Genomic DNA, 144,179 nt, shown 5'->3' with positions numbered 1-144,179 from the left:
CCTCCTGATGAACTTGCCTCAAAGCGCCTCACGTATGACAATGACTCCGACACCATCGTGAAATCAGCTACTGCGCGGGCTCTTCGACTCCACTCCACGGCACCATTAATGCAAAACCCTGACCACGACTGATCGATAATCATCACAGTGGTGTCATAGCTATCCAACACAACCCTTTAGCTCTCATTCGCCTCCATATATCAAAGTATTCTTTCCTTCTTAAGTGCCCAGAATATTTGACCATATCATTTCACTGAATGACTTATATATAAGTGGTACTCGAAAGCATCGAGACATCGGTCGTACATAGCATGGTGTGATAGATCCTATGGGTGAGGCATAGGGATGCGATCATCTGGTCTCCTCTCTAGAGAGGGACTTTGAGTCTTGAGCTCACGCCATGTGACATCGGCGGAAATCCCTTCTTGGAGTTACGCATGGCAGCAGCGCCATTGTATGTGTACTCGGTCGTACGTAATCTCTTAGATCTATCTCTATATTTGTATCCCTAAATGCGGATGTCTCACCTAAGTCCTTCGTTGAGAAGCAACTCCTAGCTTGTCTTACTTGATGAAGCAAAGGGATGTCCTTCCCAATGAGTAGTATGTCATCCACATACAATGAGGAACTATATCCCCTACAGCCTTCTTGTAGACACAAGGCTCATCTTCGTTCTTGATGAAACCAAACTATTTAATTGCATCATCAGATCCGGCTCGACTCTTTTTGTCCACATGGACCTATAAACGTGCGCCCTCTTATATCTTGTGGATCTACAAAACCGAGGTTGTGTCATGTACACATTCTTGAGTAGGTTCCATTCAGAAACCTTGACATCCATCTTCCATATCTCTCATGGTAATGGCAATAGCAAACTGCATGATCCGAATGGACTTAACATATCGCTCTTTGGAGAAAATGTTTCATCATAGTCAATACCCCCATGAATCTGTTTGAAACTTTAGCTACCAACAACCTTTATAGATAAGTCCATCCATATAGGTCTTTCTCTTAAAGACCCACTTACGCAATGGGTTTTACCCCTTGGTGGATCGACCCAAAGTCCGTACTTGGTTGGTGCACGTGATTCGATCTCATAGCCTCTAGCCATTTCTCGGAATCGGTCTCATCACAGCTTCTTGATAGGTGGTAGGCTCATCGTCTATATACATAGCGTTGTCAGGACAAAGAGAAATGAGTATCTCGGTGGCGGCGTATCTCGGACGGTATGTCTACTTGCGGTTGTTGTTCTCAACTCCTTGTGGAACATCATCATCCATACTTTGTGGTTCAAACCCGAACTTCGGTCTGGCATCTTGTTTCTTGAAGATCGACGTCAGTCTTTCTAAACAAAGTCCTTTCTGAAAGCCAGGGTCTTCTACAATGTAAGTAATATCCATTAGTTTTTCTTGGGATATCAATAAAATAACGCATCCTGGAATTTCGGAGACTTAACGTCTAACGTAAGCCTCTAACTTCAAATCCTCATGAAAGACACAGGCTCTCGGTCCACTTATCCTATGTGGTGTCTTTATCACGGCCTTGGATGGAACTCGGTTGAGTATAAAAACATCGTGTCCTGACATAGCCCCAAAGAATAGGAAGATCCGTGTGACTCATAGATACACCATATCTGACAGAATTACGATTCCTCCTTCGGATACACCATTCACTGGTGTTCAGGAGGTAAGAGTTGGATGAAATCTCACACTTTCGGCTAGGTGATCCACGAGAGCTTCGTGGCTAAGGTATTCTCCACCTCGTCTGATGAGAATATCTTAATACTCTTGCCAAAATTTGGTTGTACTTCATTCTTAATTCTTTGAACTTCTCAAAGTTCCGACTTATCTGTCATCAAGTACATAACCATATCTCTGAAGTCATCGATAAATATGATGAAATACTATACTTCTTCTCTAGCGGCGGTGAAAGACCACATACATCACTATATGGTCTAATATTGATCGCTCTTCATTTGTCGCCCACTAAAAGGGAGTCTTGGTCATCTTGCCTAGTAGGCATAGCTCGCCGTCTCATAGATTCAAAATCAAATGAGTCCGATGAGCCGTCCTTATGGAGGCTGGGATGGCTGTCATTTATGACTGGCGGCAGTGCCGAGATAGGTTTTGGTTGGTCATTTGACTTGAACCTCTTAGTATTTATGTTATAGATGGACTTTCAAGATCTAGAGTCCGTTCAAAGGTGCTACAATAGAACATATCTTTTAAATAGCGAACAACATTTATGCGTTTTCAATAAAGAGAAACCTTTCTTGTCGAACAAGAAAATTATGTTCTTAGTTAATGGGCATAACAACAATCATCTAATTCTAATACAGAAAGGCCGCAGAAATGGAAATGATAAGTTCTCTGACTTGACAACCCAGGTGCTCCATTGCCTGGCGTGGGTCCACCTTACGCATATATTTCCGCCAATATATATGAAATGTACCATTATGAATTTGGATCCTTGTCCGGAAATGAAGAAATGAAGATAGATTGATAAGAATATTGATGATAATAACTACAAATGAAATGAGAATCTCATGACTTAAGATTCTCACACTCGGAGCTCGAAATCCTACACAGTTCGCTCTCCAGGTGCAGTCAATGGAATGTAATCGGCATCGCGACGATTTAGGCCGACTGCCAAAGGTAGGCTTCTGGGGCTTCTTTGCCTTTTGCTTGTGCATCCTTAAGGTCCGAACCAAGTCACTCGTTCCGTTCAAGCAAGCCAACATGCCTTACCCAATGCAAGCGCTCATAGATGTAGCTCAGTCTGAGGCGGGCTATTGCTTCATCTGGGAACTCGCTACCACCGGCGATCTGATTGTGCTTCGTGATTTACAGCTTGTACATGCTATACGGCAAATGCTGTTGTCAATTACGAAGCTTAGAATTAATTCCCACCAACGATGGCATAATTAGCACTAATTAACCACAGGCACTAATAAGTCAGGCATCATCAGGGCATACACAAGCAGATTTAGTCATTTAGTCCACAAATAGCCTCGGATCATCAACAATAATAACATTCAGCTTGACCACCAAACGATGACCACCACGCACACTTGTGTTGTCTGCTCAGAACATCATACTGTCCGTCTGATTTACAGATCGTAATCATCGAAGAATTTTGAACTTGTATGAACCAGCTCGCATCGAGCGAGTTAAATTTATCTAAGAGCACCACCAAAATACAAAATTTACAACCGCATACACATCGAAGCCTCGTAGTCGACATGTATAATTATCGCACATTTATTCCAATCCAATTGGGTCTTTTAGGCCATGACTATCACAAATTATACATAATTCTAAATTATGTATTAATCTACTTCTTAATCTACACAATTTTATAGTACAATAAATTCGTTTAAAATGTGACGATCAGATGAACTAACCCCGAACCCCCGTGCGAAAGGCTTACCGCGATCTAAGTTCCTTAAGCGAGTTTTAGTTTTATGTTAAGCGATCCAGCCGCTAGCCAGCCCCTGTCCTCCTAAAGTTTGGGAAACCGAACCGCTTGGAAAAATCTCATGCGAGCTACAGTGTCGAAAACATTGTTGCCCGCCTTATTTGTTTCTACGAAATACCATAAAACTCTAAAAATCGAAATTTATAGAATGTTAATATTATATTTTTTATAATTAACTGGGGAATAAAACAGCACTCGTTCATAATCTGGCTCAATTGATCGGGTCGCGAAAAACTCGGCCCGGGCAGCCACCCTGCCGCGAGAAGACCCAGCCATCGATCGCGTAAAGAAAATCTTCAAAATACGTCGGTGCAGGTTTCAAAACTTCAATCTACAGTAGATCTAAACTTATATTGCGTTCTTGTGCCCGTATCCAGCTCCAGCTCGTCGGCTCTGGATCCCAAGATTGTCAGCGTACGACAATCCTCTATCTATATCATCGTATATCTGCGGACACACTAGATGGAGAATGACCAAACAAGGGTGTGTAGCACCTAGGGTTAAGCCAAGGTAGAGAAGGAAGAGGCAAGAGAGAGCTCGAGGAGAGAAGAAAGGATGTAGCCTTGCTGAGATGAATTCACATACACCATTCACAAAGCGGCCGGCCGACCACTTCACAAAGTGGTAACCCCATTTTGCATGGTAAGTGTGGCCATTAAAGAGATTTTAAACTCCATGATGAGGTGGCACATTCACTTGTGCAGTAACACATGATGATGTGGTGGCACTTATTGGCCACTTAATGCCGTTTCAATGTGGGCAAAAGTCAACCTGACCATCTTCCATCTCATCTTCCTCCCAATTCCAAACCGAATAATGATTAATCAATCTATTTAATTATATAATCATAATCACACCACCAGATCATTGAACTCATGAACATATTGAGTAATTAGTCCATCGCACATGTGGTTTCGAGATGAGTCACACAGATACGCCATTCTAGCCCACTTGAACATCTCTGACCGAGTCCAATCTCCTACAGATTACGCTCTACTAGTCAAATCATCTATAGGTTCTTATGTAGTTTGTAGAAGGAACGCTAATGCCTAATTTGGCCCTAAGAGCACGGTGAACACGCATGCTAGTACAATCATGTGTAGTTGAAAACCCCGCCAACAAGAATCGAGATCCAAGCGTCATTCTGAATCAAGCGTTCATTGTAACCGATCTCCAACAGTCCGTGTCACTCCTTTCCATCAAATGACCAACCCAACTATTGACTCACCATGGCACCTTCACCAAATGCTTCAATATCCTACCCAATAGGTTATCCACATCCGTATCACAGTTCTCACATCATAACTCACGCATAATATCCCTGCATAAGTAAGAGTATCGCCTTTATTCATCGATACACGATTTAAAACCACCATTCAATACCAGCATCACCATAGGACTTGGTCCAATTCAGTGAACCAAATACAACAGATCACTAATCATGGCATAACTATACGATATTCGATACGGCAGGCTCCATATACATTCATCCACGACAGTTCATACCGATATCTCCTCTCCATGACTTCAAGTGGACTGGTACCTCCTATATAGTCATTGTGCCGACTTCAGATGATTAAGAGTAGTGTTCCTATATCATCTCACTATGGTTCAACTAACCGATTGATATAGAGTGAGAATCTTCTACTCGGGCGGCTATTATACTTAGTTTATTTGGCATGATATTTACAAGTAAGTATAATGTGGCTATAATAAATGCTGTTATATATAAGAATAGCAATCACAACCAAGTCCGTAATACAATCATCAAATGATTGGCTGCAGGGCTCTAATTATGAGAGATCAAGAGACTGACTCTTGATATTCTATAAGCCAATTCCTGATAGCAAGTGGTGACCACTTTAAGATGAAATTGATGCATTTTGTGTGCTGAGTGTGCTAATTGATTTCATCTTCTTCCTCTCTCAATCTCATCTTCTTCTCCTCTCCTCCACCTTCTTGGCGACTTCAAGTTGCTAGCACACCTTCTAGTTATTCTCCATCTTCGTCCGTTAGGTGGATACACATGAGAGGTATCTACTTTGATACTTTCGAGATCCGACATGAATGACGGACGCGCGGAGGTAACCTTTTTCTTTTGTAGATCTAATGTAGATCTAGGAGAAACATGTATACGAAAGTTTTACATAATTTTATTCTTCGCTGCAGATCCGGCGGGGAGGGTTTCGAGTTTCCATAGCATAAAAAATGATTTCTGTTCGAATCTAGCGATTAATATCGAGCCACGCGTGTGAAAGCATATACATGTTTAATTTGTATTTTTAAGAAAATAATAGATACGTAACTTTAAGAATTTATGATTTTATAGTTTTATGGATATTTTTCTGGTGAAGCGAGAAGCACAAGTGTTTAGAACACTGAAACCCGACTACAGAGAAGATTTTTCAACGGTTTCACCCAAATCTTTTTGACGGGGACTAAGGCAGCATGGATCGGCTTAAGAACACTTTCGTGATGGTTATATACATTGTTAGCCCTAGAATGATCATTTGATGAATTGTGTGGACTATCATGTAATAAAGGCGTTTGGTTGTTAGCTTACGTATTATATAGCCAGGCATAGTGGACTAGAGGTTCATAATAACACCTATAATCGATCGATATCAGCGTTGGTGGTCGATGGTCGAATGACAAATCGTTCTGGTCGTGTTAACGACAATGTGTGATAATAACATGTGGAGCCGACTGGGTGGTTGATCTCTGGAGTCGGGATCAGGGGATATTGGTATGCGTGGAGAATGTATCGTGGATGCCGTGTCGTGGTGTGGCTATGATGTCATGCACTGTGACTGATGGTGGGCTGATCATGGACTGGGGTCACCGTCGTGGGGGTTGTGTGCTGCTGATTTGGGCAAATCTCACGTGGCTGGGTGAACTAAGGCGATTCTTGGTATGCAATTATGTGAGGGATGTGGTGATGGATGGGATCTATCCCTCCCGTATAATGGGGGGCTTGTCGATATTCTTGAACCCGAGTTGGTCACGAAGTGCATGGTCATGCCCAAATGAGTTGAGATGTTGGGCTCATGGGATCAGGTCTACTTGGGTTCAGGATTTAGATTGATTAGGATGACACGGTCTATCACATTGATCAATATAATGTCTAGGATAGAGGACAATGAGGAGTCACAATTAGTATCCTGGGTGGATCGGAATCTCGATTCTTATAACTTGGGTAGTAATGATGTGTTGGCTATAGCCATACTCTCCTAAATGGGTTGGGCATTGCCAACATTACAAGAACCTGTAAGGGTCACACACTAAGGACAATTAGATGGAGATTAGGTTGTATGATGAAGAGGAATTCATTTGATGAATCAAATGATTAAAGTAATCCTAATTGGGCTAACTTGAGTTAGAGCTCAGGTTGATTCATGTGTTCAATGAGTCTAATTTGGATTGACTCATTGAACCAATTTAATTAAATGAATTAGATTCATTATATTGGCTTGAATCAAATGGTTGGATTCGATCAACCATGGAAAGATTTGGTCGAGTTTGACTTGACGACGAAGGAAGATTAAAAGTCAGTTTGACTTGACTTTATCACTGTCGAGTTTGCATTGATGTGGACCAATGATGTTACTCCACATCATCATGGGTGCCACCTCATGGAAGTTACAAAGTCATTTTCTTAATAACTTCACATTAATTGCATTTAATGGGGAGTTACACATGAGTGGCGACCACTTTGGTTTGAATGGTGAATTCATTTTCCATTCAAGTGTGCTTCTTCTTCCTTCTTCCTCTCAAGCTCTCCCTCTCTCTCCTTGCTTGGCGAATCTTACCAAGGTGCTAGCACACCTGTGTGGCGTTTTTCCACCTCGTGTCGTGTGGACTTCTAGAGGACCGCTTGGCAGCGGTCTAGAGATCGGCAATTCCTGGGCCGGCGGGGAGCAGCGAGGCGCAGCAAGGTATGCTTCTCTACACATAGATCTAGGAGTAGATCTAAAGGTTTTTGAAACTTCGTACTCGTAATTTCCGTTCGGTTTTCCTTGCGGATCCTACGGCTTTAGGTGATTAGGGTTCACTCGTAGCGTGGCCGAAAAACAGCGATGTGTCGAGCCACGTCTAAGGCTTATGCGAGTTTATTTTTGGTATTATGAAAACTAAAGTTTCTGTAATTTTCTGTAAAATTATGTTTTTGGTATGAGTATTTTCTCGAGTAATCGAGCATAAGTGTTTAGGCGGCAGGCCGACTAAAGTTTTTCAAAACGGTGATGTTTGGGCCCAAATCCGTTTGGGACAGCGGCTGGTAGGATCGCTAGGAGCAACTCCGATGGTTAGATCGTGGGTGAGAGCACTCCCCTAACTCCATGAGGATTTGCTTGGCATTTGCAAAAATAAGCTAATCCCGGGGAAAATTCTTCTCAAAGGTTTAGTCCCAAATTATTTTGGGACAGCGGGCTAAGGTGCTATAGGATCGCAAAGGAACCCTCGTGATGGTTAGATCGCGGGTGGAGGGGCCTTTGCCCCGGCCCCTGGATCTGGATTCATGATTCAGAACACTTGCTAAGCAGGACGCCGAAATTTTGCTCGTAAAAATTATAAAAATTAATTTTAAAATTATGAAAATTGTGAAAATATAATTTTGAATTATATATTAATTTTGTGATAGTCATGGCCAAAAACCCAATATGATTGGATTGTGTTGTAATTCATAAGCCTGGTTATGTGTTTACGTGTTGTATGTTTTATTTTTCCGCGACTGCGCGTGGTTGCCTTTCTCATATATTACGGTTGTAAATTAGATTTAGACTGAATGTAACTCGAGTTTCAAATTGTAATGTACAAATTGGAGGATGGAGGGTCACAGGCCGGAGTCCCGGCGGGCACGAGCAACACAAGGTGGCCAAAGGGAGGAGCTTGGAGAAGCTGTTGACCCTAGGATGACCATTCGATCTTCTCATTGGCTTGAGAAAATCATAGTGGGGCCATGACTAAATCACAAATAGATTAAATAGTTAATTTCTTATGTATATGATGCATGTTTAATAAGTAATTAATTAATTAGTGTCTTACGATTAGATTAGATCTAAGTTATGCACATGATGCACCCTTGCGATTAGATTAGATCTAAGTCGTGCACAAGATGCATCCTTTTCGATTAGATTAGATCTCGATCGAACCAACTCTAAATGTCTAACCGTGCCGTGATACCTATCACTACCTCGATCACATGTATTGTTGAATCTGCCAAAGCAAAGCAATACATATTATCTTGGTAAGTGCGGAGGGACAACCGCCTATCAGCGTGGGTGAATACAAACTCAATTAGATTGAGTATTCCTAGTTTCTCGGTTAGATCGAGTCAACTATAGGCATTCTTCCAACGGTTGGAAAAGATAGGTCAAAATCACATCTATATTAACTCTCGGGCGTATTAGCCAAAGCTAACTCTAGTTTTAATATAAATGCGGATATTGATTTTATAACCAAGAGTTGCGTAGAGATGTAATTGGTAATCGTTACCTACCGATCATCTTGGGCGTATTAGCCAAAGCTAACTCAAGGGTTAATGCGATGTGGATCTTGGAATTATATAATTAGGTGGGAGCATCATTTAATTAAAGGCCTAATTAAATGATTTTAAAAAGAATATGATATTTATTTCTGCAAATTATCTGTTGTAGATAACCATGATAGAATCTGAACTCTTTTTACGTTACGTTAAGAAGGACAAGCTCAGCGAACAAATTTCTGGCTGGCAGGGAACACGAGAATAGTTCTCACTCGGTAATAAATGTGAGTTCAGCGAGGCTCCTCGCGCCCAGCTGCCTTGGCCGATGCTACGAGAAGCATCGATATGGCGCATTAGATGTGTCTTATGCTTCGCAACCATGAACTTTGAGCTTGAAGCAACATGAGTTGATGAGTGCTTACGATATGGTTGAACATCTTTGTCACCTATATCAAGGACAAGCAAGGCTGGAAGAGGAACTCGAAAGAATACCTAGAAGATCTTCTGAAGAAGAGAAATAGATTTCTACTTCAGGTATACATGTTATAAAGTCAACCTCTCTATTTCTTCATTGGGTATTGAATCTGGATGTGCTTAGCACATTTTGTGTACTAATGTCTAGCGGAAATAGTAGGACATTGACGAAGGGTGAGATAGACCTACGGTAGGCAATGGAGCCGCGAGTTTCTGCTATTCTTGTAGGAACTTATCATCTATCCCTTCCCTCAGGGGTTGTACTAGAATTAAATGATTGTTGTTATGCCTTGACTAAGACATAATTTGATTTCTTGTTTGGACAAAGGATTTCGTTTACAATAAAGAGCAAATGTTGTTACTCTTTTAAGCGATATGTTCTATTATAGTGCACCTCTGATGAGCGGACTCAATATTCTAGACCCCTATCTATAACATAAATACCAAGGGTTCAAGTCAAATGACATAGACCACCTACCAACAGCTGGGTATATAAATGACAAGCACTTATCGACTCCATAAGGATGGTTTCTTGGGCTCATTTGATTAGAATCATATGAGATATGCGAGTCATGCCTACGAGGCAAGATGACCAAGACTCCCTTTAGTGGGCAGAAAGGCGGATTTGTTAGGACTCATACATAGTGATGTATGTGACCCTTTCAATAATCTACTAGGCGGTTATAGATACTTCACTCTTGATGACTTAGGTGGTTATGTGTGTACTTGATGACATAAGTTCGAATCCTTTGAAAAATTCAAAATTCAAAGTGAAATCCGAATGTTAACTTAGCAGTATTAAAATACTTGAATATTAGTGAATATAAGCCATGAGTTTCGTGACTATTTAGTGTGGGATTCTATCCCAACTCACTCCACAGAACACCACGGTGGAATGGTGTATCAGAAAGGAGGAATCGTACCCTGTTAGATATATAGTGCGATCTGATGATGTCACCGAGATCTTGGGCATACCTTTGGGGCTATGCTCTAGACACGGCGGCTTTCATTCTCAGGAGTATCCGAGGTGATAAAGACACCGTATAGGATATGGGTGGGAGAGATGCCCGGTGTCTTTCATGAGGATTTGGGGCATGTGAGGCTTACGTGCGGCGTCAAGTCTCGAGACAAATTAGGATCCAAACGAGTCATCGGATATCCCAAGAAACTAAGGATGTACTTCTACTGGGTAGTTGTGATGAGGTCTTTCTAGAAAGAGACTTTGTTTCTAGAAAGACTAGTGGGAGCTCGTTCGATCTTGAAGAAGTTCAAGATGTGAATACTGAAGCCTCGATGGAAGTTGATGGAACCACAAAGTGTTGGATGATGTTCCATAAGGGTTGAGGAACAACAGCAGTTCAAGTATACCTCTTAGTCGATAGAGGGTCGTCGTCGACTGAGAGATACTCATTTCTCTTGTTGACCATGATGACATTGTGCTCATGGGATGAGCCTACCACCACGAGGGTGTCGGATGAGATAGCTAGACCATTGAGATCGAGTCCATGTAACCCGCCAAGTATGGACTTTGGTTGATTGATCCGGGTAAAGTTGGATGGGTCTTATGGACTATAAGGGTCGCTTGGTGGCTAAAAGTTAAAGATTCATGGTATTGACTATGATGAAACTTTTTCTCCGATGGATGTTTAAGTCCTTCGAGATCGCGACGCTATTCGGACCTACCATGACTATGAGATATGGCGGATGGATGTCAAGCGTGCGTTTACGAATGAAACCTTGATAGATGTGTACATGACACAACACGAGGTTTTTTGGATCCTGACATACTTAGTAAGGTCATTTATGGAGGTCCTAATGGACTAAAGCGCGGGGCTGAATCTTCGATTTGATGATGCAATCAAATAGTTTGGTTTCATCAAGAGCGAAGATGAGCCTTGTGACACAAGAAGGTTGTAGGGGATATAGTTGTCTTCCTCATGTGTGTATGGATGATATATTACTCATTGGGAAGGACATCCTAAACTTGCAGCCGAGGGAACACAGGTGAGTTGCTTCTCAATGAAGGACAAGTGAGGCATCCCTGTACAGCCTAAGTCTATCGGGATTGATCTAAGAACTCGAAGGTTTGCCGATGTCACATGGCGTGAGTCGCAGTCGACTTCAGGTCCTCTTCTAGAATCGGATGGATCAGATCCCTTATGTCTGGACCGATCGATCATATGCGCCATGTTATGTACTCGGCACGATGTCCGTATGCTTTGAGCAGTCGAATCCGGTGAAAGTCGGCTGGATAGCGGAGAATATTTTAAGTACTAAGAAGAACTAAAGAATATTTCTTGATATAATGATGAGCTATGATTCTGATAAAGCTAGCTTCGGTGATGCTAGCAGACCCGGGATGACTATAGATCAGCGAAGTATTTTGCATTAATGGTGATCTTGTCAATTGGAAGAGTTGAGCGGGATCTGATGGTGATTCTACAGCCCGAGTATATTGCTACATCGGCGACAAGAAGCGGTTGGATCCATACATGCATCAACATCATCTGGTTCCTAGCATTGTTCCAAGATCTTGAGCTCTATTGTGACAACAATGGAGCTATAACATGAAGGAACCTCGCTCGCACCGATGGACCACACAGCACGTCTTCCATTCATTAGAGATTATCGATAGAGAGATGTGAATTTCTGATATACCTCAGGCTAACATCACGGATCCTTGACCAAGCTTTGGCTTGAGAAAGCATGATGGTCACTGTCATTAGGCCTTAGAGCTATATCTTGATTGGCACTAGTGCTAGTGGGATTGTTAGTTAGGTTCTAGAGCCAATCATTTGATGATTGTATGGACTCATTGTATCATATTCTTGTATATTAATAAAGCCATTTGTTTGGTTATTATACTTATTTGTATTAGTGTCATATAGACTAAGTATGGCGTCCTTGAGGTAGATGGTTCATACATATTAATCGATTAGTTGGAACACTCTAAATCATTCCTAGTCTATTAACATTAACAGGGGACAATGTTAATGCAATAAGACTAGCATGTAGGTCATTCGATGACTTGATCTCACAAGTCATGGATATAGAGATATCAAGTACATTGGTATGCATTGGAGAATGTATACTGAATGACGAAAGTATCATGGATCGTTATGAGTGTCATATACTTTCTCGTAGCTATTAGTCCTTAGACCTACGAAGTCACCATGGTCCCTACCTCATGGGAGTTATGTACTTTGGTTTTGTCAAACGCAGTCAGTGGGTGGACTATAAAGGTGATTACTAAGTTAAGATTATGATGTGAGTGGATGATGTAGATGGGATCTATCCCTCCCATATGCATGGTATTCTTGATAGAGTTAGACCACGAAGTGAAATGAGTCAACATGAGATGTTGAGCTCATTTGATCGAGTGAACTTGGAGTTCAAGATTTAGATTGATTAGAGGATGACACGGTCTATGCCTCATATTGATTAATCTAGATGTCTAGGATAGAAGGACAATGTCACATATTGTGAGGAGTCACAATTGATGTTGGATCTCGACATTCTTGTAACTTGGGTAATGATGTGTTTCTAGATACCGCTCATTACTTATGCTCTAAATGGGTTTAGGGCATTGCAAACCTATAGGGTCACACACAAGGACAATTAGATGGAGATTAGGTTCATATGAACCAAGAGGATTAGATTCATTTGATGAATCAAATTGGATTAAGAGTAATCCTAATGAGTTCGACTCAAGTTGATTCATGTGTTCAATGAGTCTAATTTAGATTTTGACTCATTGAATCAATTTAATTAAATGAATTAGATTCATTATATTAAGTTGGCTTGAATCAAATGGTTGGATTCGATCAACCATGGAAGAGATTTGGTCAAGTTTGACTTGACTTGAGAGGAAGATTAAAAGTCAAGTTTGACTTGACTTTATGCCACCTCATTGGTGAGTTGGCATTGATATGGACCAATGATGTTACTCCACATCATCATGGGTGCCACTTCATGGAAGTTACAAAGACATTTTCTTAATAACTTCACATTAATTGCATTTAATGGGAGTTACACATAAGAGTGGCCCACTTTGGTTTGAATGGTGAATTCATTTTCCATTCAAGTGTTCTCCCTCCCCTCTCTCCCCTCGCTTGGTCGAATCCTTACCAAGGTGCTTTGTGATGTCATGTAGATGCTTCTAGAGGACCGAGGCTTGTGGGAGAGAATCGACAATTCCTTGGAAGTGATACTTCTCGAAGGACTTTCAGATCTAGGAGTAGATCTAAAGGTTTTCAACTCGTTCGTAATTCGCTTGTAGTATCTATACGGCTTGTGATGCTCATTGCTTTGGTGACTGCAGGCGTAAGGACAACCCAACAATATATCAGTGCGTTGCCTGACCCATAAGGGGCTCCACACCAAAATGCTAAAGGGACCGCGAAATTTGTATTCATAAAAATTGAAAAAATTGTAATAAAATTACAGAAATTTATAGAAATTGCATAATTTATAATTATGTATTATTTTGTGATGGTCATGGCCCAAAAGACCCAATTATATTGGAAATTATGTGTTGTAATTGGCTGCTCATGGCCATCCTTGTATGTGTGTACTTTAGCGACCTGTGCATCGTGCCTTCCTCTATTTTATATTCATGTTGTAAAATAGTTTTTAGACTCGAATGTAACTCGAGTTTCAAAATTGTAATGTATAAACTTAGAGCGGTGGAAGGTCCACCGAATTCGTTACGAGCGATTCAGGAGGTGGTCAAGGGAAGGAGCTTGAGAAGTTGTTGACCTTAAGTTGACCATCCGATCTTCTCATTGGCTTGAGAAGATCGTAGTAGGGCCATGACTAATTACAAAACATTTAATTAATTGCTTGTGTGTGTATATGTGATGCATGCTAGTATAAGTGATTAATTAGCGCCTTAACGATTCGATCCGATCAATCACGTATATGATACACCTCGACGATTAAATTAGATCTAAATCATGTACATAATGTGCTCTATTAATTAGATTAGATCTAAATCGAGTATATGATAGACCTCGTCAATTAGATTAGATCTCAATCGCGACAACTCGAAATGCCTACCATGCCGTGATACCCATCACTACCTCGATCGCATGATGTTGTTGAATCTACCAAAGCAGAGCAACGTATACTATGTTGGTAGGGTGCGGAGGGACAATCTTGGTCCCGCCTATCAACGCATGGGTGAGTAAAACTCAATTAGATTGATTATAACTAGTTAAATCAAGTTTAACTGTAGGTATTTATCCAATAGTTGGAAGATAGGACAAAATCACGTTTATATTAACTTTTGGGCATATTAGCCAAAGCTAACTCGAGTTTTAATATAAATGTGGATCTTGATCCTATAAACAAGAGTTGCATAGAGATGTAATTGGTAAATAGTTACCTACCGTTCATTCTAAGTCTTGGGCATTTTAGCCAAAACTAACTCAGGGAATAGTATGATGTGGATCTTGTCCCACATGAATTATAGAATTCAGTGGGAGCATCATTTAATTAAAAGGCCTAATTAAATGATTAATATAATATGATATTTATTTATTTTTCTGCATTTTTCTGTTGTAGATAACCATGACGTCAAACACGAACTCCTTCTCCTCGCTGCCATCCGATAAGGACAAGCTCAATGAACAATTTCCTAGACTAGTATAGGAATCGAGAATAGTTCTCACCCAAGAATGTAAATTGTACGTTCTGGAGCAACCCATTACGGAGGCTCCTCCTGCCACAACCACGCGAGCAGACCGAGATGCTTACAAGAAGCATCAAGATTACGCATTAGATGTGTCCTGTCTTATGCTCGCGACCATGAACTCTGAGCTTCAGAAGCAACATGAGTTGATGGGCGCTTACGATATGGTTGAACATCTTTGTCACCTATATCAAGGATAAGCGCGACACGAGAGATTTGAGATCTCAAGGGCACTATTTCAGTGCAAGATGTCAGATGGGGCTCCCGTAGGTCCATATGTACTCAAGATGATTTGGTACATAGAGAATCTATAGAGGTTGGGATTGCCACTTGCCCAAGAGCTGGCCACTGACCTGATCTTGCAATCTTTGTCAGACAGCTACAGTCAATTTGTTATAAACTACAACATGAACGAAATTGACAAGCCACTGTCCGAATCGCTTGGAGATATATTCTGGTTGAGCTCAACCTTAAGAAGGTTAATCCAACTCTATTCTGATGGTTCGAAACACAAGGGCAAGGGCAAGCTTAAAGGCAAGGAAGTCTCAAGCTAATGGCAAAGGCAGCACTGAAGCCTAAAGGAGGGATCGCGGATGCTACCTACTTCCCGCTGCGGACTCGGGCAAGACCGGAAGAGGAATTGCAAGGTGTACCGAAGATCTTAAGAAGAAGAGAAGTGAGACTTCCACTTCAGATATATATAAGTCAATCTATCTATTTCTTCATCATGGGTATTAGATACTGGTGCTTCTCACATTTGTACTAATGTACAATAGAAATAGTAGGGCATTGACGAAGCGAAGGGGGAGGGACCTCTGCCAGTGAGCAATGGAGCCAACAAATGTCACAGAGGACTTATTTTCATCTTTGCCCTCTGGACTTATACTAGAGTTGGATGATTATTGTTATGTCCGCTTTGACTAAGAACATAATTTCGGTTTCTTGTTTGAGTTTTTCATTTATAATAAAGAACAAATGTTGTTCAGTTTATTTAAATGATATGTTCTATTGTAGTGCACCTCTGATGAACAGACTCTATATTCTAGACCTTGAGAGCCCTATCTATAACATAAGTACCAAGAGGTTCAAGTCAAACGACATGAACCCAACCTATCTCTGGCACTGTCGCTTAGGTCATATAAATGACAAACGTTTATCCCAGCACCATCGAGATGGTTTGTTGGACTCATTTGATTTTGAATCCTATGAGACATGCTAGTCATACCTTCTAGGCAAGATGACCAAGACTCCCTTTAGTGGACACAGTGAGAGAGTGACTGACTTGTTAGGTCTTATACATAGTGATGTATGTGGCCCTTTCAATGTCGCTGCTAGAGGTGGTTATAGGTACTTCATTATATTTACTGATGACTTCAGTAGATATGGTTATATGTATTGTTGGTGCGGGAAGCATCCGACGATCAAACCCGAGTTTTGATAATGGCAAAGGATTCAAAGTTAAGGGGTTTTGTGATCTGACAGCTTTGTTGAGTGTTTCAGGAAAGTCCTAACTGCGGTTAGGCAGGTGAAAACCCTAGGGGGTGGTAACCCTAGGTCCTAGGGGGTGGTAACCCTAGGTCCTAGGGGGTGGTAACCCTAGGTGGAGAAAGTCCTCAAGTTAGGCAAGGGAAAACCCTGAGGCGGTAACCCTCGATGGGGTGGTAACCCTAAAGTCTCGTGGCGTCGGTGGCTTTCAAAGTCCTAGGGGTGGTAACCCTGGTGGAAACGTGTCGAACCGGTGAAAGTCGACTAGCCGGCGGATGTCCGTGGATCCAGCGCGTCGAGTGGTGAGCAAAGTCGTCAATACGGAGGATCGCCCGCAGTAAATCTCAGTGGAGTAGGTGAGACGTGGCTGTTCAGCATCGTGGTACAGCTGAGGTTTTCGCATTCGGCAAGTGAGACAGAATTCGCGTCAAAACTTTCATTATTATCATTCATTATGTTTCTGTGCTTTGTTTTGCAGGGTATGTGTTTGGGACTAACACATTTTGCAGGAACAAAGGAGCAAGTTACAACTCGATGAACATTGTCCGAGGCGCCTCCATGGAGCTTGGGCGCCTGCAAACCAGGGAAAAGCATAAGGTTGGGCGCCTTAGATGAAGTTCAGCGCCTTGGTTGCTGTGGGGCGTGGTGGGGCGGCGTGAAGGCTGATGAAGTTCGACCAAGTCTCATGGCGATCTCCGCTGGTGACTCGGTGCTTAAGGCGCCGTCAGACTGGCGCCTTTCCTCTTTATAAGGGTCTCGAGCGGCAACAGAATACGAACTCAAGCAATCCTTACGCTACGTGCTCTAGAAACACCCAAGTTGTCTAGAAGTCCCCAACAACCGAGCTTGATTCGCTACTTTATTGTTGTCGGTATAATTTGTTTTAGTTCTTTCAATTGTAATATCTTATTGTACATTTTACGAGCTTATAGTTGTTGCTCACAAAGCGATCAAGGATCGGGCCTTGAGTAGGAGTCGCTTAGGCTCCAAGCAAACTTCTTGTGTCCCTCTGTGATTGCATTCATTATTTCCGCTGCGTATATTTACTTTGATAGTTTTACGATTCCGATACGATCAAAATAGCCACGAGCGCTATTCACCCCCCCTCTAGCGCGTCTCGATCCAACATGTACTTGATGACACATAAGTCTGAATCCTTTGAAAAGTTCAAAGAATTCAAGAATGAAGTACAAAACCAGCTTGGCAAGAGTATTAAGATACTTCAATCAGATCGAGGTGGAGAATACCTTAGCCATGAGTTTCGTGACCATCTAGCTAAGTGTGGGATTCTATCTCAACTCACTCCTCCTGGAACACCACAATGGAATGGTGTATCCAAAAGGAGGAATCATACCCTATTAGATATGGTACGATCTATGATGAGTCACACAGATCTTCCTACATCTCTTTGGGGCTATGCTCTAGACACAGCAGTTTTCATTCTCAACCGAGTTCCATCTAAGGGTGTAATAAAGACACCATATAGGATATAGACTGGGAGAGATGCCCAGGTGTCTTTTATGAGGATTTGGGGTTGTGAGGCTTACGTTCGATGTCAAGTCTCGGACAAGTTAGGAACCAAATCCGACAAGTGCTATTTCATTGGATATCCCAAGGAAACGAAGAGATATTACTTTTACATTCCCGGTCAACACAAGATAGTTGTGGCTAAGACTGGGGTATTTCTAGAAAGAGATTTTATTTCTAGAAAGACTAGTAGGAGTACGTTCGATCTTGAAGAAGTTCAAGATATGAACCATAGCATAGAAGCCTCGATGGAAGTTGAACTGGAACCACAAAGTGTTGTGGATGATGTTATTCCATAAGGAGTTGAGGAACAACAGCTAGTTCAAGTAGACATACCTCTTCGCAGGTCTGATAGGGTACGTCATTAGCCTGAGTGATACTCATTTCTCTTGTCTGACCATGATGATGTTGTGCTCATAGAGGATGAGCCTACCTCCTATCAAGAAGCGGTGATGAGACTAGATTTCGAGAAATAGCTAGAGGCCATGAGATCCGAGATGGAATCCATGTACACTAACCAAGTATGGACTAAGTACTTGAGAAGGACTAAAAAATATTTCATGATATATGGAGGCGATGATGAGCTAGCTGTAAAGGGTTACAGTGATGCTAGCTTCCAGACCAACCAGGATGATTATCGATCGTAGTCAAGATTCGTGTTTTGCATAAATGGTGGTACTGTGAGCTAGAAGAGTTCGAAGCAGGACACGGTAGCTGATTCTACGACAGAGGTCGAGTATATTGCTGCATCAGAAGTAGCAAAGGAGGCAGTTTGGATCCGCAAGTTCATCACTGAACTTGGGGTGGTTCCTAGCATCGCTGACCCTATTGAGCTCTATTGTGACAACAATGGCGAAGGAACCTCGCTCACACCAGCGGACCAAACACATACTACGGCGCTTCCATCTCATTCGAGAGATTATCGATAGAGGAGATGTGAAGATTTGCAGAGTACCCATAGAGGCTAACATCGCAGATCCCTTGACCAAGGCTTTGGCACAGAGAAAGCATGAAGGTCACACTAGGTCATTAGGCCTTAGAGCCTACTCTGATTGGCACTAGTGCTAGTGGGAGATTGTTAGTTAGAGCCCTAGAGTCAATCATTTGATGATTGTTGTATGGACTCATTGTATCATATTCTTGTATATAAATAAAGGAATTTGTTTTGGTTATTATACTTACTTGTATTGGTGCTAAATAAATAAGTATAATAACGTCCTTGAGTAGAAGATTCTTACCTATATCAATCGATTGGTTGAATCGATAGTGAGATGATATAGGGAACACTACTCTTAATCATTCCTAGTCAAGTATTAACATTCAGAGACGATGTTAATGCGACGAGACTAGCATATAGGTCAACTCGATAACTTGATCTCACAAGTCATGGATATAGAGATATTAAGTTGACACATGGGTATGCATTAGAGAATGTATACTGAATGACCCGCCATTAGAAAATATCATGGATTGTTATATGAGTGGCATATACTTTCTCATATGGCTATTAGTATGACTACTAGTCCTTAGACCTGAAGTCACCATGGTTCCCTACATAAGGAGTTACATACTTTGGCTTCGTCAAACATCACCCGTAACTGGGTGGACTATAAAGGTGATTACTGGGTATGTAACAAATTATGCCGAGGGATGTGAGTGATGTAGATGGGATCTATCCCTCCTGTATAACGGGAGAGACATCGATATTCTTGATAGAGTGAGACCACTAAGTTCATGGTCATGCCCAAATGAGTCAATATAAGATATTGAGCTTATTTGATCGAGTGAGTCTACTTGGAGTTCAAGATTTAGATTGATTAGAGGATGACACGGTCTATGCCTCATATTGATCAATCTAAATGTCTAGGATAGAAGGACAATGTCATATATTGTGAAGAGTCACAATTAGTAGTCACAAGGTGATGTTGGATCTCAACATTCGTGTAACTTGGGTAGTAATTATGTGTTGCTAGATACCGCTCATTACTTATGCTCCTAAATGAGTTTAGGAGCATTGCCAATGTTACAAGAACCTATAGGGTCACACACAAAGAACAATTAGATGTAGATTAGGTTCATTTGATGAACCTAAAGGATTAGGTTCATGTGATGAACCAAATTGGATTAAGAGTAATCCAAATTAGGCTAATTGAGTTGGACTCAATTTGGTTCAAGTATTAAATGAGTCTAATTTGGACTTAGACTCATTGAATCAATTTAATTCAATGAATAGAGATTCATTAAAATTAAAATTGACATGAACCAATGGTTAGATTAGATCAACCAAGGGAGAGAAGTGGTCAAATTTGACTTGACTTAAGTAGGAAGATGAAGAGTCAAGTTTTGACCTGACTTTGACTTGACCAATGCCACATCATCAAGGCTTCTTCATTTGGTCAAGTTTGACTTGACCAAATGCCACCTCATGGAGGAGATCAAGAGACTTGACTCTTGATATTCCATGGGGGTTACAAGCCTTGAAGTGGCCGGCCACTTAAAGATAAAATTGAGTGCATTTTGTGTGCTAATTGATTTCATCTTCTTCCTCCTCTCAAGCTCGCATCTTCTTCTCCCTCTCCTCCACCTTCTTGGCCGAAACTTCTAAGGGTGCTAGCACACCTTTTAATTGTTTTCTCCATCTTCCGTTCGTGTGGATACACATAGAGAAGTATCTACTTTGATACTTTCGAGATCCGGCGAACCTTAGACGAGCGGGATTACGCGAAGGGCTTCGTATCAAGGGTAACATTTTTCTTTTATAGATCTAATGTAGATATAGGATTAGAAAACATGTATACGAAAGTTTTACATAATTTTATTCTTCGCACGGATCCAGTGGCGGGGGTTTCAGGGTTTCCGCAATGCAAAAAGTAATTTTTGCGGTCCAAAAAACCCAACAGGGAATCCCTGGCTAGGCCATCTGATGGTCAAGTCAATTCCTCGCTTGAAGGTAATAGAAAAAGAAGAACAGTAGTGGAAAAATGCAAGTACTTGTCTTTGCGTACCTTGCCAACGGAAAGCATTTCCCTTTTTATACCACCTCACATAACCTCCATCATCATGAGGTGGTCCCTGATTTGTTAGAGTTTCTTAGAAGATGAACAAAGTACAACCTGGACTTCATGCAATAATCTTTTAAGGATTTTTTTTTATCTCAGATGTACCCTCTTTGTCGTTTATGAGTTACATCCTTGATATGATGACATATGCAGAAGAGTAGATAGCTGTAACCATTTAACGAACAAAGAAACTTAGAGAGAACACGTTTGCTAGGCTGTCATAAGATTGTCAACTGCTTGTTTGTTTAAATATATACTGGTCGATCATTAAGCCTAGATATATACCAGTCGATCATTAACCTCGTCGTATCTTGAAAATGCCCCCTTCTTCTTCTGTTAAATATATCTCGGCCAGTCATGCATTAAGAATATATCTCAGTCGGTCATGTATTAAGAATACCTTATGTTGAATATATCTCGGCCAATCATGCATTAAGAATATATCTCGACAAGTGATGCATTAAGAATATACCTCAGTCGACCATGCATTAAGAATGCTTTATGTTGAATATATCTCGATCGGTAATGCATTAAGAATATATCTTAGTTGGTCATGCATTAAGAATGTCTTATGTTGAATATATCTCAGCCGGTGATGCATTAAGAATATCTATGTGATGCCAAGTGCTTTTACACTCGCCTGATCTATATTGCTCGATCGAGTGCACACAAAGAGTATCTCGCTTGGTTAACCTTCACTCAGTCATTCATATGTTAAGAACTCTGTATGATGTTAAGTGCTTTTACGCTCACCCGGTCTACATTGCCCGGTCGAACACACACAGAGAGTATCTTGCTCAATCGACCTTTGCTCGGTCGACCTTTGCTCGGTCGACCTTCGCTCGGTCAATCATATGTTAAGTACTTTTATGCTCACTCGGTTTACATTACCCGATTACACGCACACAGAGAGTATCTCGCTTGGTTGACTTTCACTCGGTCGATCATATGTTAAGAACTCTGTATGATTTTAGTGCTTTTACGCTCACCCGATTTACATTACCCGATCGAGCGCACACAGAGACTATCTCACTCGGTCGACTTTTGCTCGGTCGACTTTTGCTCGGTCGATCATATGTTAAGAACTTTGTATGATATTAAGTGCTTTTATGCTCACCCGATTTACATTACTCGGTCAAGCACACACAAAGAGTATCTCGCTTAATCAACCTTCGCTCGGTCAATCATATGTTAAGAACTCTCTATGATGTTAAGTGCTTTTATGCTCGGTTTACATTACCCGGTTGAACACACATAGACAGTATCTAGCTCAGTAGACTTTCGCTTGATCATATTGAAGGCGCTGGAATTCCGTTCTGTTTAAATTTCCATGTACTAAAATTGTACAAGAATAGAACTTTTCCTAGCAACCTGCATGTTTGATCAAACATGTGTTTGATCAATCAAGCAAATTCTTGACGGATCAAAGCACACCTTAATCGAAGTACAAGATCGCTGGCCTCTTGTGTTGGTATTCAAAATCGATACTAAGAAAACAAAACTAATTACGCAGTGGAATTAAAGAACTAGTTGTACCTTTCTTCGTATCTAAAGATCTCTTGATCTTCTACCGTATTCCTCTCCTCTTCTTGGGCGTCGTGTGGGCGACGATCTACCAAGACAACACCACCCTTCTTCTCTTCTTGGTTTCCAAACCACCGGCCACAAAAGGAGCTCTAGAATAGGGCACCTTCTCTTCTTCTTCCTCTTCTTCCTCTTCTCCAACTTCTTCCTCTTCTCCAAGCCACCGCCCACCAAGGGAGAGGGGCACTGGCCCTTAGTGAGGGAGAGGGGGGTGTCGGCGCTAGGTGAGGGAGAGGGGGTGCCGGCACTAGGTGAGCGAGAAGGGGCGTCGACCCTAGGTGAGGACGAGGGGGGCGCCAGCCCTAGGTGAGGGAGAGGGGGGTGCCGACCCTAGGTGAGGGAGAAGAGTAGGCTTGTGAAAATTAGGAAGATTAGGTTTTAGGGGCCACCACCTACTCCTTTTTATAGGCCACTACAACAAATATAGTTTTTCACGGCTCAGCATCAACGACACACATTTAAAGCACGCCGCAAATGTTAGTATTTACGGTGCGCTCATCGATGTGCGCTATTAATATTATTATAACTTATACAAATAACGACATGCAAAAAATGTACGTCGTAAATAGTTATTTCAACAGCAAACTATGTGTATGCTCTTAAAATTAAATATTTACGGCGTACATTGCACGCTGTTAATAGTGTTACGATACATTTTTTTATTTATAATAAAATGTAATATTTACAATGCTCAAATCACGTTGTTATTCCTTAAAGATTACAAATATATTAACATAACAAAGCGCCAAATCCCTAAAATCTCCAAATCTCTCGCGCCCCTCTCTTTTCTCTTCTTTAGAAATTGCGCCAACCTTTTTTTCTCTTCACGCACCTCTTTTTTCTCTCCTTCTGCAACAAAGATTTCTCTTCGCGAACCTTTTTTCTCTTGCGCTTGTCTCTGTTCAGATTTCTCACGCTCTCTCCTTCAGCAGCAATAGATTTCGGCGCTTGTCATCAACAAAGCGCCAAATCCCAAAATCTCTCGCGCCCCTCTCTTTTCTCTTCTTTAGCAATCGCGCCGATCTTTTTTCTCTTCGCACGCCCCTTTTTTCTCTCTTTCAGCAGCAAAGATCATGTCTGCAACCTTGCGAAGCAGGTAAGCAATGAATCTCTTTGATCCAAACAAAATTCTAGCCCCTCCTTAGTTTTCCATCTGTGGTCTGAAAGCATGTTTTTTCTCATGCATGCTATCCTTTTAGTTCTCTATGTGTGATTGTATAATGAATTTGGGAACTTGGTGATTATTTACTTTAGATAAGTATGTAATATTTCCAAACTATCTTAGGAATTTAATTTCTTTTTGAGTTGGTACTAAATTTCAATACGCCTCTTGAAACTCTGCGTTTGAGGTTTCTTTGCTTCTAGACATGTTTTATTTCTGGTTATTTGATGGTTTGTGCTAGGGAGTCATGGAAACTATACTTTTTTTACCTCACTTATATTTACTGGCTACCTCTAATTCAACAAAAAATACTACTTGTTGCATATTACTTACTATTCAAGAATTAATATTGTAATACCCTCATGTTTTATATGTTTATTCATCCCCAAGTAATTTCAATACCAGATCAACTCTATTGTGCTCGGTGGTGTTAATTCTCTTGGATTTGTCTACTAATTATTTTACCCTTTACCCATGAATTTATTGTGTCAGGAAAATAATATGACGTTGTTAGTTTGAAATCCCAAGGACCAGAACCTATAGTTTTCTTATCTTTAACAGTAGAGGCAGAGTTTGGTATGCATTTATATTTTTTTCACATTGTAGTTGGTTTTATTTGTACTGCCTAGTAGCTAATATTCATAAGGCTTGGTTGTGATTATTGAACATGAATTGCCAATTCTAGTTCGCCTTACTTCATACATGTAGAACAAAGAAATCAGTAGAATTCAGTACTTTGCTCTTATGTATATACCTTTAAGTAAACATACACAGATCATTTTTAGATTTTAAATATTTGTATAGTTATTGTTTTGAAATTGATTTGAAACATCCATATGTTATTATTTCATTGTTCATGAAAAATAGGTGTTATGTTATCTTTTTTATGTATTCATGTAAACATAATTAAGATATTGGATGTGAATTTACACTTTGATTTACAACCTTTGGAAGTTGAACACAATTGGTTGATTTAGTATAAAATTTATTTACTAGGTTGCTGATACTTTTATTTATGTTTTTGAGTTGAGCAAAATATGTAAGTTGATAATACTTAGATATAATTTTTTTATTCTGTTGTATATCATTTTTTTTATAAGTCCATCTTTTCCAAAAATTTGATGGATTAAATACTGTAACACTAAAATTATTTATAAAAATAGGATAATTTTCTTTTATTTATTTTTTTAGATTATTTTATTAGTATCAAGGACCATTTTTTACAAAATGGATAAAGAATGGATCCATCTTCCTTCAAGGCTTGTACCTGAGTATGAAGAAGGGGTTCAAAAATTTCTTACACAACCTAGGAACTATGTCAAAACACGTGAAGTAATCTTATGTCCTTGCAAACATTGCAAAAATAAGAAGTAGATGAAATTTGACCAAGTGTATGATCACTTAATTAATAACGGGTTCAATCCTTCTTACACAATTTGGGTCTTCCACGGTGAAACTTATACTCCAAATTTTCAATGTCAAAGTAGTTCAAGAGGAGTTCAGGAAGAGGAGGATGAAACTAGAGAGGCATATAACTTATATAAAGATGTCTTTGCCTCTGATGAAAGGTTTAGCCACACTATGTTTGAGGCAAGAGATTATGAATTTGCTGATTTATTAGTAGATGCAGAAACTTCTCTCTTCGCTAGTTGTACAACTTACACAAAGGTGTCAGAAATTGTTACATTATACAATTATAAGTCTACAAATGGTCACACTGACAATAGTTTCAATGAGCTCCTTAAAGGTAGATCTGCTACCTTAGCGGCCCCCTAGTGTCGACCCCACAAATATGGAGGGAGGTGACATCCTTCTAGAAAAAAACACACTTCCAAAGGATGTTTACTCAATGAGAAAGTTGTTAAAACCATTTGATTTGGGATATGAGAAGATTCATGCATGCCCAAATGATTGTTGTCTATTTATAAAGGAGCTTAAAGATTTGGACTCATGTCCAAAGTGTGGTTTTTCAAGATGGAAGGTAGACAAAGTCGCCACCAAAGTTTGTAAAGGAGTTCCTGAAAAGGTGCTACGGTATTTTCTTGTGATACCAAGATTGAAAAGAATGTTTAAATCAGAACAAAAGGCTGACGAATTGATTTGGCACTCCAACCATAAAAGTCATAATCATATGATGCGTCATCCAGTTGATTCAATAGCTTGGGATACGATAAATCATAAGTGGCCAGCTTTTGCGTCAGATCCTAGAAATCTCCGGCTTGGTCTTGCAAAAGATGGATTCAACCCTTTTGGTGATCTTAGTTCTAGATATAGTTGTTGGCCAGTTATTTTGGTCAATTACAACCTTCCTCCGTTGATGTGCATGGCGAAGGAAAATCTTATGTTGACATTATTGATTCCAGGCCCGAAGCAACCAGGAAATGATATAGATATATACTTGGAACCCCTAGTGGAGGATTTGAAGGAGTTATGGGGCATTGGTGTGGAGATGTAATGATGCATTTAGCAAGTCAATGTTCAATATGAAGGCTATTTTTGATGTGGACAATCAATGATTTTCTAGCTTATGGAAACTTAGCTAGATGTGCCACAAAAGGAAAATTTGGTTGCCCAATATGTGGTGAAGGCATATCTTCTATATGGCTTAAGTATAGTAGAAAGTTTGCATATTTAGGGCACAGGAGATTTCTTGCTCCTAATCATCCATTCCATCAGAAAAAAAGTGGTTTGATGGGAATAAAGAGACAAAAGAAAAACCTAGGCCTCTGAATGGATTAGAAATTCTTAATGTAGTGAAAGACATTGAAAATGACTGGGGTAAAAAGAAAATGGGTAAGGATATCAATAATACAAAGAAAAAGAGGAAGGAGCGGGATGGTTCAAAAAAAGTTCAAAAATCAGTTCAAATGTGGAAGAAGAAGTCAATATTTTTCAATTTGGCATACTGGAGTGTAAGTTATTTTGCACTCTATTAATTATCTTTTATAAATTTGTTATATTTTATGCATAATTTGTTTTGAATCTTGAACTAATATATGAAATGTGTTGATGATTAAACTTGTAGGGGCTCCTGCTACGTCATAATTTAGATGTTATGCATGTTGAAAAGAATGTCTGCGAGAATATCATAGGTACAATGTTAAACTTTAAGAAAAAAAATCAAAAGATAGTGTTAACGCTCGCAAAGATTTGAGGCACTTAAATATTAGAAAAGAATTACATCCTCAAGAAAAGGAGAAAACATGTATCACTTGCCTGCTGCACCTTACACATTGTCTAAAAAAGAAATGGACATATTTTGTGCTAGGTTGAAGAAAATAAAGTTACCTGATGGTTATAGCTCAAATATTGGTAACTGTGTTTCTTTAGAAGACCGTAAGCTTATTGGGCTGAAATCTCATGATTGTCATGTTCTTATGCAACAAATGCTTTCAGTAGCATTAAGAAGTCTTTTACCAAAAGAAAAGTATATTGTCTGTTGATGGATATGGAGCTATATTGTCGATAGATGTAGAGTTTTATCACGGCTGGTCTTTTCGTCATATATTTTTCTTCTTGTCTTGGAAGAAGATTATCATATCATGGTACATTACTTAAATATGTGAATTTCCCAGTGTCAACCTTTTACTAGTTTATAAAGGAGGCAAAAGAATTACTCCCAGAAGTATTGAATGCTCTATTCTTTGCTAGCTTAATATTGGTTTCTTTAGTCTTGAATCCACTTAACAACTGCTCAAGTATCATCATATGCTCACTCATTTTGATTATTTGTAGTAATTCTGGTTAACTATATATTCTAAACTCTCTTCCATTGCCAGTGTATTAATCATCTTTAAGCTCTTTATTTTCCTTCAAAGAAGTTTTCTATTACGAATTTGATTTTGTTCCATTTAGAAGTTATCTCAAACTTGACTACTGCATTGTAATCCAAATGGGTGTTCTGTGGGCTGGTATCACTCGACACGTGAGGCATGAGTGAAGTTTTTGTAGCATTAAACAATATCTTCCTTTTGTCTAAGGTGGTCAAAAAGGATTTTTACAGTATTGCAAAATAATATAGTGGTCATAATAATTGTATGTTTGAATATTCATAGTTTCATATTCTAGGTGTGCCTTTACTTTTATGTCAGAATTTTTCCTATTATTTCCAAGAACTTATGGGAATTGTTAAAGCTGTTGTTCCTACATAAAATTAGATGCTGGGAATTATTAGAGCTTTTGTTCCTACATTAAAATAGATGCCTAAATATATGCTTTTTACTTATATCTTGAGCTCTTTAAATATAGATAAGGGTTTTCATCCTATTTATTATTTTGCAAATATTGAATTTTGTGCAAACTTTGGTGTTTGGGAGTAACAATTGCATGCACCCTGATACTGTGCAAAATACAAAAAAAAAAAAGGATTATATCTTAACTTGTAAAGAAATTGTGCAATTAGTTAACTCTTGAATCATGTATTATAATGCTAGAATTTTTTCAAGTATATTGAATATTTTAGAATCTGTATCCTTACTATGGAATCTTTCCTTGATTATGCCTACTCATGGTTGTATTTTTCCTTGTTGGTTATATTTTAATTCTCAGGAGAAGAGCGCCAAATTTAGAGAAATGAGGGTAAAACAAGACCATAATCATACAATGAGCCGGAGAGGTTATGCCCGTTTGGCCAACATGATGGTAAATATTATTATTTATACAACTTTATGGATAGTTTGCTTGTAGAGTTTTCTAATTTAAGCAATGATACATCTTTTAAATTACTTTTCTAATGATTTTTTATATATTCTATATGTGTCATACTTAAGGAAAAAAAGTCCTGCAGATACACCAATTACAAGATCAAAAGTTTGGATTGAGACTCACAAGAAAAAAAATGGGCAACCTAGTAGTGAAGCTGTTAGAGAGAAAATGGTAATAAAATTATCTCTTTGTTATTTGTAAAAGGTTAGAAAAATTTATTATTTACTAAAAAATTATCTCTTTGTTATATTTGATAGAGAAAAACAGAAGAATGTCCACCTAAATCTCTAAATACAACTAGCATTGTCAATGACACAATTAGCATTGTATTTGGCAAGGAAGCTCGAGGTAGAGTGTGTGGGATGGGCTTTGGAATTACACCATCAAAAACTGGAGCTTGCATTCAACAAAATGAAACTATTAAACAACTTCAAAGTATGATGAATAACTTTTAACAAGAAATGCAAGAAATAAGGTCCATGTTTCTCCAAAGTATGAGGCAATGAAATGATGAAGAACAGGTTAGTAAATTAACCATCATTAGATAAAATAAGTTAAGTATGTATAGTTAAATTCTTAGATTTAATTGCATGATGACATTATTTGACATAATTTATGTGTCAAATTAGGTTGCTAGTGGTGGCATTAGTAGTGGTATTGGGAATAATATTGGCAATGATATTGATATCAATGGTGCAAAAAAAATTCAGGTAATTATATTCAAATTGTATGCCATAGCATATAAACTAAAAGTTCATTGTTTAAACATCATGTCATATTAATAATTTTATATTGTTTAACTATATGCAGTTAAAGTTGAAGAATGTGAATAGTGAAGTTATCCATGATAATCATAAATGTTAGTTACTTCATTGGTGTGGTGAGGGAGTTGTTGCAGAAGGTCGAGTTGCATCCACAGATCCAAAAGTAAAAGTGTATCACATTCCTCATGAAGGATCTTGTTGGAAGGTTTGGGTTGATAAAGTTTTGGTGGAGAAGGTAGACTTGATACGACCAAATGATGAAATGTTTTATCTCAATGATGCAATAGGAAGCACAGTAGCATGGTTGTCTAAACTTGTAGTTTTGTGTGAGTGAGACAGATTCTACTTATTTGAAAGTCATACATTTTTGTTGGATCCAAATCATGCTTACCGTCAGTTACAAAGAAAGAAAAATAATAATAGAATTTTGTTTAGAAAAAATCTAAACCAAACTATATTAAACCAAACCAAGTTTAATCAAACCAAGTTAAGTTAAACCAAATCAAGTTAAGTTAAATCAAATTAAGTTAAGTTAACCAAACCAAGTTAAATTAAACCAAATCAAGTTATGGATGGGTGGATGCGAGGTTTAATATAGAGACTATAATAGAGACCTAGAAGAGAAATTGATTTAGGCCTCCTGATGGGCATGGGCTTCCTGTGTTCGGCCCGAACACCCAACCCAAGTCCATCAATAATAACTCATACAACTAAAGGGTTATTATTGAACTACCGCACCAATCTCATATTACAATATGAGCTCCTTCTTATCATGAGTGAGTTAATCTCCCCGTGTTTAAGATATCATATGTCTGTTAATTGATTGAATTACTGATAACCCAATTAATTAACATCTGATTCCAAGAGTAGTACCACTCAACTTTATTGTCATGTCAGACTAAGTCCACTTGCAGGGTTTACATGATAATCCTTATGAGCTCCTCAAGGGGACATCATCAACCTAAATAATTAGGATACAGATTCCTTCTATAATAAACAACATACCATATAAATAGTGATATTCCCCAACTCATTGGCCCTATTGATTTAATGAATAAATCTCACCCATTGATAAGTTAAATAAATAAATAGTAAGTATAGGTGCTTGCTATTATATAGGGATTAAGAGGGCGCACATCAATAATAACAGAGGTTATGTTCTTTTATGTAGTCAGTATAAATCGAATAACCTCAAATAGTCCTGCTCAATACACACATAGTGTACTAGTGTAATTATATAGTCAAGACAAACTAATACCAAATTATACTACAACCGTTCCAATGATTTGTCCCTATCCATCTTGGTTGTGAGCTACTATTTATAATTTATAAGAAACAAATAACAAGATCTTCTGTGTGACACCACACACCATGTTATCTATAATATAAATTAAATGGACAATTACATTGACATATATATAAATATAAAATGCAAACATTTGACTAAAGTGATTCTCATTTCAAAATATTTCAAAACAGATGTTCACACAAAAGCTAGGCTTATAGTATGCATCCCAATAATCTCCCACTTATACTAAAAAACTATGGTGTCATATATGTTGTCATACATCTGATTCCCATCCCCTCAACATGCTCATCAAAAGCTCTTGCCGGAAGGGCCTTAGTGAAAGGATCTGCCAGGTTATATGCTGATGCAATCTTGGCGACAACAACTTCTCCTCGCTTTACGATATCTCGTATTAGGTGGTACTTACGCTCAATGTGTTTACTTACTTTATGGGCTCGTGGTTCCTTCAATTTTACTACTGTACCACTATTATCACAATAAATTGTGATAATTTTGGGCAAACCAGGAATCGCATCTAAGTCCATCAAGAAGTTTCTAAGCCATACAACTTCTTTGGTTGTCTCAGAGGCTGCCACATACTCAACTTCCATGATGGAGTCCAAAACGCATTTCTTCTTAACACTCCTCCATGTTATGGCTCCACCTCCTAAAGTAAACACATACCCTGAGGTTAACTTACCACTGTCCCTATCTAATTGGAAGTCCGAATCCATGTAACCTACAGGGTGCAAATCATTTGCCTGGTAAACCAGTATATAATCTCTATTCCTTCTTAGGTACTTTAATATATACTTTATGGAAGTCCATTGTCCCAGTCCTGGGTTACTTTGATATCTGCTAACCATGCCCACGGTAAAATAGATATTAGGTCTCGTACATAGCATCGCATACATTAGGCTTCCTACAATCGAAGCATAAGGAACTACCTTCATCTTCTCTATCTCCTTTGATGTTTTAGGGCACATCTCTTTAGATAAAGGTACTCCATGCCGAAAAGACAGAAAACCTTTCTTGGAGTTTTGCATGCTAAAACGAACTAGGATAGTATCGATGTACAAAGCTTAGAATAAGCACAACATCCTTTTCTTGCGATCCCTTATTACTTTGATCCCAAGAATATGTTCACATTCTCCCAAGTCCTTCATATTAAACTGTTTGGGCAACCATACTCTTACGTCTGACAACACTTTAACATTGTTGCCAATGAACAGAATGTCATCTATGTATAGTACAAGAAATACCACCACGTTTTTGTCACTTTTCTTGTATACACAAGACTCATCCAGACACTGAATGAATCTATAAGACTGGATCACTTCATCAAACCGACTGTTCTAAGATCTTGAAGCTTGCTTCAGTCCATAAATGGACCGATTGAGCTTGCAAACTAGATGCTCTTTGCCCTTTGCAATGAACCCCTATGGTTGCTTCAAATAGATGTTTTCTTCAAGACTTCCGTTAAGGAAAGTTGTCTTGGCATCCATTTGCCAAACCTCATAATCCATATGGGAAGCAATAGATAAAAGAATCTGGATAGTCTTAAGGATGGCTATTGGTGAAAAAGTTTCCTCATAATTTATTCCCTCTTTCTGAGTATACCCCTTCGCAACAAGCCTCGCTTTAAAGGTTTCCACCTTCCCATATGTCCCTCTTTTCCTTTTGTAGACTCATTTACATCGAATGGCTTTTACACCATTTGGTGGTTCTACAAGCTCCCATATCTGATTAGAATACATGGATTCTATTTAAGAGTTCATTGCACTTTGCTAAGATGCTGCATCTTTATCTTGGAGTACTTCATCATATGTCCAGGGATCAGGTTCATGTTCACCAGGGATCAAGTCCGAAGACTCTCCCAAAAACATGAATTTATCAGGTTACCAAACAACTCTCCATCTACGACGAGGCACTACCTGTAATCGTGCATCATTTGTCAGACGTCTTGCAGTTTCTTGTGGTATCTCATCTTGTACCGTTGGTACTAAATTAAATATGTCCTCACTTATTTCCTCAAGAACAATTTTTAAAAAAAAAGTTTTAAAAAAAACTTAGTCTTTTTAATTTCAGAAATATGCTTAAAAAACTTTTCAAAGCATTATTCCATTCTTATTTTAACACTTTTACCATAAAGTTAATTAAACATTTCACTTCTATATTTTGACTTCCAGGTCGTGGCGAGGCACTAGACCTTCTTGGTTATTGGAGCAACAACCACTTTCTTAGACAAAGCCTCATAAAGAAAACTCACTATTTAATTTTCTCACTGAAAGCCTTTAACCTTTTTAAATTTAATCTAGCAATGATTTTGGAACCCAATAAAGGTTCCTTCCTATTGGATTAATCAGAAACTTAGGGGGTACATAGTTTCTAGGAACTTTCCTAAGTTGTCTCTGATGTTTTCTAATGTACCAATTTAATTTTCCATAAATCTTTAGTTTTGATTTTGAAAATTTATTTAAGCATGCATGATTATTTTTCAATTTTTCAATTTTAATTTTTAATTTCTCATTTTCTAAATTTAAATTATCATACATTTCTAGTGGTCATGCTTTTGCTAAGTTCAATTTTAATTCATCATTTTTTTTCTAATTTTGTTAGATCTTTCGTAAGTAATTTGATAAATTTAAAGGATTGAGTAGGAGTGAGATCACGTACCTTACTTACCTTAAGCGGTGATGCTCCCCCTTCGTCACAGTTTTCTTCTTCTTCTGATGTTCCTCCCCCTTTATCTATGCTCATCTCTGAACTTGAGTAATCTTCGAAGAGATGGTTGGCTGCTAATCCTAAGAAGGCTTCGGCTTCTGATTCGGAGGATGAAGAATCATCCCAAGTGGCCTTTAGACTCTTGCGCTTTGAGGACGTCGATCTTCGAGACTTTTCATTATTCTTTTTCTTTAATTTGGGGCAGTCATCATTGATGTGCCCTTCCTTATTGCAGTTGTAGCACCGGACCGTCCTTCTATTGCGTGGATGCTTCCTCAACTGTGATTTAAATTTATTAGTTTTAAGAAATTTATTGAAACGTCTTACCAGTAGTGCTGCTTCAATTTCGTCGATCGATGCTTTGGAGTCAGGATCATCCTTTTTGGCATGTAGGGTAATGTTGAGGTTCGACTTCTCTACTTGTTTAGGCTCTGCAAGTCTAGACTCGTAAAGTTCAAAAATAGAAAATAAACTTTCTAGACTACTTACCTCAAAGTCCTTAGAGATGTAGTAAGCATCTACAAAGGACGCCCACTCTGGAGTCCTTGGGAAGGCGTTTAGTGCATACCGGATGGAATCTCGATTTGTTACTATTTTGTCAAGATTTGTCAGTTGCGTTATCAGCTCCTTGATCCTCGCTTGGAGTTGCGCAACCTTCTCGCACTACAACAAAAACTACAAACGACAATGGATATTATCCGTTGTCGTAGGGTCAAAAAACCGTTGTAACTGAGGGCGTTGTAGAATGTATTACCCTACGACAACGGTTTTGAATCCGTTGTCTTTGTAGACATTTGACAATAGTTTTTATCCGTTGTTGTTTATATGCTCAAAATTTGTTTACGAAGGATACGACAACGTTTTAAAACCGTTGTGGTAGATAATTTCAACAACAGAAATAAACCATTGTGGTAGACTCTTTTTAAAACAGATTAATTTTAAAATCGTTGTGGTAGATAATTTTAATATGTTTTACAACAGATAAAACTGTTGTCTTTTATCACTTTTTATATATAAAAAAAATCTGTTGTGGTTACGTACTTTTTACAATATTCCTAACCGTTGTCTTTAATGTTCATGTTGTAACATGATAATAACAAACAACCAATCTTTATTTAATATAAACAAACCGCCAATACAAAACTAAATATTTACTACATTCAATCCATGAAAATGTTATCTTCAAATTTCAAAAATTAACTACACAAGGAAATTAACAAACAACCAAGCTTTAAGCTTCTGCTTCCATTTCAAGGAGGCCTCTTTATGATCCAGAATTCTCTTCTTCTTTCCTTTAATGAATTGTAGAAACTTCTTGCAGCCCATTTGATACTATAGAAGAACAACTTGAAACCTGCATATCCATGAAATGATGTAAGGAAGTGCATCTCACAAAGAGAAAAAATTAATGTTAACTCTTCTAGGATATCATGAGTCAAAACACCAGGGATTCAGTGCATCATCAAGCATAATCTTAGTATTTCTAAAATATAACTATCATATAGTGCTCAATTTTCCTACCATCTATATTATACGTCATGTATAAGTGAGAAAACATTTCTAGACAATCATATTGCTAATATTGAAATTTCAGACAAATACTACATCAATTTTTATCTATAACCATGATAATGACTTTTTGACAACTGCCCTAAGATTATAGTTGGCAAAATAATAGATCCCTACTTTTGGAAAAATAGCAAAGAATCAGACAGATATGTATGTGTTTGAGAGGTATTGAATACTAAAATATTCATTAGAAAGAAAAGTACACACTAAGGAAGAAATATAGGGTCAAGTTTTTACCTTATGCAGATGTGAGAAGGCATACTTGAACAAACAATCAATTCACTTCTTGGAACAGATCAATAGGAATCTCTGTCACACAGATGCAAAATATGCTTAGAACCTATAGACTTTTAACACTATCAAGTGCAAACTAAATGGCTGAAGAAAAGACATGTAAATGTAACAAAATCCAGCAAATTTGCAAGTGTATTTAAAGGAAAGAACTGTCATGTATCTGCAAATGAAAATTTGAAAGAATTTCCAGAGTCAAATATAGAGCAAAATAAGACTAAGGCGTCTAGCTATTATAATAGTGGATCTCCCCAACATGAGAATATCCAAAGCCTCTTGAACAACCTTTTTGGCCTCAAAATCAAGTCCACTTGTGACCTCATCCAGTAGAAGAATAGAAGGATTTGAAAGCACAACACGAGTTATTGAGATTTTTATTTTCTGTTCTTCAGTCAATGTTAAACCAGTCCTACCAACCTATATTGCATCATGTTCAATAAGTGTAATGCAAAATAGAATATCAAATGAGACTCGCCCAAAATTAAACATGATCAAAAGACAAGCTCAAAATTAAACATGTGCAAGATCAACCTGAGTTTCGTATCCCATTTCAAGAGAAGTTATGAAATCATGTGCATGAATTGTTTTAGCATCTTCTTCAATCTGATCAGATGTAGCAGATCTTCCATAAGCTATATTATCCTTGATGCTCAAACTTAACAAAGTTGGTTCCTGAGTAACTAGTCGAATTTGGCTTCTCAACCATTCCAACTTCAGATGTTTTATATTTCTCCATCCAATAGAACTTCACCTGCATCAAGAAATCAAGACGATGTTAGGACCAGAATGTAGCTAGAGGGGGGGGGGGGGGGGGAATAGCTCATCGTGATCTCGTGCTCTTCGTTGCTTGTTTCTTCAATGATATGCAGTGGAAATATAAGAAACAAAACATACAACGCTAACACAAAAGATTTACTTGGTATCCACCTCAAGATGAGGTGATTAATCCAAGGATCCACACACACGAGCACTCTCCACTATGAAAAACACTCCTTTATGATAACTACCGAAGGCGGAGAAGCCTTTACAAACTCACACAACAAACAAGAAAGAAGAAGAAGCAAATACAAGTAAATCTTACAAGATTGTGTACAATAAACCCTAGCTAGCTTCTTCCTCTTGCTTGGTATGCCTCTTGACCTTGAAAACGCTGCTCCAAGAAGCTTCAAGAACTGGTGGTGGTTCGTTCGGTGCTTGGTATGCCTCTTGACCTTTATGCCATCTCGTGTGCTTCGTTCGGTGGTTAGTCCTCCTGAAGCGAACCTCACTCTGATACCACTTGTCGGTCCCGGTAGCAGCCGGCTAGAAGGGGAGTTGAATAGCCCTACAAAAATGAGACAAACCTTCCCCGAACTTTATAGTGTATTTAAATCGAACACTTGCATAAACAAAGTAAATAAACTAAAAGGAAGAGGCACAACGAATTATTTGGTTATAACCGGGGAGGTTGTTTATCCAAGGAAGCTAAAAAAGCTCAATAAACTCTTCTTCTGGTGGAGAAGCCTCTTACAACATTTGACGCACTTAATTACAGCTCTAACTCAAGATAGATCAATCACAGGTGTTGTTTTTTTATTTTCTAGGTTCAGGGGTCATTTTATAGTCTCGGGAAAAAGTTTCCATGGTTGGAAGGCGCCTTCCATAGGGCTAGAAGGCGTCTCCAGTGAGACAAGTGAGGGTAAAGTTTTATCCTTGTTAACGTTCACTTCTACCTGGTCGAAGGCGCCTTCCATAAGGCTGGAAGGCACCTTCATACTATTCATCGAAGGAAGCTTCCAGCCATGGAAGGCACCTTCTATAGTGAGGCGCAGAGGCACCTTCAATTCCCTTTGAAGGCGCCTCTAGCAGTGTTTCCATCCTCCTTTCGCTCTTCCGCTGCTCCAATTGCTTGGGTGATTGCGGGAATAGGGCTCACCTAAACCCTTTTTCCATCCTTCTCCTTGAGCAGACTTCCACTCTGGCTTCTCATCCCTCAGACCACCGTGCACGTCCTTCTCGTCCGTCGATGTACTCTTCCACAACTCCTCGTCCCTCAGATGCACCGAGCTTGTTGACTCTCTCTAGTGTCGTCCTTCTTGCTAGTCGCGTCTTCCGCTCGACTTCCTATGCTCCTAAGCTCCTGCACACTTAGATACAGAGTTAAATATCAAAAGAATCTAACCTGACTTGGTTGATCACATCAAAACTACCACAGGGTACCAACATACCCGACGCCAACTGTTCCCTCAACGAGGAACGCATCCTCACTTACTCCTCTCAGGAGAAATTACTTTTTGCAAGACCAGTCCTCCAAACTATCTGTACTTTTACTCAGTGTCCAAGACTTTAAGATTTCATGTTGAAGTTCAGATCCACGACCCGTCTAGTCTTCCACCTAGTGTCCACGACTCCCAGGATTTTCATCTAGTGTCCTCGACTCTAGGATTTCACCGAAAATCCTTGACATGCCAAGACTTCATCTAGTCTCCCAGATCAGGACTTTGTTGCCTAACTGCAATTAGGACTTTCCACTTGCCTAACTACAACTAAGACTTTTCACCCATCTAATATCAACTAGGACATTTTTTTACTTAATATCACTTAGGACTTTCCTGTAAACTTAGTCAACCTTGTTAGACAATAAGAAATCTTAACTTTGAACCTTTTACCATAATCAAAACTTTGTTTCGATCGTTTGATGCTTTCTGCACCAATATAAATTCCTTATGTTATATTAATTTTTGTTATGTTTTACTTAACTTTGAATTATATTGTCATAATAAAAAGGGGAAGATTATTGGTACAGGAAGCACCAGATGATCAAACCTAAGTTTTGATTCTAGTAAAGAGTTCAAAGTTAAGACTTCTTGTTGTCTAACAAGTTGAATTAAGTATGCAGAAAAGTCTTAAGTGATCTTAGGCAAAGGAAAATCTTAGTTGAGGTTAGGCAGGTGGAAAGTCCTAGTCTAGAGGATTAGACAAAGTTTTAGCGGGTCAAGGATGTTGAGAGAAATCCTAGGATCAAGGACGCTAGGTGAAAATCCTAGGGTTGCAGACACCAGTGGAAGACTAGATGGGTCAAGGATCAGACATCCAACATGAAGTCCTGATGTCTTGGACACTAAACAAAGGTCCAGAGAATAGGTTTGGTAAAAGATAATTTCTCTTGAGAGGAGTATGTGAGAATGCATTCCTCAAAAAGAGAACCGTAGATATTGGTTCGACCTAGAGTTTCAACAAAACTCAAAGTCAAGACCGGATAGCCCAAAGACTGTTAAAACTTATTATGCTTCATATATTGTTGCTTGAACTAACTTTATTTTGTAGGAAGAAGGGGTTGGGAAAAAGTTGGTCCATGCGTCCTGAGTTGGTTCGGGTGCCCAGAGTTGCTCTGGGCACTTGGGAAAGCTTCCATCGAGGGAGAGCCCTGGACTGGTGCCTGGCCAGGTACCTTGGCAGTTCGGGTGCCTGGAGTTGCTCCAGGCACTCAGACGACAAAAAACTCATCGACATGTTGAGCTAGAACGTGATGACTGACCGACCCATTGGTCCAAGCGCTTGGAGGGAGTCCGGGTGCCTTAACGTGGATATTTCAATATAATATATGTATGGTATACCGAAAATTTATTAAATTTTCCCACCCCTAGTGTTGAATGAAGTCTTTATGATTCACTCTCCTGTAATACTCTAAGGTGTAATGATGGATTTGAGAACTCAAAATAAATTATGCCCAACTAGATTTATCAAGTATACCTTTGAAATCCATTTTCTACGTATCTTCTTTGTCTTGGATTCCCTCTAATAATTAGACAGTGATTTACTTTTTTATTTTTAGACTTCTTGTATCTTAGCCCAATCTTACTATTCACTCTTAAGCTCCCTATAATCATGTTCCATGAATTTAAGCCACTTGTAAACTTCCTTAGGGCAATTGTAAGGGTATCTCTTTGTTCCCTTAGCCCCTTATTTTCTTTCTCTAAGTTATGCAATTTGCCATAAAGGAAACATTTTTTGATTTATCCTCCAAAATTTCAATTAGTTTATTTAGATGCATATTTTCATCTTGACTTTACATTAAGATCTAGTTAAACTAGAAATTACATATCATTGTTAGTGGAATCATGCTTTAAATGGTTGTGTTCAATTATATCATTTTAACGTGTTTGACAGAGCGTTTAAGTTAAACTTATATTTTTGATATGTTGTTAAGTTGTATAAGAACTTTATAAGACACACAAAAGATTGGTTAGCTAAATGGTTTATGATTTATTAAAGGTCAAAGAAGGACGAAATGAGACATTTCAAGGACTACAATAAGAGGAACATCAATGTTGCAACATTTATGAAGGGAATGTGAGTTCATAGAATGAGAGATGTAGGAATGAGCTGAGAGTAGGATAATAAGAGAATAAAAAAATTGTTTCGACAAGGAATAAAGGGTGAAATTGGAGAGGAAAATTTATAAAAAATTTAAAGTCAATTTGATAACTGTAAATAAAACTTAATCAAAATACTCTCAAATTAATTATTTATATTCAAAATATATGATATTTTGATCGTTTCTAAGGTTTTGAACCATTGAATTTGCCCTTAGTTTTAAATATGGTTGGGCGGGCACCCTGGCCTGATTTGACTTGGATTTATATAGGGCTAGCATAGGCCATTCCGATCTATCTCCATAGCTCATGTGATATACAAGGTCGGATCTAATATGACACAATTTACCCCTTATCTTTCATTTTTTATTTTTTTTATTAAGTATTTAGATTTTATAATCTAATTAATTTTAAAATAGACGATATTAGTTTATATTTTATTTAATAGATAAATTTAAGAAGTACGACTTATATTTTAATTTATATATCTGTGTAAAAATTAAATCTGATTATTTAAAATGCATTCGCAATTCATCTTATCGCCTGTCAGAGTTTAAAGAAATAAAATAAAAATTTACACGCCGACGCCGATTGATGGACGAAAAGACCATGCATGGGTTTGTTGGGCGTTAGTCCCCTTCTAATTGCAATGGCTTGGCAGTTCCAACGATTGGATCCGGCCCATTAAGGCTCTCACTTAGCTAGTTAGCATGGCTGTTTTTATTTTTATTTTATTTTATTTTATTTTTTTAAGGTGCAGGAACTCAGGAAGTAGTTCGGTGCACGAAACCTCCTCATCGCCGGTTGGCGACGCCGATGGAAGACGAGATCATTCAACGGGTCTTAGAAGGCGGCGGCAGGGATTATATCTCCTCCTCTTCCTCCGCCTCTCCCCCTTCCCCAACTCCCTCCTCCTCCTCCTCCATTCTCCAGTCCCTCCCTCTCCACGTGGTAAGCCATCTCTCTTCTTTAAACCTCACTTCTCCTCGTCGCCCCCAATAATTTCAATTACTAATCATGGAGGATTTGCAGTCCTTCGATCATGGCTATTATCTTCTTGTCAAGGCAATTCAGGAACTGAGGGATAAGAAGGATGGGCACATTGTCACCGTCGGGATCGGTGGCCCCAGCGGATCGGGGAAAACCAGGTGATCTGGTCTGGTTTCTGTCAAATTAGTATCGTACGGTTGGAAAAGTTGAACCTTTTTTTCGATGAGTTTGATCTTGTGGATGCTCGTAGCTTGGCAGAAAAGGTGGAGTCAGTTCTTGGCTGCCTTGTCATCTCCATGGAGAATTACCGCAACGGAAATGATGATGGGAACGACTTGGACTCGATAGATTTTGACACTCTTGTCGGCAACCTACAGGTTTTTCTTCTTTTTATCCTCCTCCGCTTTGGTTTCATCTTTCTGCTGTTAGAACGAGGGTGTGATTTGGATTTGAAAATAATGTTGGATGTTGGAGTCCAGGATCTGATGAAGTCTAAGGATACTAAGATGCCTTTGTTCGATTTTCAAGAAAAAAGGCGAATTGGTTTGCGGCAATTGAAGGTTTCTTCTTCGGGTGTGGTAAGTCTGATGCTTGTACCAATTGGGTTTCTTTGTTTTGTTTAGTGCTAAAATTTAGTCTCCTGCTATCTGTTGCGATCGCAGGTAATTGTTGATGGTGCTTATGCACTGCACTCTACACTACGCTCACTTCTTGATATCAGGGTTGCCGTGGTAAGTGCTTTCCTCCTAGTGTTTTTCCTCTTACAATTTGACTAGTCCTGTTGCATAAACTCTTTAATACCTTAGGTTGGTGGAGTCCATTTTAGCCTTCTATCTAAAGTAAGACATGATATTGGAGATTCATGTTCTCTGGACTACTTGATTGACAGTATTTTCCCTCTGTTTCGGAAACATATTGAGCCGGATCTTCATCATGCACAGGTTTTTATGCTAAACCTGTTTCTTTGATTTTCCTGCTCTTGTAGGAATTTCTGCTAATCGTCTGATCTTCTGCAGATAAGAATCAATAACAGCTTTGTATCTTCTTTTAGAGAACCTTATTATAAGCTGAAATGCAAAAATGAGGTCAGACTTTGTTGCCCCATCTCTATTATTGCTAAATGACAAATTCAGAGGATCATATTATCATGCCTGGAAACCATTTCCTCCATACCCATTACTACCCCCATGTTGTTATTCCTCTGTCATAGCACTCTTACATCTATATCCATTGTTCATAAATTGTTGGGTGAACGCGATTTTATTTCTATTGTATCCTTTGTTTTTCTAAATTTTTTACATGTATCCAGATTCACCAGCAAATGGTGATAAGAGATTTGGTTGTTGAATCTTAGCTAAGATTAATATTTCTAAAACTGCACCAACTGATTTAGTAGAGAACCAATAAGTGGTTGTCATGTGCAACTTATAGGAAATCCTGATTGAAATGTTTGAGCTAGCCAATTCTAGTAGGAAATCCTTTAAGGGAGGTACTTGGCCAAAACCCACTTCAATCTCTAGAACATTATCCCAGACTTTGACATCTTCGTCCAATCAAGCCTAAACTTTTAAATGATGAATTTTCCTTATATTTCAATTAGTCTTTTGACTATTGTTTCTGATTGAGTCCTATTATGCTTTCAATTGAACCTTCTAGATCAACTCAATGTCTCATCAAAATTAGTTAAATATATACTAAATGTGGTGAGTTGAGTATTTGGAGCATACCTTCTTGCTATGTGGACTTGAAAAATGTAGGTCTTAGATGACCAACCTGCTTCAATGTAGGTTCACTAGCTATGCTCTTGTAGGCAAGAGTGATGGTGTGTGCATGTGTGTGCGTGCCATGCATGTGGCGGTGGTGGTCACGGGTGGTGGTGATAATGTTGCTACATTTTTTAGATAAGTAAACTGCGTTAATTGCTAAAAAGGACGTACACTGTGGTCCTAGATGACCCCTCACGTCATGCACTTTGTATACACTTGTATTTTCTTGTAGAGCAGCTCTCCATCGAATCGTTTCCCCTCAAACATGCTGCGGTTCCGTGCCATCCATACATGATGTATCATCGCTGACATGCCAAGGTGGCGGGCCCTAGCCAATGTGGAGGTCCCCTGGTACTGCCTCCTGAAAGTCCGCAACATGCATCGGTAGGTGGCCATCTGTGGCCGCATCTGTAACCATCCTCGGACTCGTCCCCATAACTGCTGGACCGGCTGACATCGGAAAAAAACATGGTCTACCGTCTCCTCATCATGCCTGCAGAAGGTGCAAAGTCTGTCCTCTATGTAGTCCTGCCTAGCCCGTACTGGTAGCCTCCCATGGGCCAAAAGCCACACCGTGAAGGCATGGTTGGGCTGAACATACACTGTGCTGGCCCAAACCTTCTTGGCCTCTGGTTGTCTGAAGTTTCATAGGTTTGTGCCACACCTTTGCCTTGTTGCCCAAACCAACCTGCCATCAGTTGTGCTGCAGCCTCTAGTGATTCGAATGCTTCCAATATCTCATCCCTGATTTGTAGTAGTCTTTTGACGAGTGGTGACTCTAGGTGAAGCATCTGCTATGTCCATATGGCTGTAGGTGTGATGGATCCATTTAATCCATAGGGAGTCTTGCTTATCTTGGATGTGACATAGTACCTTAAACAATAGGGCTTTGTTCCAAGCCCTGAGATTCTTGAGTCCACAACCACCTTCATCCTCTGGCTGATAAATTTGCCCAACAGATGAGAGGGTGCTTGATAGTTCACATGAAGGCCCAACATATGTTGTGTATTGGATCAATAATACCATGAGGAAGATGCAAGATGGATAACTAGAAGCATTCCACTCCTTGTAGGACTGAGCAGCTTCCCCATACAGGATAAGGTGCTACGTGGCCATCTATTGATTTTGTTGATGCGGGAATCTAGCAAGAGCTTCTTCGATACTAGGGGAATGCCTAGGTACCTGAATGGTAATGTGCTCTCCTAGAGTCCTGTGATCTGCATGAGACTACGCCTAGTTTGGTCCTGAATCCCAGCCATGTATATCTTGGACTTCGTCTTATCGGCTAGGAGACCTGCCTTGGAGCCAAACTGATCTAGGCATATGGCTAAGATCTGAATTGATGGTTCATCACCTCTAGCAAAAAGGAGAAGGCCATATGCATAAGCCATGTAAGTGAGGTGCAAAGTTGCCACATTGGGGATGGTAGTGGAATGTTGGGATTGTGGTGGCTTTCTGCAGTTGTCTGGAGAAGGCCTCTATACATATACCAAAAATATAAGGTGAGAGGGGGTCCCCCTATCATAGCCCTTTAGCTCCTCGAAAGTAGCCACACATTCCCCCATTCATAGTCAGTGAAAAGGAAGTTATGGTAACACATTCCATAACCCAAGCAACAGACTAATATGGGAAACTCAACCCTGCTAAAACATCCTCCAAAAAGCCCCAGTTAACATAGTCAAATGCCGTTGCAAGGTTAATCTTGAGGATGCAACACAAGGAGATTCTTTTCCTTGTGTACCTACTGAATAGCTCATGGGCAAGGTGAATGTTGTCCACAATAGACCTTTCTTTGACAAAGACTTCTTGGGCTAGATGAAGAAGGTCTTGTGCCAATGTGCCAATCCTCCCTGCAAGTATTTTGGAAGTGACCTTATAGAAGACTGTGCAACTAGATATCAGTCTATAATCTTCCACCTTCAATGCATATGGGGATTTGGGAAAATGTGATGTTAGAGTGTGGTTCCATTACTTCAAGAGTTTCCCATGCCGGAAGAATTCCATGATGATGGCTGCCTCAAAATCATGATGGATAACGCTCCAAGCTTGCTTGAAAAATCTTGCACCATAGCCATCTGGACCTGGAGCTTTGTTGTCACCGTGCTGAATAGTGCATCCTTAATTTCTTCTGGGGTGACTACCCTAATGAGCTGACCTTGCTGCTGTTTAGTAACTGTTGGCCCTTGGGTTAAGATGTCTTTGATACAATCAGTTCTAGAGCTAGCTGCTCCAAGAAACTTCTGAAAATGCTCCACAAACTCAGCAGTAACTTCATTCCAGAATACAATGATTTCACCAGTGTTCTTTTGAATAGCCACTATTTCGTTCCTTTGTTCCTCTTGACTAAATTATGAAAGAACTTAGTGTTTTGTCTACCCCTTTAAAATACCTTGCCCTGTCCTCATGTTATAAAACATAAATGGGTTTTTGATAGTTGGGGCTTCCCTAGATATGGATACAACATAGGTGGAATGGTCTGAAATGCAACTGGGCACCAGGAATTCAACATAGTTGGGAATGTGAGATTCCAGCCATTTCCTGTTGATTAGTGCTCTGTCAAGTTTACCACAAAGGCTGCCATTAGTCTTTGTATTGGTGCCGCCCACTGATGCCATGTCCTCCAGACCAACTTTAGTCACAAAAGCAAGAAAATCAGATGTGTCATAGCTAGTGAGAGGGATCCCTCCTTGTTTGTCATCATTTGAGAGCATTGAGTTGAAGTCGCCCATTAAAACCCATGGCACATCAATGAGGTCACTGAGTCTTTGCAACTCCTCCCATAGTTGTCTTCTTCCTGTGATGGCTAGCCTCCCATATACCAATGTTATGCCACATTTGGTTGTCTAAAAGGTGGAGTTATGTGAGATCTTAGTGGTAGTCTTAGGAGTAAAACAAGTGAGGTATCTTTGTGAAAAACCATTGTCCCAGTTTGAATGGATTTGGTTACCAAAAATTCAAACCTGAAAATTTGGAAAATAATGTCCAAACTGTTTTTTTTGGATTAGAGTATGTTTTCTATAAGGTTGGATTTTGGGTTTGTTTAGCATGTTTTCATGTTGGTTTTATTTTAGTGCATGCATCAAAGAGAATCTAATACATACTTTTATGTATAGTATATTGTATGTGCACTGTGTGTGTGTATATATAATATCCAATCGGCCGGGTTCACATTTTTCATAAAACACAAAAATCTGATTCAAACTTGAATTTTGAAATAATTTGAATCTGAAACCTGAATAAAATAGTAAAAAACCCAAAAATTTTCATGCTGATTTGATTTTCTACATCACGTTCAATATGAGTATTTTTTTGACTACCCTCATGTATTCTGTTTCTGTAGTATTGGTATGTCCTGTGGCTTAAATCATCTAGTGTTCATGAAGGGTCAGGAAGGAGATTTATTGTGAGTGGAAACAGGAACAACTACTTTATTGGCTTGTATAAAGATTGTGAATTTCTTTATCTCCAATGAGTTCACCTAACCTGGGGACTATCACCCTGGGATGTAATCCAGAATTGTAACAATCATTAGATGCATTACTTGCATCAGATAGTGTCATTTTCTTGACCACAAGGTTCAGAAATTACAGGAAAATTATAATATCTTCCTCTTGAACCCTGGTTTATATTTGTTGGAGTCCACTAAAATTTTTACTCTGAAAAAAGTAAAGGAAGATTAGTTTGTTTTAAATAAAGCCTTTCTCTTTCCTTGTGTGAGGGATGCCATCTTTTATTCTATTGAAAATATTTGAAACATAATGTTGACTTGTCTGTAAAATGTCATGCATTCTCTCATATTTTCCTTTTCTGCAGTGATTGATTGTCTATATGCTATTTGATTTTATCTCATTTCTCTTGCGTATCAAGTCTTCTTTCTTGATTATATTTTTGGCATTTTTACAGTCACCTAATGGAAGTGTATCATACTCTATAAATGGAGATGAAGGAGAAACAGAGAAGTGAGTGGTTGCAACAAGATTTAAAATCTTATTCAATATTTCTACTTCTTTTTGTGCAAGTACTAATGCTGAATCTTTGTGATTTATGAATTAATAGTTTTTTTTATCTAATTAACATATCCTCCTGTCAGTTTTATTGAGATGTATCTTCGGCCACCATTTACTTCTGAAGAAGCAAAGATAAATGATTGGATAAAAGTTCGACAATGTGGTATTAAATACTATTTGTCATTAGGTGATCAAAGAATTGTGGATAAATATTTCATCATTAGGCCAAAAGCTGAGTTTGAGGTATGTACTGATGAATATGTTGCTATTAGTGTCCACTGCATTGATAGTATTTGTTAAAGTTGATTGACCAATCATTTATCCCACAAAGATTGAGCTGGTATGAAAGGTATTAATTTATAATATGTTAACACTTCCGCTACATATGTGGAGGACATTACCTCTCCATGTGTGTGATACTTAACTTGATTGTCCTACCTTCCAATACATTTATTTAGATATTTTTTCGACACAAGTGAGATTCAAACCCATGATTTCTTGCTTTGGTGCCATGTTAAAGTTGATTAACTAACCACTTATCCTAAAAAGATGGAAGAATTAGGAAATAAATCAATTTATATTTACACGTTAACAACATTGCCATTATTGTTTACTTTGCCCCTTTTGTTCATTTGACTAATGACACTCAATTGGAAAACTTGGTGCTTATTAATTGTTATGTTTTTTTTTTCTACTTTAAATTGATCATTTCACATAAAATTAGCCATGTTTATATTTCAATGACAACCATAACCATGATAACCAACCATGTGCTTAACTATTTCAAGTTTGGAGTTAACTATCTATTCAAACCATGCTTTGGCGAAACGGTCGAAAAGTATTGTTTTGGTAAATCACTGAAACTTGATACCACTCAGCACAAAGCTTAAAAAATCTTGAGTCGCGTCGTAGTTTTTCTTTGACTGGAAAATATTGTTCTAGTAAGGTGCCGACGCTTCGATGTATGGTGTCGGTTAGATAAAAGGTTGAAGGAGGAAGGAGATAAACCAAAGGAAGGAGACATTGTCTATCCTAAGCGGTATTGAATTTCGATAATTTACCAAAATGATATATCTCGACTATTTTGCTTGGCATGATACAAGATTTAAAATGATGCTAGATACAAACTCCTTCCTATGCCTCATTTCCTTCATTTTTCATCTCCAATCCATTAACCATACCATGCATCGAAACATCGACACGATACCAAAATAGTATCGTTCTAGTCAAAGATCGAAACTTCGACACGACTCGAGATTTTGAACCTTGTTTCAAACTATTAATTCCTCCATTGAGCTCTAAGGAAATATCACTGATAATATTCAAATGGATTAAATTACTCTTTATGATATCAAATAATGTATCCTTTGGACTCCTTCTACCCACTTATATTTTCTAGTCTTAGAAATTCATCTTTTTTTGACTATATGATCTATTGGTTATTCTTTAACATGAACATACATCCGAACCTGTGTTTTCTCAATTTATCATCAATTGGAGTTACACCTATATTAACTTTTCTGTTCATGGTTTTCTAAAAATCCAACACTTCGATTTATAAAGAATGATGATTTATACCATACTGTTATAAAATTTTCCTTTAAGCTTGTTATAAGGGACATAACTATTAGTTAATATTCCAAAAACTCCTCTTGATTTTGACCATTCATTTTTAACCCTATTAATTACATTTTCACTAGTATCCCCTTATTGAATAATTGAGTGAGCTATATAAAAGTCTTCTTTTATACCTATCAATCTTAACTATTCAATTAATTCTTTTCTTGTCGAATTGCATTCTATATTTTTAGTGTTCCAATTAATTAAAAACCTGTAGATTTTAAAGTGTTCTTGGTAATTCAAGTTTTAAATTTAATCTGTTACATTCTCACCAATAGTATATCATATTTTATCTTCAACATAATTAGTTATTTTATCTAGTACTAATATGAAAGGTAGGGATATTTGTAGTTGATTCTTGATGGAGACCTATATGAATATCATTAAGTCACACTATCTAGAGTTGATTCTTAATGGAAACCTATACGAATATCATTTGCCACACTTCAATAACTATCTTTTATAATATTACTTTATTATTATATATTCATATCATAGTTTTAGGATCAATCCACTGCACTCTTCTATCAAAGCCATAGTTTCGTATTCCTCAACCTTCCTCTCGTGTGACAAATAGGTAGGCATTTGTTGCAAAGCTTCGGTGAAGGGTATATTTACATAAAACTTCTTGATCACCTCAAGGAATTTACTGAACTGCTCATCTAACTTAGCTTGGGCCAATAGGGAATGATATTGGTGGATCATAAGTCCTCACCTGAGTTGTAGAGCTAGGTTCTCCATATTTCATCTTGTCTAATCTTTCATTAAGTGGCTTTTGAGTGACTTCAACCTTTTCACTCCTTGCACCATTTTCATTCTCCTCACTTTTCTTAAGCTCCTCCATATTCCTGCCACTTCTCAGAGCAATAACATTACAATGCATTAGGAATTGTCTCAGGTTGACCTGGAAATTTAGTTGAGGATTGTGATTGATATGGGTTATGATAAAGGGACCCCCTTTTTAAGAGAAGGAAAGAAGGAGAACGATGATGAGGAAGGCAGAAAAGGGCGAGAGGAGGGACCACCTGGAAAAGGTTAGACTCGGCAAAGGGGAGTCACTACACGTATGGCAGTCAGAGATCGGTCGAGCATAATAGACCGACCAAACATATAAGTTAGGCAGGCAAAGGACGATCGAGGAAGGGTCGACCGGGCGAGAAGACTTATATATGCCCGACTGAATAACTTCGGTCGACAAGACATGATCGGCCGAGCCTATAGACCGTCCGAGTACAGTGGATTTGCGGAGCATATAAGATCGACGGGCAGGGGTAGACCAAATATAAAAAAGATCCACCGAATATGAATGGTTGGTCGAGCATAAAGGATCAACCCAGTGTAAAAAAAGTTTAACCTTAGGTGGTCCGAGGCATAGTAGGATCACTCGAGCGTATAAGTTTAGTAAGCAAAAGCCGATCGAACACAAGTGCTCGGTCGGGCATAAATAACCGACCGAGCATATAGCGTCGGCCGAGCGTAGAAGTTCTTAACCTTGCGCACAATAGACAAGGATGATCCACGGCTGTGGTAGGTGCCACGAATATGCCATGGATAATTCTGCAATGCTCATCCATTAGCTTTTCGTCTCCAAACACGCTCCAATGCCTTATCTGCACGTAATGTCAACATAAATAGATGCTAAAACTAGAATTTAACCTTAATTATGCTTATGTAATGTAGTAAATGTATGCTAAATAAGAACGAAAACATATGCATGATTCACACACACGAAGTGGTAAATTTTGCAAAAGAAGAGGAAAAGACAGATGAGGCAAAGGAAGAGTTGGAAGAGAAATACCCCCGTGAAGTCTCATTGTGGAACCCTAGTTTTGTTGAAGTCACTTGCAAAGGAGAAAGAGGAGTAAGGCACTTTTTGCCTAGAACCCCTAGTTTTGTCACTCTTAGCGGAGGAAAGGAGTGCTTATTGCAGTTTTCATGATTGTATTGGGGCGTCTTGTGCCTTCTGGTTCATTGGTGGATTGGCGAGACATACAATGGTTAAGTAAAATAAACAACATAATTTCAACCCATTTGAGATTGTGTCAGGTATGGTTTGAATATTGTACTATGTTGAGTGACGTAATTGAAATGTGATTTAGATAAATTATTGAAACTCAATACTAGGCACATGTATTAATTATGGTAAGAGTATCATGTCATGTTGATTTCGACATCTCTTAGCATGCTATAACACATTTCAAGATAAATTGAAATAATAATAATAATTTTAGCATGTGTTTGTACAGCACGATGTACCATCCTACATGGGATACAAAGTCAAATTTCGGTATATAGTTGTGCTTTCTTCTTTTTTCCCCATCTCTTTCCTCCTTTCCTCTCCAATTTACCACTGGCAGTATATATTAGAACACCCACATCATATTGAAAATTGTTCTATCCTTCCCGTCAAAGATCAAAATTCTAGTATGGCTTGAGATTTTGAACCTTTTTTTCCTTTATACTTATTAGATCAACTTAGTGCATTGGCAGTGATCACGATTCAAATCATAACAATGCAAAACCACATCAAGCTAAATCTGGATCATTCTCTACCTTGACCTCAGCTTAACCCACAACCTATCAAAGAGTTGAATTCTATGAACCAATGTGTTTGTTTTGTGACCAAAATGATGCTAAATTCTAGCAGCAGAAAAGAAGACAATGACAACCTTATACAGTATAAGCAACTTACATAAAGGTTTCTTAAAACAATGACAAGCTTGAGCTTATATATTTTGCTCAACAGTAACAAATTTTTTATTAAGCTTGGACATGTTTTTGAGCTCGACAAGTGTGGTTTAATGTTTCAAATTTGAATGGTGAAGCTTGTCTTTTATGGTCTATTTAAATCTCTATGGAGAATTAACATACAATTTTTGACAAATCTAGCTCTATGTAAATTGATGTTTGCCTTGGCACCATACCACTATTAGCACACCATCATTATTGCTGTTGAGCCATTAATTGATTTGCAAGAGGTTGGTTCAACTACCACATTCGTACTGTAGCATGCAAATTCATCCTTGTGTACCAAATTTTTATTTTTTGAAAATTTACATTACTAAATTTCTGAAGCAAATCTGTGTTGCTGTTTTTTTTTTTTCTAGATTTCCTTCAACATTTCTGTGATGCAAATTTGGGATGTTGATGACAAAGAACAATTATGTACAGTTTCAAATGGCATATAAACCAAATGGAAAATGTTCTAAAAACAGGGTTTTTTAAAGGAGGGTGGGATAAAACAGCAGCCATTTGTTCTCTAAGATATCTTTTCTTAGTAATTTGTGCAAATGTTCCTTTACTAATAGTATTGGTTTTCTAGCCTACTGCAGTTGATAAAATTTTATGAATAAGGATGCAACATCAATGAATATCTTTTTTTGTAATAACTTTTGATGAATTAAGCAAATTTTGAACTATTTTTGATGATTTCTGGGAAAATCAAGGATCTGCTTCTTATACTGATTGCAATGGCTGTTTAATAATGATTAGTTTATGGCTACTACTGTGTAGAGGAAACTCGTAAAACTTTTCTTTATCAATATTGAATTTGGTATTCTTTAAGGTCAAGAATATCATATTTACTTGCTTCTTGAAAATACTAATGTTTGTATTATGTGAAAATGTGGGGCTTAATGTTATTAACTATTTTGAATGATTCAGTTAAATGTTTTTGTCCATATATTAACATTGGGCCTGATAAGTTGGATAAGTAGTACTTCAGCTTCTTTAACATTACCAAGTATTCAATGACCTCTCGTATTCAGTTGAGATGATTCTATTATTTTTTTAAAGTGAAACATTTTCTCGATATTATTTTCTGCTGATTTTATCAGGTTGGGCGGACAACCCTAGGTGGTTTGCTTGCTTTGGGCTACAATGTGGTAGTCAGCTACAAGCGTGCATGTACATCCTTCTATAATGGTCAGATTTTGATTGCCATAGAGAGTATTGACACACTCAACGAGAGTTTCATGGTGTTGAAGGGTACAAGCAGAAAAGTAAGTATCAATTGATTGCCATAAAGTACATGGATTACTAGTTTTTAAGGAACTGTTAGAATTTTCTTATATTTGTTTATTGTTTTAAACTTTCTGTGATATGTAATCCATTTTTCAAAGAAAATTTTCTTTTACTTATTAATTGCTCTCAACGAGGAGTTTTGGTTCTGTTGCACTCCCTTGTGGTGGTTAATCTGAATCAAGTTCAGAAAGTAAAGGAGGAACATGGTTGTGGTGGACATGAGGGCGAGATACAATTTTCATTATTTCTCAGCATATACTTTTGGTGCTAAGCATATATCTGAAAATTAAGTAAATTTATGGTGAAGATTCCTGTATTCATTATCTAAAGTTATCTTGAGTAGTTGAAACAGAAAACATAGCATGAATGGTGACTATTGAAATGCACTAGGAAGCACCTTGACCTAGGTAGATCAAGGTCCCTTAGATCAAGGTTCAAGGTCTTGTTCCCTACCAAGGTATCAATTTCTAAAGGGTAGGAGATTGTACCTATGCCTTGTTGCTGATGCATTGACACGTGGTGTCAATATGACCGCAATAGCACGCTGTTGTCAATACGTGATGTAGATCAGGTCCTCGGCTATGGTGCCGCGGTAGGACATCCAGGTTGTCACCCAGGCACCCGTGGTTCGATCTCCAGCTATGACATTTGTAGAAATTTTTCCTCCAAATGAGGGCGCAATTAAAGAATGTTGGGCTTCTAAGCTAGTTGCTGCATGCTCTTCTTGATTTACCCTGGTGGTCAGTGGGAAACTTCCATGGGGCTGGACCGGTCACCCTTAGGGATAGTCAATGAGGCTAACTGAGATTATCTTTGTGATGTAGATCAACATTCAAGGTCTCGTCCTCTACTGAGTTATCAACTTTTAAAATAGGAGATTGTGTTTATACCTTGTTGCCAACGTATTAATAGGATGAAGTATGAGAGGTGGTTTATCACATCTAATGGAGGAAGAGGGGGAAGGAGGCTTACCATGGGGAGGAAGGAGTGTGGAAGAAGATGATGAGAGGGAGGAAGGAGTGCCAGAGATATGTGATTAGAAGGTGCAAATGTGGTAGGCTGATTGATTTCCGCCTCTTGTCTTGATGATGCGGTTGGAAGAAGATGAGGTAGGAAACTCCATGTATTAATTAGGCATATGGAAAAGTCAAGGTAGCTTCATGTCTTGATAAGGTAGTTGGAAGAAGGTAGGACGATGAGGTAGTGGGAGATGACGAGACAACTCTATCTCTCTAGGGTGTTGGAGAAGGAAAACAAAGTGCCTCTTTCTTGATTGAAGTTGGATAAGACTAATCTCTATTTGTATACCAACCAATTGGTGAAATGAAATGTTCAACTAATAAGTTGGTGGAATGGAACTCTCTTGAATCTAAGTATTCAAGAAAGTTTAGTTTTAAGTCCAAACAATAGTAGTCAATACGACAAAAAGGCAGTTTTGGTCGTCAATTGTTATTGTTGTGTCGGGATAGGTAAATGTCGCTATGCTACCTGATTCAATACAATTTTGATGATATAAAGGGAGACGTCTCTTGGTCTATATGTTTAGAATGAGTAAGAAATAAAGGTTCTCTTACCATGACTTATCCTTGGATTCCGTCTAAAAAAAACTAATTGTTAGTACTAGTTAGGACAAGAAGATTCTTTTCCCGTGGATGAGATAGGAAGGTTCTCTTCTCAGTTGAGATAGGAAGATTCTCTTCCCATGACTCTTCTATTTAATTTGCTTGCTAGGAGGAGGACATGAAACACAAAAAGGAGGGCGACAGTGCAAGCAGTGTTAAAGGGGCAACCCTCGCATCCCCCAAGAGGCAATCCTTTAATCAAACCACTACCCCAATATGTTGAAGCGACGCTAGCGCATCAAAAGGTGCCTTGGCTGACTGGAACGTCGTAAACTACTTCTCTATCAATTGGTAAGTTCGTGGTTAGAAAACCCTATGTAGAGTCTTCTGGTGAAACCCCTCATCAAGGCTTTCCAAGGGGAAATGGTTTCAAATTTGAAAGCTCCTCGAGGTCCTCCATTCTAAAAGATATCATTCAGACGAAGTTTGCTCATCATGTGATTTCGAAAAAAGGTTACAAAGCTTTAGGACGGTCAGATCGATTGTTGTTGTTCGAAAGCCTTAACAAATAATTGACTGGGATTTCATAAGCCATCGTCCCTAATGAATCATCGGTAAAACTCGAGGTAGAAGATCTATACTAAGGAATAGAAGAAGATTCACAGGCCATAACAGACACTACTAAGGAAGCAGTGAAGAAGGATCATAAAAATGGACTGAAATCACTTACTAGTGAAGAAGAAAATTTACATATGAGGAAGACGAAGGAGATGAAGAAGTGGCGGTGAGAGAATCAACAACATTCTTATTCGACCTAATATAGCCTTATTCATTCAAGAGGGAGATCTCTGCATCAAAAGGCGGGATGAACCTTCCACCATAGGATCTAGCAGGCGAGAAGGAAAAACTCAAGGGTGATCGATACCTATTAAAAAGACACGCAGTCTTCTCTGCCACTAGTCCTATCATATTAATATGATGCAACCTCAGAGGCTTAGTGGTGCATTCTGGGCTCATGAATCGAGATGGATGATGCAGGCAGCGTGCTTAAAAGGAATGACTACATTTAAGAACATGATGACCTAGGCATGTCGACATTTAATGCATAATCTTTTTGAAAATATGCAATGAGTCTGCCACATGTAGGGCTGTGCAAAAAAACTGACAAATCGAAAATCGGACCGGTTTTTACCGGTTTATTCCCGATTTTGAATTTTTTTTTACCGGTTTAACCGGTAAACCGGTAAAACTTGTTTGTCCAAGTTTTAAGTTTTGACGTGTGTAGCTGTGAAGTCCTGAGAAAGTTGTTATTTGTTCTTGCATGATATTAAATGGTTAAAACTTAAAACAAAATCTTGTCAGTGCTCTGTAGTTGACTATTTGAACTTAAGAAAAGGGAAATACGTTGAAAAGCAAAGCCTTTAAACTCATAGATTTACTAGTTCATTATTTCATTATACAGGAGTCATCTGCATTTATATTTCTCATTTCATATCATAGTAACTGTGCTTGATCAGACTGGCCTGGTCATTTTCCTCTATAAGATGTGTTTCTCTTTAAATATGCAAGAGAGTTTAGGTTGCAGAAGATATATTTATTCCATAGATATTAATGGCTAGAAAGTAATGACTATTTGGTCTGCACTATTGCTTCACTCTTTAAGTATCTTCTATAAAATTGGGTTTAGATAAATTCAATTGCATGAGACGAGTTGGTTTTCTCATTCATAGTATAAATTGCAAAGAGCTATTAAAAATGAAGAACCACAATATCTTAGTGGTGTGAGATATCAGAGGAGGATGAATGGCTTAATTTATACACTAATGTTTATTTAAGCCATTAATTTCAATTGTCATACAAGGGTGTGTATCATGTGCATTTAGATTTAGTTTTTGAGTAGTTCCAGCCTCTTCAATAATACTCCCAACGCTTGATTTGAATATAGGAATAGTTTATGGGTTAGTATGAATGTGAAGCAAGTCATTTTTTTAGTGCATGAGATATTTTTACGTACCTTGTGGCATGATTTGAACACCATTGCTTGTAGGATCCAGTTCTTAGCAGTGTGACTACTGGAATTTCACACTTTGAGAGATGTGCCCTTTGGGTTCAAGTTTTGTATAATTGTATTACCCTTTTTATGGAAGTGGCATTTCTGGAAATTATGAAGGAAACTATGCGGAAGAGGATTCTCAAATTATCCGACAAAAGCAATACTTGAAACCAGAACTTCGGGCACCAGTGAGTTTAAGGTGCCAGCCTTACAAGATTCCACTGACTGAGCTTCTTTTGCCACATAAATGTTCACCTGCCGAATATTTCCGCTCATGGCCAAGTTTACCAGCTATTTTTTTTACCGATTTACCGGTTGGTTCCCACTTCACTAAGTACACATACCCAAGCTCAATAGTCTTTACCGGTTCTCGGTTGGAACCGGTTAACCGACCGGAACCGGTTCAACCGGAACCGGTAGAACCGGTAAGATACCGGTCGGTTAACCACTTTTAAATAAAACATGGTAAACCGGAATTAACCGGAACCGATAAATCGGTAAACCGGTTAACCGACCGGTTGAACAAGCCTAGCCACATGGCTTAGGGAGAAGTTAGTAGGAATCATCTTGATTACAGAATTGTCCAGTTAGTTGAACTTTTACCTCCTTCGACTAGACTTGAAAGGAAGACTTATGATTCGGGGAATAATCAATTGGATGCTACGTGGATAGGAGGTTAGTGAATCTACTGAGATGGTTCCAAGGTAAGATCGGTGCTGGGTACTCAGGCCTTCCGGCTCCATAGCTACTCGAGCCTCCCGCTTCATAGCTACTCGGGCCTCCCAGTTCCATAGCCACTCGAACCTGTCGACTTTATAGTTATTTAGGCCTCCAGGTCCATCAGCCATAGATAAGGGGCCATTTCAGGGAAAGAATAGCCATCGCATATTCTTGGTTTTTTAGGAGAAAGATAGCGACATAAATAAATCTTACATTATTTAAAAATTAAATAATAACATGAGAATCAAAATAGAAGGAAAAATTTTATCAATCTCATTTATTTTAGAAAAAAGGCAGTAACACGAATAAATCTCATATTATTTAAGAAATTAAATAGTGACCACACGAAGATTGGAATGGAAGGAAAAGATATACTTTCCCTCTATAAAAAATAGCCCTTTTAATCTAAGGTACATCAAAAGCCTAAGATTCATCTTTTTCATCCTCTAACTTGAGCGTCGGAGTGGTTATGTCGAGGAACCCCTAACTGTCGCTCTAACCCTCTTCTTTTTATTTTTCTTCGTCCAGACTCCTAACCACGTCATCATCCTTATTGCCATTCGATGATTAACTTGGCAACTGAGCCAATTCACCTGTGATTCATCTGTCGACACTCGTGGGCAGATCAACTAGTATCATATTGGATTTATCTATCTTTAATGCATTATATTTGTGTAAGCTTCCTTATTTTCCTCCTTTTTGCTTTTGCTATTCTATAAATGCCCCACTTCCCTTCTTTTACATCAAACTATCAATATAAATGTTCAAAAATTTCATTCTTAGTCTCACTTACCGCTTGCTTGGTCTCTTGCTTGTCTATTGTATATTTTTTACCGTTTCTTCATTTTTACAACTATTTAGTAACTTATAGGTTGTTCGTCACTTCCTCTTGTATTTTCTTATTCTACTACTAAGATTCTTTATTTGATAATACCGTCCTCTTAACTCATCGAATAGGCTCTAGGCTATCATTTTTAAATTCGATGTCATTTAATCTCATGTTGTATTCAAGTCGTTATGGATTTCTCATAATATTTGTGCTCTATCCTCTTCTTAATGATATTTTGTTTCCTATCCTTTAACTTCTACCATTTAATCTCTAAAGTCATGCATATTTTTCTTCTATTGATATTATGTTTAAGGCACATATGTAGCAACACAACCCATGTTAGATGGTTAAGTTTTAAGGATAACCCAGCAATCTTTATAAATTTTTCTCTTGTTCTAACCATAAGAAAATTAATTTGCAACTTATTATTTATACTTTTGAATGTAATGCGGTGTTTTTCTTTCTTCTTAAAAAAACATATTATAAGTTCATATACTATCGCGAAATTTAATATATCTTTTCCTTCATTTCTTATTTCAAAACCATAGCCTCCATACTCCTTATCATATTCCTTTTCTTATTTTATATGCCCATTTAAATCTCCTCTTATTAAAATCATCTCATTTATCTATTTTTTTATACTACATTTAGATAGAAGGGGAGCCTTAGCACAACGGTAAAGTTGTTGCCATGTGACCAAAATGTCACGGGTTCGAATCTCGAAAACAATCTCTTGCAAAAAAGCAGGGTAAGGCTGCGTACAATGGATCCTTCCCCGGGACCACGCATGGTGGAAGCTTCGTGTACCGGGCTGCCTTTTTTTTTACTACATTTAGATCTTTCCAAAAATCTATATTTGGTGTCTTTATTTAATGCTTACTTAAGATGCATATGTGCTAATTACATCAATAGTTTCTTTTGTTACCACTGTCTTAAGAGCTATATTCCTGTCTTCTTAATTTCTTCTACTACTTCGTCTTTTAGCAAACTAATTACAACAATAGCTATTTCAATTTTGTTTTACTTTTTTATGTACACTATAACTTAAAACTTGAGTTTTCTATCATCTTTGCTTTCTTTCGTACTTATTTTGTTTCTGCCTCCATTACCTTATTAACGAGCGTTCTTATATTATATGTTTCAAATCTAAGATAATTGATATTCCTATAATGTTTATCTTTATTTAACTTAGGTACGAGAACTCTTGCATATTTAACACTACATCCAATTCTCATGCAGATGTAATTGTCCTTATCGAGGTGTTCCATTCAACCCTTGCAATGTGTTCCTTCTTCGGAACAACCTAGCATTAGTGTAATAATTTGATGAATTCATACATAACACTTGCTTATGTTTTACACTGGATTGAAACTTAATGTAACTCTTCTCCTTTTCCTGTGCGTGATACAGTTGAAATTTATTGTTATGATAAATTACTTAAATTTGAAACTACATGACACATAAATGTGCTTTGTCAATCATGTCATACTAACATTCGACACTTGACATGTTATAAAAGGTGTCAAAATGAATTGAAATAATATGATATGTTTTCAGCTTTTGTTCATTCAATATAATATTAAAATTGTATCATTTTATATGAGAGTTAGGCATATAGATGTGTTCTCTTTTTATTCTTCTTTTTCATCTCTTTCTCCATTCAGTTCTCTATTGATACCATATGTCGAAACACTAATATGGTACCAAAACAATATCATTCCACTTAAAATTTGAAACCCTAGGATGATTCATGATTTTGAACGTTAGGTGGAGTTGAAATATCTTTATCATAGTTAACCATTTTTATTAATTTACAATTTTCTATTTCCTGTTCAAGGAGTTTGAACCATCAATACAGTTTTTTCTTCTTTTCAGATCATTGGATCAGAAGCTTCCTGCCTAGGAATCAATGGACCATGGATAACGAAATCCTATCTGGAAATGATTCTTGAAACCAAAGGTACATGCACCTTTTGTCAGATTTTTACATTTGCAAATTTCTTTCTAGTTTCTGCCCTAATAATTACTGATTATTAGGTGTTCCACGACTCAATTCGCCGCCACCTGCATCTACTAATCTTTTGGTTGGAAATCAAAATAGAGGCCTTGCTGTACCAAGACCAATTCGTTTGCCTTCTAGTGTCCTTCCCAGGATTGAGGATGTAACACAGCCATGGACAAGATCCCCAACCAAATCAGACATGGAGCCTGTGCTACCAAGATGGCATTTCATATCAGGTCTTTTCTAAATTCAATTTCTCATCATCAACACATATCTGCTTTAGATTTTAATTTTTTTAAGTGGGTATAGTACTGTATAATTATGGGCTTCTCTTAGGACGTGCAGATTCTTCTGCTTTCAGGGGTAACCAACGACTTGCTCCAATGCATGATTCATATGATTTGGATAGGGGATTGCTTCTTTCTGTTCAAGCAATTCAGGTATTAATATAAAATAAGAATGCACCTCATACTTACGAACTCATGCATTTCTTCTTCTGTTTATCTCCTTTTCTCTTTCAGGCTTTATTGGAGAACAATGGATTCCCAGTTATTGTAGGAATCGGTAATATTTGCTCTGTCTTTTACTTGATTGTCTGGACTTTTAATTGAAGAATAATAATCTATTTGTGTTACTTTTTTCTTTTGCTCATTTAACGATAACGTATGTTATCTTGTTCAATTTGGATCTTGTTGCATTGCACCATATTTTCAGTGGTACAGATAGAAAATTACATGGTTACATTTTGACTTTTATGAGATCCTATAAATTTGTATATTGGTGCTTATTAGAAATTGGTTTTCGTAATCAATAAAATTGAGTAAGATATATTAAATTGATAATGGGTGTTTAGTTGGGAACAAGGTTTAAAATTTCGACCCGTGTCGAGGTTTCGGTCCTAGATTGGAACGATACGGTTTCAGTACCGTATCATGCTGTGCCGATATAGTTTCGATATTTTTTAAATATAAAATATATTAATTTAAAACTAAAATATTTAACATAAATATTTAAAAAATAAACAAGATAAAAAATAATCTTTTAAAAAAAGGAAAAGATATGAAAATAGATAAATAAATAAATAAAAATTTTATTATAATTTTAAAATTAAAATAAATGAAATATAAAATTAATTAGACAATTTTATTAGGGTTTAATAAAGTTTCTTTAGATTATCTCCACCATAACTAGCAGTTGATTAAAAAAATTAACCTAGTTTAATTGAAAAAAATCTAAAATCCGATACCACTTGCGAGCTCGCACGACTTTGGTGCTGTCGCAGTGTTGTGCGACCAGCCATGGCCGCGGGAATTGCATGACTCCTTCGGCGCGACCACGTTGATCGTGCGACCCCTCTACAGTGAGTGCAGGGTCGCAGATGCCTCTACGGTGGCAACGGAAGGGTTATGCGACCTCTCCGCTACTGTTGCATGGTCGAGCGACCCCTCTGCTATGACTACGGGATAGCGTAACATGACGCACTTGTTGTGGGTCTGGTGCCGGGGTCGTGCCGGTGTCGGTCGTCGAGCGGAACAAGACGTTTCGTCTGTTTCGACCGTTTCGGCACGACACTTTAAACCATGGTTGGGAATGACGATTTATATCCGAGTAGATTGTCATAAATTAAAATTTTAAATGAATTTGTAATTAATGTACAACTCGAGTATTTGTGAGTGCAAGAGTGGCATAAATCTATGGAGACCCATGTAGGTCCATGTAGCATAGTATATGGTAGTCATATGAGTCACACACACTACCACCATAAGATATCATTCTATAATTTCTTGAGTCAAGAAACATTCATTCAGGCTTCATGTATTAAGAAATGCCCTTTCCACATAACCTCTTCAAGCACTCACACTCCTATAAAAGGGACCTTCTTCTCCCATTCCAACTCACTCAAAATTAAGAATATTCTTTTAAGACTCTTGAGCTTGTAATCTAATTTTCTAAAGAGTTCCAAAGAGTTGAAACTTGAAGGGGAGTCTTGCGCAACAGTAAAGTTCCTGCCGTGTGATCTGGAGGTCACAGATTCAAATCTCGGAAACAAATAGACCCTTCCCCGACCCCATATTAACGGAGCTTCGTGCACTAAGCTGTCCTTTTTTTCCAAAGAGTTGAAACTTCATCGGGTCTCAGAATTTCAAGTGCTCTTATTTCAACATAGGGTGTTGCATCTTAGAAAAGGATTACCAATCTTCGTAAGGCATTTATGTGGGGCAATATTGTCTTTGAGTAGAGTGTTTAACTCTTCTCTCAACCTACCAACTGCACTTGATAATGTTGCCGCATCGTCGATCTACTTAGAGATGATTTATAAAGGGTTACCTTGATCATTTAAAAATGGAGTCATGACCTATTTGATTTGCTAATAATTCCTCTATGTTAATTCGCTGATAAATCGATGATCTCACCGCCCAAAGGAAAACTACATTGTCAATAATAATTTTAAGATGATATGATAATGATGTCTGGCGACTGTTAATTTGTCCAACTAGGAATAAATGAGGATAATTTGGTAATAAAAAAGAAAGCTAATAAAAAGTTCTAATTGGAAGTCAGGGTTGAACCAAGCATCAACAAGAATGGTGGCATGGCACTACATAGAGAATGGTGACACTTGATAATGGTAGATTAGGCAAGGTTAAGTTTGCCGATTCAAAAGAGAGACTGAACAGCCATACATAAAGTTCCCAAAATTGGGTGAACTAACAAAGGAAGATAGACTTATCCATCGAATGTCTAATCTTATGTTCTTTGTAGTGGTATTCAGAGCAAATATAATGGATATCCCGAAAGAGTGGTGGGATGACAATGGAGCCACTCAGCACTAGTGTAAACAAAGAGATATTCTCTTTGGACACCTTGATCTTTGTACATAAGCTCTTTATGGGTCACTCATCAATGTCTAAGATTGTAAAAAAATGTGGAACCGCCACATCAGCGGCCCCCCTAGAGCCGGTCCCACGGATATGGAGGGAGGTAAATGCAGGTACACAGGTCGAAAGTGCATGGCGGAGACGTTAACCCCAGGCAGTGACACCCCGGGGATCGACCCCTGGACCTTTCAGCCACAGAACCATGCACTCCCCATCTGTGCTACGCCCTGGGGACAATGTCTAAGATTGTAAGCTTGCATAGAATAGTGCTTAAGATGAGCTCGGAAAAAGAGTTAATGCTTGAGGATGTCTTGCATGTTTCTGATATTTATAAGACCTAAATATCTAATATCTCAATTATTGATAGTCAAGTGCATCATTAAGCTGATGTTTAAGACTAAAAAGGTTGTACTTACAACATTCTTCTAGCCACATTAAGTTGGCGAAAGCATTTGTCGCAAAGGAGAAGTGTTCCTAAAAATATGGCCCAAGGTTACTCGCAGCTACAACTGAAAATATAAATTTCCAACGGTTTAAATTCAAACTAAACCTAAATTTTACCATATAAATATTTCTAATGAGTTTGTTATTCATCGCACTCATAATTCTTCTTTAATTATACCAAGTTAAGACTGCCTATAATGCTTTAAATGAGTCTTTAGATCTTGAATTATTTTATTTCTACGTATGTGTGAGGAATAAGAATTGAAGAGAAATTTAAAGTGCCTTTATTGTATTTTAATCAAAACTGAACTGTGTACTTTGACCGCCCAATAATTTCAAACCTAGCGGTCTCAAACAAACTAAGAATCACAAACATGGTAATGGTTAGAATCTCAGGTGAATTAATTAATAGTGACCTCTCAAACTCTTCTTCATTTAGCAAACCAACATTTAATGCATTTTGTGAGTGAGGAGTACACTATCAAGTGGTCTTCCAAACTTCTGAGTTATTGTGCAAGGCTGTCGATAACCTCTTTAGACCGTTCAAAAGCCATATAGCGCTCAACTCTCCACTCAAACAGCCTAGACTTCAGAGTGAAAATGAAAATAGCATATTTCTCTGCAATCTTGGATAAAAACCTACTTGATGCCACTACACATTGATTTAACCTTCTGTTTTATTTCCATGGGACTTTATCTACAACACAACTTTGACTTTTTTGGTTTGCATCGTTACCCCTATGATGACCATTAATCTTACTTTGTTCCTAGAACTAACCCTAAAGGTGTACTTTAAGGGTTTAGTACCTTTACATATTCTACACTAGTTTTTTCTTTTCATTACCATGGCATTATTTGTATGCATCTATGTTCCTTCCAATCAAGCTTTTAAACAACTTTTTCTTTTCATCACCATGCCATTATTTGTATGCATTTAAATATGTTCCTTTCAGTCAACCTTTTAAAAACTTATTCCCAACCAAAATTAATGATTCCAAAGCAAGAAGTACCTTTAGTGGTTCGAAGGATTTGTGAGGCTCGTTCTCCTTGGTGATTCCTAGTTACAAATAGTCCTTCAAGCAAGTTTTATTTATATCCTCCCACTTCTAGTTACATCACCATTACCACATTGGCCTGACTAGCAAGTAAGTAAATTTGCTTTAAATTTCATCTTAACCTTCCTCCTCTCTTAAGTAAATTTCCATGTCTTTTAATTCATAGGTTGCATATTTCCTTTTAATTCACATGTTCCAATTGAAGAGTAATTTAGAGATCCATTTTAATTTTTAAAACAACCTTCCCATCATAAATTCCATATGTAACGCACATGTGAATAGGAAAGAATATCAATTCTTTATCCCGAATGATCTAATTAGTTTTAAAATAGTTAACTATTATAAAATATTCACATATAATATATTTTATTTATTTATTTATGCATAAAAAAATATATAGAAGCTAAAGAATATATTTACCCCTATTTGAAGTGCCGAGCCGTGCCGCCATATATAAAAAAAATATATATGGAAGCATCGCGCAAGGCCTCTGGCGATGTCGGAAGCGTCGCAAGACACTTTCAGCGACACTTCCAGTGTCACCTCGCTGGACTAGTGCGATGTTGCATACTATTACCGAAAGAAAAAATAATTAATTAATTTAAACAATTCTCAACTGAGGTGTGATATTTTGAATAAGATTTCATAAACCATAATTAAATTATCCCTATAAAATATATAAAAAATATATTTAAAATTAAAAAAATTTAAAAATTTTATTAATTGATATTATAAAAATTCTTTTTTTTGCTATTTTAAATTTTATTTAAAAATTCTAATAAATCATATTTATATTCTGATAATATATTTTTATTTTATTATTATTTTATTTTTATTTTTTATTGTTTAATTGATATGTTGATATTTTTTACTATTTTAAATATATATTATTTAAACTAATAATTAATTAAATGAATAAAAAATTAATTTATATAATTATTATATATTAATTTTAATTTGAGTTATTAATATATTAATTTTCTTTAAAGAAAATTATATTTAATTTTTAACCATGTTAAGTTGTTTAATAGAACTTATATAATATAATTAATATACAACTTATTTAAAATAAACAATATTTATCTAATAATTACTATATATAAATATAAAATAAAAATCTAAACCCAGAGTAACTACAAATCGATGACTGAGGCTTACATCAACAAACTTCTCCTAAGTGGGTGGACTTTATCAGTCACTAGTGCACCTACATTCTACAATGCAAATTTAAAAGCTCGTACAAATTACTTAACTCTTAACCAACAGGTAAATCTTAACCTTCGGTTAATCTCATTGCAAATAATAAACGAGAGATAATATGACCTTCAAATCCTCAATAAATGCTATGAAGAACAAAAATTTGATTAAATATAAAACCCATTTAATTAAATCATTGAACATCTATGAGGTCTGGTACTTTAATGCATGAACCGAATCGATACCCATCCTTCGATTTTACCGCATAGGTCGCCCCGTTGAAGGCGGCACCGACTGTCGTCGGCGGTTGGTACTTGGCTCTGTGCCACGGGAGGAGAAATCTTATTTTGAACCCAAGAACCTAGGCACGGAATGTCACAACAAACGGGGTGCCTACAGCCACGACCTATGGGACCCAATCAAACGATTCCCGTACATACCGTAAGTTTTTTCTATGGTTTTTTTCTTCTGTAAAGCCCAATTACCCAGAAGTGAGGACGTGCGATGTGGGGCGGAGGTACTTAATCTTCGGCGGATGTCGTGTGGATTATTCCTTTATTTATAAACATATTCTTTCTAATTAATTTAATTTCATTCATTAACAATCTCAATAATGACATTTTCTCATATATATGTCTTGATCAATTCATTTGTCTTCGATCTTTGAATCATAAAACACAGTTCGCTTAAATTTTAATTATCATTTCTTATATGAGAATATCTTAGGTTAAGAAAATATTGATTGAACTACTTATCTATATTTAGTATAGGCATTTCATCACTTAGTCATAATTATATATAATAATAGTGAGTGAGTCTCTCGAATAATACAGTTTATGACGTGATAAGTGGTAAAAGAACAAACTATGACAAGGTTATATCGGTCGAGATCGGTATTATATAAGTCCAAAATTTCATATATTACACCATTTTTATGGATATTTGATACCATTAGTCTCTACCCATATTGAAGTATGGATCTTATGATAAGATTGGATGAGCGTGTGTCGATCTTCAAACTAAAAAGAACCAGGTAGTTTCAGTTTTCTATGATCTATTGCTTACGACGATATATCGGTTCATTTCTTCCGAGATCTAGGTTCAAAGTATATATCTGACAAACTTTTAAATGGAATACGTTCGGTGTCAAACACTAATAATCTGGCCTGGATGGTGGAAAATTTCATCGACACTGATCGGACATTTTGGCCATACCGAGTCACCAGGTCACTAATACGTTCCAATTCTAATGAGGAATTATTATAGTATTATTCCCTGGTCATAGATTTATGTCACAATCTCTTGTAATCTAAACGCGATAATACGACATAATAGATCCTCGCATCCTCCTACAAGGTCACACGTGTTGTGAACCTATATCACTTGATTTGAGTCGATTATATCAATCTGACATTAGTAACACTAGTAGCAATGCCCTAACGAATCTATAATCTCTCGTGTCTACTTCCTGAAATAATACCACTGTCTGATATAGATTAGGAAGGGACTATACTATACTATAGGAGTAGGAAATATCTTCTGATAAATAAAGGATACGAACTATTAGAAACTATTAATATATTAATAGCATAAATATTTTAAATTGAATGAACCAATTCAACCTAATCACTTCTGCCTCTTCAACACGTCGGTAAGGCATACTGCCTCGACTTTGGACCTTATTTCGCGATTTTTCATAAATGAATGCACTTACCGAACTTGTCATAAGAGAAGTTGGCAATGAGGGATAGGTATAGGTTAGAGGCGGTGGATAAATATTATTGTGGTGGAGGTGGTCGATAATACTGAACTGAAGGTAACAATTACTACTAGGGATAGAGGTGGTAGATACTGCTATAGTGGAGGTCTCGAATGGTACTGATGAATCCTTGGCATAGTTTAAAATCTTGAGTCGTGTCGATATAGTTTTGGTATTAGCTAATTTTTTTTTTTAATCTCAATGTTTTAAAATAAAATTATATATATATATATTAAATTAATTGGATAATTTTATTAGACTTTAATTAAGCCTATTTAAATTATCTCAATCATACCTACTATTTGATTTAAATTATTAACTCAAATTATTAAATTCATGACTTAATTTAATAAAAAAATTATAATAATAAATTTTTTTAATTATTTTAATGGGATAATCTAGTTAGGGTTTTAGGAAGCTTGGTTGGTTATCCTATTTAAGTTGGGAGTATTAGAAACATTAACCTAAGTTTTGATTAAAACCATTAAGGTCGTTTTCCCCTTACCACAACATCTTCTCCCGTTGCTCACGCCCAATAGAGATGTTTCTCCTGTATCGGGTGAAATAACTCAAAATTTTAATCCATGATCCTTGGGTCTATAAATGGTAAAGATGTGATGGGCTGGGGATTCTATTGCTAGGATAGTTGAGATCTCTATGGACCCCTCTATTGCTGAGACTGTTGAGTTCTTGCTGTAGATTCACCCTGTTGGGACTGAGATCCTATTGCTTGATGTTGTGTCCTCTAGGTGTAACACTACTCGTATGTCTTGGCAGTTTGCAACAAAAACATATATTTGTGTCTCCTATATTCGTATGTCTTGGTAGTTTACAGCCGACCCCACCTAGTGGGAAAATGTTTGATTGTTGTTGTTGTTATACTTTTACCGTCTCCTTAAATATGTTTTTATTCCTGTCCTTTAATTTTCATCATTTAATTCTAGGAGTTTCTATATTTTTCTTCTATTGATATTATGTTTAAGGTGCATATCCAACCCAATTAACATATGTTTGATAGTTATGTTTTCTTTGGGATGACCTTCTAATCTTTATAAATCTTTCTATTTTTTTTCCTAACTATAAGAAAGTTAATTTGCGACATGTGTTTTTTTCTTTTCTTAAAAATCATATTAGCCGGTATAAGTTCATATATTATTGCAAAAACTAAAGTTTTTTTCTTCCTTAATTTTTGTTTCAAAACTATAACCCCATAAGGTTTAAAATTTTGAGCTGTGTCTGAGTTTCGATTTTATGACCGAAACGATATAATTTTGGTACATACTATTTTGATTCTTTTTTAAATATAAAATATATTAATTAAAAATAATTTTATTAATATTTGATCATTATAGATGTTCTTGTTGGTTGTTGTTATTATTGTTGATCATTATAGATGTTTATTATTAAGTTATATTTGAAATATTAAAGGATGAGTTTAAGTTTTGACATTGCCGCGTGAAATATTTGATTCTTATTAACTAAAGTTGATTTAGGTCGGCACTCTCCGAGACTAGGGGTGTAAATGAGCCGAGCTGAGCTCGAGCTCGGGTCGGCTCGAGCTTGGGTCGGCTCGAGCTCGAGAAAACTAAAGAGGCTCGGCTCGAGCTTAAGCGAGTTTTTGAATTTGAGCTCGAGCTCGGTTCGACCATTTAATTATGAGCTCGAGCTCGGCTCGAAATAGTGAATTTAACGAAAAAACAAGCTGTGTAGGTTGGGATTCGAATCTTCAACCTCTGCTTACCTAATGAAATATGCTAACCACAAACACCTCCTTAACTTATTATTTAATTTTAAAGTATAAATTATTTTAAATATTAAAATACTGAATTAGCCTGGCTCGAACAAGCTCGACGTGCCATCGAGCCAGTATTAAATGGGCTCGAACTTGGCTCGAATATTAAACGAGCCGACTCGAGCTCGGTTAACTCCGAGCTCGAGTCGAGCTTTGACCAAGCTTCTCACGAGCAGCTCGCGAGCGGCTCGATTCATTTGTACCCCTATCCGAGACCTTGCGAGGTGAGGTCGTGATGACCTTGCCATGGCGATGCAGGTATGGTGTCAATCAATGGGCAGAATAGTAAATTCCGCCCGTGCTGACCATTTAGATGCCCATTTAGATCTCTTTTAAAATGATTTTGTTTGACGAAATTTTTTATATTACCTCTTGTCTAGGTCTTTTAAAAAGTTAGCATATATATTAATTATATTAATAGTTTTTTTTCACCATCATTATCTTGAAATTGTAATCCTATTTTCTTGCTACTTCATCCTTTAACAAACTATTTATAATAATACCTACTAAATTATCTCAATAAATATAGTTCGATCAAGTACTTCATAATAGGTACTAAAAGAGAATCTAAATATCCTAATTTAAATGTATGGTGCAAGTCTGTATGAAAATTGAAGCATATAATCATAATCCCGCAAAACTCAATAAGTCAGTGAAATTCTGCATTATACTCTTACACTTTTGTCACCTTGCTTTTATCTCATCAATTGGCGTTGAGCATAATGTAGGAAAATATTGTCTCTCAAATGCTTACATCTTCCACCATGTAACCGCCTATCCCTGAAAATGATAGGTGACTTACTCCGGCCTTGTATCTAATATGGACATATACTAAAGACTGCATTCAATATTCTCAAACCATCTACATTCCTAAGGGTTGGTGCCTCAATAGAAGAAGGTAAAACAATCGTTTGGTAATTTAGTAAATAGTGGAATAATGCAAACCTTATTCACAATTATGTTCCTAGTAAGGGTAGGAAGGTCAGCTGCAGGTGCTCCCAAAGGATCCCTCTCAGGGCCCAACAACTTTACCTTCGAGATCAAATTAAGGTCCCAATAGTATCTCCAAGGAGATAGGTACATCGTCCAAGCCAATCAACATTTGGAATGGCAGATGCACGCTTTACGTGTACGATCATAGCCATGACCACGATCATGGTCACGAGTAGCTCCACCCCGTGGCATCACCTGATAATCAAATAATTTTTTAATAATCAATTGTAATTGAAAATATTTAAAACAAATAAATTCCGATCGCGAGCAACCCCTCGCTACTACATTCTCCTATGGGCGACAATGTAATATGGTATAAGGCTAGACTTAGAATTTTCAATTTTTTATTTTTTCTTCATTGAAATTTTACAATGTTTCACTTAAAGCACACATATTCTTCTCTCATTTCACACCTTATTAATTAGTCTAAATAACCAACTTTAATCAACTATTAGTATAATGGTGCTTATTTAAATCTATATTGTATAGGGACCACAGACAATAGCTATACAATATAAAAAATTACAACTATCTACATCTAGTTCATCAATAAGTATAAAGGATTCACTGTACGCTGTCTTACCCTGCTTTTTGCAAGAGGTTGTTTTCAGGATTCGAACCCCTGATCTTTTGGTCACATGACAATAACTTTATCGTTCCGCCAAGACTCCTCTTCTACATCTAATGACAAGTATCAATGAGAAATTTAGAGCATACATTTAATGTTTTTCGTTTGTCAACCCACATGTGAATATGAAAGAATATCAATTATTTATCCTTTAATGATTTAATTATTTAAAAATCCATTTCACTCTTTTAAAAATAATTATACAAGTACATAATTCATTTTATCTATTTTTTTCATATACAAGCAAATTAACAAGCTCCCTTGAACTCGTATCTAAAAATACAATATGAAAATAACTCAAACTTCAAAAATAACTATCCACTAATGATAATAACAACAAAATATAAAATTTATTAAAATTCAGAGTCATTTGATCAAATCTTAATCTTACTACCTCGATATATTCCTAATCTCTACATAATACCTATTACTATTAAATGATAAATTTATTTATTTTTTTTTACGTTTAGATACGTTAACCAAAATGGGATTTATAAAACATTTACCTTTTCTCTCAATCAAAGAAATAAGGTAGATGTTTCGTTGACTTGGATTGCTCGAGCCAATTGAACCTGTATGTAGGATCAAGGAGAGGGTAGAGGGGAGGGGGTGAATACCCACTCAAACATCTATACAACACAAGGTTGACACAACAAAACAACAACAATATATATAAAATATATTCAATTAAATTTAAAAAGAAAGAAGTTTCTTACACTTGCTCTCTTACATAATGAAGAAATGAAGCACGAGAATTTTACAGAAATTTCTTTGCCTAGTGTCGGGTCCTTGACCAACTAAGACTCCCTTTATTGCCTAATATCCGGTTGACCTCATCCTACTATGGCTTCCTTCGTGCCAATTGTTCATTTGAATTTTTCTTGCCAAAAACTTTGACTTCCTTTATTGCACCTGCAACTTACATCAATTTTTTTTTGCACATCTGCACTTGACATTCATTTGAGACAACCAACATCGCCTAACTTAAACATTATCTAAATATTAAAACCCTTGAACACACGCTAGGGCATGATGGCACAAACACCTTAATTGGCCAATGCTGCATTGAACAACAGAACTTTGTGCGAGGAACAGGAGAAACAACACACAACACTTGTTGCGATGAGCAACAATGGTGAGAACTGTATTCGCTGCTGTTGGTTGGAAGAAAAGGAAGAAGTGCTGCTGCTGTTGGCTGAAGGAAGAGGAAGAGGCTGCTTCCATTGGGGGTTGCTGTTGTTGGCTGGAGGAAGAGGAAGAAGGCTGCCGGTGGCTGGAAGAGGGCAGCGAAGACAATGCTATCTCAGGTTGGAAGAGGAAAAAGGAGGAGGAAGGGATGCTTGCTGATGGAAAAAACGGAAAAGGAAGAGGGAGGAGCAGCTGCTGCACACTCTACAGGTGCTGGGGTGGTGCTAGAAGAAGAGGAAGGGAAGAAATAAGGAAGAGAAAGGAGGAGAAAGAGATGGGAGGTTGGTGCTTGGACGAGGGACAGGTGGTACCACTCAGGTGGGGGAAAATGTGAGAGAGAAAAAGAGAGGAGAGAGAATATATAACTCAAAAAATTTTCATTTCATTTGAACCCAATTGAACCACTTTAGCCCATTTAAAATTTGGTATGACCATAAATTATTTAAATCAAACCTAAATGCATCTCTATTCGAACCCACATAATCCTAAACACCGCGGCTATCCGGTGGGTTCAATATGAACTTGATGTGTCTTCAACTTGACACCCAAATTTTATTTTTGTCATTTTGGTTTGATTTATTTTTCTAGTTCAAAAGTTTAGCAAAAAAACTTTAAATTCAATATTTTACCATTTCAACTTCTTCTTCTTCTTCTTCTTCTTATTATTATTATTATTATTTTTCTTTATAAAAATCAGTATTTAACATCACTCCCAACTTTGACTTCCTTTCAGCTCCATCTCCAACCTCATGCTCTCTAGATGCTTTGTGCTATTATTTGTGGACATGTTTTGAAAGGAACCAAATTATAACAATACACATTTTTGTTTAAGCTATGTGAATTAAGTAATGGAACTTAAATTTATGAAATGTGAGACGTAGGTGCTACTTTTCAATAATCTAATTCCCTTTCAACTTGAGTCTATGTCTTTAGTTTAGCATATTTTAAATTTAGGGTAGTATTTATTTTGTACAATTTTCTTACACCCAACTTGTATTTATACTTTATTATTGGTTTCCACTATTAAAGCAGACAAATAAATTGTCTTATCTTTGAATTTTTGACCTAAATTTAATCTCTATGACTTTGTAATTGGCTTCCACTATTAAAGTGGACAAATACATTGTCTCATCTTTGGATTTTTGGCTTAACTCCCTTACTGAATTGAACAAGGGTAAACTTGGCTTCTATCTTAATATCACAATGCTTGTGTAGGCTTCAAAATTTAGACTGATAATCTTCTGCAAGTATATATGATTGCTTTTAATGTATTTGTGATATATTTCATTAGTAAAATTTTTTGGAACACATTTTTCTTTAACTCTGTCTCATTTCAACCTAATCTTTGATAGGTTGTTGTCCTATCAGTTTAGATTACCTAAACACTGCCAAATTTTTTTTAGCAGCTTTACATGGTTCTATTTGACAAATTGTGCTTGTTTTTACAATGATCATATTGTTCTATTAAAATAATATTTTTTTCTTAATTAGTCAAGAAAGAAATGGAAGGGACACACTTCACCTTTACCAATTATTACTTATACGTGACTAAATTACTCTCTAGCCATAGATTAGTGTAACTATTGGCAAGGGTATCTGTTATCTATATAGTTATGAAGGGTATTATTTATTAAATTTATGCGGATTGTTTGATTTGGTCATAATGAATCTATGTTCATTCTTTATATAAATGTACTTGCTTTCATGATTTAAAATTTTGACCCGTGCTGATGTTTTGGTCCCAGACTGGAACGATATGGTTTCAGTATTGTATCGTGCCATGCCGATACAGTTTCGGTATTTTTTATTTATATATAGTAATTATTAGATAAATATGTTTATTGTGTATAATTTAAAAATAAGTTGTATATATATTTTATATAAGTTGTTTGAACAACTTAATATGCTTGGAAAAAATAATTAAATATAGTTTTCTTTAAAGGTGTATTAATTACTTGAGTTAAAATTGATACATCATAATTATATAAATTAATTGTTTATTCATTTAATTAATTATTAGTTTAAATCTTATTATTTAAAATAATAAAAAATCAAAATATCAATTAAACAGTAAAAAAATAATTAAATAATAATAAAAAATTATGACAATATAAATATAATTTATTACATTTTTTTAAAATTTTTTTTAGAGTTTTAAAATAAATTTAAAACAGTAAATTTTTTATAATATCAATTAATAATTTTGTTTTTTTTTTAATTTTTTTAATTTTAAATATATTTTTATATATTTTATAGGGATAATTTAATTAGGGTTTATAAAAGTCTATTCAAAATATTATACTCTAGTTGAGAATTGTTTAATTAATTAAGTCTTTTTTTTTTTCTTTTTGCAACAATGATCCCATGAGTCACAAGTCTTGCGAGCGTTGCTCATGAGCATTGCTCGTGCGACACTTCCACTGGCGGTGAAGGCATCGCGCTACACTTCCGGATTCGGCGGAGGCGTTGTGTGATACTTTTGGGACCTGCAAAGGCGTTGTGCGACGCTTCCGCCGCCAGCGGAGGCGTCGATCGCGGGTGGATGACGAAGGCGGACTTGTGCCGATTTCGCTTCCTCACTGGAACAGTAAATTGCGGGGGTTTCGGGCGGCACGGCTCGACACTTGAAACCCTGCTTGGTTTCATGGCACTGACTAATAAAATTCACATTTTTTCATGTATTTAGTTGTGTTTTCTTTTGTTATGTCGATCTAAACATAGTGATTACCAGTGATGCTTATAAAGTTATGATGTAAACAAGAAATTGAGATTTTTTGAGGCTCTTCTTTTAAATATTAATCTTTTCTTTTTTGCCATTTGGTACCAAATGCTGCCGTAGCAGATTGTGCATTTAAAATTATTTTTTCCAATCTTCTGGTTCATTTAATGCTTAATGCCCAAATAAGGATTAGTTTTTTTTTTTTTTAAATTTTATTTTATAGGTGATCCTACTACATCTGGAAAAATTAGTTTGACTAAAAAATGGCTACTTTTGTCAGCTATAATGATTATTTTATTTTATAGGTGGTCCTAGTGGATCTGGCAAAACTAGTTTGGCTCAGAAAATGGCTAATATTGTTGGCTGTGAAGTTATCTCCTTGGAAAGCTATTACAAATCTGAACAAGCAAAGGATTTTAAGTATGATGAGTTCAGCTCCTTGGATTTATCTTTATTGTCAAAGGTATGATCTAGTATATGTTGTGATTCTACTTTTCTATTAATTTGGTCCAGAAGCATTAACAGAATCATTATTGGCAAAACATCTTAGCCTGATGTAGTGATAGTGTGCTTTTTTTACTATAGCCTTTTTGAATTTTCATGAATAACGTTTTTAGCTGCAGTTTACTCTACCTTCTCTTAAATCAACAGTGTCTTTTTATCTTTTATTTTCTGGTTCGAAACCAAACTTTGATATATATATATATATATATATATATATATGGTTGGTCTTACATTACCTCTTAACCATTTAAGTTTCTTATCAAACTTCAATTGTTCTTTAAAAGGGGCTTTAACGCTATGCATTAGTTTGACATGTTATTGTTCCTTGGTTTGAGGAAATATAATTACAACTTCTACCTTGTGAACTTTCATAACCCTATATATGGTCATGTATCCACTCCTCTATTATGCAGTTGCCGGTTTCACTGACATAAGGAGCAGAGAGAGTAGCGTAGACAGAAAGAGAAACTCGAGAGAGAGAATCTTTTTCAAGAAAACACACTTGATATTAAAAGAGTGGAAACTTACAAGATTAGAACACTCCCGGGTACTCAAGTAAGGTTCAGGTTATGCCTGAATTCCTTGCAAGAGTTCTTCTTATAGATGACGCTGGGTGCTCATTGGGCCCATCATCACGTTCATCAGTAAGAAGATAAGAAGGAATCTAGACATGCTTTATTAAAGCTACTTTTAAAAAGTGACTTAACGAAAAGTAGTTTGGACAGCTTGCAATGATTCCTCTTTATATAAAGTAAAGTTGAGTAGTCTTAAATCATTGGGTCCACCATGTTGTTGCATCAAACCTTAAAGTTTCTCATCCGAGATACGCAATCTTGCAGTAGGTATGCTGCTTGCGAAAGTTGATCATCACACTGTTTGACAGCTGGATACCAGTCATGCCACCAGTTGTCTTTTCCTCTACACCTATTGCATTCCTGACGCTTTAGTGAGTGGATGAGTCGCAACTCTTGTAGTGCGTTAATAGCTTGCATTGCTGCTCGTTGCTCCAGTTGATGCATATCTTCTGAGATTTGATGGAACTCATTGAGTGGGACTGGACGGCAATGACGTTTATTAGACTCCCGTTGGTACTGTTCAGCGAGACTGAGAGGGCTTTCAGGGCCTTGATCAACATCTCCTGGGCCTCCTGGTTGGGCTTCTTCTCTAGCTCCTTGAGTGCTTGTGGCACCAAGGCTAACCTGCCTAGGTCTTGTTCCGGCTATTCTGTAAAAATTAACACTGAAATTAGGCGAGAGAGAGAGTCTGCTACCTGGTTATTCTTGCCATCAATGTGTTCAAATTTTACTAAGGGTCCAGCTCCAGTGATATAATCAGTAAATGAGAGCCATCGTACTCTTGATGGTTTGTGATTAGCTGTTTTCCCAAAGAAACTTATAATAGCTTGACAATCAGTTCTTATCAGAAGTTCAGTTTTGTCGAGAAAAGAAATCTTCAGAGCTTCCATTTTATTTTGCACAGCATAAATTTCAGCATCAATGGTTGATTTGGGGGGGGGGGGGGGGTTAAATTTTCCACTTGCATATGCACAAATTTTTTCTGAGGATACTGAGTCAAATTTACTCCTTTTCCATTTACATATACCTCCCCACCCATCCATGTATCCATCAACTTCCAGAATAATGTAGCATTCTGATGGAAGTATCTCAAGATCTGGGAGCTGTTTAACCTTTTCTTTTATCTGATGTATCAAATCCCAATCTTGTTGATTTAACTTCTTCTCACCATTAGGTGAGGTTTTGGCATATAAAGGTCCCAGAAGTTTTCCTAAATTAGGAATATAGTTTCTGGCATAATTTAGAAGACCAAGCCAAAACCGCATACCTTTAGTGGTTTTAAGTTCATTGTCCTTGAAGTCAGCGATTTTTGAGATCACATGCGGTTGAAGTTTAATTCTGCAATTTCCAATAATTGCTCCTAGAAATTCGATTTCTGATACTGCAATTTTCATTTTAGTGGGGCTTAAGACAAGCCCATTCAACTGGCAAATATTAAGCATACGCTGAAGGTGTTGTTCGTGACTTTTCTCATCAGGGGAGAAGAATAGAATATCATCAATATAGACAGCAATAAAGTCTTCTGTTCCTTTGAAACAAAGATCCATCTTTCTTTGAAATATTGCAGGGGAATTTTTGAGACCAAATGGCATAACAAGCTATTCATATAAGCCATTGGGTACCCAGAAAGCGGTCCATTCTATTGAGTCAGGATGCATTGCAACCTGATGAAATCCGTTTTTAAGATCAAATTTAGAGAATATATAGCTATTGCTAACCTTTTTCAAAATAGTGTTGATGCCCGGGAGGCTGTACTGGTATTTGTGAGTAATATCATTAAGACGTTTATAGTTGAATACCAGCCTCTCTTTCCCTTTCTTTTCTTTTCCAGATTCTGGATCAATAGTAGTACCTGAGTTAACTATGATGGTCGTCGTTCTATGTCTGCTTTTGCTGGGCCGAATGATACCCAGATCTAATAAGGCCTTTACATGTTTAGAGAATGCTTCCTTTTGGGCTGGAGTCAAGTGCTTCAAAGGCCTATCTTCAATAATGAACTCAGGGTTTTTAATATCCAATTGACACAGGATTTTATTCTTCTGCCAATGCTGGAAAGGATTCTCTCTAATAACTCCTTGTTTTTTCAACTTTTGTAATTGATCCGCCGGTAAGAATAGGGGACCCTCTTCCTGGGGAGTCAACGCCGCGGCGAGGCCAGCCGTCGGCCGAATGGGCGGGAGGGTCGAACCCGGGCGGATGGGATCGGCTGGCGGGGCGGCGCCAAGCGGAGGCCCCGCGGCCCGGTAGTGCACGTGGATGGCGAGCGGAGAGCGCGGCCTCGCTCACAAACACGGTGAGGTAGCATACTATGCATCTCCCACAAAGCACATCAAGAATCTTCCTAGACCACCATATGTGTCCCACGGACGTAAAGGCGAGAGGCTAGCCGTCCGAGGACTCTTGAGGCGGCCAGGCCGTCAGCCGCCAGCGAAGGGGAAAAGGACAAGGACATCTTTTACGGCCGATGGTATGCTCGCCACTTGCCAGTACTCAAAACTTACACTGTGGACCCTCAATATCGACGTGCATGCTTGGCAGCGTAGCATGGGGTCGGGTAAGCTCACCGAGCCCCCTCTGGTATGGGCTAAGGACACGGTACACCCTCATGTGTGCACCCGCTTCTCCACCACTCTATATAAAGGCCCTCATCCTTGGCCGAAATCTCTCGATCCTCGGAGCCACTTTCTTGTTGAGCTTTGCCTGACTTGTCGGGAACCCCTTCCCGACCCGACTTCCTTGCAGGTTCGCCGGAGGACCGTGCGACCGGTCGGAGATCCACGTCAGCAACTCGGAGAGCGCCACGTGGCCAGCGCCCGTTGATTCAGCTTTCGGACAGGATCAGTAATAAGGGACCAAACTTTTGTTCAAACGTTGCATTGATCCTCCCAGAATAAATGACCATTTCTTTAATTTGTATATATTCTTCCTCTTCAAGGTCAAGTTCCTCAATTGCTGCATTCACAGATGGTAACGTATTGATAGTAGTTAGATTTTTATAAAATGTTACTGTGTTACCCTCAATTCGGAGTCCTCCATGCATTGCTCTGATAAAATTACACCCAATAATAAATTGGATGTTATCGCCCAATACCATTGGGAAGTTGTAGGTATATGGTATTCTAAAAATATTGTCTCCAATTGTCATACGTCCATTTTTGAGCTTCATATTGGCAGATTGTTGTGAATTGATACCACTGAAATTTACCACAAATGTATTTTGTTCCAAGGCATCTTTTGGAACAGATCTTTGATCTACACAGCAAGTTGTTGCACCAGTATCCAAGATTGCTTTTAATTTGAACTTGGGAATGCTTGGGATATCAAATTCCACAGTTAAATTATATAGCATGTTTTTTACTAACCAGGGACTTGATGTGGTTGCAATTGTTTCTTCTATAAGCATGTTGGCAGTTTCTTCAAGTTCTTGGAAATCTTTCTGTAAGTCTTGTTCTAATTGCAAAGCTTCCCACTGTGATTTATAGTATACAATCTCTTCCTTTAACCTTTTGATCTCCTCTTCGCACCAAATAATATAGTTTCTTTGTTCCTGTATTAAATTCATCGGGTAAAATGGAGTAGAAGGTGCAGGAGTTACGGGTACCTCTTTGTTAAAATAATATGGTCCACATAGGTTGTATACTGTAAGATAACAATTGGGGCAGTGTATTTTCGTCCTTTGAATAGTAATCCTCTTGCAACAGGTACATATATGTGATTGTGGGACAAGAATTTTCTCATTATGCTTCCATTGATGCAAGCAGTTTGACTGTGCATCTGTTAGCTTAACCTGCTGTCTATAACCTCCATCTACTAATTCAAGCATATATATAGAGTTTAATTGCAAGGATTGAATAGAATGTTGTACCTCACAAATATCATCTTCTCCTTCAGAGATACTATAGATAACATCGCTCTGTGCTTCTCCTTCTTGTACAGATAGTATGTCATAATCGTTAGGAAGGTCAAGTTGCTCAAAAATAGCAACTCTTTTGACATTTCGTTTTTCATTCTTAGTCTGTAGAAATTGTTTTGTGTTTTGATCTTTAACTCACTGAGACCTAGTCAACATGTGAGGAATTCAATATACATGTCATTCTGATACATTATTCTATTTGATACATTATTCTATTTGTAAAGATGTTTAATAACATTGCAAGATGTTTTGAAGTTTCTTGCTTAGGTGACATATATTAGAAAACTAGATATACTTTTTGCATTTTGTATCTCGCTAGAGGTAGAGGTCAACTCAATTTGTAATCATTCTTGTATTTTACTTCTGTGAGTACAATTAAAATATCTTTTTTGGTTTTTAATTTTTAATATTTAATATCTCATTGTATTTATATTTGCCCTTACATATTGTATGTGCATTCTACTGACCTAAGTGAATGTTGATATGTGGCACAAGGAGGACTTATTTTGTTGTTGAACTAATAGGGCTTTGGATAAATTTTCCTTGATCACGTAATCCAAAATCATAAAAAATTTGGACGACAACAACAATAACAACCAAGCCTTTTCCCACTAGGTGGGGTCGGCTGTATGAATCCTTTTACGCCATTGAGCTCTATCTCTTATTGTATCATCATCTATATTTAAATAAATTTTATTTTGTTTTATTGTTGCTAACCAAGTCTTTTTTGGTCTTCCTCTTCCTTGTTTGATATGCATGTTTATCATATTTTCACATCGCCTTCTCGGAGCATTTATTGGTCGCTCACTACATACGTCTACATCTATCTTAAACATGTCTCTCGGAGTTTTTTCCTCATAGAACTCGACTTTCTCTCTAACGCTCTTATTTCTATTTTCATGTCCATCTTGATATCCACATCCATCTTCGTATGTCCACATATCCATCTTAACATCCTCATCTCTCGTCTACTCTCTAGCTATGTGCAGTAATTCACTCCATATAACATAGCAGTTCTAATCTGCGGTTTTATAGAACTTATCTTTAAGTTTAAGAGGTACTTTACTGTCATAAAACACTCGACGCCTCCATTTCACCCATCCTTCATTTATGTATAAGACATCTCTCATCCCTCCATCATTTTGTAAAACGATCCTAAATATTTAAATCTCTCGGCTGGCAACTCGTCCTCTCCTATCTTAACAATTATTTCATTACTTCTAATATTAAATCTAAATTCCATATATTCTCTTTAATCTACTAAGCTTAAAACCTTTCCTTCTAGTGTTTTCCTCCAAGATTCTAGCTTAGCATTTACTCCTTCACGTGTCTCATCTACCAAATAATATCATCTCAACAACATACACCACTAGATCGCTGGTCTTGGAATGTGAGTTCATCCATAATTAGTGTAAAAGATAGGGACTGTGATCCTCGATGTAATCATATTTTTATTGAAATGCTTGACATACTCACCAAGTCTTTACTGTTATTCATCCTCAAACATATTCTTAATTAGTTCAATATAAGTTACGCTAATACCTCTCTTTCTAAAATTCTCCATATAATTTCTCGAGACTCTATCATGTTTTTCTAAGTCAACAATCAATCTGGGTCTTGTTTTGCTCGATATTTTTTATTAATTGTCTAAGAACGTATACTTTATTCACCTTCAAAGCATGAATCCAAATTTATTTTCCTCAACGTGGTCTCGTTTCTTAATCTTTTTCATTATTTTTCCCAAAGTTTCATAGTAGACACTCATTAGTTTAATACCCTATAATTTGCATAATTATATGTCTCACTTATTCTTATATAAGGAAATAGAGTACTTATCCTCCATCGATCAAGCATTTTTTTCAATATCATGTTAAATAATTTTTTAAGCGATTCAATACCTTGTTTCCCTAAGCACTTCCATACCTCTATCGAAATATCATCCGCCCAACGACTTTTCCATCATCATCTCATTTAAAGTTTGTTTTATCGAAGTTTGAATTCTACGATAAAAATTAAAATTTCTATTCTCATTCGCAATTAAATTACCAAGTTAAGTCACACACCTAAACCTTCATTAAAAAGTCATGAAAATACCTCTTCCAGCTTCTTTTATTTCTCCATCGCTTACTAATACCCTATTACATCCATTTAATATATTTTATTTGGCTAAGATCTCTTGTTTTCTTTCTCTCACTTTAGCTATTCTATAAATGTTTCTTTCCCTCTTTTATCCAATTTTGATATAACCGCTTAAAAGTTTCTTTTGCTTTACTCACTACTTTTTAGCTTTTCTTTCGTCATATATTTTTTAAGCTTTCCTCGTTCTTAAATATATAATTCCTTATAAGCTATTCGTTTTTCCTTCACTTTCTCTTGTACTTTCTCATCCACCACCAAGATTCTTTACTTAATGGTCCACGTCTGACCCATGAGTACGCTAGCCATATTTTCAACTTTGATATCATCTTATCCCATATCAGACAGAGTCATTGACAATATTAATGCTTTTGTTACCTTCTCCTTAAATATATTTTGCTTTCCATCTTTAACTTCCACCACTTAATTCTCTGAAGATATATTTTCTTCTATCGATACTATGTTTGGGCGTATATCCAACACTACTACCTTATGTGGGTAGTTGCTTTCTCCAGAATGATTTTGCAATCTTTCAATCTTTCATCCTTCTTCCTAACCATAAGAAAGTCATTTGATTTATTATTCCCACTTTTTGACTAAGTGTTCTTCTTTTTCTTATAAAACGTATTAGCTAATATAAGGTCATATCATATGCTATCGCAAAATCTAATATAGTTTTTCCTTCCTCATTCCTCGCTCCAAACTAACTCCCTCTCCTCTCATATTCCTCATTTTTCACCCAATTATACTTTAGATCACCTCCTATTAAAATCATTTCATTTGGTGGAATATTTTATAATATTTCATCTAAGTCCTCCCAAAACCTTGATTTGGTAGCTTCATCTAATCCTACTTGTGGTGCATATACGCTAATTATGTTCATAGTTTCTTTTGCCACAATTATCTTAAGGGCTATAATTCTATCCCCTTTTCTAACTACTCCTACAACTTCATCCTTTAACAAACTATCTACAATAATACCCACTCCATTTCTTGCTTTACTCTTTCCAGTGTAGCATAACTTAAAACCCGAGTTCTCTATCATCTTTGCCTTCTCGCCTGCCAATTTTGTCTCTTGTACACACAAAATACTAATTTTTCTTTTAATCATCATATTTATTACCTCCATTGATTTACCAGTGAGAGTTCCTATGTTTGATGTTCCAAATATTAGATTATTAGTTTTCCTATCATATTTGTTTTTATCAAACCTATAGTGTGAGAACTCTTCCTTATTTAACACTACACCCAAGTTTTTATGAAGATGTAGCGGTCCTTGCTGAGATGTTACAGTCGGACCTTGTAACGCGAATTCTTGCATATTTATCAGTTCACCCGAGTTCTGGAGATGTAGCGGTCCTTGCCGAGACGTTACAGTCGGACCCTGCAACGCGTTCCTTCCGAGGAACAACCTAGCATTAGCACAATAGTTTAATGGATTCATTCATTGAATATTTGCCATAGTTTGACGCTGGCTGACAACCTAATGCAACCCTCCTCCTTTATCCGGACTTGGGACCGGCCATGACCGGTCGTCATTGGTGGAGTTTCATAGAGAATTTGGACTTTTAGTGAAAATAGCAAGAAATAAGATGAACAATTGCGCGAGAAATGAAGAAAAAAAATATAACAATAGATTCATCCAAGGAAATTGCAATATAAGATTGAAAAAAATTTCAAAACAACTACAACCGTATTGAATCCAAAGCATTTAAAGTTTCTGATGAGCTAAAACTGAAAGTAACAAGACCTTTTCTGACTCATTGTCACCTGTATCCTCACCCATGCATAACAAACCTAGAGGACCCATCATGAAGATCTGGATTGAACACCATTCAAATAAGGGTAGCTGTTAAGTGCTGGGGGTGGGGTGAATTGAGTGTTGATTGTAGCAATTTTACCATTAAACACGAAGGGACAAAAGGAGGCATAGGAAGATTTGAAGAGCAACAGCCAGCAAGCAGACAATAGTGGGCAACAACATAAGGAAAATGACAGCTCGCATGGAGTTGGCCTAAGTTTCATATTTCATGGATCTGTTCATTGAACTATTACTGTAAATTGAAACCTCTATTTTTTCTCTCCCTCCCTCTTCCACTTCTCTGCTGACTACTTACAGCAGCAGCAACTAAGAGAGGCACCCTGGCTTGATTTGACACTTCAAGGTCTCATCCTTTTCACACAACGTTTTCTACAATAAACAACAATGCAGCAGCAGCACAAAGCACTATTGCTATAGTATGTAGCATTGGGTGCCTTGGTGGTGGAAGAAAAAGAAATAGAAGGCTGAGAAGCAAGATGAGTTCAAGAATGGAATTTTCTAGTGATTGAGGTGAAAAAAGAAGTAGGACTGGTAGAATTGGAACCAAGGGCTGTTGAACGGGCTGTCAGCAAAGGAGGGGAAGACAAATATTGTGATGGTGGGAGCCCAGGAAGAGAGTTAGTGGTGGAGGAAGAGGAGGCTGAGGTGGAAAGGTAGAGGAAGCAAAGGATGAGGTGAATAAGGTGACAGAGGAAAAGGCATACCTTGAAGAAGTCTCTCTATGAGGCAGAAGCTTCGAATCATATCTTTAGCTGTGAGGGAGAAGTCACGTGACCTTGTCGTCATGATTTGTCGCTGTAACATGTTCGCCCTCGCGTTGGTTGTAGTATCAAAATTCCCTAGAGTTTCGCATGGCAAATTCCAAGTTGAATAAGAACAAATATTATAGGAACACCGATTGTCTTAGATTTAGAACATGGAACATAGGAATGCTTATTGACAAAGCAATGGACGTAATTGATACTATGATTTGAAGAAGAATTAATTTTTTGTATCTATAAGAGACAAAATGGATAAGGAGTTGACAAATATAATAGAGAACTCAGGTTTTAAGTTATGATACATAAGAAATAGTAAAATTAGAAATGAAGTATCTATTGTCATAGAAGGGATGAATTAGCAGATATAGTTAGGAAAAGGAGATATGATTATAGCTCTCAATATAGTAGTAGTAAAATAAACTATTAATGTAATTTATATATATGTATCTCAAGTAAGATTAGGTGAAGATACAAATTATAAGTTTTGGAAAGACCTAGATAAGGTAGTAAAAAATATTATGATTAATTAGATAATTGTAATAAGAGAATTTAAATGAGTATGTTGAGTAAGAAATGATGAATATGATAGGGATAGGGTCCAAATTTATGCATTTGGACCCAGAAATGAAAAAAGAAAAACTATATTTAATCTTGTAATATTATATGAATGTATAATAGCTAATTAAACTATCCATTTAAATGAAATACTAAAGTATTAATTAAATTGTTATAAGTATCTTACTTAATATAATTATAATAAATATCAATTGGTTTATTATGTTAAAAATTAAAATATTTTAAAAATAATATATATTAAATATTTTGAATAACTATTTGAAAAGGAAAATTTTAGATATATATTTAAAATAATTTAAAATCTTTAAATAACCTAACGAAATTATAATTTATAATTTTTCTGAATCTCCTTAAATTAATTTTGGATTTTTTAGATAATTTTAAGAATATTTTTAACTTTTAAAATCAATTGTTTAAGAATATATTTCATACTTTTATATTTTTGTAGAAACTAAATATATTCTAATAATTTTATATATTCAAACATCTATATATTTTTTAAAATTAATACTATATATTTTTAAGAAAATATTACCGAAACTGTATTAGCACGGCACAACACGACGTTGTTTTGAAACCGGTCTAGGACTAGAACTTCAACATTGCTTAAAATTTTAATCCTTGTGTGTGAGAATGCTTGATAGGCTTGTTTTGTAGTAGATTCCATCAATTGACCACACTAATCTAGCAATCGCTTTAGTGAAAACGAAAGTAGAGATTGTCCTTGCTGCAACTCCAATACCGCGCAATAACTGTTAGATAGTGCAACTACTTTGTGACTCGACTACTCTATGATTGACCACTTCACAATATCCACAGCCACCCTATGTGACTACTTTATAGCCCCTGACTTTGTTATTGCCCACGCGCAATAACTCTTAGATAGTGCAACTATTTTGTGACTCGACTACTCTATGATTGACCACTTCACAATATGCGCTGCCACCCTATGTGACTACTTTATAGCCCTTGACTTTGTTGTTGCCCAAGACATCCACGATATCTTTGCAACCATCCATGATCACTTTGTAGCTCTCTTCAACCACTCTATAACCTTCCTCAACGTTATCCCGAATTGAGACAACCTCTAGGTCTTCCTTTTGGTGTTCAATAGCGTTATATGTGCCTTTTTCCTCTCCTTTGTTTCCTTTTTAGGTGTTTGACTTTGTACAACCTTGACATTGACAGTTGACATAGGAGACATGTCTTAGGCTAGCTAGGAACAAAACACTGACTTGTCTGGGATTTTAAACCTTGGTCTCAACACATCATTGAATAATATGTTTGGGGCAAACTTCATTTGTCTCAACACATCATTGAATAATATTTTTGGGACAAACTTCATTTGTCGTTTTGCAAGGAATAAAATGTCACTTTAGAGAACCCATCAACAACTAGGATGGTGTCATGCCAATGTTACATATCTTTAACAATCTATGTAGTCTCAACACTTTGTTACAGTTCTTTGGTAAAATTTTGTCCATATTCTTCTACTGTCATGCTTCCTTGTCTGGATCATCAAGTTGTTCATATATTCAATCTTGATACTTTGGTGACATATTCCTTTTATCTCTTTGAATATGCTGATAGGTGACACATATTTGTCCCAAATATTTACTTTTTTTTTAAAGGAAATTTCATATATGAAAAAAGAACCATACTATGAGGAGGACCAAACCTAACCTCATACTACAATTTACAAAGACTCCAAAGATTTACATGAATATTCAAAGTAAGACAACTCTTCTCCATACTTATTCCAATATCTCAAGACAATGACTTTACTTACAAACTCTTTAACAAGAAATCAGCCACTTCTTAAATTCTCCAGAGTAAGGCTCCAAGCTCACCAAATCCAGAGCACATAAGAAAGGAAACACAATTGAACCCATCATCAGCTTCTAAACAAAATTTCACCAAAAAAACTTGCACAAAACCTCAGCAGCACAACAGAATTCCACAATATGAATGAATCCCAACACCCTGTGCAGAATTAATATGCCAAAAGAGTATTCTCTGCAGCCTACCTCACCACACCAGAGTCACAAAAATATCATCACAAAAGAATTCATGCATAACCAAACACAGCTCCATAAATTCAACAGCCGCAGGATATCCATAAGAAACTGCATATAGGTTTCAGTGAACACGAGCAGTGTAAATCCTCTTTCCTACACCAGCATCATGCAACAAATACTTGCCATATGTATGTTTTAAAACCTCATCATTACCGGCCAAACCCACAAGCACAAATGAACTACATCTCTGCAGCTTTCCTCAACACAGATTCAACACAGCAAGAAGACCCCATCATAATCACACACCAGCATCAAATCAGAAGAACCCACCAGAAACAGACATGCTTTACTTCCAAATCTGTGAAAAGCCTCCTTCAAAACGTCAACATATCCAGCCATGACAATTTACAAAATGACCTCACCAGACTTACAAATCACTCAAACATTTTTACAAACCACCCTCATATATGGCAAACCCAATCTATCAACTTTACAAATACCAAAGAGAAGATTATCTACATCTTGAGGAGCCAAAAATCTATCCATATAGAAACCAAAAGCTTGATTGGCTAGATGATCGGCCACAGCATTAGCCTCACGATTTCTCTTTCCATATGCTAATAGATGACACACCAAATCATTTAACCATGTTTTTGAACATAATGTAGAAGCTTCATCTTACCAATTCGAACTAGCCTTGCATTCAGTGTGTATTGCAGATATTCAATCAAAAAATGTAGTTGGATCAAGTTTTCCATGAAATTCTAGAACATCAACTAGAATGCAAAATATTTTTAGGAGAAATGTATCTTCTTTGGAGAACTCTTGCTAAATCAAAATGATGAGCTTGAGGAGCTTATGGAGGTATGTTTATTCTTATGTTTTTGTGGTGGATTGTTGTATTGGTCTCCTTTTAGACCTTCTACAATAACTTCATTGATTACTAAAACACCAGATGATGTTCTCTCACGATTTGTTATAGCAGGTTTTGATTCTTTCCATCTCTTCAATAAGCTTCAACAAGTACTCATCTCTCACAGAATTGTTGACATTCCTGTTAAAAATCTCCCTATTCTCACTGATATGATGGTGTCCTTGTACCAACTGGTGCAGAATCTTTTACAGCAAGAACTTTATGAAAAGCTCAATTATTTAACCAAAGATCAACAGTAGATGATCCTAACTCTAATGAAGGAGTTGAAGGAAGAGAATCTTGGATCTAAGCAATAACACCTAGTTTCTAAGTAATCACTTAACAAGATTGACAATCACACCATAAGCTGGAATTTTTTTGAATACCCTTCATTTCTAAAATTGTGATATAAGTCCCTTATAGTGACACTATTAGTAGTCAAATTTACTTTTGGGCTTAAGCCAAGTTGGAGGCCAAGAATCTTAAGATCCAAAGAAAATAAGAAAGGAAATACAAGCATGACACCTACACTAGTAAAGATTGTCTCTATTACAATCCTGACTCCACCACTACTAACTGAAGATATCATCCTCATTACTTATTAATCAACCAAAGTATTCACATACCCAAAGTAAAGAAAATAACCATGTTTCATTCATGCAAATAGCCTTCATAATTGGAATGTTTCTTCTCATTATATTTTTCAAATCCTTTTGCACTTCTTTTAGATAATTTGTTTACAGCATTTAATGGAAATATCCCTCATAATTGGAATGTTTCTTCTCATAATAGTTTCCAAAACTTTTTGCACGACTTCTAGATAATTTGTTTACTGCCATTATGCCTCTTATGTACTGTTCTGTGGTTGACATTCAATCTCCTGTACAACTGTTTCAATTACACAAGTTATCATCTACCATTAATCATACCCATAGTGTCATTTTACTGTTTTTTTTAATCTTTTTGAGACCATTTCCTATGGATATTGAGGTACATTTTTTGTTTCACTATTGATTTTTCTGTCATAATGCATGGAAGAATATTAGTGACATAAGGGAACACCATAAAGCCAAAGTTCCATGCTTTGATTTTGAAAAATCTAGACGGAATGGATTCAAAGAGCTTCTGGTTTCAGAGGATTCTGGCGTGGTAATTTCTTTCTCATTGTCATACGTTTTTTTTGTTAAAATTACTCCTTCACAAATTGTTTTAAAGAAGATTGCACCTGTAGGTCTTAAATTCCGCTCTTGTTGAATGTGTGAATTATTACTGGTCAAGTAAATCCATCTACATAATTTCTTGTACCTTAAGTTTATATGATTGGTTGAAATGAGGATATGATATATTTGCCTGTGACTTGTTAACTGTTTATTATAATTCCTATTTTCAGTTTATTGCAGGCTCAATTATAAGTTTCTCTTGCATTGCGTGTTAAGTTGCTTAAGGTTGTTAAATGTATACCGATTTTTCTTTCTCTTTCTTGAGAAATCTTTTTCTTATGTCTTTTTGCTGGGCATTGGAAATATCTCCCATGAATACCAGATGTTTTAAGGCTAGTTCTGTTTTTGCAGATTATTCCTTTTTATGTCATTTCAGTTAATATTCCCCTTCAATTTGCTTGTGCCCAATTTTCTTACATTCTATGAAGATCGTAGGAATGTGTGGAAACATAAGTTGCTCTAATATTTGCTGAAATTATGAAAGAATGTTAAGCCAGTACCAGTTTGCTAGTACTGGACCACTAATGCACTAGGTAGTATGCACTGGTCATGTCCTGACAAATAAAAGAGATCATTTTGTGAGACGTGGACCCTATTGTTTGGTACTATCCTTTATTACTCGCATATTTTGTATTTCAGGTGGTATAATATGATATTTTAGAACATATTCTGGTGGATTTTTTTTTATGACTATTGCACCTACCTAGACTAGCTATCATGAGCTTCACCGCAAATAATGATTGGGTGGTCTCTCAATACTTTGTAATGTGTAATACAGAGCTGATTTCATAAAATCGACAGAAAACATAATGAATTTTGTATGACCTTCATGGTTGGCTCAATAGTGAAGCAATGGTATGTTGAAATGATCCCAATTTGTTTCATATAGTGTGACAATTAAATGAGGTTTCTTTATTAAATATCTTTATAGGAAAAATTGCATTCATGCATTAGTTGGTGATTTTTTTTGAAGTAAGACGCATTATAATTTTGAGCATAGAGGAAAATGTGCACATAACTTATTGTGAATTGATTGTTACTTAATTAGGTAAATGCAGCCAACAACATAATTTTGCCACTCAACCAATATATATTCCTTATGAATCTAATTCAGGTTTGAAATCTCAGTCACACTTCCTAATATAGTCAAAGATTAACCTGTCTTATGCACACCACCCAATTTTGGTGGTTTCCCATAAACTAGCAAGGTATACTAGACAGTAATATGGTAGTTATGACCTTTGGTTTTATAAGCTATCTTGCCTTGTATATGACAACATAGGCATAGGGACCATGTCGTATAGGTTGGACACCTTACCATGTCGTATATGATCCACTATATATGGATGGTAAGGAACCACAATATGTTCGAGAGTGTAAGTTTGATGTAGAGGTGGTTTTCATAGCCAAGTTGGTTATCACATGATAGGTTTGCAGAATTGAGCAAGGATCGAATCTGGCAAAGACCGAGGAATTATCCTTCTATATGATGGCTAGATTTACTCCCTTCTAATGTTGTGGGGTAGTCATGGGGGGGCCGCTAGGTTGACAGATTTCACCCATGTAAGTTTGATGTAGAGGTGGTTTTCATGAAGATATAACTACATGTATACAGGTCCTTGGACATCTACTTAGACCTTAGACCTGATGCTTCATGAGATATGAGTAGCTATCCTTGGTCGACATTGTATATTTTGTTCACTGTATATACATTTACCTTTTCATTAAAAAACCTACTGATTAGTTAGATAAGTTACTTTTTGAAAATTCCAATGAAATAATTTTCCTTCAAGAGGTAGAAAAATCTTATTCAAAAGTATCATTTTACAAAAGATAAAAGCAATAAAAACATGAAAGAAACTAGAATAAAAAGAAACATTGCAATTGTACGAGCTTGAAGAAAAAAAATACACCATGGGATTGCACACTAAGGGACTATGAAAATAAGTGAATATAGTCTTATATTGAGATGTAGTAGTGTTGTTTTTAAAGTGCCCTTGTTTCCTCTATATATAGCCTTTAAACTTAGCTTGGATAAAGTTCACACAACTATTTTGTTTGAATCCTGCTGACTTAATTTCCCTTAATTTGATTGAAATGTCAAACACAGAAAAACTTATCTGCTAATATCTACCCATCTAGTTGTTTTAACAACTATTCAATCTACTTAAATATATGACAAAAAAAAAAGACAGCCCGGTGCACGAAGCTCCCGCCATGCGGGGTCCTGGGGAAGGATCCATTGTACGCAGTTTTACCCTGCTTTTTTTGCAAGAGGCTGTTTCCATGATTCGAACTCGTGACCTTTTGGTCATATGACAACAATTTTACCATTGCGCTAAGGCTCCCCTTCACTTAAATATATGACAATTGACTCAATTTTATTTAGTCAACATAAATAGATACCGTTATAGATCTTTTTGCTAATGGATAACATTTACAAATGACTTAGTTAGGTTTGACACTAAACTTATCCAACGAATGAGTCATTTACAAGTTGACTCAAGACCTTTTTCAGTCAACTTAATTTAAAAAAAAACAACTTATTTTTGACAGTTGATTGCTTAATAAAATTAAGCCACTTTAGTTGACTAAATCTACTTAAGCCACTTTAGTCTACTAAAATTAAAATAGAACCCCATCTGTTCACCATCAGAATATCTTCGATCCACTAAATTTGTTCAGTATCTTAACATATGATCATCAAATACAACCTAGAACACTTGTTCCTCGATGGAGTACACACTTGGTAGACCTTTGCATATAAAACAAACTCAAGATCATAGTCTCTCGTGATCTCTCGAGACTCACGTGTCTTCTTTCTTGCCATGATGCTTTCATTTCATCTTTTTAAAGCTTGGCCTACAAATCTTCATCCAAGGCATGTGCACTCTTTAAAATTTGTAACACATGTTGGTCTTCTCCATGTATTGGTCTTCTACTAACACTTATTGAACTACTCTTTTTGCTATGACCTCTTCTACTAATAACATTAACTCTCATGAACTTCTCCATCTGCCAAGACTTCTTAGACTTTTGTGAACATGTGTTAAACTTCTCAATTTTCCACAACCTCTTGGACTTCTTTAATTTGCCACCGCTACACCCATTGAATGAGCATTGCTTGTCAAGCTTCTTCATTAGCACACTTAACATCTTAGAATCAGAAAAAAAAAACTTAGGCATGATTCCTCTAACACTATGTACAATATTTTTTTTTTCATTTGTTTAAAAAATATATCAAGTAGTTTTATATTTGAGCACAATATAATCCATATATAGTCATAGTTGCTATGTTGTCTATATTTCTTTTAACAATATTAATTATATTAACTATAAGCTTACAATATGATATACAATAGTCCCTCGTGGTAGTTGACATTGGCATAATTTTTTGTTCCATCTGTGCACGACATGGTAGTAGAGGTAGCCATGACACTATGACGTCCACCTCGAGGTCACAAAGGCAACATCACAGTGCCCTCTTCATTATCATTTTATTTTTTATTATTAATTTAAATCCTTTCCCTTAATTTAAATTCCTCTCCTTGATCCTTTCTCTCTTAATTTTTTTTTTCCATTAATTGTTTTCTCCTTCATTATTTTTTTTTTCCTTTTGTCCGTTTAAGTGAGGAAAAAAATGAGGGTTAATTTTATTAATTTTACCTCCCTTACTGGGAGCTTTGTCCTTTGTTATTTTTTTCCTCCACCCTCCATGAGTGTAAATAGAAAGGAAAAAAGCTTGTTTACCATATTTAATGATCATAATTTTTTTCCCCTTCATCTATCCAAGAGATATACAAAGAAAAAAAATGACAATCAATCAAAGGGAGCACTTAAAGTTGTGGAATTCCAAAAAGACACACCTAACTTTCATATTTTCCTTCAATGCGTTGTTGGGTTTAAAAATCAGCATCACTGTTGTACTACTTTTTAAATTCACTTACTAATTCGCAAGACTTCCCAAGACACGTCTGGTTGCATGTTATTCAGATGATATTATTTTGGTAGATGAGACACGTGAAAGAGTAAATGCTAAGCTAGAATCTTGGGGAAACACTAGAAAGGAAAAGTTTTAAGCTTAGTAGATTAAAGATGGAATAAATATATGGAATTTAAGTTTAGCAATATATTAGAAGTAATGAAACAATTGTTAAGATAGAGAGAACGAGTTGTCCGGAACCGAGAGATTTAAATATTTAAGATCATTTTGCAAATGATGGAGGATCGAGAGAGATGTCTTACATACAGAAGCGGGATGTGTGGAATGGGCGTCGAGAGTGTTTTATGTGACCAGTAAGTACCTTTTAAACTTAAAGGTAAGTTCTATAAAACTGCAGTGGTGAATGTTGGGTTATGACTCGAGCACATTAGCAGAAGATGAGAGTTGCAGAGATGAGGATGTTAAGGTGGATGTGTGGACATACGAAGCTGGATAAAATAAGAAATGAGAGCGTTAGAGAGAATGTTGGAGTTGCATCTATTGAGGAAAAACTCTGAGAGACACATTTAAGATGGTACGGACATGTACTTAGACGACCAATAAATGCTCCAGTTAGGCGATGTGAAACTATGATAAACATGCATATCAAACGAGGAAGAGGAAGACCAAAAAAGACTTGATTAGTAATAATAAAAGAAGATAAAATTTATTTAAATATAGATGATGATATAATAGGAGATAGAGTTCAATGGCGTAAAAGGATTTATACAGCCGACCCCTCCTAGTGGGAAAAGACTTGGTTGTTGTTATTGTTGTTGTATATTTTTATTCAAAAAATAAATTGTATAGGCGCAGCACAATATGATATCGAAACCGTATCGCTCTAGTCATAGATTGAAACTTCAACACCACTCCAAATTTTAATCCTTCTTATAAAATATGTCAAAATTTAAAATTAAAACTTACGTATACTAAATAAATCAAACTAATCAACCTAAAACCTCAATTTAAATAAACCTTTATCTCATTTTACCATTAACTAATCTTCCTAAGGAATCCCAATAGATAAATGACAAAAGATTCCAAACATACAAAATGCATATTTAACCAATAAAAAATTATATTAAAGAAAAGTTACATGGTGGCATGAACAATACATAGATTTTACTTGTTGCTTATCAATTTTGCTAAATCATGATTAACTTTGACATGACCTGATTTCTATAAGCTAGGTATCATAATCAAATGCCATAAGATCCTTCATTATATAAACCTAAGCATCCACATAAACAACTTATGTTAAGGCTCTTTAAAACAATAACGTGGCTCCACACATGGTTTAAAATAGATTCATGTCCGTCAACCCTATTGAAATTTAGTGTCCCATCAGGTCACATATGCAGTACCCACGATACTATTTCATCCTTCTACAAAAGCTTCTTTTTTTCATAAGGCCACCTTGAACCCTTTGAATCTTTTTCTTTATTTTGCAACCCTCACCAATAGTCAGAAGTTATAACTTCTTCCTTTTGTAAGGCCTTTCTGATCCCAAGCATGTGTTTGCCTTCATTTAGAGTTTCCTCTAGGTAAGAGAAGTCTACTCTCTTCTTGTTCTTCTCTTTCTCCTTTCAATCCCATTCTTTTTAGTTGCCTTCAAAATTGCATGTTGGCATGCTTGACAGTGGTGACGTTAAAATTTGACAACTTTAAAAATGATTTATTAATCCTAATTTAACATATTTGGTGTTGCCTACATCAAGTTGATCAACCTTACTCAACTTGGCCAACTTGAATCATTTCCTAATATAGCCTAGATTGAGTTGGTCAAACTCTAATTTTGATGGACCACAATTGAACTCAAACCACAATAACTTAAACATAATGGATTAGGTTTAGCTCAATGATGAACCCAACACCTGCATGCTAAAGTTGATTGCAATGCAAGTATTGAAGTAGTTGATTGCTAACAAACAGGAAAGAGAAAATCCCTAAAATTTGTATCTATATAATCATAGGATAATAATCTTCTAAAACTCATGTCAAGTAACAAAATGAGGAGCACAGTGTCATTTTATCCCTATATGATCATGAAATTCGTATCCCTAGATAAGGAAGAAAATTATGGATCAAGGCAAGCCTCTAGGATGAAAAAAGTGTTGCGTTCTTATATCAGGAGGCTGCTAAGCTAATGCCAAGAAGATTGAATATCATGCTTCCAACTTTGACCTACAACTTGTGGCAACAATGAAGGAAGAAAGATCTACCAATAAGTGCTTAAGGACCTCTCTGTGAATGAAGGCAATAAGAAGCAAAAACTAACAAGGTAGAAGATGAGTTGAGTTATTCTCTCTACTTCATCGTTCATTTCAACAATAAAAAGTCCATGCTACCTCCATTGAGAGAATATAGAACAAGACAAGTAAAGAAACAGTACAGAGACAATAATACAAAGTAAAACCATGGCTAAACCAATGATAACAAGAACAAATTGGGCTACAAGCCCATGATAACAAGAACAATCTGGGCTACAAGCCAATAATACTAAGCTACAAACCAAGGATACAGAGAACAACCATGGCTACATGCCAGTGATACTTGAACAACTATGACTAGCAAGGACAATCATCGTTATATACCAATAATACCAACAACAATCATAGCTACAAGTATATGATACTTATACACTTAACATTTGTAATATGCTAATAAAATAAGGGGAGTGGTTATAAAAACGATCCTAACATTTTAAAATGCTATTTGTAATATTTTTTTAGCTACGGACCATACACCTGGTGTACATAAGTTCATATGTTCCATGCAATTTTCATAGCTTTTGCAATCACATATAGGTGTTTTCTGTGATATAACCCCAAGTAATATAGGTGTACATAAGTTCATTTATATTTCCAGCTAAATTCTCTTTAAGAAGATTATTTGTATTGTTTTCATACATAATTCCTCAACTGTGGGTAGGTACATTTTAGAGGATTGATAGTGCAATTGAGAAAAAAAGTTGCGAATCTAGAATATTTTTTCTAATCCCTTCAAATGATTACAATAGTTGCATCTACAAAGGCATCTTCCCATGTAGATGCCAAGAAGCTCAAGTAGTTCCGAGGTATACGTTTTTTCTCACAACTTGATGAGGATTCAGTAGTGGACTAGTGGCACAAATATGATATGCTAGTGAATGAGCTAGAGATCCAAGAAGATGATGATGACAAAGAATATATCAAACAAGAAACATCATAGGTACAGATGCATCCGTTATAAAAGGGGGTTTAAGAAAATTCAAAATAGGTCCAAATTTTAATAGACTATGATGATTTTTGAAATGTTATAAGATTTGGAGATGTGTCAAACAACCCAATCCTACATGAGCAAGTGTTAAAATTAGTGCTAGATTTGCATGCATTCACTTGGTAGTTTGTGGTTCAATATCTATCAAGTGCTTATTTGACTTGATCTAGAAATGAAAACATATTTTTTTTTTCCAAAGTCAAAAGAGGGTAGTTGAAGTGAAATTTAAGGGACTTAAAAGAGGTGATGGTGGCTGACTGATTTGAGCAAACCATAAGTGCATGGGTGTCGTTAAGTAATAAAGATTGAATCCATTGGGATTTGCGATTAAATACTAGCTTACTAATCAAACTTAATTATCCAGACCAAATCAGCGATGTAGAGTGACTAAAGAGAAAAGAGAAAAGAGAGAGAAAGACAGCTAGCTCGGAAGGCAATAAAGGCAGTAGAGATCCAGTAAGAGTAAACCCACGCAAATAGTAGAAATGCAATAAAGAAACAATAGCAAGGCAGAAAAGGGTGGGAGAGCAATTATAGGCCTTTCATTTCACTTCTATGCAAGTAAACAACTGATCTATGTTTGAAATCCTATCCTCAATGTTGACTTGTGTAGGTAGACTATCCTATATATCTAGCGTAAACTTTTGGAACTACACCGGTATATCGATCTCAATTATCGCTTATTTGTAGAGTAGACGAAATTAAAGATCGTAACCTAAGGACCCTGTCACGAGATCCCATGACCCCTAAATGACCATTCTCTTACTATGTGCAATAAATTAAGATGATCCATTAAACTCAATGACAGTCAGGGCTCTTCGCAGCATACCAATCTACTTTCGTAGCTGACTCTCCGCGTTTTGATTTTCTACGGGTCGAAGGGTTGGATTCTCCTTTCGGTTCATCCCTAAATCCTCGTGAGATATGAATCTTGTACTTTTGGCATCAAGATCGTGTTAACATAGTAGATCCGGACCACAATTCACATATCACATAATAAGAACAATCAAACTTGCTTAGATCATTAGAAATAACATTTACATCATATAGCTACTCCCTAATTGTAGAATCTAGAGTTTACCCCGTAAATGCAGGTTATAATCACATATCATTATCAAATCATAAAAATACAATTACAAGTTCAGAGAATCAGAGAAATGAGAGAAAATGCTTAGGTTTGATCAAAGAATCTTCCTCGCTCCTCTCGATCCATCCTTGAAGCGGAGATGACGTTAGATTCACCCAAGATCACCTCCTGAAGCTTCCTAGGCGTCCTTGGACAACCCTATATCAAGATCCCCTTTCAAAATGGAGAGGTTAACTTAAATAGGCATTGGAGCTAGCGGAAACCCAATATGGGCCGTGCCCGACGACATGGGCGCTTGTGTCGGGGGGCGGCTGCTGCAGAACATATGCGAACATGGCCCGTGCCTTTGGGCATGGGCACTCATGTTCGGTGATAGAACTTGAGCATGACCCGTGCCACTAAGCCTGGATCTAGTGGCTGAATGGAATATGGCCCTTGCACTGGGCACGAGCACCTATGTAGAAGCACCTGAAAGGAACACGAATTGTATCGCTGGGCATGGGCACCTGTGTTTAGCTCTAGAAGCTTTCCACCTTGATCTTTAATCTTCATTCTCGCTCCATTTCGCATCCTAACATAAGAAATACAAAAGAGCAGTATCCCAAAATAAAAATGTACTGAAATGAAATATAAGCAGATGAAATTATGAAATATATACATGCAAAGTAGGTCAAGAGATGTGTCAAAACATATAAAAATCTCTATATAAAATAAGCACATCAAAATCCCTCGTGTCTCAGTTTTATATGAGTCGGAGGGTCGGGTTCTCCTTTCGGTTCATCCCCGAACCCTCGTGGGATATGAATCTTATGCTTTTGGCATCGAGATTGTATTAATATAGTAGATCCGAACCACAATTCACAATAAGAACGATCAAACTTGCTTAGATCATTAGAACTAGCGTTTGCATCACATTAAGCTACTCCCTAATCCTAGAATCCAGAGTTTACCCCATAAACGCGGGGTTACAATCACAGATCATGATCAAATCACAGAAATCCGACTACAAGTTCAGAAAATGAAATGAGAGAAAATGCTTAGGCTTGATCGAAGAATCTTCCTACTCGCTGCTCTCGATCCATCCTTGAAATGTAAATGGCATTGGATCCACTCAAGAACGCCTCCTGAAGCTTCCCAGGGGGTCCTTGGATGACTACAAATCGAGATCCCTTTTCCAAATAGAGGGGTTGGCTTAAATAGGCATTGGAGCGGAAGCTTGACAGGGCCGTGCCCAACGGCACGGGCGTCCATGTCGGGTGCGGCTGCTTCAGAACACGGGCAAACACGGCCCGTGCTACTAGGCTCGAGAGCCCATGTTCGATGCTGGAACTAGAGCATGACCTGAGTCGCTGGGCATGAGCACCGGTGTAGAAGCACTAGAAAGGAACACAACCTGTGCTGTTGGGCACGGGCGCCCATGTTCAGCTTCGGAAGTTTTTCGTCTTGATCTTCAATCTTCAGCCTCGTTCCATTTTGTGCCCTAACACCAAAAATATACGTTTGCAGTATCCCATAATAGAAATGTATTGAAATGAAACATAAACAAATGAAATCATGAAATATATGCATATAAAGTAGGTCAAGATATGCATCAAAACATATCAAAATCCCTAATAAGCACATCATTGACTAACCATCAAACATATTCAGAGGGTTGCATAAGTGTCTGGAGGTAAAGGTCCATGGTATACTTTAAGCATTGATCCAATTTAAAATTAATCTTGATATTTTCTGCATCTTAAAGATTCACTCTAACCTTAGGTTTTGTCTTTCAACAGATTCGCCATAGTGCCTCTTTTACTTCTCAGAGCAGATTGACAAACTCGGGTTTTCAATCATCTGGCTCAAGCAATCCATCACACTTCTGGTAGGAAACCACTCATAAAATCATACATCTAGCAAAACTAGAGAAGTTGCAAAGATTTTTATGGTGCAAATAGGACACAAGTAACAATGAAACAACTCAATTTGAGGGAGAAGACATTAATTGGTAAGTTCACTAGAATCTTGTTTGTAGTGTCTAAAATGCTTAAATATTCTATGATTTATTGACAACTTGAGGTATTAGTTAGTGTGACTCCAAAAATGAATTGTTTCCCCTTTTTGGTCCAACTATTTCACGGGTGATGGAAGAATAAATCAAGGCCTACAATCTCATTCTGATCATGGTATCTATAGTTCTTTTGCTGAAACATAAAGTGTTGGTCATGTTGATGCCTGTTCCAAGCCTTAATAGTATTTCGGTGGGAAAAAAAATGAAGAAGAATGGACCAAGGGTCCAATGTCGAGCCTGAGCCCTAATTGTGTGCGTGTGTGTGTGGGGTTGGATGAGGAAACTTGAGTCCTCAATGTGGAAGAAGAAGAACATAATAGTCCTCGTGTCTCCTGTAGTGAGATAACTTGTGTCACTTTGAGATGTTTTGGATGAGAAGAAGTCAGGGTGATGTTCCGTGTTCAGGATATATGTTGACAAAGACGTATTTCAGTGTGCTTGCTCTAGAGAAGTAGAGAGATAATTGAAGATGCTGTGGGTTAATGTCTCAGCCCAGCTCCCCATTCTGGTTGGTGGCTGAATAAAATGTTTTGCCCATGCTGATTGGCATAGAATGGTCTTTAAAACTAGGAGTTCATCCAATCCCTAATGCATAAGATCAATGAAAGTCACTGGCCATCCTTCAATTAGCTTGAAAACCAACAGTGTAGATTAGACACCAAGGAAAAAAAGACTAAATCTTTCTAACACATTATGTTATGATGATTTGAATGCCTGCATAATGGCCTCAAATTGTCTCCTTTTAAACAATTTCTCTTTGCTTTCTTCTTTATTCACCATGTGGTTCATGGCGCACCATTCTGTGCTTGAGCATATGAAACCATGCAATCTCCTAATTTTTCTTAAATTCTTACAAAGTTGTTTATCCTAATTGCTCACTTTCTTTTGTGTGTCTTTTACTGCACAGGTGATTTTTGAGGGCATATATGCACTACATCCAAATATTAGGAAGTCACTTGACTTTTGGATTGCTGTTGTGAGGATTATGACCTTACACATGCTCTATGTTATGTCCTATCATTGTTTATATACATGTAACTCAATTGTGTTGTATGTTTTTTTTTTCCTTTACAAGGTTGGTGGTGTTCATTCACACCTTATTGCGAGAGTTCAAAGAGACAAGAATCGTGTTGGCTGTTCTATATTTCAGAATGAGATAATGACAACTGTTTTCCCTATGTTTCAGCAACACATTGAACCACATCTTGTTCATGCACATGTTGGTACAACCAGAATTTTTCAACTTGAACTGATTCCTCTGTTTCTACACTTCTAGTTGTCTGCTTCATGAGCCATATTCTCATGCAGCTTAAAATTCGCAATGATTTTGATCCTGTACTTTCTCCTGAGAGTTCCTTATTTGTACTTAAAAGTAACAAGCAGGTGAGCTATTATTTCTATTAATTTTTTTTATCCTATAGTCTGATGTAGTAAATTGTAATTAATATTTTTGCCCTTAACAATCATTAGGTATCAAACCCAGACCTACTTAAAGTGCTTGACCCTGGAAAAGTTTGCAGCTCCGTTCAGAACTTCATTGATGTTTATTTAAGGCTTCCTGGAGTGCATTCAAATGGGCAGCTCGCAGAAGGAGATTGTATTCGTGTCAGATTGTGTGAAGGAAGATTTGCGTTGTTAATACGAGAGGTCTGGATCAATGATATTCAGTTTTATGTTTTTCCTGTTTCTGAATAACCTTACCATTATTTTTCTTTGAATCTTAAGCCTATAAGAGAGGGGAATTTCATCATACAACCGAAAGTAGATTTTGACATCAGTGTGAGCACTGTTGCTGGCCTTCTAAAACTTGGGTGAGTTGCTCAATAGTCAGATTCCTAAGAGCATTTTTCTTCTCATTTCATTTTTCTTTTCTTTGTTAAATGTCTATTTAATTAGAATCATAAACCACTCATATTAAGTATCCTTTAAATCCTATCTGAGTTTGAGAAAAGAAGTCATTTCTATGTATTTCTAGTTCAATCTTGACTGTATTCTTGTATGTTTAAAATTCCATATGTACCTTTTTAATTAACGTTTTAGAGCTTGAGGTAATTTTTATATTTGCATTATTTTTTTAAGAGGGACCTTTAGTGTAACAGTAAAATTATTACTATATGACCTGGTGGTGGTGGTCAAGGGCTTGAGTTATGGAAACTAGGGTTTGAAGTGCCAAGCCGTGCCACCCGACACCGCTAGAATTTACCGTTACTGTGAGGAAGCAAAATTGGCATAGCAAGCAGAGACAAATTTCTCCTTCGTCATCCGCCTGCGATCGACACCTTCGTGCCACTAGAAGTGTCACAGGACGCATCGATCACGCAACATTTCTGGCGTCGCTAGAAGCGTCCCACGACACTTTCTGCGCCTGCTAGAAGTGACGCGCGACGCCTCTGCCGTCACCGGAAGTGTGGTGCGAGCATCGCTCGTGCAGGATCACTATTGCAAAAAGAAAAAAAAAGACTTAATTAATTAGACAGTTCCCAACTAGAGTGTGATATTTTAAATAGGCTTTTATAAACCCTAATTAAATTATCCCTATAAAATATAAAAAAATTATTTAGAATAAAAAAATTATTTATTGATATTATAAAAAATTCTTTTTTACTGTTTTAAATTTATTTAATAATTCTAAAATTTTTTTAAAAAAATTCTAATAAATTATATTTATATTCTCATAATTTATTATTATTATTTAATATTTTTTTACTGTTTAATTGATTTTTTTTACTATTTTAAATATATAAGATTTAAACTAATAATTAATTAAATGAATAAATAATTAATTTATATAATTATGATGTATTAATTTTAATTTGAGTAATTAATATATCTTAAAAGAAAATTATATTTAATTATTTTTTCTAACCATATTAAGTTGTTCAAACAACTTATATAAAATCAATATAGAACTTATTTTTAAATTATACACAATAAACATATTTATCTAATAATTACTATATATAAATAAAAAAATACCGAAACTGTATCAACATGGTACGATATGATACTAAAATCGTATCGTTCCGGTTTAGGTCAAAATTTTATACCATGACGGAAACAATCTCTTGCAATGCATATAATGTTGGATACAATAGACCCTTTCTTGGACCCGTTTTTGGAGGAGCTTCATGCAACGGGCCAAAGATGCGTTTTTTTTTTTTATTTAGATGGTAAACATGAAAGATTCTGGTGCATATTGAAGAGGAATTTGCAAATAAATAATTTTAGCTACATTTCTATCATACACCGACATATACAAACAATAGCTAATAAAAGCATAAAAATAGAATTTTGAATAATTTGCAATGAATATATATTCCAATTAATTGCAACTCATGGTAGAAGGGAAGCCTTTGGCACAACAATAAAGTTGTTGCCATGTGACTAAAAGGTCACGAGTTCGAATCCTGGAAATAGTCTCTTGCAAAAAACAGAGTAAGGTTGCATACAATGGATCCTTCCCTGGGATCTCACATGACGGGAGCTTCGTACACCAGGCTGCCTTTTTTTTTTAGTTGCAACTCATGGTACATAGAGGTTTTATATTTTACTATCCAATACATTGACTAATCATGAAAAAATTTCTACTAAATAATTATATTCTTTCTATAACAAGTTGACACATTTATAAATCAAAGTTATTTTCCCATATTTAATCAAGAAAAAGAGAAGGATTTGTTAAATGATTCCAATCACGAATTTAAATTTAGTGTCGCATTGATCGACATAGATGGAATTTATCGTTCCATCTACTAACCGACATCATATTAGCAAAGTGACTCCACCGCGGCCGTGGGGTCACGAGACTCGGTGCTATTGCCACAATTTCATTTTGAGATTATTTTTTATTTTTAAATAGGTATTTTTTATTATAAATAAAATTATAATTATTATATAAGTGTTAATTATATTTAATAGTTATAAACATAATATATTATTAATAATAGTTATAAAATATTAAGAATTATTTATAAAATTTAAAATAATTTTTAAAAATAATAAAATATTTTATAGATAATTAATTTTTTAATATATGTTGAAGATTAAATGTGAATGATAATCTTAAAATTTTCTAAAATATAATTCTTAAACATTTCAAATAAATTTTAAAAAATTAAAAATTTACAAATACATTAAAAAAATAAAGATGTCTAAGTAATTTTATAATTGTCTTTGAACTTTTCAAATAATTTTATAATTATAAATTTAATTTTAAATTTTGAAAATTACTTATTTTTTAAAATAATTTTTAAATTTATAACTTTATATAACTCCTATAAAAATTTAGTTGGCATTGTTTTATGGAAAAATATTGGAATATAAACTCGACACCTTAAAATATAATATCAATAGTGAACATATATAATATCCATATGATTTACCTCCCTTCCATATAGTGGGGGACCATCTTATAGGGTTATCGAGGTGACGGTGTTACCTTTTGCATCAAGTATTAATAAATTTATTTTTTAATTAATATACCTTTATATTTGAAAATTTAAAAGATATTGAAATCGTTTTGGTCTAGAACCAATGCTTTGTTTACTTGAGGTGCAAATTGAGAAAGGAAAGGAATCTCAGCGGAAATAAATCCATCAAAGCGAAGGAAAAGAAAGGAAAATAAAAACAAGGGATGAATAAGGAGTCCTGCCAGAAAGGAAGATAGAAAAGAAAGGGAAAACTAAAGAAACAAACAAATAAAAAATCAAAACAGCGTTGTTGCTCCTACACAAGTAGTTGACCACGACTCCCTGTTTGAGTAGTTGGTCATGCGAACAGGTGGTCGTTCTGGCCATCTAACAGCTGACTATGCGAACAGCCAACCATGCGAACAACCAACCATGTCGGGAGTGCGTCGTGCTGCTCTGCGCAAGCGACCAATCAGGGGAGCTGATGTACTTTACATCGTTCCCAAGAAGAGCGTAAGTTACGAAGTAGCGGTCAAGGTTTCCAACCCCAACTGTGGCGATTTAGGGATGTCGTTCGCTAAGGTTGCTAGGTCAAGGCCACTGTTTTTGGCTGAGACGAAGATGCCACGATCTGTAGTGGTTGAAAGAGAAGATGCGACAAAAGAGAGGAAGCTATTCGCTTCCATCCAGTTTGGATGGATAAAAAAATGTCAAAACTCTATCAGCGGATGAATTTTTTAATCCGCGTGTTCACTATTTTATCCTAAGTAAATAATGAAAAATTCATATAATCCATCCTCGTGGTAGAATAAAGATAAGAAAACTTTGCTAGCGAAAAACTTTCCTTAGTTTTCAAATCTACCCTCCTAGTATATAAAGCATAAAACTCCGGCACGACTCAAAATTTAAGCCTTGCTTTCAATATTTCTTCAATTAATTTTCAATCTACTTTTATAATTATTATCTATATATTAGTTACTACATGATCTGTATATATTAGTTAATATATTTCTCAATTAGCTAATAATCAATTAGACTAATTATAATTTCCTAAGATAGATTCCTTGTTTGAATATAAATATACCTCACTTTTCAATAAAGATTATCAATTCTTTTTATCTTAAATAACATAGTACCAGAGCAACTTCGAAATTAGGGATTCAAAATTCGGATTCCATCTTCACCTCTTCTACCTTTCACGTACTTTCATCTCCATGGCACGTGATTACCTCATCATTGCCCACGCGCACGCTCACACACCTCCAATGGCTTGCCATGACCTCCTCGCCCACACTCTTTTCTTCCCTCCTCTGTCAACGCATGATGAAATTGGCTACTGCTCGTTGCCGCACAGGCAGTCGTTGCGCCTCCCCTTCCCTGGTGCACAATGCACGGGGCTGCTCCTGTCTTGACCCACCGCTGCACTAGGCACCAACTCTCCTTCCCTGACGCCGGTGTCTCAGATTCCTATCACCGAGCATCTATCGTGTTAGCCCTATTCCTGGTGATCGCCGCAGCCAACGTCGATACACATCATTAGAAGCATCGTCAGTGTCTCCCAATCTTGGCCACAACGATCCTTAGAGCATCTTGAACCTGTCACCCTGCTTTCCTCAACGTGAGTAACACCCAAGCGTGTGTGGGTTTGTCTATACTTGTTGATTTGGATTTTTCTTCGGATTCCTTTGTTTTTTGACTTCCTTTGCTAAAAATAAGCCTTTTATTATGACGGATTTGATGTCTAAAATCATGGACTATAAGCTAAATGGTTCGAATTATTTGGATTGGAGTAAGATTGTTCATCTTTATATATGAAGTATTGACAAAGATCATCATTTGATTGATAACAATCCTCATGATGATTCGAAACAGAAATGGCTTAAAGAGGATGCTCGTTTGTTCCTTTAGATTTGGAATTTATTGATAGTGGGGCAATTGTTTGATTAATCAAATTTGTTACATAACTAATGAATTACTTGGAATTTCTATACTATAGAAAAAGAAATCTCTCCCGCATGTATGGATTTGTAAAGCATTTTACCGTGTGGAAAAATAAGATTAGCCTCTACTCAATTATTATATGGCATTCAAGAAGATATATGAGCTTAATATGCCGCTGCCCTTTAGCCTGTATGTGAAGGTTCAACAATGTTAACGAGAGAAGATGACTGTAATGAGCTTCCTCGATGGCCTATCTCTTGACTTTGAGTCTGCTAAGTCACAAGTTCTCTTTGGTTCTGAGATCTCCTCTTTATAAGATGTATTCAGTCGTGTTCTCCGTACATAAAGTACTGCACCTGTTTCGGTTAGTGGTGCTTTGGTGAGGCACAATCCTAATTATGTGCCTAGAAGATCAACTAATCATGGTGGAAACAAAAGAGGTGGCTTATAGGATTTTGAAACTCAACATCAAATTCATGTGCAACTATTATTGTAAGCTTGGTCATACGAAGTTTGAGTATAGAAAATTTTATTATAAAAATAAGTAAAAACACTTGGCCCATATTGCATCTACTAATGATGCCTTTGATAAATTGGTTCTTATCTCTATATATGAATTTGTCAAGTTCTCAAAATATTAAGAATCACTAAGTCTTCATCTCCCTCTATCACTGCTATTGTTGATTTAGGTAAACAAAACACGTCTTCTTTCCTCATTCATTAAACGGGTGATTGATTCTAGTGCCACAAATCATATAACAGACAATTCTAGTCTCTTTTCTACTTTTTCAGTTCAAAGTTAACACTCCTACTACTGTTACTTTAGCTGATGGGTCTTCATCTTGTGTTCGTGTGTCTGGCACTATCAATCTTACCCCTTTGTTTAATTGATCCTTTTATTTGATCTGCTATGTACCATCCAGAAATCTGCTATGTACCACCCTCAAGCACCCCTCGGTACCTCCCTCAAGCACCCCTCAAAATCTGCTACGTACCCCCCTCAAGCACCCCTCGAAATTTGCTGCACACGACTTCGAACAGCCTTCTAGAAATCTACTAAGTACCCTCCTCCAACACCCCTCGAAAACCTACTGCGTATACATGTTCAAAGGCATAGAAAGAAAAGTCGAAAACCTGGCGCGTTTACAAATTTAAAGGTATAGAAAGAAAACCTACTACATTTATAGATTCAAGGTGTAGAAAGAAAAGGGTTTAAGAGGGCCTTGCTCGGAGGCTTGGTGTTGGCGCAGCTGACGACGAGGAGCAACGGTGGGACGTCTCTTTGGCCGCCGAGAGCGCTCCTTTCTCTTTCTCTTTCTCTTTCTCTTTTTCCTTTTCACCGCCTCTCTTATAAGAACTAAATCCTAGGGTTAGGTCCATTCCTCACCAATTGGGCCGAGCCCATGTGTCCATTAGTTGATTATTAGCAATTTAGCCCTCCCCCTTTTAAGTAAAATAAAGAGCCTATTATCATACTCCCCCTTGATTTTTTTTTCCTCTTTTTTTTAAAGTCGGGCCTTACAAATCCTCTTCCCCTTAAATGGATTTCGTCCTCAAATTTTTAAACTTACCAATTAACTCCGGGTAGCGGTATCTCATGTCAGCTTTTGTCTCCCAAGTAGCCTCCTCATCAGCGTGGTTCAACCACTTGACCTTGACCATCTTGATTGTCCGGTTTCGTAGCTTCCTCTTTTGCCGGTCCAGTATCTGTATGAGTCTCTCCTCATAGGATAGATCTGGGGTAAGTTGTAGTGGTTCGAAATTCAGCACGTGGGAGGGATTCAACATGTACTTGCGCAGCATTGAGACATGGAACAAATTATGCACTCCTGCAAGATTAGGTGGCAAGGCCACCTGATATGCCAATGTTCCCATCCTGTCTAGGATCTCGAAGGGTCCAATGAATCTCGAGCTAAGCTTACCTTTCTTGCCAAATCTCATAACATTCTTCATCGGTGCTATTTTCACAAAAACGTGATCACCAACTGCAAATTTCAAGTCCCTTCTCCTTTTGTCAGCATAGCTCTTTTGCCGACTTTAAGTGGTCTTCATTCTCTCCCTAATTCTGGCTACTAGGTCCGCCGCATGCCTCACGATTTCTGGACCCACCTCTGCCCTCTCTCCCACTTCATCCCAATGGATGGGGGATCTGCATTTCCTTCCATAAAGTTCCTTGTAAGGAGTCATGCCTATAGATGACTGATAACTGTTGTTATAAGTGAACTCCACAAGCGGTAGCTTTGATTCCCAGCTCCCTTGGAAATCGATCACACACGCTCGCAGTAAGTCTTCTAAATCTGTATCACCCTCTCGACCATATGTTTGGGAAAAAGGCGAGGTGAACCTCGGATCTCTGTCCGATGTTATAGAAACGGGAATCCCATGCTATCTGACTATTTCCCGGATGTACAACTCTGCATACTGAGTCATGGAGAAGGTTGTCTTCATTGGTAGGAAATGTGCCGACTTAGTGAGTCGATCGACTATCACCCAAATGACATTAAAGCCTTTCACCGCCTTCGGTAGGCCTACTATAAAATCCATTGTGATGTTTTCCCATTTCCACTCAGGAATTGGAAGTGGCATTCCGATATGAAACGCACGATGTTACGTTTAATACTTGTCCACCAATAAAGTAACTGCAGCTCCTTATACATCTTTGTACCCCCTGGATATACAGAATATGGAGTATTATGAGGTTCTGTTAAAATCTCAACTCTAAGTGAGTCAACACCAGGAACCCAGAGTCGACCCCGGTATTTGACAATACCATCTTCGACTGAATATAAACCCATACCCTTAGATTCATCCTTCTGTATCCACTTCTGTAGCTGGCCATCAATAACTTGTCCTATCTGAATTTTGTCCCTCAAGGTAGGTTGTACGGTTAGAGTGGTTAAGTTGGGAGCCTGGCCACTAGCATATATCTCGAGGTTAAATCCTTGAATTTCTGTCTGAAGAGGTTTCTGTACTCATAGTTGTGCGATGATTGCTCAAGGCATCAGCAACCACATTAGCTTTACCGGGGTGGTAGCTAATATCACAGTCGTAGTCCTTCATAAGCTCGAGTCATCTTCTCTGTCTCATGTTTAGCTCTTTCTGGGTGAAGAAGTACTTTAGGCTTTTGTGGTAGTAAAGATTTTGCACTTCTCCCCATACAAATAGTATCTCTATATCTTAAGAGCAAACACAACTGCTGCCAGTTCAAGGTTATGGGTCGGATAATTCTTTTCATGCACTTTTAATTGTCGTATACAACACATAGTCTTCCTGTCTTGATGACATAGCTAAAACTGGCACTGTAGTAAGCGCTTGCTTCAACCGCTCAAAGGTGTCTTGACAATTAGCTCCCCATATAAACTTAGCATTCTTCTTCGTCAGGGCCGTCAAGGGCATTGCAATGGAAGAAAAGCCCTTGATGAATTTCCGATAGTAGCCCGCCAAACCCAAGAAACTGCATATCTCGGTTGCATTTTTAGGCTGGCCATCCTCTGACTGCCTCGACTTTAGTAGGATCTACTTCTACCCCATCCTTCGAAATAACGTGGCCCAAGAAGGCTACTTTCTCTAACCAGAATTCGCACTTGTTGAACTTTACAAATAACTTTCGATCTTGCAATACCTGCAAAGCGATCCTCAAGTGTTGACTATGCTCCTCCCTGCTCCTCGAATAGATCAAAATGTTATCTATGAATACAATAATAAACTGATCGAGATACGGTTGAAATACGCGATTCATGAGATCCATGAAGATCGCTGGGGCATTTGTCACTCCGAATGACATCACCATAAACTCATAATATTCATATCGCTTCCTGAAAGTCATCTTGTGCACGTCCGCTTCCTTTACCCTCAGCTAGTGGTATCCTGATTGGAGATCTATCTTCGAGAATATTGACGCCCCTTTCAACTGATCAAATAAATCTTCGATTCTTAGCAAAGGATACTTGTTTTTCATTGTCACTCTATTTAATTCCCGATAATCGATACAGAGCCTCATACTTCCGTCCTTTTTTCATTTCTGTCTGAGCGAGTCGATACGGTGCCTTAGAGATTGGCACGGTACCCGTTATCAGCTCAATGGAAAATTTCACCTCGCTTTCCGGAGGAATGCCAGAGACATCCTCAGGAAATTCTTGGACAACTTCGACATCCTCCATCTTCTGGCCGACTGCATCAAGTATCGAAATAATATTGGCTAGAACTCCTTGGCATCCCCTCATCATGAGCTTCCTTGCACTGATGCAAGAAATGAGGTGCAGCCTCTGTCTGTTCCTGGCTGCCTAAAAAATAAACGGCTCCCCGCGGGGTGGTCGGACGGACACTGACCTCCGTCGAAAGTTAATCGAAGCTCCATTCAACCGATAACCAATCCATTCCCAGAAGAGTGTCAAACTCAGGCATTGGCAACACAATGAGATCTACCTGAACCACATGCTCCTACAGTCTAAGCTCCATGTCCTTCGCCATCTTGGCAGATAACATCTGCTCGCCAAAAAGTCCAGTGACTCTAAATTCAATCCCCCTATCTTCTGGTAAGATTCCTAGTCGTTTTACGAGGGCCTCAGATATAAATGAGTGTGTAGCTCCCGAATCCAGCAAACCATAGGTAGCTACACCTGCGATGGATATCCTACCAATTTCCGAAAATTGCCCATTAAGCCCCTTAATGTTTCGAATCGATCAAATTTCCGCCCTTATTATGTTTGGAGCTCTATATTTCTTGTCTATATTCCGATTATTGGAGGTCCCATCTCAGATCATGTAAAAATTCGAGACATGCAATCCTAAATCGCCCATGCTTAACATTTTATGCGATAGGCAATAAATATATTAAATTAGTTGGATTACCTCTGACAAGCGTAGTGTCTGGCTCTGCTTCCTTGGCATGCATCACAAATGCTCGTCCGATCATCGGTTCTCTCAACTTTGGGCATTCAGTTGCTCCATGTGGTTCTTGCTTCGTTTTCCCTTGAGGCTTCAGTTGTCCTGTCCTTTCTGTGGTCCGGTATATGACTTCTTATTCTGTTGTTGTTGCTGTTGTGGAGGAGGCCTCTTCCTCTGCACTTCCCACTTGATATCTTTCAAGGACTGGGATCGGCCAACAGAACGTCCCGGCGGATGGTAGGCCTGAGACCATCCAAAAAGTGCCTTAATTTTTCAGTAGCATCATTTGCAATTAGGGGCACAAAATGACATCCTCTATCGAACTTCTTGACAAACTCAGCAACAGACAAGTCTCCTTGTCAGAGACTCATAAACTCTCTCTTCAACCTAGATCTCACTTCAGCGGTAAAATACTTTTCGTAGAAGATCCTCTTGAACTCCTCCCAGGTCAGGGTATTCTGATTAACCCCCTTTTCAACTCCCTCCCACCATAGAGAAGCATCATCCTTCAGTAGATATATGGCACATCGAACTCTGTCAGTGTCAGCCATATCCATGTATCGGAATATCACCTCCGAGGATCGGATCCACCCCTCAGCAATAAAGGGGTCGGTAGTGCCAGCAAAATCGTTAGGGTCCATCCTCTTGAACTGCACATACACGTCCAGGAGTCGAGCCATTCCTTCCAGTATACGGGTAACAGCATCTGGTAGCGGAGATGGGGGATCAGGCACGGCATGTCTCTCCTCCTCACGTTCTCCTCCATCACGGTCATCTTCCCTACGCCTTTGATAGACCCGTCTGGGAGGCATACCTGCACATATCATCCGATCCCACTCGTAACCATCTTACACTCATTCGTAACATTTAACCGCCTAACTTTTATAACATATAAACATTTAAATTCAGCATATACAATTCAAAGCGGTAATAACTCATAGACTTGGAGCTCAGCTCTTGAAATTCCCCGAACTGGCAGTACACATCCCTTACAAGATCCTGGTTTTGATACCAACTGAAACGACCTTAAGTTTTTTCTTGTTTACATTTCATGCACCATATAACATTCGAATAAATAAGAAAACTGTTTGTAATTAATAAACCAGTCAAACATCCTGGGGATCTAAATTGAGTAATACTTTATTCTCTCTAAATCATAAATGTTGTTTATTTATTCTTTATGCGGAATCAGAAGGTCCTCGGGAGTGTACTGTCCAGCCTAGTCTGGTCAAGAGTCCAAGCCTCCAACGTCGTGTGTTTCTTCACCTGCTACAAACCAAACCTAGTGAGTTTAACTGAGCACCTCCAAACCGTAGCAGCAAAATTCCTTAACCAGTCGCATGCATCATTAAATCTACCTTGGAATTTATTGTCAAACATACAAGTAAGCAGGCATATAGACATTTTTCCATAAAGCATTAAACTATGAGTATCACACAACATTATTTTGAGTATCCTTCGATCATTACATTATGGAGCCTTTTCCTTTAGCATTTATCGTATATCATTCTTAGGTGGAGATGCATTAGTCATCCTTTATCCTTTGTTTAACCATGGTACCAGGTGGCGGGGCATCAGCAACTCTCGTCATTGGGTCGTGGCCAAATATGAAAATTTGATGTTGGGATCCCCTGGGGCCTTGTCTCGTAAACGGGGTCCTTCTAGGGCCTTGGCCCTCGTAGAATCTCCTTTAATCCTCCTCATTATTATATATATATATATATATATATATATATATATCATGCATCATAACTCTAGCATATCCTATTAGACTACGTAAAGTCTAATAAACATGCATATCATTAAACTTCGCAACGCTCAATAAACATGGACATCATTAATCTACAAAAAGTCTAATAAACATGTATAACATTAATCTACATAAAGCCCAATAAACATGCATATCATTAATCTACAAAGAAGTCCAATAAACATGCATTTCATTAATTTACATAAAGCTTAATAAACATGCATATCATTAAACTACATAAAGCTAAACAATCATTTATAGTACTCGTTTATTTTATTATGTTGCGATTACTCATGGCAATGCCACGACTCCTATCTTCCTCGGATAAAATGGTGGCCAACTATTCGTCAAAACCTATTGTTCACTCTTTCCAACAACCATCCGAAAATATGCTACATACTACCCTCGAACATCCCTCGAAATATGCTGCCCATGATCTCAAAGAACCATCCAAAAATCTGCTACATACCACCCTCAAGAACCACTCAAAATCTGCTACACACAACCTCAAATAACTTTCTAGAAATCTGCTATGTACCTCCCTCAAGCACCTCTCGAAATCTGCTGCACACGACCTCGAACAGCCTTCTAGAAATCTGCTACATACCTCCTTCAAGCACCCCTCGAAATCTGCTGCACATGACCTCGAACAACCTTCTAGAAATTTGCTACATACCTCCCTCAAGCACCCCTCGAAATCTGCTGCACACGACCTCGAAGGCTTTACACACGACCTCGAACATCCTTCCAGAAATATGCTACGTACCCCCCTGCAGTACCTCTCGAAAACCTGCTGCATATACATGTTCAAAGACATAGAAAGAAAAGTCGAAAACCTAATGCATTTACAAATTTAAAGGTATAGAAAGAAAACCTACTATATTTACAGATTCAAGGTGTAGAAAGAAAAGGGTTTAAGAGGTGCCTTGTTTCGAGGCTTGGTGTTGGCGCAGGTGATGACGAGGAGCAACGGTGGGGCGTCTCTTTGGCCTCGTTTGTAAGTATTTAGAGTTTTTTTTAAAAGGATGGAGGGATTGAGAAAGATGTCTTATATAGAATACAAGTGGGATGATTTGAAATGAAGGAAAGTGCTAGATGTTTTTTTGATCGTGAAGTACCTCTAAAAATTTAAAAGAAAATTTTATTAAATGATGGTGAAACCTGCTATGTTCTATGGAATTGAATGTTGGGCTATAGCGCAAGCACATGAGCAAAAGATGAGAGTTACAATGATGATGTTAAGGTAGATGTGCGGATATACAAGATGGAGAAGATAAGAAATGAAAAATATTAGAGGGAAGTCGGGGTTGCACCTATTGAAGGAAAACTCTAGAAGGCACAAGATAGTATAGATATGTAAATATTTTAGTTAGACGATGTGAAACTATAACAAATTTCCATATCAAATGAGGAAGAGAAAAGCCAAAAGAAAAACTTGATTAACAACAATAAAATAGAATAAAATTTATTAAAATATAAATGATGATATAGTAGGGGATAGAGCCTAATGACGTAGAACAATCTATATAGCCGACCTCACTTAATAAGATAAGGCTTGGTGGTAGTTGTTGTATTAAACTAATTTCACTCTACTTACATATCCAATTAACACATTAGAATATTACCTATACGTAACACATTAGAATATTACCTATACGCATACTTAGTTATAGTCACTTGTAATGATTACAACTATTATTATATCCAAATGAGTTATAACTCACATTTTAATATTAGAGTTCCAGGTTAAAATTTTTATTCAACATAAGGTTAACTCCAAGGTTCAAAATCTCGACGCTTATTGAAGTTTCGAACTTTGACTAGAAAGATATTGTTTTTGTAATGTATCGATGTTTCGATGCATAGTGCTAGTAATGGATTGATGTTGAAAAAGGAAAGAGATAAAATGATTTTAATTATTGTACCATGCTGGATGAAACAATTGAAATATATCATTCCAACCGATGTTTCAATGCATGGTGTTGATAATGGATAAGAAGGAAGAAGATGAACTGTAGAAAGGACTCTGGGTCGAGAATGGTGACCCCGTCTAGAAGCGGTGAGCTGTGGACTATTGGTGATGTGTTGCTGGTGTTTGGACCAAGTCGTCATGACCAGGAGGAAGAGGGGGTGAGCTGTCTTTTGGGTTGGCTGAATCGCTGGACCTCCAAGAAATAACCAAGCACAAAGTATTCCGTTAATGGTGCTTGCAAGGCTGCTTGAAGACAAGAATAGGTAGACAGAGCGTTAGAGGGAGTCCGAGTTGCCCAGGCTTTAACTTCGTTGCTTAAGTCAGTCTTTGGTGATAGGAACGAAGAAGATAAACAATGTAGTAAAGTAATAAAATATGTGTGTATAGTAATGAGTATCCAGCCTGTCTTGGCTTGCAGGGGCAGTGCTTTTTATAGCACAAAGGAGTGATGTGTCACATCCGTGGCTGTCAAAGGAGATGGTGCACTTCTGACAAGATGTCATGTCTTGGTAAGGAGGGTGTTCCATTGTTGTATCAAGAGGTCATATCACCCATATCTTGCACCGTGGAGATCTTATGGGGATCACGATATGTTACATATCACATGCGTTTGGACATCCACGTGATCTAACAACTCAGGTATTCTGGGCCTAGGAGGCATCAGTTGGAGTGGAGGTGAGCCAAAGCATCTGAGCCGTAGAGCCGGTCCGACATGAGCTGGATATTCGATCGGGGAGCTGAGCCCCTAGGTTGGTATAAGACAAATTGCAGACTAGCAAGTTGGTTCTGTAGGAAGACTGGCGGGTTGGCTCGGCTAGGAAGATTGGCGGGTCGGCTTTACCGGGAAGACTGGTGGGTTAGCACGGATACGAAGGCTGGCGGGTCGACTCGGAAGACTAGCGGGTTTACTCGGCTTGGCCAGGAAGACTGGTGGGTTGACTTAGCTGGATAGAGATAGTACCGTTGACCTCCCTTGATCTAACTCAGCATCTGATTGACCTTCGTTGCATCCGTGGCAATTTTTCATACGCACCGTATCACAAGCCTCCCATTCATGTCTAGTCAAAAGGGGCACGAGTCTGATTACCAAATGATTTGCTTGTCGTGACTACCGACAAAGTGAATAACTCAATCTTTCGACTCTCAAAAATCCGTAGAGTTGGGGAGAGAATATAAATAAGAAACTAAGCTCCTTTACTATGCGCTGCGTTTATCGAAATTGTCTAGAGTCATTGTGATGGCAATGAGTTTTTCGGCATCGTCCATCTTCATATTCCAGATCAGGCATAGTGTTCTCCACGAATGGCCCCAAATTTGATCCTGTCTGGAAGCGGTGAGCTGTGGACTACTGGTGATGTGTTGTTGGTGTGTGGACCAAGTTGCCATGACTAGGAGAAAGAGGGGAGTGAGCTGTCTTCTAGGTTGACTGAATTGTTAAACTTCTAAAAAAAACCAAGAATAGGGAGCGAAAGGTGGTAGAAAGTCTTTGTAAGGCTGCTAGAAGACAGAAAAAAGGTAGATGGACCTTTAGATTAGTGTATGTAGTAATGAGTATCTAGCTTACCTTGGCTCGTGGGGGCAGAGATTTTTATAGCACGAAGGAGTAATGTGTCACATCCGTGGCTATCAGAGGAGATGGTGCGTTTCTGATAAGACAAATTGTTGTTATGGATATTTGGGCCTAGGAGGCATCGGTTGGAGTGGAGGTAAGCCAGAGCATTTGAGCCGTAGAGCCGGTCCGACATGAGCTGGATATTCGATCGGGGAAAAGTCTCTGTAAGGCTACTAGAAGACAGAAAAAAGGTAGATGGAGCATTAGAGTGAGTCCAGGTTGCCCCGACCTTCCACTCTGACGCTTAAGTCAGTCTCCTGCGATAGGAATGAAGAAGATAAACAGTGCAGTAAAGTAATAAAATATGAGTGTATGTAGTAATGAGTATCTATCTTACCTTGGCTCGTGGGGGTAGAGATTTTTATAGCACGAAGGCGTAATGTGTCACATCCGTGGCTATCAGAGGAGATGGTGCGTTTCTGATAAGATGTCATGTCTTGGAAAGGAGAGTGTTCCATTGTTGTATCAAGGGGTCATATCATCCATATCTTGCACTATGGAGATCTTGTGGGGATCACGCTATGTCACACAATCTACTCCACGTGTTGGCCCACGTGTTGTTATGGATATTTGGGTCTGGGAGAGGCATCGAGTCAGAGCGTCCAGGCGTTAGAGCTGGTTGGACATGAGCTGGATATTTGATCGACGAGTTGAGCCCCTAGGGTTGGTATAGGACCAACCCCAGACTGGCGAGTCGGCTTGGCTTGGTCTGGAAGACTAGTGAGTCTGCTCAGCTCAGATGGGTCGGCTCAGCTCGGTTAGGAAGACTGGCGGGTTGGCTCAGCCAGGAAGACTGGAGGGTCAGCTCAGCTAGGAAGACTAGCGAATCGGCTCAACTTCGAAGACCAGCGGATCGGCTTGGCTTGGCTTGGTCGGGAAGATTGGTGGGTTGGCTTAGTCAAATAGAGATGGTCCTATTGACACCCTTGACTTTAACCCAGCTTAGTATCTGATTGACCTTCGTTGCATTCGTGACAGGATTTCATATTCACTGTATCAAATGGTTTTGAATCTTGTATCATGTTGAGCAAAACGATCAAAATATATTATTCCGATAAATTACTGAAACTTGATACCACTTAGAACAGATAATGTTTACATCCTTTGCTTCATCTTCTTCCTCTTTCAGCCTTCAATATGACACCCGCATCATGCATCAGAGCATTGGAATAGTATCTTACCGATGAAAGATTGAAATTATGACACAACTCGAGATTGGTGTAGTGATATCGAGTTTTAGTGATTCATCAAAATGATATATTTCGGCATAGTATGAGATTTCAAACATCATGGTTAACTCCAAATCTTTCTGCCCCTCATACATGTTTTTTTTTATATATTTACTTTTAATTGACACCATTTTTATATTACAAGTAATTTCACCCTTGTCTCCAGTTAAGTAAATCTACTTAATTATTACCACTAACTACCAAATCCACTTGATATCACCATTTATTTTCACAAGTAAATCAACTTAATTGTGATTTTATTGTCTTAACGCAAATAAATTTACTTTTAATTATCACCTCTTATTTATCACCAAATAAATGCAATAAGAAGTGAATCACTTGAGTGAAATTCTCAGAGTAGAAATAGCACCCTCTAACACTAAGCCAAGGACCTCATTGGTGATAAACAATGATACACCGTTGTCACACAAAATAAACATTAACTGTGGGCAACTTATGCTACTACGTTTTAGTGGGAGGTTTGGTGCTCCTACAAAAAGTTAGTTTTTTAGTATTTATTTTCACAATTTATGTTCATTATTGTTCACTTTCAGTCTTTATACAACAATTATTTCATCTCAATTCACATTACTAACTGTGTTCTCAAGTAATTGTTATTTTGAGTACTAAGCTAAGTTAGCTTTTAATGTATGCCAGTTTAATCGTATAAGTAATCCTACTATTAATTAACATCTTTCTTACTATATATAATTCATTAATTAGTGATATTTAAGTAGTTATTTTCTTATTAATTATTAATAAATAATTCAATTTAATTAATAGTTGAACATCTCTTTTAAACTATTTAATGAATTAGTTTTTTGTTATATATATTCTCACATCATTAACCTACTATCTATTTTTTCTGTTATCAATTTTTCCTATTAACAAGAAAAATTATTAATTAACTTCTTGTTAGTTAGTATATATATACACACAGTTATATAATTTTTTTGCTAATTATTTATTTATAACCATCTAAGTTTATTTTTTTATTGTTATTATTTTTTTACTAATGGTAAGATCATATGCCATACGCGTATGCCAAGAATAGAGGACATGCTCATGATCGTAATACATCACTTAATAACTTAATTATCCAAACAACCCAAGGTAACCAATACTAGCAAAAATGGTAAACAATTCATTAACATCCTATTAAATAGATCAACTAGCATCTCGAGTTAATAGCTTGAATTCAACCTATCAAAACCTGATCAGTCCATTTAGCAACATGCAAGAAAATCTAACAAGATTAGAAGAGTAGGAACATTAACTAATTGCCTCTACATTGGTGTAGCTCATTCAAGATATTCCAACCTCCATGAACATTGCTTGACTCCAAACTAAGTAAATCCAATCAACAACTTTTAAATAGGTATTATGGTATGATTTAAAGAGAAAAAGATACAAGAATTAAACAAACAATAGAATCAACTTAAAACCTCTTAATGAAAACATCCGAAACAAGACAAATTCATAATGCAACCTTTACTAGAGGGATGTTGGGACATTGGGAATTAAATTGGTCACCTACTAAATCACTCGATGGAAAAGCCACAAATTAATTGCAGCTAATTGGTGGGATCTTCTAGAGGATGATATATGATATCCATAGCACAAAGAAGAGTTGTTACTGAGGGAGACGAAGAAGAGCATGTGGAAGTGACCCATTGACAAAGGGAGTGCCACCACTAGTGGTTACTTGTGCTGCCAAATGGGATCACGACCATCACCCCTTGTCATAGAGGAAAGGGAGAGAGGCCTTGGATTACTAGGGGGAGGAGAAGATGTCGACTACTACTCTAATCGGTTAACTCAAGGTCGTGATTGGGGCAACATCGTGAAAAGAGGAGGAAAGAAGAATAAAAAATGAGGAATTATGTGGTAAAGAGAAGAAAAAAGATTTAAATAATTTTAAGTAACCCAAAACTCTACAAATTAAGCATAACTCGAATAAACCATAACTGGATTGAACCAGTTGATTGTTGATTCCTAATGTTTTTTTTGGTTCAACCCTAAATTAGCGATAAATCCAAATCGAGCCCAATTTGAACTCACTCTTATTGCAATGCCCACTGGATGAACTTGTTAAAGGCAAATTTGGACTCTAATTGAACCCTAGTTGCCATCAACGCTAAATTGGTTTGTCTCTAACAAAATCAAATCATCTCGCCAAACTTAAACCTAATTTATAATTAACTCTAATCTCCATCAATTCACCTAAAATAAATTGAATAATATAATATTAGAATTTAACCATGTCTCTTAATCACCCTCAATTTATTCTAATAATTTACTATTATTAAATTTTATTAAGGTTATAACACTGTATGCAACTTTATTTTATCAACTATTTACATTCTTATCCTTTCATTTAACTATATAGTGAAGATCCATCTTCATATGGTTTAGACACTTTGAGCATTAATTATCAACATAGTTTTCAACTTTTTTCATCTAGTCATAGGACCAGCATTCAAAATTTTGTTCCATGCGGGCGGAACGGGTGAAACTTATCGTTCCGCCCGCGCACTGAAACCGGCACCAAGCCAGCGAAGGTTTAGTCGCGTTATCACGTACCGCCGAAGGTGTCGCCAGACGCCTCCGACACAGTCGGAGGCATATGCGGGTCACGAGTGCGTTGTGATCCCTTGCGCGGGTGCGTTGCGGGCGCGGCACGTGCGTCCGAGGTTACTATACAAAATTAACCATAATTAAATCAAATAATTCTCACTTAACAATGATATCTTAAAGAGGCTTTCATAAACTCTAATTAAATTATCCTAATAAAATATAAAGACTATATTTAAAATTTTTAAAAAATTAATAAATTTTATTAAATAATATTTTGAAATTATTTTTAGTGTTTTAAATTTTATTTAAAAATTCTAAAAAAATATAAATATTTAAAAATATTCTAATAAATCAAATTTATATTCTTATATATTTTAATTATTTTATATTTTTTTTACTATTTTAAATATATATTATTTAAATTATTAATTAAATAAATAAATATTTAATTTATATGATTATTATATATAAAATAGTATTTTGTGTTAATTTATATAATTATAATTATTTAATATGTACATTGAAGAACTATAAAAATTATCTAAGCAAAATATTACAAGAACCCTTCAATTTGATTCACGTCACTCCTTTTAAGCAACATATTATGATGTTATGATGTATCAATTTTAATTTGAGTTATTAATAAATCAATTTTTTTTAAAAAAAAATTATATTTAATTATTTTTTCTAACAATATTAAGTTGTTTAATAATGGAGAACTTATATGAAATCAATATATAACTTATGTTTAAATTATACACAATAAATATATTTATCTAATAATTACTATATATAAATAAAAAATATCGAAACCGTATCGGCACGATACGATATTGAAACTGTATCGTTCTGGTCTGAGACTGAAACCTCCGCACGGGTCGAAATTTTAAACCTTGCATAGGACCAACATTAGTGATTCTTATGTGCTCATTCTATGTAAAAGAATTTTTAAGAGATCATTTGATGCAATAACAAATTGAACCTTCTAATCATGCAAAAGATTGAGATGAATTGATAAAGCAAAGACAACTATTTTACACAGACAAAAATAACCTACTCAAAGATTAATTAATGAGATTTTATTAATCAAAAGCTGATTATTATATAAATTTTAAATGTAATCACCTAAACTAGAAAAGAAATGTCAATAATTGGGAAAGATAATAATCCCAATAAACTCTTACCATAACCAAATCAAACTAATAAACTTATGTCAAACAAAAATGTACTAAAATTTTGGTACCTAGAATAAAAAAAATAGCAAAATCAATTATAAAATTGAATTGATTTTTTATTTCCGTCATTCTCCTCCACTTAGCTAACAAGTTGTGGGCATCTTTAATTTGGTCATTTTTCTAAAAAAATGGGTACTAAAGAACAAGGGCATCATGTGAGTTTTTTTTTTCAATTACCATAGAGTATTCATCTTCTTGTTCTTTATATGCCCCTTCCAATCAGTAAGAAACTCATGCACTTTGTCCTTTCTATGTTTTCACTTTATTTTTGTTTTCTTGAAGGTTGCCTTTTCCAATGAATAAAAAATTATCTCACTTTGTCACAATGAAGATTGATGTTTATGTTTTTGTCATTGACACAGGACATGGAAGTTGTAATGAAGAGGATGAATCTGTAAGAGCATAATTTGTAACAAAATTGACATACAAAAAATGGAGACTCAAATTAAATTTCATTTAAATTGAAAAATTGAATTAGTGTTGGAGTAAGGTAGCAAGTTAAATAAACATACATAATAATCCAATTTTCTCATAATAGTTCTAAATACAAAATGAAGATGAAGGATATTAATCCCAAATAGAATTTCTGAAGAAATTTGAATTCATTAATACAATATGATAATTCACCATATCACCTGGGTTAAATGCATTACTTAATGCAATTCCATCCCTAATATTGACAAATATTTTTATCTGCACAATAAAACTCTCAATTTGATACATAAAAGAAAATAAAGAAAAGCTCAATATGTAGACGGGCACAAAATTTGAAATTTGTCTTTTATAAATTAATGCAACACCAAATTGAATGGAAAAATCAGTCAAACATTGGGGTGAAACTGTTGAAATGAAAAGATAACCATCTCTATATCATATAGAGAAAAAGAATATCACATAGATTAATTAAATATTTTTTGAAAGCTGATTATTACATAAAACACATTATAAGCCCAATACAAACTAAAGCAGGAAAGAAATATCAGTAATACAAATATATCATAAAACTCTTAACAAAGTAAAAGATTCTCCTACCAAAATCAAAATCTACTAAATAAACCTATACCTATTAAAAAATAGAAAACTTTTGAAACCTACAATAGAATAATTATCAAAACCAATTACGAATTCAAAATTTATAATTCAACTGATTCTTATTTGCAACATGGTTAGCATGCTAAGGTGTTATTTTCTTGCTTCTATGGTACAAAGAGAATATTATTTTTCACTATGAAAAAGGAAGCATTAACTTTTAGGAGGTTTTTGAAAATAAAAACTCTAAATCAAGTAACTCATCTTTGTTTCTTTTATGTTTTTTTTATTGCATGAATTTATGGATGCTTTAGTTTATGATGTATTTTTTTCCTAAAGATTATTTAATTTTCATTTTTTTTTTCAAATTTTTAATGGGTTTGTTATATCATTCACGGTTTATTTACTTTTCTCTAAATCCTCATACATTTTGTGACAGTTATCAAGCTGTTGCATATATTGAAGCTTCTGCAGTCATCTATCAAGATGGAAAGGTCAGCGACTCATCTTCCTATTGCACTTTAACTTTATGATGTGTAATCATCAAGAATATTTAATGCATCAGATGTTTGTTTTTATTTTTTGTTGTCACCATGTCTGAAGGCCGCTAATCAGAATAAATATAGGGTCCCTAATCAGAATAAATATCTTGTCCAATAAAAATACCTTGCAGTTAAGAAAAAAATGGTTTGTTGCTTCATCTGTCACTTTGCCAGACTTGGTTTGGCTTCTATCTCTTCACATATAATTTCTTACTCAGTCATAATTGGCAAGAATGTCTTTTCAATGCCACCAGGTATTAGTCAAATGTGTACATACCAACCCATATGTTCTGAAACATTTTTGTCGAGGCACTAGTTGCAACTGGGGGCTAAAAGGCATAGGTGCACCTATATGGAGAGATGCACACACACCTTCATAGAATAGATGATACAGTACACATTGTTGGTGCAGGGAACACTAGATGATCGAACCTGAATTTTGATAATAGCAAAGAGTTCTAAGTCAAGTATTATTGTTGATCTAACAAGTCTAACTAGTGTGCAGGAAAATCCTAAGTGATCTTAGGCAAAGTGAAAGTCTTAGTTTAGGCTAGGTACAATTGAACCCACTCATTCCATGTATAAATTTGATTTAGGTTTTGACTAGCCAAAATAAATTCAAATTGTGTTTGGTTTGAACTCACTTGATGATAATTACATGTCTATTTAATAGACTCTAACTAACCCTAATTTGACTTTCATTTGTCCTTTAAAATTCAAAACATTAGTTAAATTTACCTTTAGTATCTTTTTTTCTAAAACTAATTTGAAATTTATAAATTTAATAATATAAAATTTGATATTGTTCCGACCCTTCGTCAGGATCCCTCATTGGCTTGAGCTCCGTGCATTAGAGTGTCTTTTTTTTCCTTAACAATTGGCAAATATTTTTTTCATGTTTATATTATGTGAGCACACAATAAGAAAACTAGAATTTAGTGTGACCAATGTTGTACTCATTTGTACGTTCTCCTAGCTTTGATTCCAACTCAAGAAGCAATTAGAGTTGACATGACACTTTGCTTATATAAAATTTTGTTTAATTAAATTAAAAATAATTTATTTATTTCACTTTTTTAGTTTATTTTATTGGAATACATGATAATTATAATATGTGTGCATTTAACATATTTTTTTAAATCTACAAAATTCAATACGAAAATATAAAATATTTTTAAATTTGAATTTAGTTTTATTAAAATATTAAAACTAAAATTTTCAAATTTAATTGAGTTGAATTTCTCAAATTTTATATTTTATATTTTTAGAAATTTCTTATTTATATAATGTAATAAATTTAATTACAAAATTCAAAAACTAATTTAAGCATAAAATATAATATTTTACCTCCCAAAATTTGAAATTGTTATTCAAACCAAAGGATAGTTTTGAATTATTTCAATGCTTTCAAAAGTAAAATTGTATCCTTAACATTGAAAGCTTTGAATTTGAAATTGCTACAATTACAAAACTTAAAGCAGAATGTATTCTAATTTATACTCATTGATTGTTCAAATGATTTACATTATAAGCATAATCATTATAAAATGAAGAAATATATCTTTTTCAAGTGACTAGAATTAAAAAAATAAATTAAAACTTAATTGGTCTCAAGCATTTTTATATATAGGCAAAAGAAACATATATTAACAATGTAGTTAATTATTCTAATTTTAATAAAAAAGTTTATTAAGAGATATAACTTTTACTAAGTAAAGTTAATTATATAATTATTAATGATTAAATAAAACGATACCGGTACTACACGATATGGTACTGAAATGTATCATTCTGATAAAAAATTGAAATTCCAATAGTTTGAAATTGTAAACCTTGCTCTTAGTTCTTAGTTGGTGTTTTGTCAATCATATTCAAAGTTTTCCTATATATTGTATTTCTGCACTTTGATAGTGGTTAATGAGAGCCTTTGAAGTTTTTACACTTTCGCATTGCTTGTTTCTGTTTTCTTTTCATCTCCATTAGATACTTATTGAGGTGGACCATCTACAAGCTGCTTCCTGTCCCTTTCTTCAAATTAAAGGAACAAATAAAGAAGTAGTTTCAACTGCAGCTTCCATTCTCAGTCTGCATGGTTCATACACAACAAAGGTTCATGTAGATTTTTATGTTGGCTTCTCTCTTTCTACCTTTGTCAAATATTGGCTGTGGTTGAGTCTCAAAATCAAATATCTTATTTGTCAGAGTTACCTACAAATTATTCTCGAAAGCTTGCCCGATTTTGGAAATGAATCTGATGGAATTCACAATCATCAAGCTGCTAGACTGCAGGACTTGGTGGAATTTATTCAGACACAAGTAAGTTATGATCATCTTTCCAAAATAACCTATATTCTTCCTAATCTGAAGTTAACTACTCTATTAGCATATATGCTGCAATCTAACTGCACTGTAATCATGTCCTTTAACTCTAGTAAAGAATCATATTGTATGAATAAAAAATCTGAAAAAAGTAAAGAATCAATAAGATATTATAGAAGTTCCCAATAAGAATTGGCTCAGTAAACTCACTACATCCGTACTTAAGTTGTTTTCAACCCAATTGATTTGACATCTTCACACCGGAGATACAACCGCCCGATTAGCAAATCCCACAATCTCACAAGCAAACATCATACCCTCATTACACCATCATCCCTCTAACCAGCCTCCTTTGTCAAGAAACCCTAATAACTCGGCTAAATAAAGACACCATGATGGTTTACTAGTTTAATCCACCACCACGACCCAAGTACATCTTATGAACCAAAACCCACTTAACTCCTCAGTGACCTCTTATGATTCCACTCGATTCAAAGGAAAGAGGAAAGGAACATACCTGTGATTCATCAATCAAAAGATAAATATGTTGCTATGGGTGGAAAAAGTGCTCCTTCCTACAGCCATGGAAGGTCCATGTTCACCTGCAATCAAATCATTGGAAATGAATGACTCATTTCCAACAACAAAGATCCACATCTCTACAATATGAGCATGCACAGAGCTTAAAGATTGCAGCAAGCTATAGAAACTTATGATATTTCTCACACAAGGAAGCCGAGAAGCGTTGCTACACATACAGGAGGAAGGGGGAAAAAGAGGGGAAGGGGGTTCATCTGCCACTCTGCTGTGATGGCTTTTGGGCGATGAAAATGATGGCTGCAGATGAATTTGACTGAACAAAGAAGTGGCAAGCGTCAATCACTGGCAGCACTTCTGTAGGTGGTAGGTGAAGCTGCAGTGATGACAGTTGCTAATAGTCACAAGCATTGATGCAATGTAGGATGTTAGCGACGGAGGTGTGCACTGCAACATCAGATGATGGACTGTAGTGGCAGAGGTTAACAATGATGGTAGTACAACCAGCAGCGTTGATGAGAATTGCAAGCACACAAATGAGCAAGAGAGGGATTGAGAGTAGGAGGCACTTGAGTGCACATTGGGGAAATGACAATGATTATGTCTATAGAGTTATCCACTTAAACCCACTCAAGTTAAGTGGGCAAACTAGTTCAATTCTGGTTCAGCTAAAACAAATTGATCCCAAAAGCACACCCAAATCAAAATTCATCATCATCCAGCCTAACTCCAAATTGAATCCCAAGACCTAAAAGTCAGCATTAAAACTTGTTTCAGATTCAAATACTTATAATTACCAACAAATAACTCTCAAATCTTCTATTAGGTTTAATAAAATTCTGATACATTACACTAGATCTCCATTAACAAAAGTAAAATGTCCTAAAGGAGATCTTTCATCATGGGAGGCATCACATACTTCATACAGCATGCACCTATGATGAGTGCTTTGACTACGGGCACCAATGACGTTGCAGCCGTAATGAGCCACCGTAAACCTTGAGACTCTTGCTCCCTGTTGATAATTCTCCTTGTCCATATATGATTGTTAGAAATGGCATTGCCCTTGCAAAGTTATATATTTGCATGTGTCAAAGGACATAGATACTGAAAGATGATAGGCTTGAATGGAGGTTCCATTTTCATGTATTCCAAGCTTTGTTATTTTCTTGTCATGCATATTAGTCACATGGTGCAGGCAGGAAATCTAAACTATGACGTATCAACAAAAGAAATTTTGCCAAGAGATGCCATATTCGAAGACTTAAATTGTAGGATCAGGAAGCTGGAAAGATGGAATACGATCAACATGGTAAGTTCTATTTATGTCGACTACATTTCTCCTAGATGTATGGGCCAATTGGCCTCAAAGCTCTGGATTTCTACAGGTGTTTTGGACTATTCTGATGTCTGCTATTGTTGGTTATTCCTTGTACCAAAGAAAGCGTCACTAGACAAACAAGTTAACCAAGTTGACTGATTAATTTCTCAACAAATTTTTTTCACCCTGTATGCATTTAAAGGTAAGAGAATTATGCAGGTGCTATATGAGCTTAAATTGTAGATTTTCTCCTTTTTCTTTTCAGTAGCTTGATTTTGAACAATGTCTACTACTTCGTAATATCTTTTTCCCACTGCCAATTTGGAAAATTCTGGCATTTGCTGAACTGAGCGGACCTTGTATTTATGCTGGAGAATGACTTCTGTTAATCTCTTTGGATAAACAACACTTTGTAGGAATTCATTCAGCATTCACCAATCACAGAAGGCTGAGTCATTATTTGCCAGTTACTTGGCTTCCGGAATGCTGGAACATATATACTTTACTGCTGATCCACCAATTGGCTGTGGAGAATACTAGAATTAAAAGAGATCTTCATTGAAAGAGAACTTTGGTTTTACATTTTTAGTACCAACAAAATGTAGTTTCATCACTGGCAAAAAATTAAGTTATAATTTACATATTTAGCTTCCTCGCTGAATGTGGCATGTAAATTAATTGGACATGATCATAGCAGGGCCACAAGTTTATTTTCCTTTTCTCGTGTGTAATTAACGGTACGGGACTGTTTGTAACTAATTATAAGCAGTGTTACAATGTAAATGGTTATCAAGGTGTTTCTCAAATCAATTTGTTGCCGTGAATTGAAATTGTCTTGCAAGCTTTTGTTGAGGATATTATATTGTCAGTAAGGGGGTTAGTGTTAATCTTGTTGGCCGTTATTAAGAACATTAAGGATTTTTTTCTGGCCATATTGTAATCTTTCATAGTGTGATTTTCTGGCCATATTGTTTTCTGCACAATTCTGGTCGATCAGATTCTCTTCTAGTTCATCGATCTTTTTGTCAATCTAGTTCATCGATCTTTTTGTCAATCGGGATCTTGATTTATCTTAATTGATTGATTTGTGTTTGACTTAGACTTGTAATCTAAGTCTTTGTTTTTAATATTTGTTATTTTACTTTTCAAAATATTAATTTGTTTTTATGATTTTGTTTTTTTTGAATTTGAGTTTGTCTTTATTCCATAGTTAAAGGGAATTTGATGATAATTAGTTTTAAAATTTAATTTTAGATTTTTTTTAAACTTAGATTTCATTTGTTAAAAATTGTAGTTTTTTTTTTAATTTTGGTATTTAATTTTGAAAATTTCAAATTTAATTAAAGAGTATTTTATTATGATTAGTTATATAAATTATATGATTTAAATTTGGATTTTTGGCAATTAAATTTGAATTTGTATTTTTGAGATTTGAAAAAAAATTTCTTCTGATTTTTAAAGTTTAACTATGAATTTTTAATATTTAAATGTCTTGTTAACATTTGAATAATTAATGTTTGAATTTTTAAAATTATTGTTTGAATTTTTATGATTAGAGTTTTTAAGATGAAAATTTATTATAATTTGAAGTTTTATTTTTTGAATTTTTAAAATATAATTTCAAATTGTTAGTATTTAATTTTGACTTTTTAGTATTTAAATTTTTTATATTAGAATTTATCAAGTGATTTTTAGAATTATCTAAATTATTTAATTCTAAATTATTTAATTTAATTAAATTTGAATTGTTAAAATTTGATTTATCTGAATAATTATTTTGATTATTAATTAAATTAATTTTATTTTAGTGGGATGAATTATTAATTAATTTTTAAATAATTAAATTAATTAGGTTTGAATTATTCAAATTAAATTTATATGAATGATATTATCAATGTTTTAATTATTTTGATTAATATCTAGATTGACTTGTTTATTAATTTTATTATTGAGTCGTCTTTGGAGTAGTGCGTAAAAGTAAATAGTTCGAGTTGTTATTTTGAGATGTTGGTTAAACTCTCCTATATAGTCTTGTTCGGGCGTTTGTACCGATCCCAGGTGCCCCCATCAAGTTGATATGCCATGACCTTTACAAAAATTTTATACGCCAAAGTTTATCCTTCTCTTGGTGCTTAGATCCTGTCTGTGCGCCTGGGCTCTGACGTGTGTTGACTAATCAGTGTCCTCCACCTTAGTTGGGTTCCTCCTTAGGTTCGGGTCAATCTAGGCTCTTAGATCTTTACACACCTAGACTTGGCCTGGATGCCTGGACCCTTCCCGAGCGTTTGGAGACTTTTTTTTGGTTAACTTTCAGTTTTAATTTTTTGCACCACATAGTTAGAAAAAATAGACAATATAATAATTTGGATAGTCTCGGGACTGTTTGGTTCTGACTTTGGATTTCATGTGAAATCCTAAGTCGAATTGACATTTACTGTTTCCTCAATAGGAAACGCGTCCTCACCTACTCCTCTAAAGAGAGTTTACTTGATGCCAAACCAGTTTTCTCGACTGTTTGGACATTTGCTCAGCATCTGAGATTTTAGGACTTTCCGTTAGACGTCCGATCCGCGACTTGTCCAGTCTTCTGCCTAATGTTTTTGACCTCCAGAACTTTCAAATGCTGTCCTCGACTAGTAGGATTTTTCACCTGATGTCTTCAACCTACTAAGTCTTCTATCCAGTCTCTCGGACCAAGACTTCCTTGCCTACCCACAACTAGGGCTTTTCACCTGCCTAGTATTTATTAGGACTTTTTATCTTGCCTAAATTCACTTAAGACTTTTCTACACACCTAGTCAGATTTATTAGAATCACAATAATCATTAACTTTAAACCCTATGATCACCAATGATTGCCCTGAGGAACCAAATCTTTCAAAAGATATTATACATGATAAAATTGACAAAAATCGGAGAATCATTGGTCATTGTGGGGATGACCTCTACCAATTTAGAAACATATTCAATTGTCAAGAGAGTAAATAAATTCAAAAGAATTTGTAAATAGACCCATAAAATCAATACCCTAAATATAAAAAATCTTATAAAATAACATGGATTGCTCGGGCATTTCATTCTTACATCTTATATTTCCAACATGTTGACAACACTCACATGCTTCGTAAAACTCAAAGGCATCATGATATAAGGTTAGCCAATATAAGAATTTTCAAAGTATGTTTTCTCAAAGTAAGAAATAATTAAGAAAAAAATATTTATGTTCAAAGTTAAAGTTTTCTACGTTAAAATAAAAAAAAAAATAGTTTTAAGCTCTCTGAAGAGTAGCTTTTTAATATTGAAAAACTTTATTAAATATCTAAATTTTAAAATCTTCTTTTTGAGGAAAAATATTTAGCTTAGTTTTTGAAAAAGAATCACAACATAAAATTAACACTTTCTGAAATAACACTTAATTTTAAAAATTTCTTTTTGAAAAAGCTTATGTTTTGAAATATTACTTTACTTTTGAAAATACTAAAAATACTTAACTTTTAATCTCCTTTTTCTCCCCTTTTGACATATATAAAAAATAAATAATGTTCTTTGTAAAACCTTAAATAATTTAAGAGTATTTTTTCAAACACTTTTTGAAAAAAAAATCAACGATTCGGCATTCCTCCCTCTTAATTGACACTTCTCTTGGAAATTTTGAAAATAATATTAAAGAAAATTCAACAACTTAGAAGCAGTTTTAAATGGTAAAAATTTTGAAAATGTATTTCAAGATGAAAAATATTTTTAAGGATAGAAAATTTTGAAATCAATTCAAAAAAAATTGTATAACTAAAATTAATACTTACAAGAGTAAAGAATTGGGTAAAAATAAAACATAGTATGAAATTTAGAATCCAGGCACAATTAAAAATTTTCCTAGCATCTCACCTATTATTGATTTTCAAATATAGTAAGTTTATGAGTTTGTATGAAATAAAGTTTAAGTTAACTTTTTAAGTTGATTTTAAGTTTAAATTTTGAAAACTGTTAAATCTCAACAATAATTAAGATTTTGAAATTAATTTAAATTTTGAAAATACTTAAGTTTTGCAAATTAATTAGGAATTAAAAATTAATTAAGATTAATTAAGATTTTAAAATTAATTTAAGTTTTGAATTTTTTTTTAAAATTAATGTAAGTTTTGAAGAAATTAGGGGGCCTTTGGTTTAGGGGAATATGAGTGAGGAATAGGAATAAAAGGGAATGATTGTCATTGTCAATGTTTGGAACACGGGAATTAAAATACAAATATGGGAATCATAACTTAAAATCGGACAAAACCTTATTCCTGTGTCCCCCCCCTTTTTTTATCGATTCATTCTTGAATTTCAGGAATAAAATTTGTATATAATGCCAAAATAGCCCTTACCTTAATATCCTTATCTTTAAAATGCTGTCGCAATTTTTCTTCTCCTCCTCTGTCGTGATTTCCTTCTCCTCCATCAATTCTTGATCTTCTCTGTTAGCCCAACTCTTATCTTCAAAATCAACTGGCGTTTTCCCTTCTCCTCCCTCTGTCGTGATTTCGCTTCCGCCATGATCTCCTCCATCAACCGCAGCCCTCCGCCACCTATTCTTGGTCTTCTCCATCAGCCTAGACGAACTGGTATGCCTTTCTTTTGTGTGTATTTATCATTCCTCTTCCTCACTTGGCCTCTCACTTTGTATTTCTCACGTTCTTTTGTTCAGATTTCTCTTGTTCTCTCTCAGCCAAGTTCTTGGATTTTTCTCGGCCAACCTTCCAACGTTGAGGTTCACAGATCGATATTCTTACATGGTTGGTGGTTCTTTTCATGCCCAATTTTTCAAATTGCTATGTATTTCTGAACTGTGTTGTCTAGTTCTAGGTTTCGATGTTCATACACAAACTTGAAAATCGCACTAGAATTGCCAAAAGCAGGAAAATGATCTATATAACCAACTTTATCTTCTTCAAATTTCTTGATTCCCTACTTTCTTCTCATGTTAATAGGCCACAATGAAAGGAGATTCATTTTACATTCATAATTAATTTTAGTAGAAATTCTCCTCCAATTTTTCTTTCATGTATTAATTTCATGATATTTATTAATTAATATATTTATTAACTGATTGGCAATGCCATGGCATAGTAGCTAGGACAAGGAGCTACTACAAGATCTTGGTAATTCTGGGGTAGAAGGCTTCCTATTTTGTTTTTCTAACAATTTCTGGAGAATTTTGTAGTAAAATTTTGAACGTTTCCTTTTCTTACTTGGTCCATTTGTTTGAGCATTAATGATAGAATAGATTTCTTATGAAATTATGAAAAACACACTAAATTCATCTTTTTGTAGGTAAACTAGAAAAAAAATAGATTATTATTTGTGTTCATCAGTTGTTCAAGGGCACTAACGGGGAACAGGGACTATTTGAAGAAAGAATTTTAAGGCAAGCAACCCAAAGCTAAAAGAATCTAAGCTATTGGCATTACTACAGCAATAGTCATTTTAATCACTATTGTTGTTTTCTAGGTGAAAATCATTTTAATCATTTAAATAATTACCATTAGTCATTTTAATCACTGGGATCTAGATGAAAATCTTTATTACATAACATCAGCATTTTGTGTACCTTGTAAGCACATATTCAAGTTTACATCAACTTCTCCATGGTTCCTTACAAGGTGCTTTACTCAAGACTATTTTGAACAGCTGTAACCATCCAAGTCATTCAACAAACTGTCTATTGCTATTTTCTATAATTGTTTTCTTGAGCAAATGTTGTCCAATTACAAGAGGATCCTTTTTGTACTAGTTTTCATACTATTAGTATGTTTTCCTGTGTAACTGTTTGTAACTACTTTTCCATGGCATCGACAGATAATTTCTTCACCATACTTTCTACTTTTTTCTTGTTGAATTTCATTTGATGTTCATATTGCTCTTTGGTGTGCATCTTCCTAAATGCCAATTAAGGGTTACTTTGCCTTCAATCTTATAGCCATATTAATACTACATATTTTCTCAAAGAATATGCAGTAGTACGCATCCATTATTCTTGTTAATATCTTTTTCAATGATCAAACTCTTGATGTTTTCAGAACTTTATGTTAATCATGTACTCTACGGATAGAGGAATACATAGAGTTGAACATAATAAAATAAGAAATTGAATGATTTTTTTGAAATTGTTCGTTTGTAAATTTATCAGAAAGCTAGTTATTTATGATATGATATTCCCTAGTTTATTCTGGTTTTACATGAAAACCTAGTATTTGAGAGGCCATGCAAAAGTAATCTCTAGTATGTATGAAAAAAACAATTAAAAATAACTTGCATTAAAAAATCAAATGTTTTTTTTAGTAAAGTTATATTACGTACTGGATGTCTACATTACCTGTATTTGAATACTAGTCTTGGAGTTTGATCAAGTTCTTTACTATTTAAAAAATTTGTTCATTAGTTATGCATAAGTTTATGTTTGTTTATATGATATTTCATTGATGATTGTTTGCTTGTATGTTGTAGAAAAACATGGCACGACCTCCTTTTAATAGTAGAAGCCAAAATATAATATGCACATTGTGGGTTACACATGTTATGCTTATGGCTGCATTCGTCCTCATACTCTATCAACATTTCATATCGAAATATCGACGCACTAAAATTTTTCAAATAAAAAATAAGGAAGACAAATGAATTAAGTGAATGCAATGGATATTTAGCCTTACAAAAGAGAGTGATGCATTTTGTATTAATGAACTCTATATGGATTGGAGAACCTTTGCAATATTATGTGATATGGTAAGAGACATTGGGGTATTAAAAGACACAAGAAATGCAATCATTGATGAAATTGTGGTATTTTTTATATATGTTCTGGCACATCATAAGAAAAATAGAACAATTAGTCTACTTTTTCGTCGAAGTCAAGAGACTATGAGCCGCCACTTCAATCTTTGTCTTCATTCAATTTTGAAGCTTTGCCACATATTACTCAAAATACCAGAACCTATATCCGAAGACTATGAAGATGATAGATGGAAACCATTTAAGGCAATAACATATAACAAATACTTTAGTAACATGTTAGGTCATTATGTTTTAGTAGTATTTTTTTATTAATTCATTTGAATATTAAAGGGTTTCTTAGGCACGTTAGATGGTATTTTCATTCCGATGACACCTCCAAAAGAAGAAAAACAATGTTATTGCACAAGGAAGGGAGGTATAGCGACAAATGTGTTGGGAGTAGGTTCCCAAAATATGCAGTTTATATATGTCTTACCTGGATGGGAAGATTTTGCTCACGATGGTCATGTTCTTTGTGATGAACCTATTTCAGCTCCATTCACTATCTACAAAAGGAACTCTCTACGCTCTCCATCTTTGGTGGTCGGAGAAAGTTGAAAGCATTGTAGTGGCCCTAATAAGCGCTTTGATGGTAGGAACTTTAGACAGCGCAGTGATAAGTAATGAATTACTTGCAACAAGGTATGAAATGGACTACCCAAGTTTGTAGCACCTAATAGCAGCTCCTCAAGAAGAATGAATTTATTCTACCAGCACTGTTATATCTCCTTATAACCCACCTCAAGAAGCTGCAATGGGTCCCCCTGGGTATCCCCCAGCATTTGTAGTACGATCCACTCTTGGACCCTCACAGCCAATTTATGAGCAAAGACCAGCTGGTACAAGATTTAAAAGAGACACAAGTAATGAAATGTGGACTTTACCTTTAGCACAACAACAAACAGGCGCTATATTCGTTATACTAGAACACCTGGGCATGTTTCATGATGTATTTTCTAGATGAGAATCAATTACAAAGAAATATGTAGCAAGCCAAGGCTTCACGGATTCCTAGGACAAAATAGAATTTATAGAAAATTTACACGGCGAAATTGAAAAATTAGTATGGATCCGGTGGAGGATGTCTTAGTTATCCTATAAAGTATAAAGCAATTATCAATATTTCAGAAGGATGAGAAGAAACACAAAATATTTTATCTCAAATGTGTCGCGTATTCTCCTTCGAAGACCTGTTAGTTAGAGCCCTAGAGCCAATCATTTGATGATTGTATTATGGATTTGTTGTATCATATTCTTATATAAATAAAGGTATTTGTTTTGGTTATTATACTTACTTGTATTGGTGCCAAATAAACTAAGTATAATAGCGTTCTTGAGTAAAAGGTTCTCACCTATATCAATCAGTTAGTTGAACCGATAGTGAGATGATATAGGGAGCACTACTCTTAATCATTCCTAGTTGAGTATTAACATTCAGGGACAATGTTAATGCAATAAGACTAGCATGTAGGTCAACTCAATGACTTGATCTCACAAGTCATGGATATAGAGATATCAAGTTGACACATGGGTATGCATTGGAGAATGTATACTGAATGACTCGCCATGAGAAAGTATCATGGATCATTATATGAGTGTCATATACTTTCTCATGTGGCTATTAGTATGACTACTAGTCCTTGGACCTGAAGTCACCATGGATCCCTACATAAGGAGTTATGTACTTTGGTTTCGTCAAACGTCACCCGTAACTGGGTGGACTATAAAGGCGATTACTGGGTATGTAACGAATTATGCAAAGGGATGTGAGTGATGTAGATGGGATCTATCCCTCCTATATGACGGGAGAGACATCGATATTCTTGATAGAGTGAGACTACGAAGTGCATGACCATGCCCAAATGAGTCAATATGAGATATTGAGCTCATTTGATTTAATGAGTCTACTTGGAGTTCAAGATTTAGATTGGTCAGAGGATGACACGGTCTATGCCTCACATTGATCAATCTAGATGTCTAGGATAGAAGGACACTTGTCATATATTATGAGGAGTCACAATTTGTAGTCACAAGGTGATGTTGGATCTCAACATTCTTGTAACTTGGGTAGTAATGATGTGTTGCTAGATACCGCTCATTACTTATGCTCCTAAATGGGTTTAGGGGCATTGCCAACGTTACAAAGAACCTATAGGGTCACACACTAAGGACAATTAGATGGAGATTAGGTTCATATGATGAACCAAGAGGGTTAGATTCATTTGATAAATCAAATTGGATTAAGAGTAATCGTAATTAGGCTAATTGAGTTAGACTCAAGTTGATTCATGTGTTCAATGAGTCTAATTTAGATTATGACTCATTGAATCAATTTAATTAAATGAATTAGATTCATTATATTAAATTGGCTTGAATTAAATGGTTGGATTAGATCAACCATGAGAGAGATTAAGTTAAGTTTGACTTAACTTGAGAGGAAGAGGAAGAGTCAAGTTTGACTTGACTTTATGCCACATCATTTGTGACTTGACATTAAGTGGCCAATGATGATGTGCCACATCATCATAGTTAACACATGAGTGTGCCACCGAATGGAAGTTACATCTTCTCCTTTGCTTTAATGTGGCCGGCCACATTAATGAGAGGAGTTACACTTGGTGTGGCCGGCCACTCAAAATGAATGGGAATTCATTTTTTTTTCATTCAAGGTTCATTCACATCTTCTTCCTCCTTGAGTTCTTTCTTCTCTCCCTCTCCTCCTACCTTGGCCGAACCCTACTAAGGTGATAGCACACTTTAGTTTGGTTTTTCTCCCTCTTTGTTTTTGGGGATACGTGTATAGAGTTGTCTACCTTGACAACTTGAGATCCGGCATCACCTTGGACAAACGGGACTTGCGAAGGGCACGCTACGAGGGTAAAAACTCTTAACATATAGTTCTAGTGTAGATCTATAGGTTGGTAAACTTGTACTCGTAATGTTTTCGAAATTTTATTCTTTGCACGGATCCGGTGGCGGGGTTTCAGGGTTTTCGCGACGTGAAAAAGTGGTTTTCGCGACCCGAAAAACCCAACAGTGGTATCAGAGCCACGTGCGACGCTTGTACGAGTTTAGTTTTTGTTTTTATGACAAAAAATTCAGTACTGTATTTTTCTGTAAATTTCTGATTTTTATGATTTTTATGGGTATTTTTCTCATAGAAGCGAAACATAAGTGTTTCGACACTCGTAGGCTTCAACTACCGAGAAGTTTTTTCCGAAACGGCAAGGTTTCACCCCAAAACTTTTTGGGACAGCGGACTAAGGTGCTGTAGGATCGCTTAGGGACACTCGCGATGGTTAGATCGCAGGTAGGGGCGCTGCCCCTGGCCTCGTAAGGGGATTCGTTCCGCGATTGCGCCCGAAAATCGCTAAACGGGACTGCCGAGAAATTTTACTCGTAAAAATTGTAAAAATTAGTATTAAAATTACAGAAAATTATGGAAATTACATAATTTAGAATTATGTATAATTTTTGATAGTCATGGCCCCAAAAGCCCCAATCTGATTGGATTTGTGTTGTAATTCATATTACGGCCTGCGCGCCGTCATTTGTGTTGTGTGTGCTGTATATTTGATACGTGACCTGCGCGTCGTGCCTTTCTCCATTTATTCTTGTTGTAAATTAGTTTAGAGTCGAATGTAACTCGAGTTTCAAAATTGTAATGTACAAAATTGGAGCCGTGGAAGGTCCACTCGAGACGGAGTTACGAGGAGGGCGCGAGCAACACAAGGTGGTCAAAGGAAGGAGCTTGAGAAGCTATTGACCCTAGGTTGACCATCCGATCTTCTCATTGGCTTGAGAAGATCATAGTAGGGCCATGACTAATCACAAATTAATTTAATTAATTGCTTGTGTGTATGTGATGCATGATTAGTAATTAATTAGTGCCTAACGATTATATTAGATCTAAATCATGTACAAGATGCACCCTCTCGATTAGATTAGATCTTAATCGCATCAACTCTAATGCCTACCGTGCCGTGATACCTATCACTACCTCGATCACATGTGTTGTTGAATCTGCCAAAGAAGAGCAACACATATTATCTTGGTAGGATACGGAGAGACAATCTTGGTCCCGCTTATCAACGCATGGGCAAGTACAAACTCAATTAGATTGAGTATTCCTAGTTAACTCGGTTGGATCGAGTACAACTATAGGCATTCTTCCAATGGTTGGAAAGACAGGACATAAATCACATTTATATTAATTCATGGGCGTATTAGCCAAAGCTAACTCAAGTTTTAATATAACTGCGGATAATGATCCTATAAACAAGAGTTGCATAGAGATGTAATTGATAAATCGTTATCTACCGATCATACTAAGTCTTGGGCGATTTAGCCAAAGCTAACTCAAGGGTTAGTATGATGTGGATCTTGTCTCACATGAATTCAGTGGGAGCATTATTTAGTTAAAGGCCTAATTAAATGATTTAAAAGAATATGATATTTATTTTTCTACATTTTTCTATTGTAGATAACCATGACGTCGAATACGAACTCCTTCTCCCTGCGTTTAGTCCTTGAGAAGGACAAGCTCAACGGAGCAAATTTCCTGGACTGGTACAGGAACTTGAGAATAGTTCTCACCCAGGAATATAAACTGTACGTTCTGGAGCAGCCCATTCCGGAGGCTCCTCCTACCAATGCCCCGCGAGCTGACAAAGATGCTTATAAGAAGCATCAAGATGACGCATTAGATGTGTCCTGTTTAATGCTCGCGACCATAAACTCTGAGCTTCAGAAGCAACACGAGTTGATGGACGCTTACGATATGGTTGAACATCTTTGTCAACTGTATCAAGGACAAGCGCGGCATGAGAGATTTGAGATCTCAAGGGCACTATTTCAGTGAAAGATGTCAGATGGGGCTCCCGTAGGCCTATATGTACTCAAAATGATTGGGTACATAGAAAACCTACAGAGGTTGGGATTCCCGCTTGGCTAAGAGCTGGCCACTGACCTGATCTTGCAATCCTTGCCGGATAGCTATAGTTAGTTCATTCTAAACTACAATATGAACGAAATTGACAAGCCACTGCCCAAGCTGCTTAGCATGTTAAGAACTGCTGAGCTGAACCTTAAGAAGGCTAAGCCCCACTCTGTTCTGATGGTTCAGAAACACAAGGGCAAGGGAAAGTCCAAAGGCAAGGGAAAGTCCCAAGCCAAGGGAAAAGGCAAGACACTGAAGCCTAAAGGAGGGGTCGCCAAGGATGCTTCCACTGCGGTTAGACCGAACACTGGAAGAGGAACTGCAAGGTGTACCTAGAAGATCTTAAGAAGAAGCGAAGTGAGACTTCCACTTCAGGTATATATGTTATAGAAGTCAATCTATCTATTTTTTCATCATGGGTATTAGATACCGGATGTGCTTCTCACATTTATACTAATGTGCAGGCACTGAGAAATAGCAGGGCATTGGCGAAAGGCGAGGGGACCTACGCGTAGGCAATGGAGCACGGGTTGCCGCTGTTGTTGTAGGGACTTATTTTCTATCTCTGCCCTCTGGGCTTGTATTAGAGTTGGATGATTGTGTTGGAGTGTATACTTAAAAGTTTAGCTTTTGTACACATTTATTTTGAAATAAAGAATCACATTGGTCAAATGTTTACATTTATTTGTTAAATGTAATTGTTCAATTAATTTATATAGTAGATAACATGGAGTGTGGAGTCACACTTAGAAGATCATGTTGTCGGTTCTCTATAAATTATAAATAGTTGCTCACGACTAAGATGGAAAGGAACAAACAATCAGAATAGACGTAGTGTAATTAAGTATTAGTTTATCTTGACTAATAAATTACACTAATACACTTTAAGTGTATTGAGTAGGATCATTTAGGTAAGTTCTTTTTGTACTGACTTAGTAAAAGAACTAGACCTTAGTTATTATAGAACTGTGTGCTCTTAATCCTAATATAATAATAAGCATGTATATTTAATATTTATTTCTTTGACTTATCAAAGGGTGAGGTTTAGCTCGATAAATCAATATGTCCGATAAGTTGGGAAATGATATTACTTATAGTATGTGTTGTTGATTATAGAAGGAATCTGTGTCCTAGTTATCTAGGTTGAGAATGTTCCCAAGAGGAGCTCATAAGGATTGCCATGTTAAACCCTGCAGGTGGACCTAGTCCAACATGACAATAAAGTTGGGTGGTACTACTCTTGAAGCTAGATATTAATTAAATGAGTTGTCAGTAACTCACTTAATTAGTGGACATTCGTAATCTTAAACACAGGGAGACTAATACACTCATGATAAGAAGGAGCCCATAATGTAATTTGGGATTGGTGCGGTAGTGCGGTAATAACTCTCTAGTGGAATGAGTTATTATCGATGAACTTGAGTTGTGTGTTTGGGGTGAGCACGGGATACTCATGCTCATCGGAAGGCCAAAACCAATTTCTCCTCTAGGTCCCTGTTGTATCCTCAATAAAGCCTCAAGTCCATCTAAAGAAAAGCCTAACTTGGTGTCCAAGAAGGGGCCGGTTCATTGCTTGGTGGCCAAGCAATGACCGACCACATATTCTCTAGAAGTGGCTGGCCCTTGCCTTGGGCAAGGGGGCCGGCCGCAATATTTAAATTAGGAAGGTTGTTTTTGAATTTTTAAATTTCCTCAGATATTTACAATTTGTAAAAAGAGAGATTTTAAAAATTTATAAAATTTTCCTAATTTAAATTAGGCCACAAGGTTTTAAAAGAGAGTTGTAAAATTTATAAAACTTTCTTTTAAAAAGAAATATTATTAGAGATGTTTTAAATTTTAAAAATTTCCTTTTAATATCCACATTAGAAAAAAAATAGGGTTTGTAAAATTTTATTAGAAGTTTTCTTCTTTTAAATTTTATAAAAAAAATTTCTTTCTTTCCCTTTTAATAAGTGGCCGGCCACCTTGCTTGGTGCCCAAGCAAGGGGTCGGTCAAATAATTAAACATCAACAAATAGTTGTTTAATTAATAAATCAATCTAGGATTGATTAATTAAAAGGAAAGAAAGAGAAAAAAATTAAAAGGAAATAGGAATGAGTCTAATTTTTTATAAAACTCTTTCCATAATTTTTCGTTGGGAAACTAATATAAAAAGGGGGGAAGGGAAGGCCTTGAAAAACATAACAATTGATATTGTGTTGTTGGAGATCATCAAGTGGACGACCCCTCTCCCTCTCTTCCCTTTGCTCTCTTTTGTTCCTTTGTGGTGGTGGTGGCCGAATTCTAGAGAAGGAGGAGAAGCTTTCCGGGTGGTGTTCGTCTTGGAGGATCGTCGCCCACACGACGTCTAAGAGGAGGCGAGGGATACGACAGAAGATCTCGAGATTTTTAGCATAAAGGAAGAGGTATAACTAGTATTTAATTTCCGCATCATACTAGTTAATTTTTCTTTGTATAAATACCAAATACAAGAGGCATTCGATTCTTGTTTTTCGAATTTAATTTCGATGTTGTGTTCTTTTTCTTTTTTCCTTGTGATTTGATTGTTCCTTTTGGTTAACCTAGAGTTATATAAGGAAATTAAATATTAACTTTTCTTAAAAGGCTTTGTCTAGTCGGTGGTGGTTGCTCCTATATCCAAGAAGGCCAAGTGCCTCGCCATGTAGTACTGGAAGCTAATTTTGGAAACTAATATTTAATTGAATTTATAACCTAGGTGATTTGGATCAAACGTGTTAAGTTCTGCAGGAGATCCAAATCTAAACCTAAAAGAACATATAAGTTAAACTTGGAATCAAACGTGTTAAGTTCCGCAGGAGATACAAGTTTAACTTAAATGAACACATGGTAGCTAGGAAAGGTTCAGATCACGTACAAAATTTTTGTACAGTGGAGCCATTGGGTTTTCCGAGTAGCAACCAACAATTGGTATCAGAGCTAGGGTTTTGCCTCTGTGTATTTGGTATTAGTTTAATTATGCACATGTCATACATAATTTAGACAGGTTAATAGTAGGATGTGGTAACTTTGGGGATGCAGGATCCAACTATTATGGCTTATAGTTATTATGTGTGTGATTGGACCCTTGACATGTCAAGGGCATTTATTATGTGTGCATGATTGTATTATAAAATACAGCAGGAGCTGTATTTAGTTTTATTAGGATTTTATTTTTTGATCTAGATACATGTACATTCCTTTTATGGAATATAGGATCGATGGATGTAAATTTTATTTTATGTTCGATCTATTTTACATGTACATTCCTTCGAGGAATATAGGATCGAAAAATGTAAAATTCTATTTATGTCGCGGATCGAATTTTGCAAGGCGTGGAACCTTTTGAGGATCAGAGTGGCGCAGCGGAACAAGGAGCAAGATGGATGCGACAACTAGACCCGGTGGCGGTGGCCAAAGATGGCAGCAGCTAGGGATGACTACACACGGAGGACAACAATAGATAAAAGCCATAATAGCTAAAAATTAGTTTTTCTATTAATTGCTTTTGTATTGTGCTGTGTGTGAATGTTAGTATACATGTTTAGTAGGCTAGCATCATCAAAATTCCTCACTTTAAATAACTAAGTGGGAGATGAATTTATTTTAGTGAATTCCACGATCTCCATTACTGGTTTGTAAGTGATGCAAACAAACTTGCGCGTTGGCTCTGAGTGCCTTCCTCCATATCGGATGAGTTTGTTTGCGGATCACTAGACCAAACTTCCATTTCGGATGACTATAGGAAATTAATTAAGAGCGTGTGATCTTCCCCATCGGAAGGGGCACAATCTTATTAATGGACTTAGTGTCAAGTAATGGTATACACTTAGACACGTCTAATAGTATCCTCCCTATCGGAGTCACTGTTATTATTTGTGTGACCGAAGGAAACCAACTATTAATTTTATTTGTCAAAAAGTTAGGTTGACAAGATAATAAAATTAATGGGATATACCCTCCTTTTACAAATGTTGAATTTGTATACGTCTACACTATCGTGGCATACAAAATTCACGGTGTTTTAAGGTGTTGGTTAATTTAAAATAGTATTGTTTGAGGAATCAATATTATTCTAAATTTAGAGTTTTGACCAAAATTTATTTTGTAATTCTTAGGATGACTTTTAACCCACTGGCCATTATTCTAAAAGAAAACAGACTTATTGGTCCCAACTATATAGATTGGAAAAGAAACCTGGACATTGTTTTAACTGCTGAGGGCTATAAGTTTGTACTGTCAGAGGAATGCCCAGAAAAACCTAGCAATGATTCTACCCCAGAGGAGATTCAGTATCATAGTAAATGGGTAAAACCTGATGAGATGGCGCGGTGTTACATCTTGGCTTCGATGTCAAATGTATTGCAACATCAGCATCAGGACTTACCAACAGCCTATGATATAATGAACAATCTCAAGGAACTCTTCGGACATCAGAATCGGGCTGCTAGGTAAGAGGCAATGAGAAAACTGATGACATCCACCATGACTGAGGGGACTCCCATGAGGGATCATATTCTCAAGATGATGGCTTACTTAAACGAAATACAAGTTCTTGGAGGGGAAATTGATGGGGAAACTCAGGTCGATATCATCCTCCAAACGCTGCCCAGAAATATGAATAAAAGGATGTATTCATTGGCGGAACTTCTGACAGAACTTCAGGCAGCCGAAGGGTTGTTTCATCAACATTCTCAAATTCACTATGCTGAAAATGGTTCTACTTCTAAGCCGAAAGGCAAGAAGAAGAAGAAACAAAATGGCTCAGCAAAGAAGGTGAATAAACCTCAAGGTGAAGGACAAAAAGCTGGAATAAAGAAGCCGAAGGGTAAGTGCTTTATTTGCAAGTAGACTGGACATTGGAAGGCGGACTGTCCTCGTAGGAAACAGAACAATAAAGGTATATCTTATACTCTAGTAGTTGAAACATGTTTAGCAGTGTTATCTACCAACACCTGGTGTGTAGATACGGGAGCCACTGATCATGTCTGTAATTCTTTACAGGGGTTCCAGGAAACCCGACGACTATTTGATAGAGAGATAACTGTCTACATGGGCAATGCTACTAAGTTGGCGGCTGTTACAGTGGGAGACGTCTACTTATCATTTGATAGGAATAGGAAATTGGTTTTAAGGAATTATCTTTATGTACCCAGTTTTAGAAAGAATTTAATTTCAGTTTCTAAACTGTATTTGGATGGATATTCAGTTTCCTTTAGTAACAATGTGGTTATAAAGAGAAATAAAGTGATTATCTGTTCTGGTGCATTGGTTGGCAATTTATATACTTTAAATCCAATTTCTCCCACAAAGCAAAATATGGAAATTAATAACACATCTTCTAACTCTAATAAGAGAAAAGAACCTTTGGAAATGAACCAAATACATCTTTGGCATCTAAGGCTTGGTCATATTAACTTAAGTAGGATTCAAAGGCTTGTAGCTGATGGACTCTTGGGTCCATTAGAGTTGGAAAACTTTCCAACGTGTGAATCCTGCTTGGAAGGTAAGATGACCAAGAGACCTTTTAAGGCCAAGGGGTATAGAGCCAAAGAAGCGTTAGAATTGGTTCATTCTGATTTGTGTGGTCCTATGTCTATCCAGGCTAGAGGTGACTTTGAATATTTTGTCTCTTTTATAGACGATTATTCAAGATATGAATACATTTACCTAATGCGCCGCAAGTCTGAGTGCTTTGATAAGTTCAAAGAGTACAAGGCTGATGTGGAGAAACGTCTAGGTAAAAGTATCAAGACACTACGGTCTGATCGTAGTGGCGAATACCTCTTTGGAGAGTTTAGGAATTACTTATTAGAGGCCGGGATTCAATCCCAATTATCTGCACCTGGTACATCCCAACAGAATGGTGTGACAGAATGAAGGAATAGGACTCTTATGGAGATGGTTAGATCGATGATGAGTTATTCAGAATTACCAAATTCGTTTTGGGATACGCTCTGGAAATAGCAGCGCACATTCTGAACTTAGTACCTTCTAAATCAGTATCTTCTACTCCCACAAAATTATGGAATGGGCGGAAGCCCAGTCTAAGACATATTCAGATTTGGGGTAGTCTAGCACATGTGCTGAAACAAGATGCTGATAAGTTAGAATCTCGTACAGAAGTTCGTATGTTTGTGGGGTATCCCAGAGGAACGAAAGGCGGTTTATTTTATAGTCTTAAAGACCAGAAGGTCATTGCTAGCACCAATGCCCAATTTTTAGAAGAAGACTATATAATGGATCACAAACCCAGTAGTAAAATTGTTCTAGAAGAACTAAGAGAGGACACATCTACTTCAGTACCAATAGTACAAGATGAAGTACCACAAGAGACTGCAACACGTGTCACACATGATACACAACCACAGACGGTGCCTCATCGT

General features: G+C 36.5%; 1 protein-coding gene across 6 annotated transcripts; it reads left to right on the top strand.

The window, feature by feature from the left end:
- The first annotated feature begins 40,386 nt into the window (after positions 1-40,386).
- Positions 40,387-126,854, top strand: LOC122030082. 6 transcript variants are annotated; one of them, XM_042589234.1, is made up of 27 exons: positions 40,387-40,588; positions 40,670-40,785; positions 40,878-41,004; positions 41,107-41,205; positions 41,290-41,358; positions 41,434-41,568; positions 41,644-41,712; positions 46,297-46,352; positions 46,484-46,643; positions 51,857-52,021; positions 59,083-59,167; positions 59,245-59,445; positions 59,546-59,649; positions 59,731-59,773; positions 74,169-74,326; positions 88,120-88,230; positions 99,592-99,660; positions 99,760-99,903; positions 99,993-100,067; positions 100,155-100,331; positions 100,410-100,495; positions 121,765-121,819; positions 123,851-123,976; positions 124,070-124,183; positions 125,922-126,035; positions 126,112-126,246; positions 126,461-126,854. In XM_042589234.1, exons 1-26 carry the CDS (start codon positions 40,454-40,456, stop codon positions 126,175-126,177), a joined length of 2,859 nt encoding a protein of 952 aa, XP_042445168.1. In that variant the 5' UTR covers positions 40,387-40,453; the 3' UTR covers positions 126,178-126,246; positions 126,461-126,854. The 6 variants fall into 6 exon arrangements, with proteins under 6 accessions (XP_042445168.1, XP_042445166.1, XP_042445165.1 ...); XM_042589232.1 differs by having other exon boundaries at positions 59,555-59,649; positions 125,922-126,246; XM_042589231.1 differs by having other exon boundaries at positions 125,922-126,246.
- Positions 126,855-144,179: the final 17,325 nt, after the last annotated feature.

The sequence above is a fragment of the Zingiber officinale genome, chromosome 10B (assembly GCF_018446385.1).
Source record: "Zingiber officinale cultivar Zhangliang chromosome 10B, Zo_v1.1, whole genome shotgun sequence".
Taxonomy (NCBI): Eukaryota; Viridiplantae; Streptophyta; class Magnoliopsida; order Zingiberales; family Zingiberaceae; genus Zingiber; species Zingiber officinale.
The sequence above is the reverse complement of the archived record's forward strand: the minus strand, read 5'-3'. Positions and strand labels throughout refer to the sequence as shown.

Coding starts and splice junctions, on each gene's coding strand:
- LOC122030082 (XM_042589231.1), top strand. CDS start 40,454: ATGGAAGACGAGATCATTCAACGGGTCTTAGAAGGCGGCGGCAGGGAT. Junction 41,005..41,106: donor CTCTTGTCGGCAACCTACAG/GTTTTTCTTCTT, acceptor GTTGGAGTCCAG/GATCTGATGAAGTCTAAGGA. Junction 74,327..88,119: donor ATTTATCTTTATTGTCAAAG/GTATGATCTAGT, acceptor AATGCATGGAAG/AATATTAGTGACATAAGGGA.